The sequence below is a fragment of the Lissotriton helveticus genome, chromosome 10 (genome assembly GCF_964261635.1).
Source record: "Lissotriton helveticus chromosome 10, aLisHel1.1, whole genome shotgun sequence".
Classification (NCBI taxonomy): Eukaryota; Metazoa; Chordata; class Amphibia; order Caudata; family Salamandridae; genus Lissotriton; species Lissotriton helveticus.
Window position 1 is genome coordinate 815230324 of NC_136071.1, and position 144179 is coordinate 815374502.

A 144179-nucleotide genomic window follows, 5' to 3' on the forward strand; every position below is an offset into this window, starting at 1 on the left:
CAGTAAATGACACATAGACGGGCAGAAACATGTTGACCCCACTTTAAGTGGAAACAACCGAGTCATTAACTGGTAAGTTTCCCACCCATATTTTACTTATGTCAAACTGACCATTGAATAAAGAAAATTCTGTATGGTACAGTTTCTGACATTTTTAATTCACATTTCTTTTTGACACTTTTGACACAAAGAACCTGCTCGCAGTAATCTGGCGTTGTAGCAAACCAGGGAGGCATTCGGCTTCTCCTGGTGGGCCCGATGATGAAGCATGTCACCACCCAGGGTGGTGAGTGAGGGCTTCCTAAAAAAAAAACGCTGATTTCCACTGTGACTTCTTCAGGGAGATTTCTTCTCTGTGTCTAGTGCTTACACACTTCTCTCACAACACTCTTTTGTTGTTTTACAAGATTTAACAGGGGGACCAAGAGTGTCCTTTTCCCTCTCTCTCAATTTGTTATTACTGATTCTTAAAATACTGCATACAAGAATTGTAATCAGGATAATAGACATTATTTTGAATCTGTAGCTTAATGAGTTAAATCTAATTCCCGCATCAGAAGTGTTACTACATTGTATAATGATTTGATTTAGTGCCTCTTAAACTTTTTCCTTTTCTTTTCCTTAGGAGGGGGATGTGTTGCATTTCACTTATGATATATTGTATATGTTTTCTATGTGCTCAGTAATGTGGCATTGCTTTAATGGCATGCAACATGTTTTAATTTCACAAGCATTCCATGTTCTCTTGGAACTCTTGTAAATCACTGGTCCACCAGGTTATGTCAGTTGCATCTGGACACTGACCTGGGAGGTTTCTTTTTTGCCATGCTGAATTAAACCTTCTAATTTATTATCTATTTTGGACATCCTGCATTTTAATACTCCTACACCTTGTAGTTCTTTGTCTTATGTAGTATTTTGTATACAGTGATTCACACATGTATGATTGATCGTCTCTGTATGGGCCACTAGAATTATGCAGCCATTGAGGACAAAATTATGCAGCAGTGTTGACTAAATTATGCAGCAAGCAAAAAAAATGCTGCAGCATACTGTAGTATATTTTCTGATACTTTATTATTTTAACATTTTTACACATGGTAACAGTCTGTGCAAAGATATTGCCTTATTAGTATCAGTGTAACATACAAATGCAGCAGTGAGAAATGTGATCAGTCAACCTTTGCAAAGGGCTGTCCCCTTCGCACAAACAGAAGTCACATTTTTTAGTACATTTTGATCTGTTTGACCTACAAACAACTGATTAGTTAAAATCGTCAAATTATGCAGCAGATGATACATTATGCAGCAAATATTCTAGAGCCATAATTATATAGAAAAAATTTGCAAACTAGGATATTTTAAAAGTCATGTTTCAACTGCACTTGTGGAAAAAGGGAGGGGAAACACTGAGGACAGAAACTCCATGGCTTGGAGACAAATGGCTTGTGCTTCCACTTTTAACCGTGTTTGGGACATTCTGTGATTGGAAATGAATCCCACTTTGTGAATGTATTTTAATGTCAATAACTCATATTAAACCATAAATAAATGTGCTTCCATTGGTTGAATTAAATAATGTAATAAGCTGTAACTGGGTAGTGAAATGCCAAACAAATATTACAAATTTGAATGATTTGCTCTTTCTGACCACAGCTCTGAATCTTCCCACTTACCTAATCCTCAGGTTATTCCTGCACTCGGATTCTCCACCACAGTTCCCACACCTTTGCCCCCAACTTAGACCACTGGTTAGAAGATGTTGTCCATGTGGACACTGCTCTGTATGCTCACTGACAGATCGCACTAAAGTCTCAGATCTAGGCATCCTACTCCATGAGAACATCAAACCCACACAAATTGCAATTTCAACAATATGCATTATTTGATTGAATGTCCATGACAGTTTTGCTATATAGTTACGATTTGAAGAAAAATTCAAATCAGGACCAGTGAACATTGCAGCAATATTTGCTGCCAGAAATCTTCCACATAACTGACAGCCTACCATATACATTAGGGGCCAGATGTAGGTGTCAGAATACCGGTCGGAATCGGCCGAATATACCGATTTACGTCTGTTTCCGACCGGTATTTTGACATTGGTATGTAGGGGCACTGAAAACATACAGATTCGGTAATTTTACCAAATCGGTAATTTTATCAAATCAGTAAAATTACCGATCGGTAAAATTACCAAATCTGTATTTTCCTATGTAGGTAGCACTTCTAACAGTGCTACGGGGCCTTTAGAATTCGTTATTTACCATGCAATACAATTGCATGGTAAATTACGAATTCTTGTGTACATGCACATCTGTGCATGTACACCTGTGCCATGTGGCACACAGACATGCCCTAAGGGCATGTCTGTGTGCCACATGGCGCACAAGCCAGTTACAGGGGTGCAACAGGGTGTCAAAGTGACACCCTGTCCCCCTTGTAAAATCGGTAATTTTACCGATTCGGTAATTACCGAATCGGTATTTGCTATTGAATCCTATGGGCTTCAAGGCCCATAGGAATCAATGGCAAATACCGATTCGGTAATTACCGAATCGGTAAATACCGAATCATACCGATTCGGTATTTGTTACCGAATTTCTACCTACATAGGATTTACCGATTCATGAATACCGATTCGGTATAATTCGGTATTTATGAATCGGTAAATCACTTTTACCTACATCTAGGCCATAGAGCCTTCTGCCACAGATATCTACTGGACCATCACTGAAAGAATAATTTTCAGCGACATCATAAGGACTCTACTTGAGAGAGAATAACAATGGGTTTACAGACTGACGACCATCAAACATGGTCTCAAAAAGGATATCCCCTGGAATCAATATAACTCACTATAACACCTGAACAGTGTTAATTACACAAGCCCATTCCTGGTCACCATCAGTGACCTCCAATCAGTTCTCATTGAGTTTTTAGACACAGAGTCCTTCTGCAGTTCCTAGTAGTATTCAGTAAGAGCTGGGAGAACTATCATGATTCCACTTCTCTTTTTGGCACAACTATGACTTATATGGAACAAATTAGGGATGCCCTTTTGAGGTCTCGCCTAGCGTTGCAGCGCAAATGTGCTGCCATCACTTTGCGAGGCATGCAGTATACACTATAGTGGGTGCAGCTTTGTGGAAGCTCTGCCCATCTTTATGATTGGCCTGTGTGATAAATGCTACCTTCTGATTGGGTTGTAGGTTTGTTAGTCCTGTCTTTTGACGGCCATGTTGTCATTCATGTCCTTCCATGGCCACTGGCCCCTTCACTGCAGACTACTTTCTTCCAGTGGCACCTTCCCTCCCGCAGTCCGATGCCTTCTCTGGAACCCCCTTAAGTGCCTTGTCGCCTGCATGCATTCCGACGTGCATTCCCGCATTAATCATCACAGACTGCTCTGTCCTGGTGAACCCGACTATAGTTAATTATTCTAGCAAGAGTGTCCAATAATGTAGAAGGGACATAGGCATAGAAAAAGGACACAATTGTCAAGTACTGAGAAGCTTCTTACTATATTTAGCTTTGCACACCAACCATTTTCGAGATTGGTATCTCCATTTGAAAACAATGAAACCAACGTAGATTGGCATGTAATGCTACACTTCTGTAGCTTATATACACCATAATGCCACTATCATGTGTAAGGTATTAAATAACTTTACAGGGACCTTAACACTTCTACTTGTTTTTATATTTTGATGACATGTTTTCAAGCAACTTTATAAAATATAATAAACTATATTTTACTGTAACCTTTAAGACGATTTGATTATTTCTATCACCAATATGTTTAGAGCTGCCTGTAGCAAAAAGCCGCTTTGGCGACGTTGTTATTTCCTGTACGTTGTTATGGTTATTCTTCTTCCATGTCGGCACTAGTGCAGGTCCTGCTGGAGCAGATGATGTGACAGCGGCTCGGATTCCCAAGTTTGTGCTAACTCGGCCAGATAACAGCTTGCAGGAATCTAAGCACATCCTGTGGAAGCCCTGGAAAAACTGCTGCCCTTTGAGCCCAGTACAGTGTCAGCAGCATCAGTAACCTCAGCCAGGAAGCCCCCCAGACCTGCCGCGCCAGCAGCTGTGCTGGTGGTTGCAGCAATAGCGATCCATCAGCCTAACATAGGTGTCCGCAAGCCGAGCTTGCAGACCCTAGACAGGTGAAGTGTCCCTGCTCTACTTGGAGGGGTGCTTGAGTGACAGCGTAAAAAGAGTATCTTGTTGATCCAGTAGGTGAGTCCAAATGAACAAGCAACGGATCTGGAAAGAGACGAGCAACCTGAGAAAAGCAATGGGAGGATTGAGAAAATGGACCACCAGGGTGCCCTAGACTAAAAGTGGGGTTCAGAAAGCACTGCAAAAAGCTGCCCTTCTGTAAGTGTGGAGGGTGGGAGGTTCCCCGCAGCAGCTCAATGAAGCCGTATTACGTTGTACTGTAATGTGTTGAGAAGAGCAGCTCTTGATCCCCTAACAAGTTATATTGCGCATTCATATTTAATAGACACAGAAAGATTAAGTGATTTTGCCCAGAAGCACAATGTGGAGGCGACGGCGAGACTCAAACCTGGTTCCCCAGCTCTAAACTCGGCAGCTCTGGCCGTTGGGTCACATCCTCTCGTGGCCCACCACTGACAACACTCCCTCCAGGTTATACGCATCCTTTCGTACTTGTCTTGTCTTTCGCTGCACTCTTTCATGTTAACGATTGTTTCATTACACTCACTGCATATCTCTAGGAAGGCCAAAGATCAAAGCGCAGACAGAGGTTCCAGCCCAGATCAGCCCACTCCTCAGAACATGCACATCCCCTGCTGGGACCCGACCACCCATTGCATATAAACAAGGGTGTCCCCCTCCTGTAATTGCGCTGCATTGATGTGTTGTGTTTTGGGGGTACGGTGTAAGGAGGATGGAAGGACTGCTGCCCTGGCACTAGACTCACCTGCATGAATGTATTACAGATCCCTTGAAGCCCCAGCATAAACAAGGGGTGTCCGCCTTCTGCGAACAGGCACTATTAACAGAGATGGGGCAGAGAGGAAAGGAAATCTGTGTCAATGCTCTCTCCACCATCTCTTCTCAGTCCTGAATGCCTCCCCGCCCCTGGAGAGCATGCGCCCTCTCTCTGTGGGTTCCCCACACCTCAAAACGAAGGGCCTCTGCTTGTTTTTCGCCTCTCAGTTTTCAGGGAGTTTGATGCCTTTCGGCTCCCTCACCTCTTTATTTCAAGCAGTGGCTCATCACGGACTATGACAGTGCACTAGTGCATGCACCAGGTAGCACAAGAACTAGTGCCATGGGAAAAGCAGGTCTGCAAGTTACCCACGCGTCTGTGGCTAATACACCTTTTCTTAACACGTATGCTCTTTGTCCAGCATGGTGTTTATCTTGTGTACGGAGCAGATGAAATAAATAAATAAAATATGCAACACAAACACCTTTCTTTTCACAGTATTACTTCTGAGTGGAAGGCGCACTTAAACAGATCGAAAAACACGTATAAAACTGCAATCAACATACAATGCAGCTAGGTGTGGAATGCACTAGTCGCCGGTGCACTATCACACGTATCTCCTCATTTAGACACATGTGTTTTACAAGGTGATATGAGTTCAACATTATCTCACAGAGTGAAAATGACATTGTGCGCTGATGTCACAGTCCCTTTCTCACTACATGGCTGCCAAAATGGGAACAACTCATGTTAGTGCCATTAAGGGATTCATGCCTCACGCCCACGTTCATCGTGACCTTTCGTGACCTATCCCATGACACCCACGGAATTAAGTAGTGCATTCTTACAAGCGTCTGTGAACCAAGCCTTCCTTGAAAACACCTATCGAAAAGCACACACTCGTGAGCGAGAGGAAATAAATATGCATACGATTACCAGCAGAAAATCAGAACAGGTGTATTTAAAGGTCGCACGTGTGTTTGTATATCCTTGTGTTTCTGGTGTGTGTTTGTTCCTGCACGTGTGCATATTTTGTGTGTTTTGTGCACACCCCTGTATCTTTGTGTGTAGGTATGAATGTGTGTTTCTGTGTCTGTATGTGACCCAGAAGCTACAGATCATCTACACTCAGAGTGAAATAATTATTTGGCATTTGAAACGAGCAGCAAAGTATATGCCTTGCTTGTCTTTTCACTCTTTCATAAGAGGGTGCATTGGACATGAGAAACCAGGGCTTTGGAAGCAGACAGGGGCCTCTGGCGCCATCTGCCAAACTCCAGTCGCACTCCAAGGCACAAAATCACCAGCTTCACCCCTGCTTCCCTTGTGCTTTTGTGTAAAATAAATTAAAGAGTGTGCCCCCACCATGTCAGCTGGGAGAGTGTCCTACGCACTCAGTCTCTTTTGGGTGAAAAAATATTTCCTATCACCACACACTGCCCTCTAGTCTCAGACTTATTTTTGTAGGGAGGTCTCCTTTCCTAAAAGATGCATCCTGGTGCACTCCTTCTGTTCTGTTCAAGAAGTTGAATGTCTGTCAAAAGTTGCTCCACGCAGAGAAGCACCTTAAAGCTGGCAGCGTTGGCTAAGGAGAAAGTTAAAAACACATACCCTTCCTGTGTTATTTGCTACTGTTAACTGCGTCCCAGCAGAACCCCCTCCATAATTTAACTCCCAAATTCAGCAATAAGCAAATTAAAGTTGACCAGTCAACCTTTGTGAAAGCGCTCCAGTGTGCAGGCACCTAAGTCGCCATATTTTTTGTAACTTTTGCTCTGTTTGAGCTACATTTTCTTTAACCCCTTCCGTGCTCCCGTCGGCTGTTAGCCGTCGCGAGCACTACCTGGCTGGTGCTGCAAACGTCCAAAGGCCGACGCGGGCCCGCCCACTCCTTAGAACTCCCGCACTGCGCCGACATAACGCCCGCAAATCCACAATTATGCAAAAATTGCTGCAGAATCTCATAATTCCAGTGGCCCTGATCTAGAGCTGTAGACTATAATGTGGTGAACCATTTTTCAACTAAGATCAGAACATAAAAAGGGAAAAAGAGAGCACCTGCATCCATTTTTTCTTCTTATGCCGTCATTGCTGTAGCCTGATCCGTTGTTGCTACTCCCCTATAGTTTGTGCTTTCCCTGCGTCCTTGCTTGCCCATCATTCCTCTTCCTCACACCTCTGTGAGGGGAGAGGATATGATCCGTCGGCTAGACTGCCGACTTTGGTGCTGGAAACCAGGGTTCGAGCCTCGGGGTCATGTCCACATCTTGTGATTTTGGGCAAATCACGTAATCTCCCCGTGCCTGAATGTGTAAGTAACCAGTGCTTATGTAAAGCGCTCCAATACCTTCAGGTCAAGTTTGCGCTATATAAATATGCAAAAGAAAAAACTTCTTCCTTGACCATTCATTGTGCTTGCCTCATACCCTCTGTCTACAGTTGTGTCGTGACTTGCCCCTTTACCGTTGTTTCTTGCCCCTCTCCCTTCACCCCCACCCCACATAATTCTATTCCACACCACATACATAAACTCCACACCACACACATTCACTCCACTCCACTCCAAACCAAAACCCATGAGTAAAAGTCATTGTCATTTATGGCGCCAATAACTCAACTCTAGTAAATGCGAGACCAATTGGCATTGCCAATGCTTGTTTCCACACCTCTGGCTTCCGATAATTAGGGTTGGTCTGTTACGCAGGGAGATATAAGCTCTTTCCATCTCTTAGGGCGAGGATCATGTTGCAAAACTACCTTTCTCTTCCCCCTGTCTTGCGACAACATTGAGGGATTGCCATCAAGTTACAGTGTGTTTCAACCACGGCCCGTAAGGGATTCGCAATACCATTTTCTTATCCTTCTAGGGATGACACACCACGCAACTATCTAATTATAAGAAAAGGTTATTCGCATAAATATTAGATTACATCTTCTTAAACCAATGTGGCGCCCAGGGTGTACTTATCATAATCATTTTTACTAGGTATGACTAGAGTTATGGGTTGTGAATGTCTGAGCCTAATAGTTATTTGCCCTTAGCAATTGAAAGGGCATTACCACATACATGCCAATAACCCCGATTCAGGTGGCAGACTCCCGATTTTTAACGCCAAAAAAGGCTTCATTTTGAATGTCTCTCGCTTGAAACTTCCTCCGCTTCAGCAGAAATCAACAGAGGAAATACATTCTCATTATTTGTGTTTAATCTCCCACTTGCCGCTTTTAAAATGTTGGCATGTATGTTGCCATCCCTCAATACAGGCGGCGTATATATCATTTGAATTTTCGAGGCAACCGACAGAGAAATCCGGTATCAATGACGCTCCTTAGCGCGAGACTCGAGATTTGGTGAACTACATTTCCCATGAGCCTTTAGCGGCGCATACGGTGTCGACATCATAACGTCGCCGCGCATACGCATGAGCACAGGACTCAAACACATTTTTGGCATGGCATACATAAACCGGTCCTTCGCAGCATAGTGTTGAAGACCTCGGTAAAGAGAAAGCTTCAGATTCAGTAGGTGCACTGCTGGCATGCGACCCGCGATGAAGTAGTGGTTCTATCCGGGACGAAAAACATGCTGTTTTACTGATAATTGCCTACGCTACTCTAAACTACATTCCCCTTCTTGTATTGGCTATTTGTAATTAAAACGTGGCCTTGATGCCTTCCCCGTTTGATGTCTTAACTGCCAATCACTGTAGTGTGTGACTGTAGTGTGTTCCCAAACCCTTCCGTGTGGTATTATTCCCTAGATAGTTAAGTTCATTTTCAGCTAAAATGCACTAGAGCCTGGTGAAACACTGGTTCAACTATGTGTGCTTTTGAGGAAACCATAGGCAGACCTGGTCTTTTGGCCATATAGTAATTTTTTCTAAAAAATATCTGTGTGAATGCATGGAAACTTAGGTTGAATAGTGACCGTGCTTTGAGTGATATATCAAGAACACCATAACTGAGTGTTGTATGTTGATGTTATGTGCTCTTGTGACATCACTCTGGATACCATTATTATTATGATTTGTAATCCTCTGCAATTCCTTGTATGCGTAAAACTACACACATGAGGTATTGTAGTTTGATTGGAAAAATAATGTAGAGTTTCGAAGTTGAGCATCCGTCTACCTTGGGGATTTGTCTTATTAACCGCTTCAGCGCGGCGCGAATTTTCGCGCTGTGCTGAGCGTTCTAAGAAACGGGTGTGGTCGTGACGGAACGGTACCGTCATGAGCACAGCTCAACCGTCGCTCATGACGGAACCGTTCCGTCATGAGCATCGAAGGGGTTATAGAGAAGTCAATCCTACCTGGCATATGCATCTTCTTTCAATAGATTACCACAGCATTTGTAGCAACAAATTAGCAACTGCTCGGTTGTCGGAGGCTGGCTTAGTATAAGGTGCTCACTTATGTAAGTGTAGCACCCTGCACTAATCCATTATTATTATTATTATTATTATTATTATTATTATTATTATTATTATTATTATTAAAAAGGATTTGGTACCGCGCACATACACCAATTGGTTTCTTGGCGCTCTAGACCAGGTGGGAGAAGAACAAACGAGGGCAGGGCCGCTAGCCGTGCGCCAGACGAAACAGGTAAGTTTTCAGGGAATTACGGAAGCAGCGATAGTCGTTAGACAGACGAATGGCAAGAGGGAGGGAGTTCCAGGTGGCAGGGGCAAGGAAGGAGAAACAGGCTCCTCCATGTTTCTTGCGGTTGAACCTGGGGGTGATCAAGAGGTTATGAGCCGAGGATCTGAGGTGACGGGAAGGGATATAGGCGTGCAAACAAGAAGAAATAAAAGCAGGAGCACATAGGAACAAAGATTTGAAAATAGTGCAGGCCATTTTAAAAACACACCGCTGTGCAACGGGGAGCCAGTGTAGAGTTTTCAGCAGAGGGGTGACATGCTGATGTTTGGGCTGCCGAAATATTAATCTGGCTGCCTGGTTCTGAACCAGTTGGAGTCGGGAAAGATGGCAGGCAGGAACCCCCACGTATAGGCAGTTGGCATAATCTAGACGTGAGGTGATAAGGGCGAGGATTACAAGAATAAGGGCCTCTTGAGATAGAAACCTGCGAATCTTCCCGATTCGGCGGAGATGGAAAAAGCAAGCCGAAGTGACGGTGTTAATGTGAGGCCGCATTGAGAGGTCACTTGAAATAGTGACCCCCAGGCTCTTCACGGTATTCACAGGGCAAGGAGGGGAACCCAAAGCTGCAGGCCAGAAGTTGGGAGACCAGGGAGTAAGCGAACCCCCAGTCACCACAAGCTCCGTTTTACTGGGGTTGAGCTTGAGTTGACTGAGGTTCATCCACTCATAGATGAAGAGCATGGCATTTTGAAAGTTAGAACAGGAGGAAGGAGAAGAATTGAGAGGGAAAATAAGCTGCAGATCATCTGCGTAGTTAAAAGCAGTGAGTGAAAACCGACGAAGGGACACAAGAAGGGGCTGCATGTAAAGATTAAACAAAAGCGGGGACAGAGCAGAACCCTGGGGGACACCACAAGAAAGAGAAGATAGAGGGGCAGAGAAGGAAGAAAGCCGGACCGATTGAAAACGAGAGTAAAGAAAAGATACCACCCATGACAGGGCCAGGCCGGAGATGCCAGCATTTCTGACACGGTCGACCAAGATACCATGGTCGACCGTGTCGAAAGCGGCAGAGAGGTCTAAAAGTACAAGGGCCTGGGACAAATTCCTGTCAGCTCCCTGTTTCAACGTGTCCATAACTGCCACCACAACTGCCTCAGTGGAATGGGCAGGTCTGAACCCAGCCTGACAGTCGTCGAGGAAATGGGTTTCCTCGATAAAAGCACTGAGGCAGCGGGTGACATAGGTCTCTAGGACCTTTCCTAAGTAAGGAAGGAGGGAGATGGAGCGGTAGTTGGCCAACGTAGAGGGGTCGAGGCCAGGTTTTTTTAAAATGGGCACCACCACAGCACTTTTGAAAGCATTAGGGACAGAGCCTGACAGGAGAGATTGGTTTAGGAGGTCAAGGGGGGGACCGGGGCAGGCCACGAAGGCAGCTCTTAAGATGGACGTGGGACAGCAATCATTAGGGGAGCCGGAGCTCACAGTCTGGAGCAATGAGAGAAAAGTGTCCATGGAGATAGGAGGAAAAGTAGAAAATGAGTGGGGATTCGGGGAAGGGAGAACAGAATCATGAGACAGAGTAGTGAAGGGAATATTGTTTTTAATCGCAGAGATTTTGTCAGAAAAAAAAGAGTTGAGGGAATTACAAAGGGCTTGTGAGGGTAGGGGCTGAGGGGTAACCCGATCCGGAAGGGAGAGCTCAGCTACGATGGAAAAAATTTCTTTGGTCTTAGATGCCGAGGTCAAGACCTTCTGAGAAAAATAAGAGAGTTTGGCCGAAATGATCGATCGTTTGTAGGCCTTTAGTAGATCGATATACGTAATTTGGAGTAAAGGGTCGTAATTCCGCCGCCAGCGGCGCTCAGCCTGTCTAAGGCGAAGTTTGTCCGCCTTCAGAGTAGATGTAAACCAGCGCTGAGCGTCATGGGGGCGTTTGGACTTAACCGTTTTGATGGGGGCAACGGCATCACAGGCGGAAGACAACCATTGATCAATGGAGGTGGCTTGAGAGTCCAGGTCAGAGTAGTCAGGAAGGGATGATGAGGCAAGAATAGAATGGAAATGGGGGATGTCAGCCTGTTTCCAATTCCGAACCTGAAGGTTGTGGGGGACGGTAGGACGGGTAGGCAGGAGTAAGTGCAAGGAGAAAGAAATAAAAAAGTGATCAGACCAGGGGCAAGGGTAGACCAGGGGGAAGGGGATGTCAAGGTTGATAGACCAGATCTGATCTAGTGTGTGGCCTTTGTTATGTGTGGCCGTAGAGATGTGTCTGGAAAAATTCAAGCCAAGCAGAGAGTCAGTGAACTCACGGGAGAGGGAGGATTCCTGGGGGTCGGAGGGCCAATAATTAAAGTCGCCCGCCACCAATACCCTAGCGGAGTTGATGGCTATTTGCGAAATCAGACTACTAAATAGCGATGGGAAAAGAGGCGAGTTGCCAGGGGGACGGTAAGCTAATATACAAATAAATGAGGAATTGGGAGAGGACAGTTTCAGTGTAAGAATGTCCGTGTTAGCTATGGAGGGAGTGGAGAGAGTAGTGAACTGTAAATGAGAGCGAATGATAGCAGCGACTCCACCGCCAGGTCTGCCAGGGTTTCTGTCGGAATGGAGAATATAGTAGCCCGCAGGGATGGCGGCCAGGATGTCAGGGTAGGAGTCGGCATTTAACCAAGTTTCCGTGAGGAGTAAGATGTCAATAGAACCTCCATCTAGAAGTTGGAATATATCTAAGTGATGTTTGGGAAGCGAACGAGTATTGAGATAGAGTAATGTAAGAGGGTCACTACCGTTGGGACTGGGTTGAGTCAGCCGAGATGCAGCGGGGGGAAGTGAGGAAAGGGGAGGGGATGGTGAAGAGGGAATTATAAGTGAGGGAGAGGATAGAATATTATTTCCTCGAATGGTAACTATGACGTGGGGTGCAAGGAGGACATGGTGGGATAGAGCACGAAGGGCCTGAGAAGAGTACATCAGGCGTTGAGCAGCATGCCTGGCCCCCGGCCTCGGTCGGCCGCGGACGGGCGCAGACGGGCTTGACTTGTGCGCGACTTCGGCGCGAAGTCGGCGCTCCCGCTGCGCTCGTCCGCTGCGCTTCCTCCAGGTGGGCATTTATGCCGTCCAACGTGAGACACTAGACCGCTCACCTGCGCGGTCTGGAGGCAGGGCGGAAGTGTCGGAAAGCGGAAGTGGCGCTCTTGCAGGGACCCTCCGCAGCAAACGGCACACAGCCGGGGCGGACCGGGGTCAGGAGCGGGTGAGTAGTAAATACAAGCGCGATCAGGCTTAGCGCGAACAGCAAGATTAAAACACGAGCGCTGAAGCTAGTGATCAGCTTCAGAGCTCCAAAATGTTAAAACGCCAGAAGGGCTACAATTCAGCATCAGCTGAGAAAGAATAAAATAAATGAAATGAAAAGCGCCTGTTAGCCGCGCTGCAGCACACGAGTGGTCAACAAACCACCAGGTCAATCAGCGGGGCCGGCAGAGCGCATTATGAACCCTCGCTTCAGCAGACACTAGACCGCTCACCTGCGCGGTCTGGAGGCAGGGCGGAAGTGTCGGAAAGCGGAAGTGGCGCTCTTGCAGGGACCCTCCGCAGCAAACGGCACACAGCCGGGGCGGACCGGGGTCAGGAGCGGGTGAGTAGTAAATACAAGCGCGATCAGGCTTAGCGCGAACAGCAAGGTTAAAAACACGAGCGCTGAAGCTAGTGATCAGCTTCAGAGCTCCAAAATGTTAAAACGCCAGAAGGGCTACAATTCAGCATCAGCTGAGAAAGAATAAAATAAATGAAATGAAAAGCGCCTGTTAGCCGCGCTGCAGCACACGAGTGGTCAACAAACCACCAGGTCAATCAGCGGGGCCGGCAGAGCGCATTATGAACCCTCGCTTCAGCAGACACTAGACCGCTCACCTGCGCGGTCTGGAGGCAGGGCGGAAGTGTCGGAAAGCGGAAGTGGCGCTCTTGCAGGGACCCTCCGCAGCAAACGGCACACAGCCGGGGCGGACCGGGGTCAGGAGCGGGTGAGTAGTAAATACAAGCGCGATCAGGCTTAGCGCGAACAGCAAGATTAAAACACGAGCGCTGAAGCTAGTGATCAGCTTCAGAGCTCCAAAATGTTAAAACGCCAGAAGGGCTACAATTCAGCATCAGCTGAGAAAGAATAAAATAAATAAAATGAAAAGCGCCTGTTAGCCGCGCTGCAGCACACGAGTGGTCAACAAACCACCAGGTCAATCAGCGGGGCCGGCAGAGCGCGTTATGAACCCTCGCTTCAGCAGACACTAGACCGCTCACCTGCGCGGTCTGGAGGCAGGGCGGAAGTGTCGGAAAGCGGAAGTGGCGCTCTTGCAGGGACCCTCCGCAGCAAACGGCACACAGCCGGGGCGGACCGGGGTCAGGAGCGGGTGAGTAGTAAATACAAGCGCGATCAGGCTTAGCGCGAACAGCAAGATTAAAACACGAGCGCTGAAGCTAGTGATCAGCTTCAGAGCTCCAAAATGTTAAAACGCCAGAAGGGCTACAATTCAGCATCAGCTGAGAAAGAATAAAATAAATGAAATGAAAAGCGCCTGTTAGCCGCGCTGCAGCACACGAGTGGTCAACAAACCACCAGGTCCAGACAGCCCATTTTGTGATTTTAGTGGTCCTAAACAACCTGAGAAACTGGTAGCTGTGGAGAGAAACTTTCAGTCTTAGCCCGGAAGGACTGTAAAGCAGATTGTTGAACCAGCACTTAATCTTATGGTGAAAAAGAACCACACAGTGTAGTAATAAAAAATATATATTTAACACTAACACACTGCAGTATCACCTATCCAGAGATACAAACACAGTACACATAATACTTTGTTTCTAGAATTCGTAAATAGCACAGAATACACAGTGGTCTCTTGGGGGGAGACCAAACTACATACTAAAATAGTGGAATGCGGGGGGTGTGGCTAGCCAACACCTAAGATGGCCGCAATGGAATAGAGCTCCGATTGACACAACTCTAATATTCCCCCCACATCTGTTAAAATTATCGGTTTGAGCCCGACATAATTCACGACTGGGGGCTCCTTGAGTTCAGGAGTCACCTGGTCCATCAGCGCTGAAAATCTGTTTGCCCCATCCAGATATATCAGCTGGAACCGTGTGCCACGAGGAGGAGGGAGGTCCTTCTTAGACAATGGTCGCGGCCCTGCTTCGATAGCACAGCTGCCTGGAAGCAGGCCTATGGGCCCTGGAGTGTGTCCCCCATTGGGCGTCCCAGCTTATCGCTGGCCCGGGACATGTCTTGGCTCCTGGTGTGCCCCTGCCACTCGTCTACTGCAAGTCTCCGGTGGGTTCCCACTGGCGGCGGACGCAGCGACATGCCGGTTGGGCTCCAACGCATGGGGACACCGTTGAGGCACCTCGGGCCCCACTGGCCTAACTCCGGTGTTGGTGCGGTGAGTGGTGGCAGTCTTGGATTCTCCCCTACTTGATACTGCCTTCACATAGAGTGCACTGCGCCTGGGGTAATCGGCCTTTCCTCACTCTAACGGGCCAGCACTGCATCTCCACACTGCACCCATCTCCCACGGTGGACATCGGGCCCCAGTGAGGCCTTCTTGCTGCACTGCTTGGAGGGTGTGTGCGGAGAGATTGTTACCAGCACGACCCGTCACCATATGGCGGCTCTTGGACGCACCACTGGTCGAGGTACTGACGGAGGGACCAAGGCCTGTTCCAATATAGCTCCAAGACCGCTGCAGGACCATACTTTAAGGGAGCAGGTGCAGAACTGTGGGCCCCAGCGATGTGGTGAATGATTGGGAGACCGCGTCGCTGAAGTTGAACTTGGATCCCCGGGTCCTCTTCTGAAGTGGAGCAACACAGGTGTTTGGTGGTGGAGCATGGTTCATTTGTACCTCCTCCTGGTTGTTGGCCGCATCCGTCTGCGCCCCGTTATCTCTTGTACCTGGGGTCTTTCTTTGACACTTGGCCCAGACGCAATGCCCACGCGAAAGGTTCCAGACAGACCCACCTGTTGAAATTAGCAAAATGTGCCCACTCTAAGCCTGATGCGGCGGACGAGAGGCACGACGGACCTGAAGCGAAGCAACAACTCGACAAAGGGGCCGACACTAATGGACGTCATGGAGGCTATTCAGGGGTCTATTCGGCGCTGGAGCAAAAGAGTGATACGGTGACGAATGAAGTCACCCTTATATGCGCAGACCTCTGCAATATGGGAGAAAGGGTCCAGGCGACTGAAGATCCAGTCGTAGCGCTTCAATCCACCACAAAGACACTTGAAACGACGGTTCAGCGACAACAGGCCTAAACGTCAGACCTTGAAGGGAAATTGGAGAATTCTGAGGGATGTGCACACAGAAATAACGTGCAGATTTGGGGGGTTCCCAAGAGGGCCATGGGGCAAGCTACATATCTGTTTGTGGGGTACTTAATTCAGAACCACCTACAGCCCCTCTCGCAGTACTTCTCGGTGGAGCGTGCTCACAGAGTACCCGGTGGCGTGGCCCCCCGAAGCCAGACACGCCTTCGCGTCCCATACTGGCCAGGATCTTCAACTTCAGCTACAGGGATATTATCCTCCACACAGCGAGAACTGCCCCTCCGCTCAAATTCGGGAACTCTACCATTACATCCTTTCCTGACTTCACCTACAGGGTACAACAAAAATGCAGATTCTTTCTGGAAGTAAAGCGGGCTCTCCGTGATCAAAATCTGAAATATGCGACGCTCCTTCCGGCCAAGCTTCGGGTGCAAGCAGAGGGGAAATCATGTTTTTTTCCAAACTCCGGAGAAAGCCTGGGACTGGCTGAAAGGTTGATGATCCTTTGGTATGAAGAGACATACCTCTCCCAGTCGAATGCAGAGGCAAGATGGCCGTCTCGAAAGGGTCGACCCAGGTGAAGGTATTTGATCGTCTATGGGACCTATCTCACAGCGGTGGCTCGACTCACCTCTTATGATCAGCGAGATCCATTAACTTTGAGTATCATCCGGCCCCACAAGGGTAGGGGTGACTATACTGTGAGGAACAATGTTTCTTGTTTGCAACTTTCTTATGCATACAGTGTTTGGATTGAACAGCCTGGCAAGTTCATGTACGGGACGCACCGCCACTAGCAACTGTTGAGGTGGGACTGCCGCTTGAGGTTATTTGGGCTCATGTTAGGTAGGGTTTATTGCATATGTTGAATTTTTCTGAGGGTGACGTATTGGTGGGGGGAGACTGTAATGCAGCTCTTACTGGAGGTCTCGACTGACTGCCGCCTAAACGGGAGGAACCACCAGGGAAACTACTGGCAGACTTTCTGGGGGGCACTGGGCCTGCTAGATATATGGAGAATCTGCAACCCTACAACCTAACAATACACTTTCCACTCTGGGGTACACAGGAGTATGTCCCGCATAGATTACCTCTTCTGTAAAGTCTCTCAGCTCCCCATGTTCGGCGGTCTCCTTTCTTCCCAGGGGCATCTTGGACCATTCCCCGATTATGGCAGGTTATGGAGGTGTTCCACCCTCCACTTGTCATGAAATGGTTATTGGTCCCTGGTTCCTCAAAGTGCCGACAATAAGAGACAAACTGGCAGAGGCCACCAAAAATTACTTTGCTGAAAAGGATTGTTCAGTTGACTCAGACTTAACACTATGTGAGGCCTACAAAACGGCGACCCGGGTTTGTGGGGTCGCTGTGATAGCAGGTCATAAAAAGAACAAGCATTGGCTTAGCCAATAGGTCTCGCCTTTGGGACCTGCTGCATAACTAAATACTTATCAGGTCTCAAAGTCGAGACCTATTGGCTATGCCCATGCTTGTTTCTCATTGCAGCGAGAGCAAAGCCTGAGTGCCAGCTCAGAAATCTGATCTCTTGAATGAGCTGGGCGAGCAGGCGACATCGCTGGAATTGGAGGTCCCTGGAGGAGTAGCTGAGAAAAAGTGGATTTTGTCACTGGCTTTCGCTGGTTCTAGAGGGTAAACAAGACCTGCATGATAACATGGAGGGACAGGAGAGTGGGAGGGAGCACTAAACGGCACGGAAGGACTGGGAGGTCGGAGGTAGCACTAAACCGGACTGACGCGGGTAAAGGGTATAGCGAGCACTAAACAGCACAAGGACAGGGAGAGTGGAAGGAAGCACTAAACAGCACAGAGAAACCGCCAGGGAGCCCTAAACATCACAGAAGGCCTGGGAGGGTTGAAGGTAATACTAAACAGCACGGAGGCACGATGATGGTGGAAGGGAGAGCTAAACCGCATGTAGGAAATGCGGAGGGTGAGGAGCCCTAAACAGCATGTAGGGTTGGAGAGGGAGCAAACAACACAAAGGGACAGGGAGGGTAAGCAAGAGCATGCAACAATACTTATGGACAAGAATGGTGGGAGGGAGCACACAACACTTCTTTGACTGCTAATGAACTGTAAGCAAGCCTGCGAGTGGTGCACTCGCGCGCACAATGAACTGTAAACAAGCCCGCGAGTGCTGCAAAGAAAGTCAGGAATGCAACTGGCACAGTGCGGGGCCGCTGCTCGCTCCTGAGCTCCCTAGGCCAGGGGAGAGAGAAGGCAGGACATGCACCCGCCTGTAGCCAATTGCGTGCTGTCTTTCTTAGAAAGACGCATGCAAAGGCCAATAGCGGGTGATGAAAGAAAAAGCACACGCACAAGCGTGTGTTACGCATATAAAGCCCTTGCTAAAAGCCTTGCAGAGCAGCGCATGCAAGACCTAAAAACTGAAACAACTGGAGGAGGTGGAGAAAGAGGTTGCCCTTCTCAAGGGCAACTTGTGGCATCGGGCACACCAGATACCAAGCATAAGTTAGCTACAAAACAATAGGACTATAGGGACATTGCGGAGGACGGGGCCCAGGCCCGGGCCCAACATCGAGCGAATCAACATCGTGTTAACGATATAGGCAACAGGGCCAGTAAATTCATAGCTTGACTCGACAAGAGGGAAATGCCCAATAGGTGGGTGACTCAGATCACAGACCAAGGAGGCGCGACACTACATGATAGAGCTGGGATTGCGAGGGCATTCGCCGACCACTTCAAACGGGTTTATACCACTACGCAGTCATCTACCCAAGTGGAGACGGCGGAACTGCTATCTACTCTGCCTCTGCCTGTTTTGGATCCCCAGGATGTTAAGGATCTTTATACCGCTTTGACAACCGAAGAGGTGTCTAAGGTGATTGGCGCTTTGCAGTCCAGTAAGGCCATGGGCCCCAGTGGCCTTTCAGTTGAACTTTACAAATCCAACGCCTCTATGATTGCCCCATTCCTCGTGCGGATGTATGAAGGGAGTGCAGTTAGGGGGTCTTGCCTGAGACGCAGCGACTGGCGACTATTGTAGTCATTCATAAAAAGGGTAAACCCCCTGAGCAATGTAGCTCGTACAGACCTATTTCCCTCTTAGAACCAGAGGTCAAAATTTTAGCTAAAATCCTGGCGCTGCGCCTCTAACCTTATTTTCAAAAGTTGGTACATCCAGACCAGTCTGGTTTTATGCCTGCCAGAAACACCGCGCTAAATCTCAGTCGCCTCTACGGGGTTCTGGGGCGGGTCTCCACTATACAGGCATTTGATATGATTGAATGGCCCTTCTTGTTTGCTTCACTTGAAGGATACGGATTCGGAGTCGGTCTTTGTCCTTGGTGCGTCTTCGAAGCCCTTAGCTCGGATTGTAGTGAATGGAGGTCGGTCAGCAACCTTTGCATGGGGGAAGGGTATGAGACAGGGCTGCCCCTTTCCGCCACTGCTCTTTGCTTTGGCCCTTGAGCCGCTGGATTTCTAGATCAGGGGGATCCCCTCAGGGGTCTTAATTGGTCGGTGGATTGAATGGATAAAATCTCCCTGAACGCCGACAACATCTTGCTCTGTTTAGCCAAACCGTTTTTTTCTATCCACAGGGTACTACATATTTTTATGTCTTCCAAAAATGCTCTGGTTACTCTATTAATTAGGATAAATCCCTGATTTACGTTTTGAGCGGAGACTGCCTGTTACTACCCGCAGGATGCAAAGCCAAAATAGTCACAGATGGCTTTCAGTACCTAGGAATTTATTTCACACTCGATTCCTTAGTTTTCTATGATCGAAATCTTGTCCCCCCAGCGCCGCCTTCGAGCGGATGAACACCACTAGAAAAAGCTACCCCTTCCGCTGTTAGGCAAAGCTGCCCTCTACAAGATGATGGGGGTTCCACATTTTCTATATGCCCTACAGAACACGCCACATTTGGTTCCTTCTAATTACTTTCAATCCATTGACTCTGAGGTACATGCTTTGCTCTGGAACCATGGCACTCCCCGTATTGCCCTCACTAAGCTCACCAAGAGCTGGTATGATGGTGGCATTGCCCTGCCCGCCATTAGATCCTACTTTTGGGCCTCACAGTTAGTGGTCCTGAACCAGTGGGTGCATTGACCCATTGCAGATCCCGCCTAGGATGGACCGGCACAACATGCTTCCACAAAATTACTTAAGGGCACTTTATGGTGGCGTGAAGCACGCGCCCAGACTCACCCCAACTTCCACCACGGTCGCCATATGGCACAAGGCGACAGCTGCTCTGGTGTGGAAAGATAGAATTACGCAAGACACTCCATTGCTATTCTCTTGTCGATTGGGCATGCTGTCCAAGCAACCAGGGTTCGATAAATGAGACCTGATCGGCCTCTAGAAGGTCGGGGATTTGTGGAACTCGGGAGTGAGGGGAGGTGATTCCTTTCAGCGACCTTCAGAAAGACTACAAGTTGCAGGGGGAGAGCCTTTTACTACCTCCAGGCCCGCAACGCTTCACATAGAACGATCCCTAAAGGGACGGAGTTGCCGGTCTCCTCGCCACTACCTCCAGGAAAAAGCCATTTCATTGACCTACCGCAAAATCCTGAATAACAAGCCAAATACTCAGGAGAAAACTCGTGCAAAATCGGTGGACGACGTAGGTGACATAGACAAGGACAACTGGTAGGAAGCTCTGGCCTCTCCTTGCGAAGTGGCAATCCGTTCCCGTTTCAAACTCTTCCAACTTAAACTACTTCACCATGCCTACTATACTAGCTCAGTACTTGTCAAAATTGGGGTACTAGATTCCCCGGCATGTCCCCGAGGTTGAGCCGCACCGGGACCTACATACACCAATGGTGGGAATGTCCGATCCTTCAGAAGTATTGGGAAAAGGTTATCTCTGCCATGTCCCTGATAAGTAAAACACCTATAGATGTCTTTTAAATATCTGGAAAGCCACTGACTTGTCACGAACTAAGAAGCACTGTGTCTCTTTGGGCTGCATGGTGGCAAAGCGTAATATAGCCAGAACATGGAAGGGAGCGGTTCAATTAAGATACACTGACTGGAGTCCGATATGGATTGGTGTATGCAAGTGGAGAGGGTCATCTATGAGAGCAGGAGATGCCCGCATAAATGGACAAGAATCTGGGACCCATGGAATGAGATTAGGGGTCTGCTGTGTACCCCTTTCAGTGATTTCCCCCCCCACCTCTGTGTTTGATAATGAGGACATTTAATGTTGTGAATACAATGGAACTGTGACACACGTGATTGCACTGGAGACCCTGTGCTACGATTTGTCGTTATTGTACTAATGTATCGCGATTACCTGACAATGTTGATGACTTCACTGCGCTGCACTTGTTTGTTGGTTGTATTAATATTGATTTTCTTAATAAAAAAACGATTTTTTAAATAAAAACGTGGAATACAAATCACAACTTAAGTCAAGTATGGACCCAGGAGATGCAGAAGAGCCAGGGGCCCAAGGAACCACCCAAGGTGAGTATATAGGGATCCCATGGAGGCCGTGTACTGAGTGGGAACACAACAGCGTACTAAATGGAAGTCTATGGGTAAGTTGCGTTTGCAATTATAAAGAAGAAGGACCCTTCCCAGCGGACCCTGAAGAAACCCTGCTGAAGATGGAAGGTCGTAGAGTCACCCCACCCGTAGATATCACAGGAACCAGGATACTTACACCAGGGAAGCCGGGTGCCTAGGTGCAAAGTGATGTCGGAAACCACCGTAGACCACAATGGAGAACTTCTGGAACATGCTGCTTGCGAGGAAGGTGAAAGTGTGTATTCAAGATGAGAGGTACCTGTAAGCAGAGGGGACAGAGTCTATGCCATTCACGGATGACCAGGAGGCATGTAAGACAAACCGCCGCCAATGTCGGGATTGCAGGAGAGTTGACATTGCCCTTAAAGTTGTAGCTGTATGGACCAGGCGACACTAAGGAAAATCAGGAGCCGTTCACGAGATTTCCCACGTTGGACGTTGAGAGCCAAGGTGTCATTGTCCGGCAATGGCACTAATAAGCCTCGGCTGCGGCAAGAGACGCAATGAATGAAAAAAGTGCAGTGTCGGAACCAGCAAGTCCAAGTAACTCACCACAGGCAGGTGAGTAAGTCAGAGCAGGCAAAGCAATCAAGGGAGCCCACAGGAATCGAAGACCCTCAAGAGAGCCCACAGGCCAAAGGCACAGGAGTCGCAAGAGAGACCTTGATCAGCTCACAAAAGGATGAAGGCAAAAATTGCGACTGCATGAGGAGCCTGAACATATCTGAAGGAGAGAGTCAACAAGCCTTGGCAACGGCAATTAAGCGAACTGCACAAGAGAACCGCTCCATTGGTTCCGACGAGGAATACTGCCCTCCAACTTGCTAGGAATACAGTGCAGGCCTCGAGGGAGTTGCAGAACCACCACCTGTGTTGCTGGAACTTTCGGAGTCCGTAGGAGCTCAGGAACAGCAGACAAAGACGCCTTCGGGTATTTGTCGCGCTTTATAAATGGCAATAAATAAATATTTGTTGCGTTGCCTGCAGATGCAGGGAAGTGACTCCTTCTCTCAAAGGGAGATTCCTCCGGGGGTCTTGGCTGTCGACAGGCCTTGTGAAGAACCTGTATGGAGCACAGGCACAGATCTTGCAGCAGACTTGCAGGATGACGAGACCAGGAGGAGCAGGAGTCTTCCCAGTTGCAGTCTTGGTTCCCAAAGCAAAGTCCAGCGATGTACAGAGTGCCTAGTTGGTTGATGTGGTATTGGATCTGAATCTTGTCCCACAATGCATCTAGGGACCCATCCACAGGTAAGCCGGTAAGTACCCTAAGGAAAGGGTAGGAGCGATTCAGGGGTTCCTCCCAGAGGACAGGCTGGACAGTGGGGAGGATACTCCCATATCCTTTGTCCAGCTTCCTGCCAGAGCTGGAGCCAATGAATAAGACTCATTATTTCGCATACCATTACTTCGCAGATTTTTACGAAGCAGTTTTTACGTAGCAAAAACCATTACTACACAAGTTTTTTGTTCGCATACCTTTACATTGCAAATGTTAATGTATGCAAACTAAAAACCTGCCTAGTAATAAAAACAGACATTTTCCCCAACACTACACTAAATTCTAAATACTACCCTACACATAACAAACTCTAAAACACTACCCAAACCCCCAAACACTACTCTACCCTACACTACTCAAACACGACTACACTATCCTAAACCACTACCCTCTGGACGACCCTCTCCCTTCCCTCAGCCCGCTCCCTACACTCAAACACAACCCTGCAAGATACCCCAATACTACCCTAAACCCCAAAACACTACTTTACACTACACAACACCATAACACTACCCTAAACCCCAAAATACTACCCCTTGCACAACCCTCCACTAGCCCGCAGTACTGTCCCTACACCCAAACACTACCCTGCACGACACCCCAACACTACCCTAAAGCCTAAAACACTACCCTACACTACACTAACCCCACAACACTACCCTAAACTCTAAAACACAAACCCCAGCATGACCCTGCCACTATCCCCAGTCCACCCCTATACTGAAACTCTACCCTGCACGACCCCCCAACATTACCCTAAACCATAAAACACTACCCTACATTACAAAAACACCACATCACTATTCTAAATCTAAAACACTACCCCCAGCACGACCCTGCCCCTACCCCAGTCCGTTCCCTACACTGAAACACTACCCTAAACCACTAACCTACACCACACCAACACCACATCACTACCCTAAAACCTAAAACACTACCCCCAGTCCGTTCCCTACACTGAAACACTACCCTGCACGACCCCCGACACTACCCTAAACCCTAAAACACTACCCTACACTACACAAACACCACATCACTACCCTAAACCCGAAAACACTAGCCTCAGCACAACCCTGTCCCTACCCCAGTCCGTTCCCTACACTGAAACACTACCCTGCACAACCCCAGACACTACTCTAAACCCTAAAACACTACCCTACACTACAAAACACCACATCACTACCTTAACCCCTTCGCTGCTAGACTGTTTTCCCCCCCTGTGCTAAGCCTTCCTTGGGCTATTTGGGGTAGTTCGCACTTAGGCCCCTGTAACGTTTTGATCTCAAAGGTATCCACGCCAAATTTGCGTCCTTTTCTTCAAACATCATGGGGATTCTAAATGTCCCCAGGGTTTGAGGATTCCACATATAGGGGACCCAGAAATTAGCCAAAATACTGCTAAATGTTGTTTTTTGGGGGAAAAATTGGAAAAAAGTTCTACATGGGCATCTGTTTTTTTCCCTGCAAATGGTATCAAAAAAGGGGTTGTAGGGCTGAAATCACAATTTCCCCTGCTTATAGGGAATGACAGTCTTTTGTTAGAAAACCCAAATTTATTTGCACAGTTTTGTCATTTTTCTGGGACATATCCTATTTTTGCTATTTTTTGTGCTTTCAAACTCCTTCCAGTTAATGTTAGAAATGGGTATGAAAGCAATAATGGATCCTGGATAGCTATACATTTTCGAAAAGTAGACACAATTCTGAATTTAGCAAGGGGTCATTTGTGTAGATCCTTCAAGGTTTCATTATAGAAACTAACAGTTAAATATAGGAAAAATTAAAAATTAGATGAAAAAAACATCCATTTATGTCAACGTTTTCACCTCTAACTTCTTCAAAAACTGAGCACCTACTTACAATGTTTTTTTATTATGTACCGGGTATATAGCAATTATTCTGGGAAAATGTATACATGGAATAATTGGTATGAAAGACACCTATGTATTTCTGAAATGAGAACAAAATATAGAGTTTAGAAAGAGTATATATTTGCACATTTCCGAAATTGGATATACTCAGCATACTAGCATGAGAATTATCTGTCATTTTTTAAAATGTCTTCTTTTTTACACATTGTCTTTTATTTGGAAGGCAGAAATGCATCTAAAGTCAATAGGTAATAACAGTTGCTTTACAAATCTGAATTACCCTACGTCTCCTGATAAAAAATGGTACCTCACTCTTGTTGGTAGGCATAGTGCCCACGACAGGAAATGGATCAAAATGCAACGTGAACACACAACTACCTCTCACCAGGTTCTGTTACCCAAAATCCCTTGCAAACCGAAACAAGCATTGTCATAGCCTATAGGTCTCGCCTTTGGGACCATATAAGTTGTTAGCTATGCAGCATAGAAGCTGCGAGTTTACAAATATTACATAGAACTCTCTGTGTATTGTTAGGCGTGGTCAGGCAGGAGAGGGGTGTGGGGAACGAGAAGGGATGGCAGGGTGTGCAAGGGGGAGGGCATGGGAATGAGCAGGGGAAGATGGGGAGAGAGGAAGGGGAATGTATTGGTACTTAGGAGGGGAGAATGGGAGAGGGGAAGAGAAGGCAGAGGAGAGAGAAAGTGGGGAGAGAGGATCAGAAAATGAAGGTGCGTGGCAGGGAGCTGAGAGGACGGGGGCAGACGAGAGAAGGGAGTGTGTATGGGGTTGAGGTAGTGGTGAAATTGGTGTGATCCTGCAGGCACTTCTAGCTGCTGCGTCCCACAGGTCACAGGGGGGCTCCCTGGTGATGGACACAGAGGGCGGTAAGCCTCTCAAGTGATGCCTTATTTCCACGGATGACAGCCGCCATTAATATCCCGAGGGCATCAGCCCTGCCTCCCTGGCCCCTCCGACGGGTGTTTGTCATCTCGGAATGATAAACGAAAAATTAAGTTTAAGAAATGGCATCGTTAGAATGCAATTTCTTAAAGCACAAGAAAATGCATTCAAAGATGAGTGTAGCAGATTCATTACGAAAATCCATTTCCCACAGATCTAAGTGAAAAAAAACAACACAAGATGTTGCCTTGTACACTACTACACTAAGGGACCCACCCATACGCTAGTCTGGCCTCTCACACGGTGTACTTGTACCTGTGCCACACCACACATGCACACACGTGCAAGCCTGGCATGTCTCCCTCTGGCCATACAAAAAGCTGAACATATAACAGAGCAGCATGAGTGCACGCAGATGTCAGAGTGACACATCTCTCTCACATACACCAGAGTATACCTTGTCTGTCTCTAACACACCCTTGGTTAAGCTTCACCACTCCAACCCATTTTCTTAATTGAAATGTAGAGGATCAATATAAATGATGAAAATCACAATTACATGCTTCATTCATTTTAAATACATATTTGACATATGACTGGCGTTTGTGAGGACAGCTGGGAAGCAGATGGGTGTATATGGCATACAATAAGGAAACGAGAACAACGGGCAGAGGCAAGAGTCAGGGCACCGCGATGAACTGTAGTAAATGGGGCCAGCGGCTCTGCGCACACGTGGCGTCTGGGCTGCGCTGGGACTAGAGGGCAAGACAAGCAGTGGGAATGGCCCGGTCAGCTCTTTCCAAGCACTTGTGCTTGTGGCAGCAGGAGTGAGTAGACGCACGGACGCACGGTGGCGGGAGCGATCAGACGCACGGATGAGCACGCTAATTGGAATGGCCCATGCGCGCAGCTGCTCGCTCCGGCAAGTTGGATGCCGCCACAAGCACAATTGTGTGCTTGAAAATGAGCAGAGCGACTGCTAAAGGCCCTCCTATGCAGCGCATGCGCTCTACGTAGGCGAGACCTAAAAATCTCAGAGAGTCACCAAAATACTGTTCAGATGGCATACTTAGGAAATCACAGAAATGTAGTTTACATGTTTCAGCCACGCTCCTAATTACATAAACCACGCTCCATTTGGAGACCACCCCACCACTATTTTCACCCCACTTAAAGCCCTGAGTGGAACAATACTACTGAGAATGAATGCTTCTAGTGGTGCGCCTGGTAAGAGCTACATGTTAAAAGTAGGAGTAAACAAAATAAATCATGAATAGTAAGGGGAGATGATTTGTTTCCAAAACATACAGGACCAGGTATAAATCTAGTTCTGTCTAAAGAAAACAACAGCTATGTTCACCAACTTTAAGTTTTTGTTCATAATAAATAACACAATGGAAGAAAGAACGAATAAATAAGTCAAAAGGCAAATATATAAGGCCTTACGTCTGAGGGAAAAGACACAAAATCCTGTACCCCGTACTCCAATCCCCTTGTCATGCACATGAAAAATGCAGATTGACAAAGACTTTTACATACATGCAAACATTTGGAAGCAGGCAATAGGGACATTTAAAAAATGAGGATATATTTACCCTATTGACTTGTATTGAAACAGGGCAATTTAACGAGTTGTTTTGACTTTAAAATTCGGGCATTTCCCGTCTGAATTGGGTATTTTGGCACGTTTGCATATGTGGCTTGGGTCAGGTAAAATGCAAGTGTATAGAATATTAGCAGCTGGGTAAATGTTATCATGTTTGTGATGATATTGTTTAAATCTGGGTTAGTTACGCGCCCCACCCCTGAGGGGCACTTAAAGTATTTTAAGGCTATTTCACTTCTCAAACAAGCTAAGAACCCACGTTCTCAGAGTCCAGCTTTTCCTACAGGAAAGAGAAGACGGGCTGCGCGTCTGTGACCGTCCTGACTCGTTCAGAAGCGGTCGCTCCCCACGCTCCCTGTTCACCTGGTATTGTAGCGCTTTACGGCTCATTGCTGCAAATACCTAATTGTGCTCTGCTCTCATTGATTGTAATTTAAGTAGTGCCTGATTAATAGTGTAGCGCTATATTGCATAGCCCACAGTGCGTGTATTATCATTTGTGCCTGTTTGATCTGGTAGCGCTATATTGCAAAGTTCGCATTGCTTGTTAATATAATTTGTGCCTGATTGTGCCGGTGCCTCTGCCCACATCATAGCGATATTCCTGCTTGTGCCCCAATCTCGTCCTGTTTCGCTTTTGTTTTGCTGCCATTTTGTGTTGTACCTCCCAGCCCGTCTCTCCACCCCGCTCCCGCCTCCCAGCTGACCCTCCCTCCCACTGAAAGTTAAGGACTGACCCGTATGCTCCAGCGCTGTGACCGTCCTGACTCGTTCAGAAGAGGTCGCTCCCCACGCTCCCTGTTCACCTGGTATCGTAGCGCTTTACTGCTCATTGCTGCAAATACCTAATTGTGCTCTGCTCTCATTGATTGTAATTTTAGTAGTGCCTGATTAATAGCGTAGCGCTATATTGCATAGCCCACAGTGCGTGTATTATCATTTGTGCCTGTTTGATCTGGTAGCGCTATATTGCAAAGTTCGCATTGCTTGTTAATATAATTTGTGCCTGATTGTGCCGGTGCCTCTGCCCACATCATAGCGATATTCCTGCTTGTGCCCCAATCTCGTCCTGTTTCGCTTTTGTTTTGCTGCCATTTTGTGTTGTACCTCCCAGCCCGTCTCTCCACCCCGCTCCCGCCTCCCAGCTGACCCTCCCTCCCACTGAAAGTTAAGGACTGACCCGTATGCTCCAGCGCTGTGACCGTCCTGACTCGTTCAGAAGAGGTCGCTCCCCACGCTCCCTGTTCACCTGGTATCGTAGCGCTTTACTGCTCATTGCTGCAAATACCTAATTGTGCTCTGCTCTCATTGATTGTAATTTTAGTAGTGCCTGATTAATAGCGTAGCGCTATATTGCATAGCCCACAGTGCGTGTATTATCATTTGTGCCTGTTTGATCTGGTAGCGCTATACTGCAAAGTTCGCATTGCTTGTTAATATAATTTGTGCCTGATTGTGCCGGTGCCTCTGCCCACATCATAGCGATATTCCTGCTTGTGCCCCAATCTCGTCCTGTTTCGCTTTTGCTTTGCTGCCATTTTGTGTTGTGCCTCCCAGCCCGTCTCTCCACCCCGCCTCCCAGCTGACCCTCCCTCGCTCCGCCCCCTCACTATCCACTTATGTCAGAGCAGTTCACGCGCCCCATGCGCGCCGAAGGCGCGCCAAAGGTAAGCCCGTCTACGCCCTTCCGCGCCTGGACCGCGCCCAGCGCCAGACCCCCTGGTCCCCGCAAATCCCACTCCACCCGCATAACGTACGACACCGCTACCCTCTCAGCACTGAACTCCGGCCGTCTCCCAGACTGCTACCAAGCCACCCCAGGATACACCCATGGACCCTTCACCTGCCACTCCTGCAAGTTCGACTGCATCAGGACCCACACCAAATCCTCTAACTCCAAACAGAGCTCCGACACTAACCACCTGAAGTGTATCCTGCTCAATACCCGCTCGGTTCACAAACACGCAACTGAACTATGGAACCTACTAGACGCCACATCGCCGGACGTTGCCTTTCTTACAGAAACCTGGATGAACGCCTCATCAGCGCCCGACATCGCCATAGCCATTCCGGACGGCTGCAAGATCATCCGAAAGGACCGCATCAACCAAACAGGAGGAGGCATCGCCATCGTCCATAAGAACACCATCCACATCACGACCAGTTCCGACGATAACCTCGCAGCCGCCGAACACCTTCACTTCCAGATCCACACCGACCCGAAGACCACACTCAGAGGTACCCTCATTTACAGACCCCCAGGACCCTGCACACAATTCAGCGAAGACATCACTGACTTCATCAGCCCACACGCCCTCCCCTCCGAGGACTACATTCTACTGGGAGACCTCAACTTCCACCTGGAAAAGAACAATGACAGCAACACCTCCACCCTTCTGGACAACCTCGCCAATCTCAGACTCAAACAATACCCCCACCCACTACGCCGGGCACATGCTCGACCCAATCTTCTCCTCCAGCAAGCACATCTCCTTCAATCACACCACAGGACTCCATTGGACGGACCACAGCTGCGTTCACTTCAACTACAAAAAGACCACGACCCACAACCACCCACTACCAATTCCCCGCAGAAACTGGAACCAAATTCACATCGCTTTACCAAAACCCTCCGGCCAAATCATTGGACCCAAATCAAGCAGCCATCAACCTCACACAATGGATCACCCACAGCGCTAACGATTTAGCACCCTTGAAAAACCATCAAATCAAGCAAGGTAGCAAAAAAGCCCCCTGGTTCAATGACGACCTTAAGAAATCCAAGAAGATCTGTCGCACCCTCGAGAAAGCCTGGCGAAAAAACCCAACCACTGACAACTTGGCCACTTTCAAGAACGCCATCCGCAAACACCACCAGCTGATCCGATCCACCAAGATATCAGCATTCAAGGATCGACTCGACAACAACGCCCACAACAGCAAGGAACTATTCAACATCGTCAAAGAGTTTACCAACCCCACCGCCGGCACCAACGACATCACTCCCTCTCAAGACCTCTGCGACTCTCTAGCCTCGTTCTTCCACAACAAAATCGCTGACATACATAACAGCTTTGGCGACCAGTCCACCCCACCCACCTCCGAACCAAAACCCCCCTCCAACAACCTTTGCGCCTGGAACCCTATCACCACTGAAGACACCATCCGCTTGATGAACTCCATCCACTCCGGATCGCCAACCGACCCATGTCCCCACCACATTTTCAACAAAGCAGACTCCATTATCGCACCCCATCTCCGAGATGTCATCAACTGCTCCCTCAACTCCGCTACCTTCCCGGAAAGCTGGAAACATGCCGAACTCAGCGCCCTCCTGAAGAAACCTACAGCAGACCCGTCAACAGTCAGCTCGCCGCCTTCCTCGAATCCAACGGCTCCCTCGACCCATCACATTCCGGCTTCCGAGCCAAACACAGCACCGAGACCGCCCTCATCGCAGCAACAGACGACATTCGAACTCTACTGGACAACGGAGAAACAGCTGCCCTCATCCTACTGGACCTCTCCGCAGCCTTCGACACAGTCTGTCATAGCACCCTTATACAACGCCTCAGCAACGTCGGAATACAAGGAAAAGCATTGAACTGCATCATCTCGTTCCTCGCCGGAAGAACCCAGGGAGTCCGCCTCCCCCCTTTCAAATCGGAGGCCATTGAAGTCATCTGCGGCGTACCACAAGGATCATCGCTCAGCCCCACCCTCTTCAACGTCTACATGAGCCCCCTCGCATCCATCGCGCGCCAACACAACCTCAACATCATCTCCTACGCAGACGACACCCAGCTGATCCTCTCCCTCACCAAAGACCCAAACACCGCCAAAACCAACCAACACGAAGGAATGAAAGAAGTAGCCGAGTGGATGAAGAACAGCCGTTTAAAACTGAACTCGGACAAAACGGAAGTCCTCATCTTAGGATCTTCCCCCTCCGCTTGGGACGACTCTTGGTGGCCACCGGCCCTGGGCAACGCACCCAAACCAACGGACCACGCACGCAACCTGGGCTTCATCCTGGACTCCTCCCTCTCAATGACCAGACAAGTCAACGCCATCTCATCATCATGCTTCAACATCCTACGTATGCTCAAAAAAATCTTCCGTTGGATCCCCACCGAAACAAGAAAGACGGTCACCCATGCACTGGTCACAAGCCGACTGGACTACGGAAACACCCTTTACGCCGGAACCACAGCCAAATTACAGAAAAAACTCCAACGCATCCAGAACGCCTCAGCCAGACTCATCCTAGACATCCCCCGCCAAGCTCACATTTCCGGTCACCTGAGAGACCTCCACTGGCTCCCAGTCAACAAGAGAATAACGTTCCGTCTCCTCGCCCACGCACCCAAATACCTTAACACGCGCCTGACCTTTTACACCCCAACCCGCCAACTACGATCGTCCAATCAAGCCCTCGCTGCGATTCCACGCATCCAAAGATCCACCATGGGGGGAAGATCCTTCTCCTACTTAGCAGCCAAGACCTGGAACTCTCTCCCCACCCACCTCCGCCTTACACAGAACCACCTCTCCTTCAGAAGACAACTAAAAACTTGGATATTCGATAAGTAACGTACCCCCCCCCCCTCAAGCGCCTTGAGACCCTCTGGGTGAGTAGTGCGCTATACAAATTTTAAATTGACTTGACTTGAAACACATGGATGCCTCATGTCCCTGCGACTCCTCCATAAAGCACTGCTGTGCGAACTACAATTTCAGGAATCACAAAGGCACCACTGATCTGGCCCGAGTCAGAGCTAGTCCTTTCCCAGTGGGATTAATTGATAAGTGTATGGATGCAGTTAAGGCACTTACGGAAGGCGTCCTGCACCCTTGACATCCGCCATGTTAAGATCAGGCAGCAAGGTGGTGGGTCAACGCGGTTTCTTGGAAATATGGGCAGTGCTCTTGATGTCGTTGCCTCCTTTTCCTTACCGTTGCTTGAGATTTGGTGCCTGACTGAATCATCGGGGCCTCTGTGACGTAGTTAATCCTATGCGCAGCTGAAGGCTGGGAAGATAAACTTTTTTTCTGGCCACGCACATGCGCAGAAGGCAGAGCCAGCGCGTGCGTGCTCCCTAGCTCGAGCCCAGCCAGCCAGCCCAGTCCCATTGACTAGGGGGTGCCTGTGAGCTCGGTGCTTGCACAGCCGCCTGAGCCCTGCCGGCATGGGATTCTGTTTATCACCGGTGCCCGCGAGCCGAACTGCGGCGGGAGTGCCGGGTGAAGTCGTGGAGGGCACAGGGTGTGGCGCTCGGGATGCAGTCGGTGTACGAGGGTTGCTGATTCTTTACCCAGAGACGGACAACCGGGACGAGAAGGAAAACCAGTACTCTCAGAGGAGACTTGCGAGGAGAGTGCTCCATCTCCCAAATACATTACCCCCAGAAGAGCGAGTCAGGAGCCTCCCCCATCCCTCACTTAGCAGACAAATTGTGAGATAGGAGACCGTCCTTGAACATAGAAAAGATCTGTGCTCAACACGGTGAGGAGTCCACCTGAAAGACTCCACCCCCACCCCTCGTTCCTTTGCAGGCCCCTTTCCAGAGAGGAAATAAGAGTCCTGGATCCCCAGAGTAGAGGTCCTCCAGAGGAGAAAGTAGGATTGGCCAATTTAGGACCAACATCACTCCAATCGTAGACCTGACAAAAGAAACAAGTGCTGAAACACAAGCGTCGCCCAGCGGACGCGAAAGTGAAACATTACTCCAGCTTAACAAGTGGGAGTGGTGGGGGGAGTGCAATTCCCTTGCGGGAGCGAGCCTTGGGCACCATTTGTTTGGAAGTTAATTACAAACAGATATTGCGTAAGCTCGCTCCCGCAAGGGAATCGCCAAACGTGCACACTTTGCCAATGAAAGCAATGCAACGCGTACACGTTTTTGGGGACAAAAGCGGATCGATTCCAAGAGGTCCCCCCTTTACAGCGCAGGTGAGACCTAAAAATAGTTTTTAAAAAGCACATTTCTGTGGTGGGAAGTTCTGGAGTCTGCGTGCATCCACAAATTTCTACCCACCCCGCATTCCCCAAAGTCTTCCGAGAAAAATGGTACCTCATTTGTGTGGGTAGATCTAGCGCCCACGACAGGAAACGGCGCAAAACGCAGCGTGGACACACCACAATTTCACAGTGAAAATTGACCCTTTTTTGGCAAAGTGCCTAGCTGTAGTTTTTTAACCTTAGCTCTGCCGGCACCTAGAGGATCCTAGTAAACCTATACATATTTTTAAAACTAGGCACCCAGGGGAATCCAGGATGGGGTGACTTGACTGCCTCTCGCCAGGTTCTGTTTCCCAGAATCCCTTGCAAACCTAAAATGTTTTTTTAAAAACACATTTTACTCACATTTCTGTGGTGAAAGTTCTGCAATCTGCGCGGATCGACACATTTCCACCCACCCCGCGTTCCCCAAAGTCTTCTGAGAAAAATTGTCCCTCATGTGTGTGGGTAGGCCTAGTGCCCGCAACAGGAAACAGCGCAAAATGCATCGTGGACCCACCACAATTTCACAGTGAACAAGCATTTGCAATGCAATAGGTCTCGCAATTACAAGTTTGAGCTATTGACATTGCAAATAACAATGCCTTTTATATTTGTTTTCGTTTTAAAAACATAAATAAAAGGCATTGTCATTTACAATGCCAATAGCTTTAACTTGTGTAACTGCGAGATCCATTGCATTGCAAATGCTTGTTTTTTCTTTGAGTGGTACATTTCCTTGTTCCTCTTCCATCCACCTCCCCAGCTTATAAATGACCTGTGCACGCATGCGCAACATCGCACCTGATGGTGGTAAACAATATCGACACAAAACAATCTGCATTCACATCCAAAAGGCGAGACCTATTGGCCATGCCACTGCTAGTTCTTATGTGCCATGCACTATCACCCAGAATAACAAGATCTTCCTCACACCTCAAACATCAAGTCATAGAAAACTGGTAATTATGTTAAACTGAGAAACCCCACAAAACGAAATATAAAAGTTTAAGAAAAATACAAATATAGCGACTATTTAAAATAAACGTGAGGGATTTGTTACAGTAAAGACACGCCTGCTGTTACAACAACTCCTCGTCTTCTATTTCCAACCAAGCCCTTGTGACGTAGCACGTAAGGATCGAGTGTGCCCACCGTAAGGCGTGCCTTGCTCTGCGTGTGGTGCATGCATGGTATGGGTGTTTGGGTATGCAGCTGATAGCTGGGGCAGGTTCAGAGACCTGACTATAGCGGATCTAACGCTAGGGTGCACGCCGGAGCAGTGGAGCGGGCTTGGGAGCAGTACTGGGGCAAGTCAGATCGCCATATTGGATCGAAAGAGGTAGCACCTGGGAAGCCTTCACAGCAGCGAGAAAAAGCTGAAGCACTACCGCCGCCATATACGGGCACTTGGACCCGCAGCGCTCCCCGTCCCGGGATTTTAACAGCATCATCCAGATCTGCAGCGCCAATGTACAGAGGATCAGTGGCAACAGTGAGTATGATGGCACAAAAGTACTACCCTCTAAAGAACAAGACGGAGCCCCGCGTGTTGCTGCAGTGACCGGCTCAAGACACAAGAGTCCGGCAGTGCAGAGTCCCCACAAGAGGCGGTAAATGGGGCATGCTGTACGTGTAAAGCGCGTCGCGCTTGGAGCGCGCATGCTCATTGAAATTGCATGATGCTTTCGAGGACAGAAGGGGGACAGAAGATGTGCACATCGCGAGTCTGTACGGTGATGTTCATGGGCGCGTTCACAATTCCAGTCGCCTGCGCATGCACATCGCCTGTTTCACTTCCGAAGCAAGTCAGTAACAATAGATCTTGCTAGCGGCAGCGATTTCGCGCTGCGTTGCTAGGCGAGACCTAAAAATGACTCTTTTTTGGCAAAGTGCCTAGCTGTGGTTTTTGATCCCTAGCTCTGCCAGCACCTAAGGAAACCTAGCAAAACTATACATTTTTAAAAACTAGACACCCAGGGGAATCCAGGATGGGGTGACTTGACTGCCTCTCACCAGGTTCTCTTACCCAGAATCCCTTACAAACCTAGACAAGCATTGGCAATGCCAATTGGTCTTGGCATATTAATAAGTTTAGTGGTGTAGTTGCTATTTTAAATATATTAATATACTATGTTTAGTATCAGATGAATACGTTAGCAGGCTAGCAATGACTTCAGATGTAGCAAATTAGTAATGCAGCAGTTTTAGTAGTAAAGTAGTTACAGAATGAGCAGCGGAAGTGTCAGTGAAATGTAGGGTAGTGAGATTCTCTAGTTAAGTAAAATAGACTTTCAACACGTCTCACGCACGTTAAGCAGATAACGAACTTCACCAGCATTGAAAAGAGACCTAGAGAGCATCTACCAACACTAGGGCCTTCCTGAGACGAGAGCTCACCAGTGCATTATCGATACGTGAAGCTACGTATGGCACATATAGGGGCCCGGCCGGTCTCGCTACCCTAAATTACATTTACCTTTTACATTTCAATTTCTTTCTCCTTCAAAGAGTTTATTTTTGAGATTCTTGACACTGCGTTCCCTCCTATTAGTATCTTGGCAAAAGAGCCTACAGAGCCTGGTCCCCAGACAACAAAACGTGAAGGACAAAATCAAAATGCACATATGCCTTTTGAACGCACCTTTTTTGTGTGCATACTGAATAAGCTTCCACTTCCCTAAGGGGAACCAAGGAGGCTTGGAGAAGTGTGACCAGTCAAAAGGCTTTCTTTTCCCTGGGAATTACTTCACTCCTCTGAAGAGGTTAAAAGTCAACGAGCCACTGTCAAGGACTATAAACAATAACCTGAATCATTTATTAAAGTGATATGCAGATTTTCTCCTCGCTCTATTCTCATTCTTTGCATTTTTCAATAATAATTCAGTACATACATATATACTGTAGCAGAAGAATCCTCGTTGAGATGCAGGGTTTGACTCAATCTTTAAGTACCCTGTAACGTGTTCCACACTTCTGCTGAACGTTTTGGGCAACATTATAAATGGGCCAACATCTGGAAAATTTAATAAAGGGTGAGTGTATTTGCAGGATCTGCAACGATACGCAAATGTGACACAATTGAGGGCTACCTCGGAAGGGTACCCTAAAACTAAGCATAGTGCTGCACTAATTGAGAACCACATTGGCATATGAACCACTGATGTTCTCTTTCTTTCCTATTTAGTGATGGTGCTGAAACAAATAGTTGTCAAAGGCTTAATGCTGTGCAATGCACACAACTTCAGCGGTATAAATCCAAAATGTTTTAAGGTACTGTAGGAGGTTTTTGCACATAGACTGCTTTGCAGCCGCACATACACTTTGGTCTGCAAATGAGCTACTAATCAGTCTCTGAACAAAATGCATTATAGCAGATTCTTTGCAGAAACCCCAGGGTTATGATCAGTCATAATGCAGGAGCCCTATTGCAACTCCCAGTGAATTTCTCCAAATGCAGGTCTGTGAGGGAAAGTACATTCCATAATTTGTGTGGGCAGTAATGACACTGCCTCCTTCAGGCCATCAGAGGAACAATCGCTGACAAAGTCAGTGTGTGCATCATGGACGAAAGCTGCCGACCCTAAATAGGGCAAACTCATAATCACCACTTAGCCCTTCTGCTTAAATGCAAAGGTTTCAGTCACTTTCCTTGGTCCTCCTCTATCCCTAATGTATTTCCACTGCAGTCTCTGCTACCTACTCAATTTGCATCCACATAACTAGCTCCAATTTCTGTTTCACTATCATGTTGACATTAATTAGATAATAGAAGTATACCCAGCTGCGCTTTATTACAACAATAATATTTTCACAAATATGTCCTCCCTTTTCCAGTCCACAACCCGAGATGTATAACATATGTCATGAAAAATTAGTAAAGGCAATTGGTCTAACTTTAGGAATTCTCAATAAAAGCAATGTAACAAAAAAAGAATGCAATTCGATGAAAACACGTGTGTTTCACAGTCAGCAAAGTCAAAACATCAACTAAATATGAGCAAGCACGTAATAAGCTACATACATCAGAGCAATTAAACCTGCAGACATATAACACGTAATAAGTAGAATAAACAGCACCCAATAGAAATGCAGGCCACATATTAATGGGAAAATATCTGCCGCAAGGGTAGAAACAGAGAGAGAGAGAGAGAGAGAGACCAATACACTGTAAAAGTTAAGTAACCGCTGCCACAGAGGCTTGGAGTGTATGCCTTAGGTATGGTTGCTGTGAGGAAGAACGGTACATAGAAGCGCGCATCCAGTGGAGGTTTCTGTGCTTACCGGGTTACTCTTCTTAGATTACAGCCACATCCAGAGGCCTGTGCAGTGGGAGGTGTTGGGGGCTCTACGGTGACTGTACTTCTAAGTGCAGTGCTATCATGGACATATTCATTTCAAAGGTCCCACATGCCAAAGCGATATACTAGTTTTAAATTGTGATTTGGCTTCATCATATTTGATCTGTTTAATGATGTATGATACACATAGAAAACATTTTCAAGTTTCGGCACATGCAAGGGCTCTGAGGGCCGAGCCAGGACCTTGGCTCGGCTCGGACTCGGCTCACCCTGTTAATTTGTTGGATCGCCTACCTCTGCATGATAACCCTTGGGAGGGTTGAACGCCTCAGCAGAGGTCGAGCCTGTAGCTGCCAGTCACACAAAGCATCCCCTGCAGCAGCTGCACTACCCGCTCAGCTATCTTATCAGTTTACGCTGTTCCGACCCTGACACATAACCATGGCTCAGATTCATTGCCGATTCAGAAAAGGGGGTCCACCATAAGCGTGGAAGGGTATACTCAGATGTGAGTCCCTTGCTCATTGCACCATCAGGATTCAAGCAAGCCGGGCCGAAGACGCCTGAAATGGCAGAAACCGGTCCCCGGAAGCTTGTTTCCTTCCCAGTACAAGAATTGGCTTGGTAGTTTGGTTTGCCCTGTTCCCATCATGCACTGGGACAGGAACAGACTAATTTGCATATAGCCAAGTTCTGAGCTGGGATGGTGCAGTGAGCTAAAAAACGGTGATGGATCAAGCCCTGATCTTTGGACTGGGTAAGAGTGGTCTGCTTAATTCAGGCACTCTGTTCATCACCACCCCCTTTTCTGAATCATTTTGTCCACCATAAGCGTGGAAGGGTATACTCAGATGTGAGTCCCTTGCTCATTGCACCATCAGGATTCAAGCAAGCCGGGCCGAAGACGCCTGAAATGGCAGAAACCGGTCCCCGGAAGCTTGTTTCCTTCCCAGTACAAGAATTGGCTTGGTAGTTTGGTTTGCCCTGTTCCCATCATGCACTGGGACAGGAACAGACTAATTTGCATATAGCCAAGTTCTGAGCTGGGATGGTGCAGTGAGCTAAAAAACGGTGATGGATCAAGCCCTGATCTTTGGACTGGGTAAGAGTGGTCTGCTTAATTCAGGCACTCTGTTCATCACCACCCCCTTTTCTGAATCAGATTCATTGCCGGCCAGAATCAAGGGATCGAGATTACGCACAGGGCTTCACTTGACTTATTTATTTAGATGTATGGTTGTATAATGGATTTGGCCCCTGCCTTCCTGGTGCCCTTTTATCCACTCTGCCCACTATTACAAAGTCACCTGTCAGCTCAATAGTGCTCCGTAGGCGTGAGTAAATAACAGCATCGGGGCTGTCTCTTACCAGTGATCTCTCCCAGGAGCACAAGCAGCGCACACAGATGCTGCATGGTGGGGGGCGCTGTGCCAGCTGCGGTGCCCCAGCATGATCCTTTACCCCTGGTGTACAGCAGGCTACCGAGGCCAGGCAGTGCCCGGAGTCCCAAACACACGCCCAGGCGCACAGTATCCAAGGAAGGTATGTCTTGAGGGCTTGCCCCCGGGCACACTTTTATTTTTATTTAATGTGATTTTATATAGCGCTAACATAGTGCCTCGCCCTGCCCCGGCCAGGCTCACAGGAAGGAAATGGAGGAAACAAAAATCACCTGAAGATAGGAAAACATATAAAGTAGCACTATCCCATTATCATGATGAAAAAAAACGCTTGTTGCTCCTATTTACTCAAATTGAAAAGGTGAAAAACTCCGCGAAAGTTTTGTTTGACATTGTTAAAGACTTCTCCTCTACCTCAGTATGCAAACTAACACCACCAGAATCCCAGAAATTATGCGATTCCATAGGGCAATTCTTCCATCACAAAATTGCTAAAATTTATGCGAATTTTCCGGTCACGGATATTAACAAGACCCATACAAATATTAAGCTGGACAATCCCCTCTCGTCTACCATAGGAGCACTCAATCAGTTCAAGCACATTTCACTTGCCGACACAAGTAAACTACTACAAGCAGCTAAATCCGGGTCTCCACAGGACTTATGTCCACCCAGTACGATGGCCCTTGTGTCGGCAACATGTGCCCCTATGGTCCAACGCATTTTTAATGCTTCGCTTGCGACTGGTCTCATTCCGAGTGCTTGGAAAGAGGCCTCTGTGCGACCTATCCTAAAAAAGCAGAAAAAATAAACAGATCCCTATTTATACCGCACAAGCAATTATTTTTTATATACCACCATAACTCAAGAGATCCTTACAAGAACAAATCACATTGTAAAAACATATACAAATGAACAAAGTTTTATAAAATGTATACAATTTATTCCATACAATGTAAAATATCATTTGTCAATTACAGTGCCACAATGAAAAATGATTAAGAGAGTGTGGAAACACTTCAAATAATCAAGAAATACAATTTAAAAAGACAATAAAAAACAAGTGATCAAGAGATAGTTAAAAACAAGTTGTCGACGCAGCGTTTCGGTTTTTATGATGACACCATCAGGACAAGAAAACATAATATTAGATACAGTAATTACATCATCTTTTACAACATTTTTGTTTTGCTCTTTACATATTTTAAACACTATCTTTTTATCATGGTAAGCGCAAGTCTTAAATTACACACTATGCTAGGACACATTGGGAGGTGATTTCTGGATTCTTGAGTTATGTTAGGTCACAGGCAACAGTTAGCATGTAGGTCAACTGAAGTTTCTAACTACAAAAGTACAAGCTTAGATGTACTAATTAATTGTACATACCTTATAAGTTAAAAGCTCTCAAGACATTTAAGATATGTTCCTCTGTCATCAATTTGAGTTTTTTTTCTAAATCATCAAAGCACCTCCTTATAATATAGGTGTATGTTTTCGGATACAGATACCTTTGTGTAGAATAAAACGAGAAAGGTTTTCGTTTTATTCTACACAAAGGTATCTGTATCCGAAAACATATACCTATATTATAAGGAGGTGCTTTGATGATTTAGAAAAAAACCTCGAATTGATGACAGAGGAACATATCTTAAATGTCTTGAGAGCTTTTAACTTATAAGGTATGTACAATTAATTAGTACATCTAAGCTTGCCCTCAAAGTTCCTTTCTCCTTTCTTTGGCAGTCAGACAACCACTGCAGGCCAATCCCCAAGCAGCACTTCAGCTTAGGGATAGTCTCTCCTCAGGCTCTTCAGGTTCCTTTCCTTAGCAAAGGTTTCTTCTTGTTGTCCAAGAGTGATCTAATTTCTTGGGATCAAGGTCCCAATACTTATACCCCAAAATCCTTTGTCCTCTGAGGGCAAGGGGGCCTTTGCCTAGTATAAACCAGTTCTGGTCAGTCCTGGAGCACTTTGTTGACCATCTTTCCTTTCACGGTGCAGGGCAGAGACATCAGACGCACCACAAGAGGTGGAGCCAGCATTGTGGAGGGAAGGCACAGCCCTATTCAGGTCCCAGGTGCAACTCCTTCCTCCCATCTTGATGCAGATCTCTCTATTCACCACTGGGCTGACTCACCCTGTCTCCTGGAACCCCCCAGCCCTGTCACTCAAACTCCAGACAAGGAATACACAACCTAGCAGAGGCAGGCTTGGATAGTTAGACAAGAAAATAATACTTTCTAAAAGTGGTATTTTCAAACACAGAATGTTAAAATCAACGTCAGTAAAATATGTATTTTATCATTCTGAGTTCAGTAATACTAAACTTAAATTTCTACCATGTTCCCTGAGACAGTTAGGATTCTAAAATGTAATAATCTAACTACCCATTCAGGCCTATGGAGAACAGGTAGCCTTGCAATGGTGAAAAACAAAAATGGCTGTAATTCACTATTAGGACATGCCACACACACCAGGGCATGAACTTACAATGCACCCTGCCCTTGGGCCTACCCTAGGGGTGTCTGATATGACGAAAAGGGAAGGTTTAGGGACTGGCAAGTGGGTGCACTTGCCCAGTCAGCATGGCAGTACCAGACTGCACACAGGCTCTGCAATGGCAGACCTGAGACACATTTTACAAGGCGCTTATGTGGGTGGCATAACCAGTGCTGCAAGCCCACCAGCAGCATTTGGATTTACAAGCCCTGGGCACACTCAGTGCACTGTACTAGGGTCTGACAAGTAAACCAAACAAGCCAATCAAGGAATCACCAATACATACATCAATTTACAATAGGGAGAGCATATGCACTTTAGCACTGATCAGCAGTGGTAAAGTGCCAAGAGTCATAAAACCAGCAAAAACAGGTCAGACAAAATACAGGAGAATGGCAAAAAGTTCAGGGATGATCTTGCAAAAAGAGCCAAGTCCAACAGATACCTATTGTCCTCTCTTTACAGTGCCTGGAATCATACCTCCCACACCCTTTATGGTGTGAGGGTATGATTCCAACATGTTTAATACCAAACACGCCTGGGTCAGTTACAGCCATTTTAGAGATGGTCATCACGTAATGACGCATGGCCACTCTATGGGCCAGATGTAGGTAGGCTTTTACCGGTCGGTAACGGCCGATTTTGGCCGCTACCGACTGGTAAATGGATTTTGAGATGTAGGGGGCATATTCTAACAGAATCGGTAAATTTACCGATCGGTAAATTTACCGATTCTGTAAATTACCGAATCGGTATTTTTACCGATTCGGTAAATTTGAGATGTAGGTGGGACTCTTCTGAGTCCCACAAGCCTTACCGAATCGGTATTTTACCATCAAATCCAATTTGATGGTAACATACCGATTCCGGTGTGCATGCACATGTGTGCATGCACACCTCTGCCATGTGACAGGCAGACCTGCCCGTGGGGCATGTATGCCTGCCACATGGCACCCGAGCCTGTTTTGGGGGGGCCAGAGGGTGTCAAAGTGACACCCCCTGCACCCTTGTGAAATTCGGTATTTACCGATTCGGTAAATACCGAATCGGTAATGCCCATTCATTCCTATGGGCTTCAAAGCCCATAGGAATGAATGGGCATTACCGGTCGGTATTTACCGAATCGGTAAATACCGAATTTTACCGATTCGGAAAAAAAACATCTGGATTGCCCTACATCTCCCCCCTTCATATTTACTGACTCTTAAATACCGAATCGGTAAAATTCGGTATTTAAGGGTCGGTAAATATTATTTACCTACATCTAGCCCTATATGTCTTAATCAGCAAAACTTTGGTTACTGAGCACAACCACTGTTAAGTTTGTTCACCAACCTTGTTGTCAGTTGGTTTTAATAAGCACAATATCATGCAATGAATGTATACAATACAAAAAGTATTCATAAAAAGTACAAAAGGCAAAAGATGTGTACGGTCTTGATTGTGTTGACACAAACTGTATGTCGTAGATGCAGACAGCCAACACGTGTTTCGTCGTGTATACAGCTTTTTCAAGGCTGTTGAAACAATGTGCAATCCAACACAATGTTACTCAGCAAATGTTAATTACATGCTATAATGCCTTTATAATATATATCACAAAGAAAGAGAAGGAAAGAAAACACAGATATTATGCAAAAGCCAACTACTGTACATGTTCAGATCCAAAAAACGAAATTTGTGTCATAAAAGTGTGACTAGAAAGTATTGCTAAACCATTAATTGCAATGGAAAATCTTTGAAATCATCCGTGAGTAGGAAGTGATAAAGAATAAAGAACAAGCAATGAAAATAGAAGGAGAAGACGCAAATAGAATTGTATTGTAGTTTGGGAAAAGTGAACAAAAAACGTGGAAAAGAAGGAAACAGTATAGAATACGTGCTCTAGAGACTCAGACCGATGTGCAGCGTAGTGGTATTGAAAAAGCATATAACTTAAAGAATTTTGTAATAGGTGGTAAGTAAGTTCCTTAGATCCCTCAATTGTTGGGGATGCACAACAGCAAAAGTAATGATGCAGAATCTGAATTTCTGAGTCGCAAATAAGACTGTCGGTATAGAAATGTGGAATATTTTAATATAAAGAATGACAATAACCTAATAAAAAAATCAGCTAGTTTTTCACCCTCTGGCAACTCAACATGACTACAAAGTATTGGCCCACAAAATACATATTAACTACTGCCACCTTAGTAAAAAGCAGTAGATCTATAGTCTAATTTTCATACAATTCAGGTCAAACAAGTTTTTAAAGTTTGTCAGAATAAACAAAAGGGAACATATCCCACTTTTAATTCCAAAAATGAACAATACCCATATGTATACAGGGTAGGGTATATATTTAACCCCACCCATGGGAAAACATGTCACATACCTTCAAAAACACTTTCCAGAAGTATACCCATTATGTAGATGGGAAGTTGAACAATAATATTTTTAGGATACTGTGTGTCCAAAAAGTATCAGGTTTAGATGCTCTAAAACACAAGAAAATATGCCAGAATGTAAGAATAGCAATACTACGTAAAGGAAAATGATAAAACAGTAGCGTGGGGAAAAAAAAGAGTATAAGGCGCAAGATAAACAAACACTATGTACTCCATGGGGAAAACAACATGAAAGCACATATTTAAGCAAGTCAAGGCCTTGCCTGGGGAATAATAGACACAATTCAAGGGCCCATGTAGTGTTGTACAACCACAGAGCATACCTTGTGAGTGAAAACGATGAGGATCACAAACGCCCGAATTATGATAGATTGAGCACTCAAATTCAGGTTGGTATGCTTGGTAATGCAGTATCAACAGTAAAAGCTGTGACACAGTCTGTAAAAATATAGAACAATTCAAATTAGATCCTGTTTGGTATATATGTTCAACCTTAGTGAAACTTAAGTGACAACACTTGATGACAAGTGTATGGAGAACATTTCTCCATATAGATAACACTAGGTAGTGGTACAGTGTTGTACATTGAGAACACCTATATACGCATATTTTTAATATACTTTGGGAGACAATGCGGAGGTGCTGACCTGTGCTCTTTTACCACTGCCACTTGTTCTGTAATCATCTATACGTCTTAATGGGTGATGCACTTACAACCTGGGAGAATGAACTCATTGGATTGTAGAGGTGTCCTGCTCATGCAGGTGCACCCTCACACTTAGAAGCGAGCACCATGCCTTCAGGATTGAAGAGGGTTACTTATAGGTTTTAAGTGCAGTTAACTCACATATAAGCAAACATATCTGCTGTAAGCGATGCTAGCAGCAGCTTACACAGGCTGTATTATTAGGCTTGTAGTCACAATGTCAGTGGTCACTCATGGGTGGCATAATATATGTCTCAGCCCCTGGGAGACCCCTGGTGTACTTATGCCCTGGGTACCTTAGTACCATATACTAGGAACTTACAAGGGTACACTAGTAGCCTATCTGGAGTGTTGCTAAATACTCACCATGTCCAATTTAGGGGAGACGCACAGAGAGATTGGGGTCCTGATTAGCAGGATCCCAGACAGATTAGTCAGAAACAGGATAACACCGGGCAAAAAAGTGGGGTAACCATGTCAGATGAATCCTACCTTTCTACACCAGTGAACCCACAACGGAGGATTTTCCCAGGAGTTTGAGTTCCAGTGTGCCTTCAGAGTCCGGGTCTCGCATTGGGCTGCTTGCAAGACATACGTTGTCTGCTTTGATCTGTTGGAGGGCTGCGGCTGCTGTCCTGTGATCCCGGAGCAGTTTGGACTTATTTGAACGCATTTTTGGCATCTGGCAATGTGACATTGCTCGAGCTCCTCCCCGTATAGCAGATATTGGTGAAACTATCCTACGCACATCTCAGACAATAGAGATGCCTGTGATGTTGATTTGAGGAGTGACGTAGGAGACATTTCCAGAGCGACGAGGGAAGCATCTGACAGCATTCTGCTCTTACTTTGTTCTTCGCTTTTCCTGTACTCCCCAGCGTATTTAGGAGCTGGTTATAATTCTTAGTGGGCACACTGTTATAGCCTGCAAGAGTTTGCCGTGCATAATTTTACGGTGATGCACACACCTTATAGCACCTTTTCTCTGGCTTCACCGTGTGTATAGGAGCTGGATACTATTCACAGTGGGAGTGCCTGCAATTGTCAAGAATCTAGTGCACATCATTTTACGGTGATACACATACCTGAAAGCAACTGTTCCGTTAAAGTGAGCACAGCTGTCAGTGAGAAGTGTGTAAACTGTTCCATGTTGATACATACACCTACTATTGGATAATTATTCATATATTAACACATTGTACACAACCTAAACCCTACAAGATATAGCATTTATTCTTCATTATATAAGTCACATTCTAGCTGTTCCTCCACCATTTTGATCTAATCCTGGTGATCCTACAGTTCCGTGGGTGGAAAAGATTGATGGATGTTGGCGGCATGTTATGAGAGAATGGCTGATGGGAGGAAACAAGCCATTTTATTTTCATTCATTAGGCAAGGAAGGTTTAAAAATTAATTGTACTTTACCATTATTCCATCTCAGGAAGAAAGTGATAGTGTGTCGTCATATGTATGCAAAGACTGTGAAGCAGCTGGAGTTCTATTTTGGGAACAAAACGAATGCCATTCTAGAAAGCTCCAAGTTTTTTTCTCGTAAGCAAAGAAGTGATGAATTTATTGACACATTTGTGATGATAATGGGGAATTGTGCTTTCACTGGTGTCAGGAGTCACTGTCGGAAGTTCTCAACCTTCACAGGAGCAGAATGAAGCTCTAGCCCAATGCCCCTCTAGAATCCTCACGTTCCCAATAATTGATAAGGGAAGAGTAAGAAGCCTCCAGGGAGGAAGAAGATTGGGCTATCAGAAGAAGCTGCCTCATCTTTTTCATAATGGTGTGTACAACTTCCAATTTTAGCTTCTACAAGTCTCATAGAAGATCCTTAACACTGCAAAACAATCAAACACATTAGTCCTCTTTTTACAAAAGACTGGCTTATACTCCTAAACCTTGTCACTTAATATTACACATACCCTCTTAGTAACTGGCCTTTGTTCTCTTCTATTTTACTCTACTGTTTTTAAAGATGAGTTCTTTGTTTCTCTTTTAATTTACAATAATATCCTTCTCCAAGATTCTGGAGAACATAATACGCGCTAGAAAGCCTTTTTGAAATTGTATTTTCAGCATTCGCTTCCCTTGTACTGAACAACCTATTGTTTTTGTTTTTTTATTAATTGTAATTTTATTTCCTTTTTCTAGGGTACTTGCATGTTCTGGAACAAAGGGTGCGCAGAGATAACAGGTAAGCGGATTTTTTTCAATAACCTCTCTTAGGAAAGGATCTTTTGAAGCGTTGAAAATGTAATCTTCTTGTTTTTTTTCCTTTTTCTTTCTCTCCAGACATGAAAGAAAGATACAGACATCAAGCTTCTATTAACACTACCCGCCGGACATACGCAACGGTAAGCTATCCCTAACACACTACTCAAAATCTCTATTACGTTGAGTCCAGAAAGCGCCACTAATCTCCTCAAGAATCCTCAGTGAAATGTGCTGTTAAAAAGGATGCACTCGCACCTCATACTGCTCCACTGCTCTCGCTCATAAGAAGGAAAAGTCTGGAGCGTTAACCTGATTACCACAGGCGATCTCCATCTTGGAAGATCGCTTCCTCAAAAGTGCTGTCCAAGGTAAACACAGGGCCTTGGAACCTCCCAATTTACTTCTCCGAACAATCGCATTAACCACTTGATGGTTTTCTCTCTGGATGATGACACGATTCCGGACAGTACCCGTCCACAAGGGGGTTCCCCAAGTCTTGCCTTATGGGGATTTTGACTATGGAAGGACTTCATTAATATGTAACTCCCAGTATCTTTTCTCTGGCCCATAACCCTTCCAGTCAATCAAATGGAATAATTTCCCTTTTTTCCACAAGGAATTTAAGATTCTTTTCACTTCAAACTCCTCTTCCTTTTCAGTCTGTATTGTCTTGGGGGGGGAGAGACTTTTCCCTAAGGCTTGGTGAAGATCTTTTTTGAAGGGAAACGTGGAATACCTGGTAGATTTTAAGCTGTGGAGATAATTTTAAACTATAGGTCACTGGGCTTATCTTTCTTTCAACTGTGTATGGGCCTATAAATCAAGGTTGGAATTTTCAGGTCCGTCTTAGCCTTAGATGGCTAGTTCTCAGCCAAACCTTTCTCCCTACCAAGTGATTGTCTTCCTGTCTTCTTTTCTTGTTGGCATAGTTTTTATACATTGCTTTTGATTTTTCTAGTTTCTTCCTACCTGATTCATGAGTCTCACTTAAATGTTGGACCAAATCTTTTACTGCGGGGATTGTAATCTCACTAATACTGACTATTGAGTTAGGATGTCGACCATAGTTTAAACAAAATGGTGAATAGTCTGTGGAACTGTTCTGGCATTGTTGTGTGTGGATTCTGCTGCCCAAAGGAGATCTGGCCAATCCCCTTCCTGATCCAGCAGAAAGAGCCTCAAATATTGTTCCAGCTCCTGAATTTCCCTCTTTGACTGCCCATCTGTTTCAGGATGATAGCTAGTGGAAAATCTGTTTTTTATATTCAGACCCTTTGTGAAAGCCCTCCACAAATTAGACAGAATCTGTGATCCACGGACAGAAATGAGAACCTTAGGGATTTTGTGAATTTTAACCAAATGTAAGCTCAACTTTTTGGCAAGTTCCTTTGCACTGGAGATGTTTTTTAAAGGTACAACATGAAACATTTTTATGAAGGCTTCCACCATGACCAATATTGTGTTGAAACTCTGGCAAGATGGTAGATCCACTATCAGATCCATTGTAACCGTGTGCCAAGGATGGGGCTGAATAGGCAATGGTCGTAGTAAACCCTGAGGGGTATACCGAATTGGTTTTCCCCAAGCACAGATCTCGCAGTCAGCCACATATTGCCTAAAGTCCTTGATTATATTGAGCCACCAGAATTGTCTTTTAATCTGATCTTAAGTTTTACTGACTCCTTTATGCCCAGCCAGTGGATGATCATGAAAATCATACAAATATCTCTCTTGTAACTCCAAAGTGGGTAAGTACAAGGCCCCTTTGTGGAATGGTAGTCCTTTCCAAATTTCTCTAGAAGGATCCTCTTTGACCCAACTTTGCATTTCTTCTTGTGTCAAAACTTCTTGAATCTTCTTATCCAAGGTTTTGCTTGTTATTGTTCTCCCAATTTTGGATTCAGGAATAATTTTTGATAACTACCTTCTGTCCTTCAGTATTGATTCTGGACAAAGCATCAACTTTCCCTTTCTTTTTTCCTGGTCGATAGGTAATCACAAAATTGTAGTCTGTGAAATAAAGAGACCACCCCAGTTGTCGAGGGGTGAGGGTTCTTGCTGACTTATGGAACTGCAAGTTTTTATGATCAGTAAATACTGTTACTGTATATCTGGCACCCATCAAATAGTGTTCCCACTTCTTGAAGGCATCTTTGATGGCTAGTTATTCTTTTTCATTGATGCTGTAATGTGTCCTTGCTGGAAATAATTTCCGAGACCTGTAAGCAACTGGGTGTAATTGGCCTGTTTCCTTATGCCTTTGAGATAGAACTCCACCAATAGCCTGATCAGAAGCATTGGTCTCCACATAAAACGACTCTGTAGGATATGCATGGAGCATGATTGGGGTCGAGGTGAAACTCTCCTTCGGGGATTGAAAGGCTGCTACAGCTGCTCTGGACCAGAAAACTGAACTCCTTTCTTCAACAGGTGAGTCAGTATTATCGAGGGAGAGAAAAGAAAATAGCAAATCTCTCTATTGGGACCTAATAGTGTCCTCTTTACATGCCCAGAATACACAGTTAATCTGGAAACAACCAAGAAAACAAAAACAAGATAAGATGCACAAGGAGAGGAAAAAGATACCCATCAGCCCACTCATAAGTGGAATCTCGTCATCTGGGTATATGTTGGTAAATGGTGTCCTCTAGGGTCTGCCTTGGAAACAATCCATAGGACTGCCTAGTGATGGACCCAGAACATTTCACCAACAGATGACAGTATATGAGCGGGAGGGGTTGAGGTTGCAGTGCTCAAAGAAAAAGAAGAAGAAAGGGAAAATAATCCAAGTGATTCTAAAAATACCTACGATGATGTCGGCTCAGTTTTCACTCCGAGGCAACGACGGAGAGTGCGTGGCCTCCCTTTCTTCCTGAGCAGTGGCCAGGTGAGGTGAGGTTTTCTCTCCCCACAATAAGGGAGAAGATACACTCTTTTCAGTTTGGAAAGCAGATGTAGATCCCACTTTCACATCACTTAAGTAAGTGTTGCAGTAGCACCATAGGTCCTGACGAAAGCCCTTGAGGCTGAAACATGTTGACCGAATAACAACATTGGTGGGTAGCAATTCCTTACATGCTATCAGCATACTGTTTTTAACCATACCACTTTGATGGTCAGCCCTAATAAAGTATTTCATGACATCATCGTAGGTATTTTTAGAATCACTTGGATTATTTTCCCTTTCTTCTTCTTTTTCTTTGAGCACTGCAACCTCAACCCCTCCCGCTCATATACTGTCATCTGTTGGTGAAATGTTCTGGGTCCATCACTAGGCAGTCCTATGGATTGTTTCCAAGGCAGACCCTAGAGGACACCATTTACCAACATATACCCAGATGACGAGATTCCACTTATGAGTGGGCTGATGGGTATCTTTTTCCTCTCCTTGTGCATCTTCTCTTGTTTTTGTTTTCTTGGTTGTTTCCAGATTAACTGTGTATTCTGGGCATGTAAAGAGGACACTATTAGGTCCCAATAGAGAGATTTGCTATTTTCTTTTCTCTCCCTCTGTATTTCTGAGACCTTCTGTACCTTCCGTGTGTTTTAGTGTCTAGTTGGGGGACTAGGTACCAGTAGGTCTATAATAATTTTTTCCCCTCGGACCCCCCCTTAACCGTTTATCTCTCTGTCGAGTCAGTATTATCACCTTTTGAGAGAATTCCTTAATGAACCCCCTGTAGAAATTCGTGAATCCAATGAAACTCTAGATCTCCGTGAGTGTAGAGGGAGATGGCCATTCTAGAACTGCTCGTATCTTTTGCTTATCCATAGTTATTCCTTCCGGAGTTAAAATGAACCCAAGAAAATCCACAGTTCGAACGTTGAAAGCACACTGTTCCAGCTTCGCATATAGGCAATTTTTCAGCAGCCTTGACAACACACTTTTTACATGCTCAAAATGTTCCTTTTCTGAAGCTGAATAAATTAAGATGTCATTTATATAAACGATGGTGCATCTGTCGATGTATTGGCTCAGCACATCATTTTTTAAATATTGGAAAGCAACTGGGCCATTGCACATTATCTGGTATTCATAAAGACAGAACTTGGTTCTGAAAGCAGTCTTCCATTCGCCTCCTTCTCTTATTTGGATAAGATTGTATGCTCCTCTTAGGTCCAATTTTGTGTAAATTTGAGCTCTTTTGACTTGATCTTATAGTACAGAAATCAAGGGTAAAGGTTACCTATTCTTGACGGTTATCCGGTTCAGGGCCCTATAGTCAATACAGGTCCTTAAATCCCCTTCCTCCTTCCCAGGTACAAAACACAATGGATATGAGACTGAAGCCTGAGACGGGCTGATAAAACCATTAAAAAAATATCTTTGGATATATTGATCTTCTTTTTCCGTTAAAGCGTAGATTCTCCTACAAGGAAGGTTCGCTTTGGGTTCTAACTTAATTTTACATTGGTAAGGCCAATGAGGGGGTAACTTCTCAGCCTCCGCTTCCTTAAAGACAGCCGAAAAATCCTGATACATCTCTGGAATTTCTTCGTTACGAATCACACACACACAGAGGTTCCTACGTCACACAAGCTGGTTGCTAAGCCGGACCCTTTGGCTTGATCTTTTTGTTGATAACAGTACAGTACTCCTTGCAATATTTTTAATTCATCTTGATAGACTTTCTTTTCGCAATCAATCAGTGGGCTCTGTTATGTCAGCCATGGAAGTCCCAGAATTAGTTGATACTGTGGTGCATCGATTAAATTAAACTGTTGTACTTCTTGATGTCCATCTGACAAAATTAGTTATACCTCTTCCGGGTGACTCACAATTGGATCTGAGGAAAGGTTTGTTCTATCTACTGCCCTCACTGCTTCACTCTTTGTTTTTCGAAGATATTTATATGGGGCATACAGTTTGTAATCAAGACTGATCACAAACACCTTGTTAATGTTTTTCCACCAAAGGGTCAGGAATTGTGTCTCTGAAAATTGCCAGATGGGTGACAAATTTACAAGGATACAACTTCACCATGCATTTTATATCAGGATCAAACAAATGTTTTGCTGATGCTTTATCCAGATGCAAGACTATGCTGGAATATGAATTACATTCTGGAGATGACTTACAATTTGGATGGGTGGTAGTTGTTGAGTGTGTTGACGAACATTTGTCACTACAAAGGAATGGCTGGATGCTTTACGTGGCGATGAAGAGTTGACAAAGTTGTGTAAGTACATCAGTGGGGGCAGGCCTTCTAATGTATCAGATGTATGCAAATATGAACATGTGAAACACAATTTAGGTACAGATGAGTAGGGTGTGAGAATAGGCAGTAAGCTTATTCCTCCCGTTGTATTAAGGAATAAGGTTGTAGAGCGTGGCCACCAAGGACATCTAGACAGGAGTAGGACCAAAAGCAGCTTAAGAGAACTGTTTTAGTGGCCAGGCATGGATAAAGATGTTGAAAGTGTAGTCAAGGATTGTGAAATGTGCGCCAGTAGTGATAACATTTTGAAAACCTGTGCCCAACCACTTCAGCCAGTTAAATATCCTGAGATGGCTTGATCAAAAATGGCAATGGATGTTATGGGTCCCATCGATGTATTGGGTAATTGCAGTAGATTTGTCAGTGTCATGGTAGATTATTATTAAAAATTGTTTAAAGTAGAATTTGTGGGGGATGTAACGAGCAAATCAGTTGTACAATGTATGGAGAAAATGTTTATTCGTAAAGGATACCCTGACGAAGTTGTATCGGACAAAGGCTCTCAGTTTTGTTCCAAAGATGTGAACGCATATTTTAGCCAGAGGAAAATTCTGCATTGCAAGACTGCGGTTTACAAAGCAAAACCTAATGGTCTTGTGGCGAGAGTCAACAGGATTATAAAGGACTGCATACAGATGGCTGTTGCTAAGTGTTGTTAATCATGTCAATCAGATGATGTGGGTTTATAGAACAAGCGTACATTGCACCACGGGATTGCCGTCTTTTGAATTGAAGCCAAAGTTGGCAGTTTCGATGGGACCAGATCAAGGAAGTTTAAATGTTGAGATAGAATCTCTTCATAAAAAGGTGAGTGAAAAACAAACAAGGTATAAGAATTATTTTGATCGGCGGTGTAGGGGCATAGAGTTGGATGTGTCATGTGGTCAAAGGGTGAAGGTTAAATTGAAGGTTAAATTGCCGTGGTGTGTGTGACAGAAAGGCAAATCTATGTTCTCCTATACCAAGGTTGTAAAAGAGTCAGAAGGAATTATGTTGAGTTATGTGATGGGTTTAGATGGAATAAAAGCAGATTAGTCAAACTGGTTGATGTGCATGTCAAAGGGGTTGATGGTGGTGTAAAAGTCAGGAAACAAATATCGCAGGTTCGGGGGAAAAGAGGTATGTTGGATTCCCTGGAAAATACATAGATTTTTTGTTCAATTAATTATCAGTTTATAATGTTATATTCACCTAATGAATTTTATTATGCAATATTTACATAGTTATTGTGCCTGCTGGTGCAGTTTATTTTTGGTTACATGCGTATTATATTTTATTTTGGTTTTATTTATTTATTTCCTTGTTGTCAATATGTAAAGGAGGACATATGTTATGATTTCTAATCCTCTGCAATTAGTCACGTACCTAGAACTACAAGCGTGAGGCATTGTAGTTTGATTGGAAAAAAGAATGTGGATCTTTGTGGTTGAGTGGCGAGAGTCCGGCGGCTCTGGGGGAGTTGTCCTATTAAAGAGAAGTCAATCCTACCTGGTTTACGCATCTTCTTTCAATGGATTACCACAATTATGATGGATCCTATCTCAATATATAGTGGAAAAGGCCTTTTCCCAGAACTTAGAGAGTTGTAAATGGGCAAGTTGAGGCCTTTATTTATATAATTGGATCCCTCCTTTAGATTTACATTAGCTGGTTTAAAAAATAGAATCGTTATTTCTTTTGTCCTTAAACACCCTGCCTTGTTAGGGTTCTAAATTGCACACTAATCTTATTTTTCTCTTTTTTTAAGTTCAGGGTCTAAGCAGAAAGGGTCCAGCATCACCAAGAAGATGCAATTTCCATGGAAGGTCATAGTGTACTGGGCTCAGTGTTGCATTCCAAGAAAAACAGGTACTTCTCTCTCATGAGAAGTTTGCCCTCAAAGTTCTGGAAGCCAAACAAATGGCTTTCAGCTTGTGTGCAGGATTTATAGGATAGTGGTGGCTGCATCACGTGATGACTCAAAGTCTAGGCAGACTTTGAGCCAATCGCAATGTAGTTGAAAAGGCTTTTTCCCAGAACATAGGAAGTTGTAAGTGGGAATGTGGAGGCCTTTATTTATATAATTAGATCCCTCATTTAGCTTTACATTTTTCTTATTTGGCCCAACACAAGGGATAATATTTAGGGAATGGGCAGAGCAATACTGTCTGGCACAAACTTATTTCATCAATGGGGAGCGTGGACAGACATACACAGGAAGTGGGTTTTTGAAAGGATTTGTGAGCAAATATTCCTCTTGTTCAAATATATATATTCTCCCCCATTAATGGATCAATCTTCAGTTTGATTATTTTGAAAACAGCACAGTACAGATTTGTTGGAGTGAGGATAGTTCTTTTTATTTATGTTTTGCACTTCATCGTATCCATTTCGCTCATTTGTCTATTTTCTACTTTTCTACTCTCTCCTTCTAACAGCCTTGATAAAGCCCTGGCTTTACTTGCCGAACAGGGCGAAACACGTGTCGGCTGTTCTTCTCTGTTCCATTACAACATCCAATATGGAAAATGATAAAGGCTGTCCTTCTTTGTTTCATTAAAAATATTCTACGGAAAAATGACAAATGAGTGAAGTGCAAAACATAAATAAAAAGAACTATCCTCACTCCAGCGAATCTGTACTGTGCTGTTTTCAAAATAATCATACTGAAGATTGAGCCATTCATGGGGGAGAATACATATATTTGAAAAGGAGGAACATTTGCTCAAAAACCCTTTCCACATAATTTCTTTTGAGGCTGGACAGGTCCAGAGCCTCGAACATAACCCCTCCAAATCTCTAGGAATTCATATCCAGAGCCAGGATCTCTGGGCCACGTTTTCTTTCTACAAACATGAAGTGGGTGTAGAGAGGTTGCAGATAATGTAAGTGGACCACTCTATGACACTCCAAAACCACTTGCTGCGTGCCCCACTGGTGCAGGCCTATTTGTGCTATCCATTGCAAACATAACTAATTTTTTCACCAACGCCCATGGCTTCTATGTATATGCACTGTAGAAAATGTGGTTATTAGTTGTTTGATCTGCACAATAGGTCTTAAACTGTCCTTACTGGGAACAAAGCACCCCTTGTCATGGTTGACATTCTCAGAGTTGTAAGGCAGAGCAGTCCAATACCTACTATGGGGAGGTGGTGTGGGCCAGTAATCACTGCAATAAAAAAACTCAATAAATCATTGTCTATTCAGTACTTTTTCTTAAGAAAAATAAGTACATTTATCACACACATACACTACCTAATACTATGCAGTAATTCACAAATATATACATTTAAACACCCTTGATGACATAGCCTCCTCACCTTTGACCCGTGCCCCTAAAAGGTTCACCCAGACATGTAAAGTAAGTCTATTCCAAGTCAAGTGTTCAAGATAAACCCATGTAAAAAATACTTTGTGCGTAAATGCGATCATCAATAATTATAATCAGGTGTAAATGCCCTTATGACTGTTAATAAAACATATACACTCTTACCAATAATCTTTGTCAACATGATGTCAATAATGCATTTAAAATAATGCATTTTATTATGAGCAAAACATGTCTGCATGTTTTTTAAACTTTTAAACCATGAAAATGAAATAATAAAAACAGCCGCTAGAGGGTATCATATTCACATCAACATGCAACCACAAACTTAGGGCCTGATGTTGGTAATAGGGAAATACTGATTCCTAAATACCGTTTTTTCCGATTCGGTATTTAGAAATCGGTATTTCAGATGTAGGCAAGAATTCGGTAAACAATACCGAATTCGTAATATTCGTTATTACCGAATTGATAATTGAGATTCGGTAATAACGAATACCTACCCATTCATTCCTATGGGCTTGGAGGCCCATAGGAATGAATGTGAAGACATTAGGTATTACTGATTCGGTATTACCGAATCGGTAATACCGGGAGGTATTTCAAGGGTGCCAGGGTGTCCAAAGGACACCCTGTTGCACCCCTGATATGTGCCTGTGTGCACATGTGGCACACAAGCATTCCCTAAAGAATGGATGTGTGCCACATGGCACATTTCAAAAAACAAAAAAGTGCTTTTTGAAAGGAAATCGCTACTTACCACCAACTTGAAGTTGGTGGTAAATAGCGATTCCTTAAGGCTGGGGTGCCCTGTTTTAAGTGCTACCTACATTGCATTTAAGGAATCGGTATCACTGATTGCTTAAATGCAAGGCCAATAAGGAATCGGTATTAAGGAATCGGTATTTACCGATTCCTTATTACCAATTCCTTCCCTACATCCCACATGGCTAAATACCAGTCGGTAACGGTGAAATGTAATGAATTTCACCGTTACCGACCGGTATTTGCCCACCTACATCTGGCCCTTAGTCCCTAGAGAACGCTGTACAACATATGCCTTCTTCAAACATAAACAGGTCCCAATAACTGCAACTATAAGATCAGCCCCTAGGATATAGAACTCCCAGCTGTAGAGCAGAAGCTCCAGCCCAGGGAGTGCCTTGAAAATAGTGACAGTTCCCAAGGGGTCATGGATTTTTTGACCCTTAAACATAGGGTCAGGCCTTGAGAAACATTATAAAGGGGGGAGCAGCTGTGCTCCTGCAGCCCACCCCCATGTTTCCTTTGTGACTTTGGTGGTGCCCCTAGCATCCTGGGGCCACCAACAGGAGAGAACCATATGTAAATTGAACAGCCCTGAAGGGTATTATGGGGCTCTTCTCTGGAGGTAGTGAATATTTTAACATTGGTTCTCCAGCTGTGCTGGGGGGCCCATCACTCACTGCCCTGCTGGGCTCCGTGCAGCCCAAACCTCCGAGTAAAGCAGTGGTAACTGGCTGCTTCCATCTACTTGCCCATTCTCCTACTGGCATGATACAGTGGATGGCGAGCCCTCTCCAAGAAACAGGGAGCGGAGACACAGTGGCACTCAGCCGGGAATGGGGTCCCTGCCTCCTTTTCGTAAATATGGCCCAGGAGTAGGGTACTCAGGCCAGTCGAAAGTCCAGGGAGAGGACTCCATGCTCACCCACTCCCCAGAAAATTGTAGGTGTCGACCCCCTGGGAAATGGAGTCCTTGCGGGTGGCAGGAATGAGCTTGCGGAGGAGGCCACACGCATGCCCCCTGCCTGGGTACAAATAAATGATCTTTTGACCCCCAGTCCTGTCCCGCCCTGGGGGTGATTCGAGGGGCAACAGCAGAGCCCCAAAAGGTCAAAGGTTGTCATTCTTAAAAATGCCATAACTTGGGGCCCGTTGGGCCAATTATGACAATCCTGGGCTCACTTCATTCTGAGTGACTAGCTCTAGCCACCAGGAGTAGTTACAGCAGACCTCACCTCTAAAGCAATGGAGTCCTCGGGAAGCTGGTTCTCCTGGCTCCCTTTGCCTGCCTTCCTCCTGGTTTTGGTTTCTGGGAGCAAAAGTCCAGGACATTCCCCCAACTGGTCTTCACAGGTTTAAGGGGGGTAGCCTCACTTGCCCTTGGGGAGACCCACTGGTCCTGGGGTCAACTGGGCAGAATCCTTAGTTGTTTCTGAGCATCATGGGGATCCTCTTTCCAGTCCTCCATGGCAGCCTCAGGGTCCAGCAGAGAAATCACCAGGCAAGAGAGTGTCTGCCCCATGTGCAAAAGTTTCTAAAGGAGAGAGGAAGGTTGCAGAAGTCAGGCACCCCTGGCCAATCCTAGGCAGTCATGTCATCTCTCCACCATTGTCTCAACCCTACTGTAGAGCATGCTGGGATAGTTCAAGAGGGTGTCATCCAAGAGTCACTAGTCCCATCTCTTCTAGAGGCCTCAGTTCCACCCTGTGAGAAACTGGGTGTTTGTTCCAGTACCCCCCCACACTTTTTTGACTGGTTCTTGATGCAACTTTGACTGAGGTGTACTGGGTCCCTGCTAACCAGGTTCCCAGTACCAGTGTTCTTTGCCTAAAGATGTAGCACAATTGACACCACTTCAGCTACCCCTGTAAGTCACAGGTTAATGGTACCCCTGGTACCCAGGGCATAGGTACTGAAGAAGGTCCTCTGTGGCTGTAGCACTGGTTGTGCCAACCCAGGGCTCCTGCAACAAGGCTATGCACTCTGCCATTGTAGGCTATGTGTCATGGTCCAGGAAAATCCGAAGGATCAACATGTTTATATTTAGCGATTTATAAAGTGCATTGCGCCCAGGTGCTTCCCAGCGCTTGCGGTCAGATCCGATGCAGAAGCTAAAAGGAGGTTTAATGGTATTGATTGAAGAGCCAGATACTAAGCTTTTTTCAGAAAATTGATTCTGATTCCAGAAATCTGAACTCACGTGGCAGAGAATTCCATAGCTTGGATGCCAGATGTGTAAAGAATCTGCCACCCCATCTGGCTCTTTTGATTCTGGTTGTTTTTAGTAACTGTTCAGTGCCAGAACTGAGGCTTCAGTTGGGGACATATAAGCTTGCCTGATCTTTGATTTTGTTGGGGCCCTTGTTATGTATTGCTTTGTGTGTCAGGTAGAGTGCCTTGAATTTGACTCTAGCCTCAATCTGGAGCCAGTGTAGAGCTTTAAGATGCTTTCCTGTGGCTTCCTGTATAGGGGCCTTACACAGCAGTCTAACTGCGGCATTCTGAACAACCTGAAGTCTTTTGATAACATATTTTGGTGCCCCCAAATGAAGGGGATTTCCGTAGTCGAGGTGTGATGTAACCAAAGCATGAATTACTGTCTTTCTGAGCTGCGAAGGGATACGCTCAAGAATTTTACAGTGCAATCTAAGTAGCCCAAAACAAGTACCTGCAAGTTTTTTTTGCTTGAGTTTCCATCGCTAGGGCCCTGTCGAGCCAAAAGCTGATATGTTTGATAGTCATCTTAGGGACTAGTAGGCTGCCTAGACAGTTAGGCCAGCTGATCATAGGCATAGACCGCATTATTTCCAAGCACCATCAGCTCAGTTTTGTCCCCGTTCAGCTTCAAGCAGCTGCTTTTCATCCATTCCACAAATCTTTCCAGGCATGATGCTACACGATCTGCTTCACCCCTGGTTCTGGGATCAAGGGAGACCACCAGGTGTTTGTCATCTGCATACGATATCATAGAGATACCGAACTCATGGACTAGCAGTGCCAGCAGCCCCAAAAAGACATTAAACAATGTGGGGCTAAGCGAAGAGCCCTGAGGTACCACGCAAGTCAGTGGTATGGTGTTTGAGAAAAGATTAACTTCCATGACTTGTAAAATTCTACCTTCCAAAAAGGAAGACAGCCACTCCCGGGCTTTGTCTTGGATACCACTTTCCAACAACCTCTTCCGTAGAATAAAGTGGTCTATGGTATAAAATGCCGCACTAAGGTCAAGGAGCAATATAGCGACTGAGCTACCTTGGTCTAGGGTCATTTTAAATTCTTCTGACGCTGCCAGCCGTGCTGATTCCATGCCGTGCTGAGTTCGAAAGACCATCTAAGTGGGATGAAATAGGGTGACCAACCGTCCGTAAATTTCACGGACTGTCCGTTACTTGGGCCTCTTGTCCGTTGTCCGTCAGGAAATCTTTCACGGACGCCTTTTGTCCGTAATTCTGGCCGTTGGTGTAAGCTGTTCCTCTGCAAGCAGCCTGTGACTTCTCTTACTTTCACTGCGGGGCCAGATCGCACTGCTGTGAACTAAAGGGCCTGCAGCAGCCCCTCCCCACCTGGCACAGGCTGCTATCGGTCATTATCATTCTTTTATCTGCCTAATTATCAAACACAGAATGATAATGGGCCCCGCTGTACAGATACAGCATTTGCGGATGTCTCCTCCTGCCAGAGGACTTCATACTGTGCGGTGCGCCCCCCTAAGGGTCAGTGACTGCATTCCCAGGGGGGTGCATATGCCCTAGCAAAGAACTGTAAACTAAGACCGCCTGGAAGTGTGACCTTCTTTATTTGGCGCAATTCCAGGCGGTTTTCATTTACAGACTTGAAGTGTAAAATATACACATCGTCGTGCTATGGGGGCTGGGGTCATTGAGTGTGATGACAGGGTCGAACAAACTATTCTGAAAGGACTTTCTTTAATATCCAGTTATGAAGGGAAAAAAGTAACCCACACACTATGAAATAAAATATAAATTTAGGTTTAAACATCGTGTTATTTTGGCAAATCCCTTAATCCCCGGTGCCTACAAACTAATGTGACCTTGTGTAATGTAATGGGTGCTTATGGCATTCTGCTTTTGTTTAGAAAGTAGTGATAAATGAAGGCGTCCAAAGGTATTAATGTAAGACGTAGGTACACTGAAATAACCTGGAAGGGTCCAAAAATATACCAATGAAAAAAATTCAAATTGGTATAACATACATTGTGAACAGTGTGGCAAATTCACCAAATGCGTTTGCCTGGGTCAGTTCACTCAAACTGATTTAAGTGTTCCTAAGCGTCTGCATGATGCTGGTGTCTCATCTCTCGCACAATTGACAGGATTCCTCTCTGTTCATAACAAGTAGTGCAGCCTGCAATAGATTTACTCAAAACACAGCTTTGATAGAACTGGCTCTGGTCTAATACCACCAAGGTAGTTGAGCCTGGGCATGAGTGTTCTCAAGTAAATTTAAGAAACTTAAAATCTGAGGTCAGATTTTCATTATTCGCCATAGTCCTTTCCCTATGCTGCAAAAGCGCTCCATTTTCCAAAGTCTTTTGCCTTCATTTTATTAGGGACTTTTGCCGAAGTGTACACCACACCCAGAGCGGGGAAAGTGTCTTATTTTTTTTTAGAGTGGGTGGGCTGCCTGCTCTTCTGCCACTGCAAAATGCTGACTCAGCAAATATAGGAGTTAATAACAAAGGTTTTACGTATCCAAACATTTGCCCATTTTCACATGGTTTAAGCATATATGATTTTAAGTTATGGTTTGCGACGGTGAAAGGTATGCGTGTTTGTGTTGTTTTAGCAACATGTGATGTCATTGGATTTATGTGAGTTCCTACTCTGTGCTTATGATGTGGCATGTGTGCGTTGTGGTCTGTTTGTGTATGTGAGGGTGCATCTTTATGTGATTATGTATGATGTAGGGTGACCAACCGTCCGTAAATTTCACGGTCCGTGCGTAATTTGGACCTCACGTCCGTTATCCGTGAGGATCCCTTTGTACGCCTTTTGTCCGTAATTTTGGGCATTGCAGGGAACCTGCATGAAGCCTCAACTCGCTGATGGGGGCACCTCGGACTCCTCCTCGGGGCACAAGAGCAGCCGCATCCGCCCAGTGTCTTGCTGTATGCCGGCTGATTGTCACATACAGAATGCCATTGGAGCAGTCTGGCTGGTAAAGCATGTGGTGGCCTCCTACTGCCTCGGTCTAGGTCAGGGCATTCTATCAGACAGAAGAAATGTGCAAAAACGCCAATGTTGCTACATGAGAATCCAGCTCAATAAAAGGAGCTGGTGAAAAGTTAAAAAGAAGGGGCTAGAGTTTTTTCACAGGCTCCTCATTTTCGAACGGATGCATTTTCAATATTTTATTCATGGAAGCCATGATTGCAACTTTTTTATTTTATGCAACTGACAACCATTGACAAAACCAATAGTTCTGGCTTGTTGCAGGTGTTAGGTTACTTGTAGTTCTATATCTGGATACACTGACAGAAGAGGCAAAATACCAGTCAAGCAGCACACTATACTAAGCACAGATTTCTAGCTTACGTATTTTAAGCCACACCTTTAATTACAACTAGCACCCCCTTTGGAGAGACTCCCCAGTTTTTTCATCCCACTTAAAGCCCTGGAAACAACACCATGTCAGTTAGCACATGACCTGGCACTGTGCATCATGCATGCCTCAGATTGCCCATGTACAGGGGCATAGTGAGCCCTCCCCCACCCCACCCATTGCTTTAGGAACTACAGCAGGGGTGAAATTATTGATGGGCCTCTTCAGTCTGCAACTCTGCAGACAAATGCTCAGCTCATAATTAATATGAAAAGGTGGGTGAGTGAGTAAATGAAGGGATGGGTGGATGGCTGGATAGATTAGTGAAAGGGTGAATGGATGAATGAAAGGGTGAATGGATGGACAATGAGAGAAAGGATGGATGGATGAGTGAGTGTAAGGATGGATGAGAGAAACTGAAAAATAATGTATGTATGGGTGGAAGGGTAGATCGATGGGTAAAAGGGTGGCTGGATGAGTGAAAGGATGGATGGATGAGTGAAAGTATGGATGGATGAGTTAAATGATGGATGGATTGACGAATTGATGAGTGAAAGGGTGAATGGATGCACAGATGAGTAAACAGGTGGATGAAAGGATGGATGAGTGAAAGGAAGGCTAGATGGACAAAAGGATGGATAGATGAGTGAAGGAGTGAAATGGTGGTTTGGATGACTGATAGGGTCAATGGATGGATTCATGAGTGCATGAGTTGATGGATGGGTGGAAGTAGGGGTGGCTAATTGAAAGGGTCAATAGAGAGAGAGGAAGGATGGATTGATGACTGAAAGGGTGAATGGATGGAAGGATAAGTGACTGGGCGGATAGATGAGTAAGTGAAAGGATGGCTGAATGGGTGAAAGGATAAAAGGCTGGATGGATGAGTGTACAGATGGATAGAGTGAAAGGGTGGATGGATGGATAATGGATTGATGAGTGAAATGATAGATGGAAGGATACATGATGGATAGGTTTGCAAATGATTGAATATATTTGGATATAGATGGGCCTAATTATATTCTATTGCGCAACCTCCTCTTATGTGTCTGTTAAACTTTTGTCCCGAAGTTTGTCCTGAATTGTTACCTCCTGTCCTGAATTTTTGTCCTGAATTTTGACCCTTTGTCCTGAATTTTTACACTCACCGTCCTGAATTTGCACCCATGCCAGTTGGTCACCCTAGGATGAAAGCAACAATTAGTTTCTAGGAACTCTGTTTATACTCCGTTCCCATGTTTCTCTGCTAATTTACCAATTAGTGGAAAAAGTGATATAGGGAAGTAGTTCCCTTGTTGAGCTTGATCTAGATTGTCTTTTTTTAACGTGTTTGTAAGCTTTTGGGACTTTACCTGCGTCTAGCGAGAGATTAATGAGTTTGACCAATGACAGGAGCAAGGCTTCAATAACCTTACTTAGCACATGTGGAGGGTCTGGATCTCATGGTGAGCCTGATTTGATCTTTTCCATCAGAGATCTCACAGCAAGTATGTTAGTAGAAGGGAAGCAAGTGACGGCTGGCAAGGGGGAGCTCCGCCCCTGAGCCCTTTCCTGGCTTATGGATGTTCCATTTCCATTCTGAAAGGAGCTGTAAATATCCATGACTTTTTTGGAGAAATTGGAGGCTAGGTCATTACATTTCTCTTCCGAAAACTGAAGGGAGTGGTTGTCATGCGTTAGGGAGGTTAGAGATTTGACGACTTTAAAAAGTTCCTAAAATGAATTCTGTGCTTGGTTAATCTTTAGCTCAAATTTTTTCATGACATCTTTAATGTTATGGTAACGCCTAATGGCTACCTTATACGTAACTTTGAGTTGGGAGTCGTAGTTCTACCTCCATTAAACTCTGTTAAACCATAGTGACTTTTTAGATAAGGTTTTTGGTTTTGCAGTCATTTTAGGGCCCATCCCATCCAATTATCAAGTAACCCAACTTTCCCAGCAGGAGTATGCTTCTTCAACCTTTTCCTGTATCTTAGGAGCCGAGGAGACTAGGCATTCCCCTATGCTTCTGGGTTAAGCTTTGACCAATTCCTCATCTGGGTAGTCGGAGAGGATTGAAGATTTTTCCTTCCAACTCCCCTTGAGCCAAGTGTGAAAGGGATAAAGCATAGGTACTGGGGAGGATGCTGCAATTTTGGAGTCGTTAGAAATGAATGTATTAAGTATTGTATGTGTGTCGGATGATATTATAGTATGTATGATAGTATAGTATGATAGTATAGTATAGGATAGTATGATAGTATGTGTGTCGGATGATATCAACTGGGTTATTTGGAACCCCTCAAGATAATGCAGCGACCTGTTAACATTTGGGAAATTTTGGTCCTCAAGGTGAAAAAAGATCTCCTAAAATAGTAAAATGTGCTTTCTTCACCAGGATACTGACAATGGTGTCTATCAGATTATCTAAAAACTCCCCCAAGGGACCCGGGTGCCTGTAGATTAACAGCCCTGAGAAAGTGAGTTGGCGAGAAGGTGATGGAAAATTTACAGCTTTCACAATCAGGAATTGGAAGGGGGTTAATGACACATTTATATTAATTTTTTAACAGGGCGGCAAGTCCACCCCCCTCCTTTCCATTGTGATCCCCTTTCAGAATTTGAAACCCAAGGGGTAGGGCCATTAAAATATATGGGATGGAGCTGTCATTAATACAGCTTTCAGTGATAAATAAGGTGTCAAGATCTGCCTCCTCCAACAACAGACAAATGTCAGTTTTCTGTTTAGGGAGGGAACGGCTGTTAATTAGGTTCAGTTTCTAGGTCATGTTCTCAGCCTGAGAGCAGCGGATGTCAGAGGTAGGGGTATCTAATGTTTCACCTCAAATTTGCAGTGATTGCATAACTGAACTTCCACCGGGCCACTATCAAATTGCCACTCCACGTCGCAGCGTGGTTTAAGGGGCGGGGACCGAGTCTATGTAGCTGGTTCAAAGTGTAGGGGGTCTGTGATTACTGGGTTTGGACATGGTTCCTGGCTCCTGGACCCGTTCGGGGGCAGATGGGCGCAGATGGGCTTGTCTTTAGCATGCCTCCGGCGCGCCTGCTCCGAACTGCCATTTTAAGGCGACAGAGGTCTGGAGGCTAGAACGCTGACCTCTGACACCGAGTGCACTCTATGTTGGCGAGGGGTAACTGTACCTTTCCACCGCACTTTATGGCACCTGCCTGCCTTCCTCCCTGTTGTAGATGAGGCATTCGCGCTCACACACTGGTAAGAAACTCTAAAATAAAATCACTATTAAAACAAATAAAAGGCTGGCACAATACTAGAGATTAGGGCAAAGAGGCACACCACAGAACACCTCCTACATTTACAGTCGGACTCTGCTGCGCGACCATAGCCCATCTGCCATTTTAAGGTGTCAGAGGTCTGGAGACTAAAACGCTGACCTCTGACGCCCAGTGCACTCTATGGTGGAGAGTGTAACTCTACCTCTCCGCCGCCCTCTATGGCACCTGCCTGCGTTAGATGAGGCATTCGCGCTCACACACTGGTAAGAAATGATAAAATACAATCACTATTAAAACAATGTCGCTATTAAAAGAATCTAAATGCTGGCACAATACTAGAGATTAGAGAAAAGCGGTACACTACAGGACACCTCTTACTCTTACAGTATGACTCCGCACAGCCATGTGTGCCATTCCTCCCCTTCACTACCTAAGATATAGGTAAGTCTGCCCTACTGCAGGCCTTCAGGGTGCACTATATCCTATGTGTGGGCATTTCATCATGAGCAGATATGCCTCTACAATGTCCAGTCTATTCCGAGATGGTGTATGTGAACAGGACAGCGAGTGCTCTCATAGGACAGAAACAATACCTGCTCTGGGTGGGGGCGATTCACACCTCTTTCAAGGGAGGATGACCATACCTTGCAGAAAGCTTCAAAGGCAGTTCTCCTTTAAAATCCAACCCAGGAACCCCCAGAAAGTGAGGGAGGCCAAGCCCTCTTTCCTGCTCTACTTATGGTGGGAGGAAAGGTGGGAAAATTCATTAGATGAGGAAGAGGGTCCCCCCTTAGCCTGCACCACCACTAGGGCGAGGCATGCAAGGGGAACCCCTGTTCTGAAATTCCATCATCTTGAAATGGCGAGAAAACCTCAATTCAGGGCTAGGGCTATGGCTCTTCCCACAGGAAGTGGTCACTAGAGGGTGTGGACATCCTAAAGATAAATGCCCCATTGGCACTACCTGTTGACCCTTGTATTGCTCCTAAATTCAGCATTTAGGTGGCTTCCCAAGACCTGAACATCAGATCCAACGTACCAAAGAAAACTTGGATAAAGAAGACCCACTACACAAGAATTGAAGCCCTGCTGCAGAAGAAAAAGGCACCAAACCCTGCAGGCTGCTCTAAGGACTCAACAATGACTGCAGACAGGGGGCTCTAGAGAGCCCGGAGCAAGATGGCCACGCTTTAGGGCTGCTCTGCCGGTCGAGATACCAATCCGACTATTATCCTGACTAATTTGCGACATCCGGAGCTTTCCTGCACAAATTTATAATCCTCACCTTTCACGGCATCTTTCCATATTTTTTGGCTGAAGATTGGTAACCCGTGGACGCGCTGTTACCTTCCATGAGGTTTTGGCGCAAAATGGCGGCACCGCTGTGTAATCTCTAACGGACTGTCTGCTGTGCTGCTGATGCCCCGGAATCAGGTGTGTGGAGGATCTGTGATTGTAAGACTGGGTACCTCTTGCTGCACTGCGGTGTCGCAGCCTGGCCGCTCTGATTGCTGCCGGCTCCCGCGACGTTGGTGGACCCCTGGGAGCTGTGGGCCTGAGGCGTGGAGGAGGGCTGCCCACCCCGCGGCTTTGCACCCTACCGGGGGTGGTGTAGGATTGCGAGGACGGAGTGGTGGCGCTGGCGACTGGAGGACATCATCAGCTGTACAAGGTAACCGCTGCGCGGCCTCGGCATTGCTCCTCTGGCCGCAGCTGCTGCTCCTGCCCCCCGGCTCGCTGCTGGATACCGAATTGGTAGCTGTCCCCCTGCGCGGCGGGGGCCTGCTCTCTCGTTGTCATACTCGCTACACGTGGCCGCGAATCTCTAGGCTTGTTAACAGCGGAGCCGGCACCCATGCTGCATTCAGATCTGATCGAACCAGATAGTGCTACCTTGCTTAAACCCTGTCAATCAGACATGCACATCGGTTGTTTCTCCACGCTTGGCTCCTCAAAAGGACTGTGCTCCTTTCCTCCACACTTTCAGGTGCGCCCGCCGCAGGGCCTTTTCTGGGTGGTTGCTGGACTTGGCGCTGGGAAAGCTCTGCTAATTCCAGTGCTTCACTACCCGGTACATTGCTGTACAGTGAGCATCCCTGCTGGCATTCGGGGTGCAATCTTCTGTGGCGTGTGGGCCTCACTGATATTGTGATACTTGCAGGCCACCTATACCTCATTGTCAGGCATTCCAGGGTGTGCCAATCTCTGGCGCCCGCATTGTGCCATTGCTACCGGACCGCCCCTAGGCCATTGCGGTTCTGTGAGTGCCCAGCATTGTGCGCCTGGGAGATCTGCTCCTGGAACTAGTGCCCTGCTGCACTGGGAGTTATTGCATGTTGGGATGTCTGTTGTTTAACCTTCTTCACCCTCTATATCATTCTGCTACTACTAGATCCCGGTCAGGATAGTGGACACGTCTGTTGTCACGTACAGCTATTGCTTGATCGCGCCTGCCTTCACAGTGTGCACTCTCCGGTCTTTCTACCTCATTATGGGACGAACAGACAAACAAGGCAAATTGAACTTCGAATCTAAGAAAATCCTTAACGTCTGACACTGAAATGGATCCAGAACCTGGCTCTGGCGCAAAGCTGGAGCGGTTGATGATGACAATGCAACAGATCCTTCACACCATTGATGCAAAAATTGATCCCCTAAATCTGCGCATGGACACAATGGCTTCAAAGCTGGATAAACATGGTGCACAACTTGCCGAGGCTGAACAACGCATCTCCACCATGGATGACCGCGTTGAAGCAGTCAGCACTTCCTGTGCTAGTATGGAAAAGCTATTGGAGGTCATCAAAGCCAAAAACGAGGACATTGAGGCCCGCTCCCGAAGGAACAATCTACTAATAAATGGCATTTCGGAGACAACCAACACCGGGCCTATGGTAATCTATGTGGAGACGCTTCTTACCTCTCTTTTGGGGGCAGAACACTTTTTGAAAGTGCTCATTGTAGAAAGAGCTCACCGCTCCTTAGCTGCCCGGCCAGTTCCAAGAGCACTGCCCGACCTATCATAGCCAGACTGCTAAACTATCGAGATCGGGATACTGCGCTAGGTCTGCTAGGGAGAAGGGTAGCCTGACCTATCAGGGCATGAAGGTGGAGCTGTTTCCCGATTTTACAGTGGCGGTGCAGCAGGCGCGCAGGGAATTCCATGCTGTGAAGAATAAATTGCAAACCCTGCACATCCAATATACAATGCTCTACCCTGCCCACCTGCGAATCCAGCATGAGGGGAAGGCTCATATTTTCTCGGCGCCCAAGGAGGCACTTCAGTATATTCGCAAACTGGAGCGGCGCTCGCAGAGACGAGAACAAGTTGGAGACTCTGATGGCTGATTATGTGTGCCCGGTATTCTTTGTATCATCTAGGGTTTTATACCACAACTGTTTGAGGCTAGGCTTCCCCTGCATACCATACTGGGACGCCTAAATTACTCTGATGTATAACTTATGTATGTTACTGTATCCTGCTGCAGATGCCTTGCTCTATATTCCGCAATGCTCTTGTTGATCTTTATCTAGGACCTGTTAGGCTATTTGCCGGGGTATGAGGGTAGTTACTAATGTTTTTGAGTCTGGGGCTACTTTATTACCCATGAAAGTTTGATTGAATAGCTTATCATTTTGTGTCTCGATCCACCCTGTTTTCCACCGGGTGCCATTGGCTAGTAGCGCTTCACTATATGGGAAATCCCCACAAAGTTGTTTCTTCTGTGAGGACACGTTTCTGTGTCCAGGTTGCAATGTTTTCTATTTGTAGATACTCATTGTATGCTCCATCAGCTATGCAACATGTTATGGAGCTTTTTCTATTTTGTTGTATGAGGGATTGTCACAGCGGGTTTCCGCCGATGTAGTGGGTGGGAGGGGTTGTTGGGGAACAATGTGTTTTGGATTGTACATTCGCAGCATTATCTGGTTACGGTATGGCAGTTACAGGGACACTTTATGGGCACTATCACAAGTATATACACTGCAAGGGTAGATCATGACAAACTCCAAAGGGAAGACGATATCCTGGCTTAGTTGGAATGTGAGGGGGCTTAACCATCCAAAAAAAGTACGTCAGATTGTCTCCATATCCAGATTGCCCTACTGCAGGAGACACATCTCAATGCGCAGGCGGTGTCTACTTTTGCCGCCCGATGGGCTGGGGTAAAGCTAGCCGCATCCTACTCCTCTTATGCACGGGGTAATGATTCTGATTAAAAAAGGGACCCCTTTTGTACCAATCTCTGTAGAGGAAGACGATGGTGGGAGATATATAATAGTTCAGGGGACATTATATGGTACGTTAATGGTAATAGTAAATGTATATGGCCCTAACATTGATGATCCCGCTTTTTATGGCACACTATGGGGAAACATTTACAAGTTACCCCCTTCCACTGTTGTATGTGGGGGTGATTTTAATGTGACGCTGGACCCCACCATGGACAGAATGTCTATGACAGATCCGACTCCTAAGAAGGCAGCTGCAGCACTGCATGACGGTATGTTGACACTGGGGCTCATAGACATCTGGCGATTACGACATCCTTGTCAAAAAGAGGGCACGTGCCACTCCTATGCCCGTCACGCTTGGTCCCGCATAGACTTTTGGTTAGTTACTCAAAGCACCAATGATTGGATAGAGCAGATCGGACACCTCCCCAGAACTTTGTCTGATCACTCCCCTGTGCTTTTTTAGTATGGCCGTACCGGCTTACACTCCCCCCCTTTCCAATGGCAGTTGCAACCCTCCTCCCTGCTGGACCTAGTGTTCTATGAGGGTGTTCGGGTGACCATCACTGACCATTTTTCCCACAACACTGGATCAGTTGACTCTGTAGGGACACTATGGGAGGCTTTTAAGGCGACCATATGAGGGGCTTGCATCTGTCTCCAGCCTGGGGTTCTTAAGTCTCTCCGGGGTACCATGTCTACACTGGAGCGTGACCTGAAAGGGCTGTAATGCCGGTATGAAAGCACACCTGACCCCTCCATGCTCGCACTCAAGAAAGAAAAATTGCAGAGTATAACGAAGTAGCTGACCAGGAAATACGACACATGTCTCGTAAAAGTAGGGCCAGATACTATGGGGAGGGTGGTAGACCTGGTAGAGCACTTGCTGCCCTTTATCATGGAGCCTCAGGGCAAGGCATACACGGTTAGTGCAGTCACTGTCGACGATGTCACTCATTACGATACTCCCAGTATACTACAGACATTCGCCAATTATTATACATGTATGCTCACCGCCCAGCCGCCGGCGAAGCAGAGTTGCAACAATACTTGTATGATATAGCGCTGGTGAGGCTCTCTAGAGGGTAACATGAGTTCTTAATGCACCCTATCACCTTAGGTAAAATACGGGACGCCATTGAGGCTCTCCCCAATGGTGAATCGGCTGGTACCGATGGCCTGCTAGCTGAATTTTATAAAACCTATATTGACATCCTTGCCCCTTGTCTGCACCTAGTATTTGAAGAAGCGTATGAGACCCAATGCCTACCTCCAACGCTGCGTGAAACGCTGGTGGGCACCCTCCTCAAGCCTGACAAACCGCCGGACAGGTGCGACTCCTATCGACCATTATCCCTAAATAAATCGGATGTCAACATTCTAGCAAAGGTTCTGGCGACCAGATTGCAGCTGCTCCTTCCGGTTATGGTGCTACCGGATCAATCTGGTTTTGTTCCCGCCCGCTCCACCTCCCATAACATGCGGATGCTTTTTGCAGTTATGCACGTCATTTCTCGATGCCGCCAAGGCTTTTGATTCTGTCTCCTGGTCCTACATGTTCGCAATTCTACATCGAATGGGGATGCCCTTTGTTTTTACAAATTGGATAAAGTTGCTCTATACATGTCCTATTACTTGGGTGAGGATTAATGGTAGTCTATCCGATGTAGTCCATATTCATCGTGGCACGCGTCAGGGCTGCCCGCTCTCTCCATTGCTATTTACACTTCTTATTGAGCCACTGGCGTGCATCCTGCTGCAGCGCCATGCCCAGGCAGCTCTGCGGTTCTTTCAGCTTCCTTTGGCAGTTTCCATGTACGCAGATGACATGGTGCTGTACGTGCGGGAGCCTGACATACACCTGGCGCCTCTCCTCAGAGAATATTTCCACTTTGAGTGTTTCTTCGGCCTTGGAATTAATTGGTCCAAATCAATGATCCTACCCCTTACAGATTGCACATCTCCTCTAGACCTAGACTTTCCCTTGGTATTGTGTAGCTATACAGTAAAATATTTAGGTATTTGGCTCCATCGAGATCCACAGGAAGTGGTGCGGGCTAACTACGGCACGGCCAATACACGACTTGAGGAGCAAATAACCCGCTGGATTAAGCTGCCTCTATCTTTTGCTGACCGCATAGCGTTAATGAAAATGGTAATACTCTCACATTTCCTGTATCGCTTTTTAAACATTCCTGTTCCTCTGACGCGCCATTTTTTTACTCACTCCGCACCCTTCTGATAACGCTAGCATGGGGGGGTAGGAAGCCTTGCCTCAAGTGGGAAACACTTACACTCCCGTATGAGCAAGGTGGTTTTAAAGCGCTTGACTTTCATCTATACTACTTGTGCGCACAGGCCGACTTTGCACATTATTGGCAACAGGACCCTGCCTACATCCCCCATGTTGCAGTTGAGGCAGGCGCCTTTCATCCCATACCACTCACGGCCATGATAGTGAGTACTCACACATTTTTCGAAAAAGGGGAGTTTGAGACAAATCAAACCACGGTTAAAGCGTGGCAGGACCTGGGAAAGCAAGCGCAGAAACTGCCACTCTATGCACCCAGTATGCCTCTTTTACACCACACTAGTCTCTCGGTACTACTGAGGTGTGCCCTGAGGACCCTTAAGGACATAAATATGGCAAAAATGGAGGATGTGTATAATGGAATTCAATTAATTACCTGGGCGTCACTGGCTGCTGGTAGCGATATCACTGCTATGCATCTTTTCATTTACACTAGACAGCGGTCGGCCATGCGTGCGCTGTACCCACAATTTACTTCTGAGCCGCCTATACTGGATGCACTGCAACTCTTATAAATCCACTACCTCTATGGTGAAGCTGGTCACTAGATTGTATCAAGTATCACAGAGGGAGGTGGCCACCTTGGGAGTAGCTGCCTTACATAAATGGAATGCAGTTTTGCCACAACCCATGTCTGATGATGATTGGACGGAGTGCTGCCGCCTGACAGGGCACCTGACAGCTAATGGTAATTTAAGGATGGTCCACTTTAAATATCTACATCAGCTATACTATACACCTGCCCAATTGTACAGATATGGTCTGCGGGATTCAGACGCCTGTAGGCTTTGGCATGCTTGGCGCAGATTTCCATCACTTGGCATGGGTCTGCCCTAAGGTGTTCTCCTATTGGAAATCTGTTGTAAAGATTATATGCTCGATGGTTGAGCTTCCTCTGGCCTGTACCCCTCAACTGTGTCTCCTGGGCCTGATTGCTTGTGTTAAGCCCTCCTACAGACGGTTTGTGGCTATTGCGTTACTGATGGCCAAGCGGAGGGTCTCTATGTGCTGGGAAAGTAGACTGGCCCCACGACCAAACTATGGCTGCAAGATCTGAGCTACTGTCGTGACCAGTTTGTATGTTATGCTGAAGAACTGCCTAACCCATCGTGGCCACGTGACATTTGGTCATCCCTCACAACCTATTTACTGTCTGCAACCACTATCTGAGTTCCTATTATTCATGAGACGGATATGCTTTATATATGACTGTTTTGCAATGTACTCCCTTGTCATCATCTTTTTTTTTTCATATTGAATGAATCGCCCCTCTTATAATTGTATATGTAGCCCTGACATGTCCGCATTGGATACATCAACGTATTGTAATGCACTGATAGCGAACTGCTTGCCTTGTACTGTACCCCTTTATATTGTTTGCTGTTTTGTTTGAAAAATGAACAATAAAGGAAATAAAAATAAATAAATAAATAAAAAAACAATCACTGCAGACAGTGTCGTCCTGAACCTGCGAGGGCTCCTAGAACCCTGGAGCACCTACGGCCTTCGATAAATTACCGAAACATTCCCTTGGAGTGAAGGTATCGCTCCCCTGCACACCGAATTCACCGATCCCGTGAAGTCTAGTTTGTAGACTTACAGCTCCCCAATGACCTCACTGCAGAGCTGAAGCAAGAAGAGGAACAACAGCTCTGGAAGGTCAGATCAGCCTCTGCACCCACTTTGGAGGCACTAGGACCTACCGGAGGTGCAGCGTACTAATAACCGGGGTATCCGGGACGCTCCTGAAATTCTCCTGCTAGATCTTTGGGCCTAGTCCTAACAGCCAAAAATGATAAGGCGAACTTTGTGAAAGCATGGCCTGATTTTATATGCATTTTCCTCATTGTTTCCTATGGTGTATAGTTGCGCACAAACGTGGTTTATTTTCTGAACTTTGAAAAATCGTAACTCTGAAAGTATTTACCTTAGATCTGTGTTCTTGGTCTTAAATCAACTTTATTTAAATTGGTCTCTGATTTATTCTTCAGTGTGTGTCTCATTTATTGCCTCTGTGAGTTCAACAAATGTTTAGCACTTCCCTCTGATAAGCCTAACTGCTCGTCCACACTACCACAAAAAGAGCGTTAGAATTATCTGCTTTTACCTCTGCTTACCTATTGGGGAGTCACCGTACTCTCTGCACATTGTACTTCATCTTAGTACACTATATGGAGAGCCAGCTTTTTACACACCCTGGTCTGACATCCCTGCCAGGGCCATCCTCATTTTTTAAGCCACCTACTTTGTTGGTTCCAGAGGTGTGAGGTCCCTCCTTTGTTTCAGTGGGGTTGGGAAGGCCCGCTCCTGGTACAGTGTGACAGCTAGCTGTTTTATGCAGATCCTTCCGTTCACCCTTTTCTTCTTCAGGAGCTGGTTGAAGTACTGTTAATTGGTTCCTTTGTGAGGGAAGGTCTTTGTTCCTGCTGCTGGGGAGACATGTAATTAATCTGGCACTTCAGGGTGATAAAAGGCCTGGGCTCTGATCCTGAGATGACCAAAAAGAAAATTCTGAATGTCCCATAATTTGTACAAATATACTTTTGGAATGTGAGTACATGTGTTCACGTGTAATTCATCCAAGTGCCTGTTATTCTTGCTGAGTTGTAGCAGCCTTATCTTAAAAGGCAGACGCTGGCAGTAAGCACTTGTAGTCCATTTGGCATGTGATTACTGTGGGTGAGACACATGTAGTGAGTTTCAACCACAGTAAAAAGTCCAAAACGGGATTATCCAAAAAGTGCAAAATCCGGCCTACTAGCTGAGCGAAACCCATTTGCAGCATGCACCCAACCTGGCTCTAAAATCTTCATTATATCTTAACCAGCCTAAGCAACCAAAATCTATTTGAGCCTTTTGAATGATGTCAATGTACTTGACTAGGGCTCGCAATTTCTATGGGGACTTTAAGTAACTAATGCATGCCTAGATAAGGGAGGCTAAGTCCAAATCTCAATGTTGAGACTTAAGGCCTTCTGGCCATTTCCAATGCTTCCTTGTAAGACCCTTCCTTCATTTGTATTTCTATATGTAAAAGTTTGAAAACACCCAACAATGTGCTTTTTCATATCTTTAGTTGTTGTGGACAAGTGTGCCCCCAAACACATAGATACCCCCGACCCCTATGAACGTTAAATCCACCCGGAAATCTGCGCTTTCTTTTTTCCTTCTCACCCTTCACCATACCGAACCCATAACCTGATTTTTTAACAATCCCTGCCTCATAAGACCCCATAGACAAATTAAGCCCCATCTTGAGTCCCTCCTCTTTTCATCTTTGACCCCCTTTCAAATCTGTACAACTTTATCATACATATGTATCGCTTTGCCACTTCTACCTACCTTTGTCTACTTACCTTCTGCTCCAACCTTCTTTTATTTACAACAACCCCACCATTTTAACCTTCCCAGCTACAATCTTGCTCCATCACCCACCTATGCTGTGTGTCTCTTGTTATCACTGCTACCTCTCTCCTCCATACTCCAGCTTTTTTTGTGACATTGCTGCTGTGTTATCTTTGCCCTGCAAACATCAGGCTTCTCAGCCAACTTAGATGTAAGCTTTCTCCTGGCTTCCTGCGTCACCTTTCATTGCAGAATCCTACCCTAGTACAAATCCTCCTCCTCATCTTCATAGTTCAATCTCCACTTAACACCCTTCATTCAACACTTTCTCACTGAAACTCGTCCTTGGACGTTCGACACCCCCAACATCGTGGTTGTATTGGATCATAATTAGGCCTGGGCACCCCAAAAAAAACGGACCCACGTTGCAGATCACCAGATTTTGCAAAACACTGCTTGGTTAAAATCATGGAGCTAGTGTTGGCAAACATTTGAAGCAATAAAAGTATTTAAGGCTTAAAGGGACAGTAACTTTTGTAAAGACTGAAAAAAAATAATTTCACTGCAGTACACCCACAGGTTTCTTTTTCTTCAGGGTTATAAATCTGATTTTCACCCCAAGGTGCCTGAATTTGCATCATAACCTTAGATCTTAGGGGTGTGGCCAGGCCACCGACAAAGATGGCCACGTAGCACTGTAACTCCGCCAGCCAGCCCGTCATTTTTGCCAAAAAGACATCCTTCCGGCACCATCTTACCTGCTGAAATGACTCCACATGTGGTTGATGGTGCGGAGCAATGAACTGCAGACACAGTAGATGTGGAGATGAGGGAACAGGCTGCGTGAGGGAACAGGCTCTAGGGTCCCGTCAGACGGACTGCAACCGGCAAACGTACAGCAGCAAGGTGCAGCCCAGCAGCACATCTGGAGATGCCTGATCCTGCTGTGGATGAAGTGACCAGGGACCACGCCCCGGGGGCAAAAACACGTCTAGAAGGGAGTGACGCGGAGCCCCCTGGAAGTAAGGGCCTCACTACGGACCCAAAGAAGAAGGTGGGTGGTGGAAGGGCGTACTGGGCCGCAGGTAAGCTGACCTAGGTTCCCCGGAGACCCAGCGGTGACGGGGGCTACAGGCGGGCCAGGGGTATGACAGCCAGGCTGAACTGCAAACCCGAGGCCTTGCTGCGGCCCAACTACTAGCTGGCAGGCAGCACTCTACATCGCACTTGGAGTAGCACGTACATCAGCACATGTGCGGGCCGGAGAAAGGAACAGACCAGCCATAATGGCATTGTGGGCTTGCGACATTGGCCCTACAAGGGGGCCGCAGGGGTTGTTTTGCATCCCCCTGCCATAGAAAAAGGGAAGGCCAGACTACAACAGCACCATAAAGTGAACGCCATGGAGGCGGGCGGCACATGAGAAGTCGCCCACTCGCACAACAACCCAGTGCTAGGAACCACTTACCAGTGATTGCCTGGGCAGGCCCTCTATATCTAGTAACCTCCGCCATTAAAGAATAAAAAGACAGACCGGCACTGAGAACACCAAGGAGACTGGTAGGGCACAAACAGTTGCTCCTCTGCATAACAGCCCACAGCCAGGAATTAAAAGCAGCAATCGTACGGACAGGCACTTCACATCAGGTAACCCCCACTAAGTGGAAAAAGACAGACTAGTAATAACCCACAACGTACTGCCAGCACGGCAGCATTGCATAGACCCCCTCTGCAGACTGGGCTAGGGTCAGGGGGGACCCTAAACAGAAGCGCCTGCAACTTGAAAAACTTAAAAGCTCAGCGGAAGAACCTGGGGCGAACATGGCTGAAGGCGGCAGAGCAGCGGGCTCTAAACCCATGAAACCAATAAGGAAAGACACCCTCATGCTTGAACTGGGGGCAGGCTTCAAGGCCCTAGATGGGCAGTTTTGACAGGCTGGAACAACAACTTGATATGTTGGTAGCACAACTGGAACCCCATTGGACCGCATGGGAAGGCTACTGAAAACTTTTGCAATGAAAAATGAAGACCTAGAAGCGAAGGCAGGAGCAATGACATCCACATTTTAGGTATCCCAGGGCGTCTGAACCTCTCCGTAGAACACCTCCTCATTAATTTATTTGGTGAGGAACCCTTCACAACAACGCATGTGGTAGAGAGGACCCACCAAACACTAGGACCACAGCCAAACCCAGGTTGCCCCCAAATACCACCAGTGGCCCGGCTGCTTAACTACTGGGACAGAGACACGACATTAAGACTGGCCAGAAAAAAGGGGGCATTGACCTGGCAGGGATCCACTGTGTCCCTATATCCAGACTTCACCACCATTGTGCAGGACATGTGCCAGAAATACACATGCGTCAAGGCTACATTGCACAACCTGGGTCTACATATAGGATGATGTACTCCGCTCATCTTCCGATCATGGTGGGCGGCAAAGCATTAATATTAGACATCCTGACAGAGGTATAAAAACCCTGCCACAACTACTCAGGGGCTCAAGGAACACACAGGAAAGATGCACCACATGTATCACACCCTGATAGCAATTCTGGAACCAGCACTGACCTATTCTCCACAGAGTGAAGCTCTATCAACTGCACCGCAGCTCTGACCAAATGAACAATGCTACAGATGCATAAAAGAAACCCCACGTCTCCATTAGAACTTTAATTTTTCCTTTGTTTCGAATAATGCGACATATAACTTAGTTGACATTTGGAGGAACAGACATCCATCTGACACATCCTAATAATCTGGAGTATTGATTTATCTTGCCCAATGTCACGACAAGGCACAACGAAACACGCCACATCCCCAGGATGCTCTGACCACTCTCCGACTCTACTTAAACTTAACATACCCATAGCAGGCAGAGTTGAGTGACAATGTATTCAAGTCCGAGTTACGTGCAGCTGTAGTAGAGTATTGTGAGCTGACTAAAGGATCAGCATCATCCTATTCCACACTATGGGAAGCATTTAAAGTGTAGTGTAGTTCCTATATTCCCAATAGGCTCTGCACATTGGAATAATATCTTCAATAGTGTAGACGTAGGACAGAGGTTAACTAGGTCTTCTACTGACTATATTAGAATTAAGTTTTTTGCCAGCTAGCTCAGAGTTCACTAGAAACTTTCTCGAATAAGCGAGGAGGAGTTGAACCTCCCTGGATAGACAAGAAGGGATTTAGTTTCTGACAACCATAGAACATGACAACTTTGCTCTCCCTGATTAAGAGTGTATCTCTAGAGTCGTATGAAAACAAAAGACAGCTATTTCACTCAGTCAATAAGTGCGTACTTAGTTTCACCAGATTGCAGGGAAAAAGAGAGACGGGCGTATTCAATAAAAGGTGTTATTTATTGAGCAGTCTCTTTCTTCATACAAGAGAAATGAATTGCTACAATTGCAATACTTATAGTTAAGTAAAGTGCATACAGTAAAAGCAGGATTATGAAATAATACTGTAAAAGCATGGATATGGTTTCTTAGCCATATGATACTTTAAAATGGATAAAATAGATACATACATATATACATTGACTAATCGTACTCAACTGGTGCTTCTAACTACGCCTACCCCGGTGTACCTGACCTAAGCCTAATACGTGGGAGGGAGTAAGTAAGTAGCAGTTTAAGTTAAGTTTGTTTTGCCAAGAATCTGACTCAAGAATTCTCTGGAAGGGTTTAGTCAGTTCAGTACCTGGGTATTAGAAGGCAGGAGGGCTGGTATCTCTCTCTCAGGACTCGGTATCCCAGTCACCCGCAAGGGCAAGCTGGAAACGCCGGAGGCTGGATTTCTCGGCAAGAGAAAAGACAGCGTCTTTCTCAGCGCGTCAAAAGGGAGGGGCAGCGTCCGTGGGCTCTCGCATCAGCTGGGCTCTCGGGCAAGTAGTCGCTGCTCCAGATTCACCACCACCGTGTCTTTGCTTAAGGCAGCATTGGTATATTTATACCTGAGAGGTGCTGGGTTTGACGTAAGGATGGACATAAGACGTCAATAAAGATGTCACTAAGAACTGGTCGTTCTTACAGTGCTTTACAGGAGTTCTCAGACGAAATCAAGCCAATAGCAGGCGGGGATATCCCAGGTTGCTGGAGGCTTGGATTTGTTTTAGAACTCGGTGTGCTTTCTAGGGGGCTGGAGGAATAGTGCTTGCTTAATGTGACAGCATGCGCTATGACTGAATTATGAAAAGGGTTTCTATGCCGTTTGTAGGGATATTATTGATTTATAACCGGACAAGGGCAAAGAATAGGAATATTGATTCAGGTACCTAGATAAACACACTACACCCACTCCACGAATTCATGTCCATAATTACTAAACTAAGCAATAGTAAACATATCTAATAGTGCATGTGTATACCGATCCACCCCAAAATAATTATTTTGCATCTGAAATGGCATATGCGAAATACACGAAAAATGAGTATAGGTGCAGTATTTCAAGCAGAGTAATCATTCATAAAATAGGATGCATATATATCAGCGGAATGATTTTGCGAAATTACACATGAAAGGGCTCTTAATACAGAAAAAAAGTTCGAGACCACTTCATCACATATAAATACAGTTATTTGTAAATATGCTAGAGGCTGAGGTAATATTTTTGTCTCTAGAGTTCCTAAAAATAGAGCAGAAGATGTGTGCCAAAAAAAAAATATATAATATTTTGGAATCGTGGAAAAAAAATAATTTCGTTTTTCAGGGGAAGTAGAAAAAACTGTTCCAAATATTCCAGTAGCTTTTGTTTTTCAAAGCTGAAGGCCAAATTCAGAGTTCATGGAACGCTGTGTGCTTGTTTGCTTAAAGTTATTCTTTCTGTTCGGGGGAGAACATCATTTCAGATAGACTTTCAAAAAGCAGTTTACCGCTTCAGGTGAAAGTTCGACCAAGTTGGAAAATGTCGCTACCATGCAGTCGTGAGCATGATTGCTTTCAATGATGTTTTGATCAGCATTGCTTACAGAAGGTCGTACCTGGTTGATGCTGCTCTCATCTTGTACTTCACTACCCTTTAATCGCAGTGGTGAAGTTTCCACGAATGCCGTCATCAGGATGGGTAACCGCTGGGGACAACACGATGCATGAGCCGTTACTGGACCTAGCAAAGTATCTGTATCCAATGGTACTTCCGATAGTAGTGTGAGACAGATGTCTAACAAGCATTCTTCTCCGCACAGCATACATCTTAACACAGGTAAGAAACAATTCTGCCAGATGGGTCTGAATGAAAGAAACCAGGTCATATTCAGATCTCTTAGCCGGGCTAATCCAAGGATTTTAGTTATGCGGTCCCGATAGCGTATAGCTAGGATCGTTTCTTTCATTGTTGCAGGAGTCTTGTCTGTGACATGGCTTGCCATAACGAAGCAGGAGTATCAAAAATAAAATGCCTGCTACGAGTCCCAACAGGAGTGGAAGGCCGCCAAAGACCGAATGGACAAAGTTAGGAAAAATGCCCAGGACTGCTTTGAACGGTGTTAACAGTCCCGAAAAAATTGCCTTAAATACACTAGGGATACCATTCGTATCAGAAATGTTTAAGATTTGGTTTAGCATTTCTGCAAAATGTAGGGGGCAATTTGTTGATAATAATGCATGTATCTCTGTCGTTGTCCTTGCAACTTGGAGATCATACGTTTCTTTCGATGACGTCAAGGGCACAGGCGTCTGTAGAAGAACAGACTTCATTCTGCTCAAAGTATCATGTTCGAATAGAAGAGATTTTCAAACTGGGCCAAATTTTTCCCTCCCTGTCTGGAGTGTCGTTTGGATATAATACTTGCATACAACAAGTGACCATGGACGAAACGCTTACGAGATAAGCTTTTCCTGGCACCAAGCCACAACATCTCTGGTCCACAATTAGAATGTAGCTCCCGTTAGAAAGCCGTCTAAAGAATGGCTCTATTCAAGTTGCAGGTGTGCCAAGCTTGTGACATGAAAGGTTATTTGAAGTCCCCTCACAGGCCCCATGTAAATTTATACCCTGACACAGAAGTATACCACTTAGTGATTTTTCACAATTATTACCACTAAGAAATACATTCTGCCTTTTTCACTATAACGTGTGTGTGTAAGGTAATTTCCATGATGACTTAATGTATTCTTTACCCAACCTTTCATACTGGCCTGCCTGTATATACTTTTGGCAGTATCGAAATTGGAAAGTTGTTATCGGAATAGTTATTATTCCGTGTATTATCCATTCAATGACAGGTCGTTCTGACATTGTCAGTGGTAATCTCTCAAGTTTTTCAATGCTCAGAATTGTATACTCTGCTCCCTTTTGTGCCAAGCTGATTTGTGTATCAGTAATGTTAAAGATAGAGAATAATGACGTGTTGATTAAACGCCAGGGCACGTAGCCTGAACGCAGATTTTGTAACGTCCAGCCAAGCTGTACAATAGAACGCAATTGGGACTGACCGTGTTGTAACATTAGTAAGTCCTGCTCTATTATATCGATTGCAGATGATACAATACTGTCCAGTGAATATATTCTGGAAGACAGAGTCATTAACCCATTGTCCACAACAGAAAGTGATTTTTCCAAATTAATACAGTCAATTTCCCGTATTTTCTCTGCTGTTTCAATTTGAGTTTCTTTCCAAGCTTCGTTATAAGCTGCATATATAGAGGCCGCTATGAAACGTTTTTGACGCTGTTTGCGTGGTCCCATAATGAAATCACGCAAGTCAGCACCTTCTTTAAGTAAAGTCAAGTGTTGCTTAATTTCTGCCAATGTGGATGTCTGTAGCCATTCGAGGCAGAGTTTTCCTACACTGTATGTTGTTATTATCCCTGGATATTGTCTCTGGGAGTATCTAGGGTCTGGCCTGGTCAATTTGAACCCCTGTATTTTGTTCAGGAATCTATCTTGACAGTTATTTGTGTCTGTGGGCCAGATCAACCATTTTTTCCAATCAGGATGTGTTCTGTTTTGGTTTATAATATGGGATACGTCTATCTCAACATCTGTAGTGCTATTACTGTCAGGTGTTGGCTTTGGAATAGACGGTTTGTTTAAGTCTTTAATTTTGGCTAGGCCAAAACAGGATGTTTGTTGAATTGTGTCATTCAAGAATATAATTTGTTCTGGGATCATGCAGGCTCTGAATAATGATTCTATACCTTGGACCTGCCAATCTCTGGTACCCCAGATGGTTTTCGTTTCAATATTATTGTTCCAAAAATCAAAACCAAATGTATTCATTTTTTCAAAAAATGTTTCTGAATAGATTAATTTTGTGTTTGTCAGCATGGTTTTCATTCCTGTCTTATTTAATAGTTTGAAATAAAACGTTTCTGCATCACTTGTGTTAAACCCTGAGAAGTATGGGAATTTATCATAAAATGTTTTTGAACTGCCTTTTGGTGGATTTGCACAATGTTCCCATTGATTATAATTAAAAACATTTCTAGGTTGAGCAGATTTATGCAAAAAATGGTTAGCATAGTGGTTGTAACAGTACATCTGGTCATAATTAGATGAACCCTGTAAATAATCATGTTCTGTAAATTTTGCTGACATAACTAAGTCTGACATCATATCATTAATACTTTCAAAGTCCCAATCATCAGAGAATGAGCTCGGTTTTACAAAGTCACTTAATGAAATCTTAAATTGATGTGGATACTTCAAGAGCTCGACCGGGCCATAGATTTCGTAATCTGTTTTGTCCCATGCTACCCCACCGGGTATCGGATTGGCTGTGAAATTTACTGAAGAAAGTTCTCTTTTCTCGATGTGTGACGACTTGTGTGGCTTCAGGACCAAGTTGATATTCTGACTTGCTGTGTCCATTGTAATATATTTTCCCTCAATGAAATGTCCCAAGCATAGTACCATGATGAGCCAAAGCAGGAGAAAAAATAAATACACCTAGCACCACCCAAAATTCAATCCATGGAGAAATCAGATAGGTTTCTTGGAGTTGATGAAAGAGTTCTTTGGCTTTGTCTTTAAAAGTCTTTGTTGTTGTTGGCTGTTCCTCAGGTTCGCTCTGATCCTCAGAAAAGTCATCGAAATTGATGAAGTAGCCTGATGCAGTTCTGTCAATTGTTGGAATTGCTTCTGGATTTTTCTTTGTTTCAGTAGCATAGTCTGTGGCTACATCGTTGTAGACTGGTGTTTCTTGACGAATTGTTGCAATTTGGGGTTTAAGAGGCATAAGTTCCATAGCTTTGTTGCATAGTCCTTGTTGGTTCACTGTAGGTTTATCAAATGTGATTAGTCTCTCAGTTTGAACCTCTTGATCTGTAGCAAACTTTGGTGTTCTGCTATTTCTTGGGAGTCCACTTGGCCTACTACTTATTATTGGCCACATGATTGTGGTTTAACCAGGTCGAGGGATACAACTCGGTTCTCCTTTTTACCAGCAAGGGGCAGTAGTACAACTGATCTTGTTCCGTTGATAGCTAAGACAGGTACTGCTTTTCTGTAAGAAGGCCCAAATTCCTTCTTCACCGCGATTTTCTCTCTGACCAGATCCCCAATCTTTGGAATCCAGACAGGCCTTGCTGGGACAGGTGGTTTCTCTTCAGTGGCTGTTGGCTGCTGTTTCAACTTTATGTTGCTCAGCTCTTTTCTTTTTTCATTTAAGTCCTGTAAAATAGCCAAACGATCTTTGATATCAAAGCATTTTCCTTCTACCACTGAAGTTTGACTATCGAGGTCCTGGATATGCATTCTAGTCCCGAACAATAGTTCGTACGGACTGAAACCTTTTAGAGAATTTCTTGGCAGATTATTAAGACTACGTTGGACACTTGTTAAATGTTTGACCCACCCAACCCCCGAACCTAATATCTTTGCCGCTATAGATTGCTTTATGTCTCGGTTTTTTCTTTCCACCATCCCATTTCCCTCAGGAAGGAAGTAATAAGATTACCGCAATGCAATGCCCATGCTGGTCATGGCCTCCTTATAAGCTCGAGAGCTAAAAGCAGGACCCTGGTCAGAATGTAGCATGCCAATTGCGTCTATGCCGCTATAGACTTGCAAATCTTTTTATAACAGTTCAGACGTCAGCCGAGTGCCGGGGTCTCCATTTTAAGTGAAACTAGTCTCTATATGTTAATATGACGCATTAATCCTACTGGGTTTTGAATGTAGATAGCATTGTCCTATCTAAGCGAAGGGCCATGGCAATACACCGGCCGGTTCGCCACTGCGATCTCTGTTGCAGTCTGGGCAGTTTATTGCGATATTGTGATGTTGCAGGCTCATTCCTGGCCACCAGTATATTGATTGTAATTCTTCCAGAGATTCCTTAATCTTAAGGTGTCTAAGACCCTCACCCATGTGTGCGTCTGCTATTAACAAGACTCTCCTGTTCGTGTTTTGAATTACCCTATCCCCCACTCCAGGGCTTTGAGCAAAAGGAACGGAGTTTGCATTGATTATGTATGTATAATTGAGTGGATAGTTGACGGGTAGCGCTGCACAGTCGCCTTTTGATGACGTTTTTACCGCCAGCATTGTTTCCCCGTCTATGTATTTTCCTGAACGCTTTTTTGTAGCTACGGAAGCCGGTTTAGTTGCTTTCGCTGTGGCTGTCTCAGCCAATGAATTCCCTGAAACGTGAACGCCATCACGTTCATGACTCAGTGAATGTATCACGTGAGTCTTTGGTAGTTCTTTCTGTAAAAGAACTACTTGTTCCCAAAGCGATTTTTGCTTTATTGTGGCACCTGTGTCATCTTTGTAACCGTTTTGAACCCATTTCTGCAAGTCGTTATTGTATGATTTGACGCAGTAATGCGAATCGCACACTATTAATGTCGGGAATTCGCGATCGGCATTATCTAGCGCCATTTTTAACGCTATTACTTCAGTTTGTTTATCTGAATTGTTTTCTACAGAATGTGATTTTGTTACCAGAGGTCTCAATTTACCTCCACGCCACACGTTTTTAACGATCTCGCATGTGGCGTTATAGGCTTGCTTTCCCCAAACTGAGGGTTGTGCATATTCATCTGTATATATTACACAGGCGTACTGTTGTATGGGCAGAATGTCGATTGGCTGAGGATATTCTCTTTCATATTCTAGTTTCTTTAATTTTTTCATGTTCGGGTCAAAATAGTATTTCACTTTGTCTGTAGCAAGAGAATGTTCCCATTGTATCCATTTTGGATTTAATGCCATGGTAGTTAAATTAAATGGGCTTGTTAATGCCTCAAAGGCTGATTCTGCTGTTAAAACAGTAATCCGTCTGCCTTGGGCTTGGTCTCTTTCTTTTGCTACAGCTGTTTGAACCGCATGTACAATGTTTTCCTTAATACTGAATGTTTTTTCAGCTTCTGTGTACAAATGTGATTTGTATGTTATCGGTACCGTTTCTCCCTCATTAGAGGTTAGGTATGTGAATCCGCATCTTCCTGGGATGACTCGAATTACAAGGTTGCGTGTGTTATCGGGTGTTTGCAATTTTGTTTTAGCTAACATGTCTGTTTGCAATGACCTCAAAATTTCTGTGTGTTTTTGAGTCCAATTGATTATTTTAAAATCTGGTTTTATTAGTTCATAGAGAGGTTTAACCCTCTCTGCATAATTTAGAATGTAAGTTCTTCCGAAATTCAGGAAACCTAGAATTGATTGTAAGTTTTTCAGCGTTCTTGGTGCTTGGATTACAGCACATTTCTCTAAGAAATTGTCTGCCAGGCTTTTGCCTTCACTTGATAATTCATATCCTAAAAACAGGACAGTTAGATGGGCAATTCGTGACTTTTTAAAGTTGAATTTGTAACCCTCTGCTGCGAACCCAAGTATTATGGTGTTCACTCTTTTCAAGTGAGTATCCAAGTCATCATCTGTTAGATAGATGTCATCGACATAAGATAATGCCTGATCATCATACATTTGTAGTAACTCTGTTACTCTTGCTGAGAATAATCCTGGGCTGTTCTTGAACCCCTGTGGGAGTCAACAGAATTTTGTCTGCGAGCCCATTATTGAGAAAGCGGTCAAATATCTGCTTTCAGGTGCTATGTTTTGACAAAAGAATCCATTAGAGATGTCTAATGTTGTTTTGTATTTTTTGCGCACAATGTTATTCATTAGTGCTGCACTATGTGAATTTTGTACTGCAAACGTTTTGCAACATGAGTTTAGATGTCTGTAGTCCAAAACTAGACGATATGAATCGTCTGGCTTGGAGACAGGAAACAAAGGATTGTTCATTTGTGAGGTGCATGTTTCAATCACCCCCTGGTATTCAAGTTGATCTAAGATTTCCCTGACCTGTTTTTTAGCTTCTTGCTTAATTGGGTACTGCCTCTGTGCAGTTGGTTGATTTTTTAACTGGATGTTGTGAGGAGGAGAGTCCTCATCCCATCCAACATGGTTTTTATATAATGCAGGAGCTTGGGCTACTGCCCACTTTCTTGCAAGTGTATATTTTTTATGAATTGGAATATGATTTGAGAAGGCAGGCATAATCATTTCTTCGCCATGAGGGCACTCCCTGACAAACTCTGGTGGCCAGTCCTTTTCAGCTAAAAGGATGTCATAGCCTTTGGAGAGGTTATCCCAAAATAGACCCCTTATTTTCCTAGTCTTATCTCCCTCTATATGTAATGTTATTTCGTATATCTTATGAGGTTTGCTAACTCTGGTATCTGCAGTTTCCACCTGAATGTATTCATTCGTGTTCACTGTCTCCAGATGATCCATCAGGATCTTGCGAGCTATGCTCACTTCTGCTGCGCTGTCTAGCATTGTCTGAGCCCACTCTCCGTTTTTCAGCTGTGTCCTCAGTATCCTTGCATGGTTGATTACTTTAATACTGGCTACCTTCTTTTTTGGAAATTGTAATTTTTTACTTTGATGAGCAGGTTCCTTGTCTTTGGACTTGACGTGCTCTTCCCTGTGTTCTGACCGTCCTCTTCTTTCCGATTTCTGCGAGGAAGTCTGAAAAGATCGAGAGGAACGTGTATCAATATCTTGATATCCATCCGGTTTCTTCAAATTATCCCTATTTCTAAGGTTATTACTTTTCTCAGAGTGCTCCCTCTGGGGAGACTTGTGTCCTTGGTCCGGAGATCTTTCTCTCCGCCGAGGAGACCTTCTTCTGGACTGGAATCTTTTTTTCTTTGGGAGTGGATTGTTTATTTCCATCCCAGCTCTTTTTTGGAGTGTTTAGATTATTTGTAATAAATATCTTTTCCGGATTTTTAGTTAGTTGGGGTTTTACTGGGTTCCCACCCAAACAATCTCTTCCTAGCTCTTCATAGGATTTTTCTATGATTCTGGCAAGTTCAAATGGCTGTTCTGCGGATCGCCACAGATGCTGCTTCTCCTTTTATATTGGCTAATAATATAGCCGAGACCTGCTTGAAGTCTTTCAGTAATTTCATACCCAGAGTTAAAGCAGGTTCTGGACCGTATTCATTTTGAATCTGTCTTAGCACATCAGGTATTACCGCCATGGACGGAACACCATGTGTTTTTGTATAAATGGAACCAAAGACTGTGCCCCAAGTGTCACAGTCCTCCACATGTGGTGCGATCCCCATAGGAAGACATATAGTCAGAATTCTGTGTTTCTCAACAGGGGTAGTATCCGGAAATACTGCCTCTATTTGAGTTATTTTTTGTGCTAACCAGAATGGAATTTGTTCCCGTTTTATGGGTACTTTACCCAGACATGACTGTATGTTCTGTGGTGTAATTTTATTTGTGCTCCCCTGATGAGGGGTCAGCTGTGGAATGTTAATAGCTGGTTGGACTGTTGAAGTCCGCATTACATATTGGACTAATTGTCTATGTATTTTAATCAGTTGTTTTAGCTGTGCTAAAATTTCTGGTATCGACATTTTTTCGATGTCTGGATATGGTGTGTACAAAAGGGGGTGGTGATGGACGGAGCATCTGAATCAATCAAACACTCACACCCAGTCAAAAGATCTGGGTTTAATCCATCACCGTTCTTTAGCCCACTCTGCCACCCCAGTTCAGACATGGCTATATGCAAATCAGTCTGACCCTGTGCCTCATGGGAACAGTCCAGCCCGAACTGCCAAGCCATGTCTTCCCTGGACCGGAAACAAGCTTCCGAGGACCTGTTTCTGGCATTCCAGCCGTCTTCAGCCCGGCTTGCTTGAATCCAGTGTCAAAGTGAGCAAGGGACTCACGCCTGAGCATACCCTGCCACACTTATTGCGGCCAAAAGCGGTACAAAAGGGGGATGTGGTGTGTAGCTAGCTAGAACCGGCCACGTTGCTTCTGGTCTACCTAGTGGACCGAGCCTGGTGATGTGATTATTATGTTTTAGGGCACCTTTAAACCAGAGCAGGTGCTCTTGGTATTTTAATGGGATTTCCACCTCCTCGAAAGGAGTGTAGTCATCCGGAGGTTCTTCTATTTTGTAATAGTGGAACTCACGTGTGACAGCGTTTGCTGCTGGAAAATTTATCCATGAATAGAATACCTCTGTCTGCCGATATTCATGTGCCTCAATTACAAATATGACTGTACCACCTCTCGGTGTCAGTCCATTTTCTATAAGTTTGAGTGTTATAGTTTTTCTTATGTTGACCGGGATGAGTATTGCATCCGGGTCAGTCTGCAGGAGACTTGCGTCATCCGCTAGGAGTTGAGCTGCTATTCTAGCTGCCTCCCTTTCTTCTTCATTGTCTGACATTTTACTGACAGGAAGGTTTTTGTTGCAGATCACGTTTCAAGGAAACAAAGATTAGGTGCACAATATTTTGGAACACTGTATCCTTCAACGTTGAATAAACCAAAAACTATACATAGAAGTCTCCTCCTACTAAGTTTCGGCGGATTTTAACCTTTGACCCACTCCAGACGTCTTTGGAGTATTTCGGGAGAAAGGGTCTGTGTGAAAAAGCACGACTGAGTTACTCTAATGTCTTGCGTTAGATTTATCGCCTTACCAAACCGTTGGGCGCCATGTAGTGTAGTTCCTATATTCCCAATAGGCTCTGCGCATTGGAATAATATCTTCAGTAGTGTAGACGTAGGACAGAGGTTAACTTGGTCTTCTACTGACTATATTAGACTTAAGTTTTTTGCCATCTAGCTCAGAGTTCACTAGAAACTTTCTCGAATAAGCGAGGAGGAGTTGAACCTCCCTGGATAGACAAGAAGCGATTTAGTTTCTGACAACCATAGAACATGACAACTTTGCTCTCCCTGATTAAGAGTGTATCTCTAGAGTCATGTGAAAACAAAAGACAGCTATATCACTCAGTCAATAAGTGCGTACTTAGTTTCACCAGATTGCAGAGAAAAAGAGAGACGGGTGTTTTCAATAAAAGGTGTTATTTATTGAGCAGTCTCTTTCCTCATACAAGAGAAATGAATTGCTACAATTGCAATACTTATAGTTAAGTAAAGTGCATACAGTAAAAGCAGGATTATGAAATAATACTGTAAAAGCATGGATATGGTTTCTTAGCCATATGATACTTTAAAATGGCTAAAATAGATACATACATATATACATTGACTAATCGTACTCAACTTGCGCTTCTAACTACGCCTACCCCGGTGTACCTGACCTAAGCCTAATTCGTGGGAGGGAGTAAGTAAGTAGCAGTTTAAGTTAAGTTTGTTTTGCCAATAATCTGACTCAAGAATTCTCTGGAAGGGTTTAGTCAGTTCAGTACCTGGGTATTAGAAGGCAGGAGGGCTGGTATCTCTCTCTCAGGACTCGGTATCCCAGTCACCCGCAAGGGCAAGCTGGAAACGCCGGAGGCTGGATTTCTCGGCAAGAGAAAAGACAGCGTCTTTCTCAGTGCGTCAAAAGGGAGGGGCAGCGTCCGTGGGCTCTCGCATCAGCTGGGCTCTCGGGCAAGTAGTCGCTGCTCCAGATTCACCACCACAGTGTCTTTGCTTAAGGCAGCGTTGGTATATTTATACCTGAGAGGTGCTGGGTTTGACGTAAGGATGGACATTAGACGTCAATAAAGATGTCACTAAGAACTGGTCGTTCTTACAGTGCTTTACAGGAGTTCTCGGACAAAATCAAAACAATAGCAGGCGGGGATTTCCCAGGTTGCTGGAGGCTTGGATTTGTTTAAGACCTCGGTGTGCTTTCTAGGGGGCTGGAGGAATAGTGCTTGCTTAATGTGACAGCATGCGCTATGACTGAATTATGAGAAGGGTTTCTATGCCGTTTGTAGGGATATTATTGATTTATAACCGGACAAGGGCAAAGAATAGGAATATTGATTCAGGTACCAAGATAAACACACTACAAAAACAAATGCGAGAAGTATCTGTATTGCCAAACATGTATGGATACTAAAAGACTAGCGGCGTACACTATACCGACTCAAGGAGGAACTCGAAGCACAGGACCTAGAGTCCAGAACCCAAGAAGCGCAGGCGTCCCTATACCCCCATGCGGTATTACCAGCAGAATTCCGTGATGCAGGAGAGAGGGAAACATTCTTTTTAAGTAAGTATGCCACTGCCAGGAAATACGGCTTGGGGAGAACACTTACACGAATACTGCAAACACGTAGAATCCAGCTATGCATCTCTAGCCTCCGAACTGGAGAGGGCACCCTAATAACCACACGTTATTCAAAAAGAAATCATTGGAGGGGCGTGGCTGGACGAGCCTTCATGGCAGACGATTTCTAGTGCGCTTCGGCCCACAGTGACAAACATCTGCCATTATCTTCCTTAATCCCCCGCATCAGCGGACCAGAACACTTCCAAACATTAGCAAATAACTTACAGGAGAATATTTGTCGACGACGGTGCTGTAACCGTGAGAAATTTAGCCTATTGGCCCCAAGCACTCCACAGCGGGTGACGTGCAGGGACTCCTCCCTGATGTGATGGCCTGGTCCGGGAAGAGTTGCGCTCGGCACCCGACGACGAGCTCACCGCCAGAGGGGTGGCCAAGGCCCTGGTGAATCTGTGGACTGGGGACACCAAGAGGGTGCGCCGTGGGCAAAACAGACAGCCCTGTATCACCTACGAGAAACGGACACCGCAGCCTACGGATGAGGTGATCCCCCCAGTCCGCCTGACCACGGAAACTGGGTGCGGCGCTACTCCCTGTAAGGAGGTCAAATATAAACAGCCAGCCGATTATCAACCGAAGGACCCCCTGAAGTCAGAAACGTCATAGCTGCAGACAATAGAACCTACCAGCCATGTGAGCTCCAGAACTGGCCGCATTGTGGGGGGCGGCCAATAAGGCCTGTGCAGAGTGAGTACAACTCCGAGGGATGAGTTCCTCGCCGGGGAACCTGTGATGACCCTGGGGTTTGAGCGGACTAGAGAGGCTGTCCCTGACCCTGTGAGTGTGAGACGGGCGCCCCCATGCCCATCGGGGGAATACTGACATAGGGGCCTTGGGGTGAGGTGAAGGCCTGGAGTTTGCCTTGCCGTGTCACCTATAGTGTAGAGGTGCTTCCCAGCCACCGGCATCCAGGCATTGAGCACAACAAGTGCAGGGATCGGAGGCGGCCCTGCACTCCCAATGGTAAACTGGCAGCGGCCCACACACAGCCATCATTTGGCGGGTGTTACAGGTAGGCCCAAGGTACGTGAGATCGGCACGCAAGGCCTTGATTTCTGAGGTCCCTCTTGTCGGATCTCATTTACTTGAACTGACGGCCGGGCCTATAGCAGCGACTGACATGCTCACCCGCGGGGCGAAGGAGCCACCAGCTAACTGCTTTACTATTCATACAGCTGGGGCCATTGAGTAGTTCGGGCTGCCCCCGCTCCCAAACTGAGGTGCCCGTGCCCTGCACGAGAGCTTTCCACCGTGGGCCCCTCCTCCATCTTGCCTACCCACCTTGCCGGAATCAACGGCCTATTTTGCGCTGTGTCACGTGCAGGGCCCGGGCCAGAGCATCATGAATAACACCCTTGCTTGCGGTCCCGTTACTTGCAAAGATACACCCTGTTGAAGACATGGAGGGGACAAGTAGATAAAATACCTGAGAAGAGTGGGGGAGACGCTGGGAGTTGATGGTCCGGCTGGTGAGATCCTCTTATAGGGTCCGCTTGCGGCCAGTCCATGGGGGGCAGAAGCGGCCGTTGTAGTCCTGGGGCGGCTGGGTGCCCAGGGCAGGCAGAGACCGTGAGGTCTGGCTCTCAGGGCCCTCTCCCTCCAAATAAATCCCACCCAGTGACCGATACCCGGTGAAGCTGAGCGTTAGCTGCAGGGGCCTACCCCCATTGTCAATATGATGAAAGACAAGGTGTCAGCCTCCTCTACGAATCAGAGCACCCTTGATCAGTATGCGACTGCCATTACTGGAGCAACTGGTGAGTCGGACAGGGGAGGCCCAGTTCCAGGTAATGCTGCCTTACTAATGTCAAGATTCGGTACCTGAGCTGGGAGTCCACAGAAGCCAAATGTCTGAAGCCCTTCTAGCAGAGAATTTCCCAACTCCCCACACCTCTAAGCCAGACTCTCTCTGATCTCAGAAGCACGGGGGAAAGGGGAATGGGAGAGCAGAGAGACTGCCACACAGGTGTCTTCGTGAGCCTCAATTTTTGGATCTCTGCACCTGAAAATACCAAGCAGAAAATTACTAACGTTCACTACTTTCTTATACCCACTGTTCTTGACCTCCCACTATTCTCTGTACCTGACTATTGTGTGGAATTAGCTTCTCTCTTTTGTCTTTTCTTCATACTTGTTAGTTGTCAAAAATTAACTGTCTCTTCTTTTATTTCAGGAGAATCTACTGGATTCTGTCTGCAAAGTTCTTCCGTCGGTAAGTATAAGTATATAAATATATATTTATATCTACATATCGTTCTTTAACTGTAGTAATCTAAAGCTTTGCTGAAGTCTTGTCTATTTATCCTTGCTGCATAGACTGTATTCTGAGAGGATAACAATGATGTCTTGTCTCTTTTCAACAATTGCTTTGGACTCGGAAAAGGAAAGGAAAAGGAGCAACCATACGTTGTTCAGTCACAAGGTGTTGTACAGAAGCCCTGCAAAATTCTAGTGCTGCTCTGGAAAGCTGACTCCTTATGAGCCCCAAAATACGTCTCTATAATTGCCCTAGGAGACGTCTTAAAATAATATCAAAAGAATACCTTAAGTCTTCTGGGAGTATTAGGAAGTACAAAATTACCACACTAGACGTACGTGACTGCTTCGAAAAGAAATAAGAAGTCTCCTCCGGTGAATTCTCCAAAAGGGGCTGCTTCGAAAAGACAAATAACGAGAATGCAAATTCTCGTTTTCAGGAAATTCAAAGTTCAACTGTGCGCTAACTGGAGACACGTCTCCACAGCGTGGTACTACAGTTGAAGTGCATCGCAACACAGGTGCGAACGCACAAAGTCAAGCGGCTGAGAAAAAACAACTAGAACGCTAGCCCTACACTAGCGTAGTAATGGAAGGCGAACTCATTTAACATGGAGGAATCAGTAAAGGGGCGAGCGACGAACAAAGCGCTTAGCCACCAACTGACTCCACGTGAAAGAGGAATCTGGGAGAGAATAGCAACAGCGAACATTATGGGTAGGGCTGGAAACCTGAAAACAGGATCTATTTAGTGTAGACCTGACAACTAGCAGCGATCACACAATCCTGTTAAGTTTCATTTCTCCGTCCAGGCCTCCACAAGACAGTAGATCATATCACTGAAGCCGAGACCCGAGTTTCGGTCATGGAAGACACAGTAGCAACACTACAGCAGAAAGTTAATTGCCTCATTTTCATTACCCAAGAACTCGCCACACGATTGGACGATGCGGAGGGCTACGCAAGACGAAACAACCTACGCCTTGTGGGATTCCCTGAGGGTTGCGAGGAACCTCAACTGCAGAATTCCTAAAACAGTGATTGCGCTAACTCATACGCTCTCCTCATGTTTTGTCATGGAACATGCCCATAGAGCCGTGGCAAAGAAGCCCTCCACCCCTGGGGCGCCCACCCCCCCAGGTCTTTGCCAAACTGCTAAATTACATGGAAGAGGTGTTGCGCCGCTGCCAGGGCGACTGACTTCGGAATCTGGGGATCACAGTTCGATCCCCGGCACTGGCGACAGATTAGCCCAGCACCATATGACTCTGGGCAATAGCTTGCTTAATCTTCCCGATGGCCCCCAGCGCCTAGAGACCCTTACGGGTGATTGTGCGCTCTACAAATGTGGATTATTATTATTATTATTATGGACAGGGATGCTGTCCACACAGATGATCTCGTATATGAATCACAGAACATTATGATCTTCCTAGATTACACACGCCTTGTCCAACAGCAGCGTTGATTCTTTGTGGCCGCCATGCTCAAACTGAGAGAGCTCAATGTTGTGTACGTGATGTTGTACCCTGCACGTGTGCAGGTAATATATAAATCCAAAACCCTGTTCTTTGATACCGCAGAAGAGATATTCAAATGGACCAATAAGACTACCCACCTCAAGCCAAATACTCCATCACCACTGAAATCAGACTCTTCCCAAAGTAGCAAGCCAAATCGTCCGAACAAACAGTCATCGAATCGGAGACATCGATCGAGGTACAACTAGTGTTCTCAGGCACAAGGAGAAGACTCATAATCAAAATGCCTGGGCTTTTCTCTTTCCTCCTCCTTCTTCTGCTCTTTTCTTCTCTTCTGCTTTTATTCCTGAGCTTGAAATTATGAATGTGGCCTCGTAGTCCCAGGACCTGGTTCACATGTGGGGGACTAAACGCCACGGTTGGTCCTCATAAACCCCACCCGCATGCTCTAAGGAAAGATGGATGAGGGGGGTTGGGATTTCTGGGCTCCTTTGGGTGCGGCCTCCTGGACCCCCCGTTGAGGTCCCGGGATAGCCTACACCACGACAGATGCTTTAAGTTCTTCTAGGTATTGGGGTGGGGGAGGGGGAGAGGGATATTCAATTTAGTCAGGCAATGTTTTATACTGTTATGGCACAGACACAAGAGCTCATCTGATATCCTGCACCTTGCCCACATATGGAACCATCCCGAATAAATAGCCAATGACAGACACACAGATTGCTCATCCCGGTGGGATCCACATTATGACTTGGAATGCGCAGGGGGTGTTGGATAAAATCAAATGGAGAGCGGTTCTAAAACAAGCCAAGAGACTAGACATAGATGTGTTGCTGGAAACTCACATGATGGGGAATAGAGCCCCTTGCCTTTTCTCAGTAACACACAGGTCCCTATCCCAACTAGATTACATGTTACTCCCACTCTCTTACATTCACACAGTCATGGTGGCTACCATTCTCCCATGGGGACTCTCCGATCATTCCCCAATGACACTCAAAATGCACATAGGACCCCAAGGTATACAGAAACCCTTCATGCCATCATAGATTATTTTGCGATTAATGCAGATTCTACCCCCTCTGGTGTGACTGTATGAGAGACCTTTAAGCCCACCATACACGGGGTCGGCATTAGCTTCTGTGCCAGGGCGAGACACAGATGCCTCGCACAAATTGTAGATTTGGAGTCTCGTCAGCGGGTTCTTGAGGACGAGATACGGGCAAGAGGTGGAGACTAGGCACGTTGCCGTCTCCTCTTCTCCCAATAACAAATAAGTCAATTACTTACAAATGAAACCCAACAGGTGTGGCAGGCGATCCAGCACATGATATATCAATTGGGTGATAAATCGAGCAAGACATTAAACCCCCTATGTCAGGTAGCCCAGTCGCAGACCTCAATACCGGTACTTCGGGGAGCAGTCGGCACCCTATGCACAAACCCACAGGCTGTCGCCCAAGCGTTTGCAGCCTACTACACCAACTTGAACATGAAAAGGGAACTCTTATACCCTGATCTAATTAGAGAATTCCTGAGGGACATACCGCCGAAACCGGTTCTGAATAGTGTACGCGGTCAATTAGACACCCCACTCACAATAGAAGAACTCACCACCGCTCTCCCTAGCATGCGTCCTGGCCGGGCCCTGGGCCCAAACAGGTTTCCAAGTGAATTCCTTAGAGGACATATCTCCCAGGTAGTCCCTCTCTTGCTTAGGGCTATTCAGGAAACCCTCGAACAGGGGATTCTCCCGTCTGACTGGCGCCACCCCGAAATAGTGGTCTTCCTCAAACCAGGGTACCCCCAGAAGATCCTTCCTCATATCGCCCCATCTCATTAAATATAGAAATCAAGCTCCTGGGCAAGATCCTTGTAAATCGCCTCCTTCCATGCATATCGGAACTTGTCCACCCAGATCAGTCTGGCTTTATGCCACAGCGGTCCACGTGCCATAACATCAGGTGACTTCACAATGCCCTGGCCATGGTGCCCAAGCTATGGCGACCTGCAACGATCCTACTCGCAGACATCGATAAAGCATTTGACTTGTTTGATTGAGAGTACTAATTCCTCCTATTACAAGCCCTCAACTTTGGCTCAAAATTATTGTCCTACATTTGCCTCCGATACACAGACGTCTCTGCCTCGTGTGTGTGGACGGAGCAGTGTCGACTTCTTTTCCCATTAGCAGGGGCACGAGACAGGGTGCCCCTATCCCCGCTCCTCTTCGCACTTGCGATAGAACCATTGGCAACAAGGGTGTGGGGGGCTCCCCTGGTCCGCGGGGCTCCCCTGGTCCGTGGATTCAACTGGTCCAAGGAAGTGTACGACAGGATTGCTTTGTATGCAGACAGCGTTCTGTTCTTTTTCACGGATCCAAGGTTTATGGGCCCATGGATATTGCAAATCCTTAGAGTGTTTGGGGAAACATCTGGACTTTGCACAAACCCGACCAATTCCAGTTTGTGGAGATCAGGGAAGAGGCATGTGGGTGCCACAACTGACGCATGCATCCGGCAGCTTTAATTACCTGGGTATCTTTATATCACTCGATCAGACATTGTCTTGGACACACAACATAAATCCCTTATTACCCAGGATCTGAGATGAGGTACAGGCTTGGCACCTCCTTCCCTTATCCCTATACAGTAGGTCCGCTATCTTCAAGAAGGTCACACTACAGCAGATTCTATATCGTCTTCAAAATTATCCCTATAGTATCCCTCAGTCTTGGTGTACGCAAGTCAATGCTATCCTCACCAGCTTTTTATGGTGTGGCAGGCTGTATGGGTCGCATTAAGGATATGCACACAATCCACGGTCTGCGTCGGGATAGCAGCGGCAGACAGATTTGCTTACTATTTAGTTGCTTGGCTTGCTATATAGTTGCAGTAATTTGAGCCACCTACCCCCAGCTACGAAGGTGGTACTTCAATTGTGGCAGCGTGTAGTCCAGCAGATGGCCTGGGAAGGATGATTAACGCAGACGACCCCATTATGGTCGGGAACATACACCCGAAAGGTTGTGACATTGTCTGAGTTTCGTACATTTGACCCTATCAGTGCATCCACACTCGGAGATGTAATTAAAGGGACCGTACTTAAATCCTCTCAGCAATTACAGTAGGAGTTCCCTCTCCAGCGCAACCAATTCTGTAAATACTTACAATTGAGACATGCCTTGAACCCCCCACATCCCAACACTTACAGACCTCCCTGAGTTTCACCCATTAGAAGGACGATTATTAATTGGAGACCTAGGTGCATAGAAGATCAGAAAAATATATCAAACCACAGTCATGCACAACAACACCACACTAAGGACACTTCAAAAGACCTGGAAGGATGACATAACTGATCTCTCAGATGACGATTGGACCGGAGCATTGGCAGACCCCCGTGGTGCAGTCATGGCGTCTCGCTACTGTCTGATTCAGTTTGAATATATTAATTGAGCATATTATACCATGTATCGTCTCTGGGCCATGGGAACAATACCATCACCGGTGTGCCTAGGATGTAACCGAGAAACAAGCACCTTTATCCATACGGTTTGGAGTTGCAGTGCTCTCCAACCCTTCTGGCACAAGATAATGATATGTCTTGGACAGGTGACATCATAGCATCCCCCATTTGGTCCCAAACTGATTCTACTTCATTGCAAAGATGAGATCGGTGGCAATAGATAAAAACAACATCTTTTATTTCTCTGGCTTACACTTGCTAAACGGGAAATAGCCCAGCATTGGAAGGGGGCCACTCCACCTCCTTAGGGAAAGTGGAAAAAAGCTATGGATTGGTGTATTGGAACGAGCTAGCGGTGTTCCAGGCACATGGTTGCCTGCAAAAGCATGGGAAAATATGGAAACGGTGTGCAGAATATAGGCGTATAGATTTACCAGTGGTAGAGTCTCCAGAATCCCTCATAACACAGGAAATGCAATCTAATGGATGTAGCCTCCTTAAAACAGAGATGGTTAATTAGTTGGATATTATGCGTCAATGATTGGGTGGAGCGGTGTGAGGTTGGGGTGTCTAGTATGTGCACAGATTAATACTGGTTTACAGTTTGCTTTTCTTTTCTGTTTCATTCTTAACTGGTGCACAGTGAAATTTGAATGGAATAATATTGATGTATGGACCCTCGGGCCAATGCAGCACCATGTATAAAACCTGAATAAAAATGTGTTAAAAAAAGAAATCATTGCCTATTACACTGATCCTTACACAACCTGAGAATGGAAGGACACGTTACCTAGAGAAGATTGTGACGGTGTGGCTCAGCTCTGCACACCAGCAATTTCTGGAGGAACCCTTCACAAAAGAGGAAATTACCCAAGCAATTGATTCACTGGGGGGTGCGACCATTCCACGGTTAGATGGTTACACTGGGGTCTTTTATCAGACATACAAACAGCTGCTTGCACCACAGCTCTTCAAAGAATATAGGGAAGCCTTGAATAATGGTATACTGCCCCCTACACTACGAGAGGCGGTAATCATACTGCTTCCAAAACATGGCAAAGACCCACAGCTGTATGGATCGTATAGGCCACTCTCCCTATTGAATTTCAATTATAAGATAGTGGCCAAAATGATTGCTACCCTGCTTTCCCTCCTGCTTGACCAAATAATAGCTCCGGCGCAGATGGGTTTTGTCCCATACCGGTCAACGTCCCTGAACCTACGTACGCTATTTTCAGTACTGCACAGAATTACAGCCGTAATATCCGCCGTAGCAACGCTGTTGGATGCTGAAAAAGCAATTGACTCCTTTGAGTGGCCATTTCTGCAGGCCACACTGCGCACGATGGGTATGCCAAAGGGGTACATTGTGCTCATATGCCTTCTCTATTTTCAGCCCACCTAAGATTTTGGCTGAACCGGACTCTGACACCCACCTTTCCTTTAACGCGTGGCACACGACAGGGGTGCCCACTTTCCCCCTGTTATTCATTATCACCATCAACCCATTAGCATGACACCTGCAAGAGCGCCACCTACATAGGGGACTGCAATTTAAACCAGGCACATTCCTGAACACACTCTATGCGGATGACATCATCCTATACCTCCGACAACCCAGAGAAAACCTCAGCCCCGTGCTGGAAGAGGTAGAGTGCATCCGCTATGGCAGGATGTCAGAGCTACAAATTAATTGAAGTAAATCAGAAGCGTTCCCCTTAACAACGGCAACCAGCATAGTACAATGTGATTTCCCACTGGAATGGTGTGAGGGGTCAGTGAAATACCTCAGGATACATGTACATAGGGACCCGGAGGAGATAGTGAGACTGAACTGGGGACCCGCAATGGCAGAGCTAAACATGCAAGTAGAGCGGTGGCTCAACCTTCCTTTGTCGCTAGTCGGGTGAGTGGCTATCATTAAAATTGTAGTACTGCCTAAATTTTTTTACATGTTTCAAAACATTCCCATTCCGCTTACCAACGCATTTTTTAGCACGTTGCATACCACTCTCACTCGCCTGGTATAGGAGGGCAGACAGCCCAGAGTAGGCTGGGACACAATGACCCTGCCATACGACATGGGGGGTTCGGGGTCCTCAATCTCCAGGTATACTACCTGGCGGTGTAATGCAGTTTTGCACATCTCTGTTACCATCCAGATGCACGGATACCGTACACAAAACCAGAGGCTGACCTTGCTGACCTGACGCCCCTGGCAGTGCTGTTACCAAACGGCCTTCCCAGAGATCCCAAAGACATTCAAACGGTATCAACGACCAGCTGGGTCTGGAAAAGAATGGCCCAAATGGCTGGTTATCAACCGCTGTACTTATCCAATATCCCACTGATTGGCAACCCGTGGCTGCCCATTACGCAGGGAGCTCTGGTGCGCTGCACCCTCAATAAATACTTTCTTACCACTATGGGAGATCTTTTCCAGGGGGCATGTGTACTCAATGACAGAAGATGCCAGGTTTAGAGGGGCCCCATGCATGGATCAGTTTGTTCTGGGTAGAGTGCATGGTGCCCTGAGTTCCCAGATACAGTTTCCCACTGGAGCCAGATAGTTTTCCTCCAACAAAGCAAATCATCTCTGACTCAGGAGGGGAACACTTAATATCCAAGCTTTATAAGATCAGTTTAAACCTACTCCCCAGCAAGCACGCCAGGGTTAGGGTGGCATGGGAGCGGGACATTGGATGCCAAATTACTGACTCCCAGTGGAACAACTGTTGTGAACAGATCAAAAAAGTATCCCTTAGTCACAAACATAAGCTACTTCATTTCAAATTTCTCAGGCATGTGTAGGCTACACCAGACACACTGCACAAGATAGACCCAACATTGGCAACAACATGCCCCAAATACAACACGCCGGACGCAGACTTTGCACTAATGACATGGAATTTTACCAAGATCACGCATGTTGGAAGCTGGCTCTGTATATACTATACCAAAGTGAGGTATAGTGTGCACAGAGTCCAGTTGAACCCAAAGGTAGGCAGAGGTAAAGTTAGATAGCACCTCTCTCTCTTTTTGTGGTAGTGTGGTTGAGCAGTAAGGCAGTATCAGAGGACAGTGTTAAGCATTTGTTGTACACACTCAGTCAGCAAATTAATTCACACACTCAACGAGTGAACTTCAGACCAATTGTTCATGTATAAAAATATTCTTTTCGTTATTGTATTTTCTAGAACCAAGCAAACCTGGCACAGGTAAGCAATAAAAAAGTTATAGTAGTAATGCAGTTTTTAAACAGTTTGAATTGTAATTGCATATGCACTTTGTTTTGACTTACAGTATGGTTGCTGAGAAATGCAATACTTTGTAAATATAGTACATAGGCATGAATGGACTTTTCAGTAAAATACCAGGGAAGTTACTTTTTGGATTACTTTTCATACTCAGGGTAGTATACTTAGATACTACTCGGGGACATTTACTGTAAACAGGTAAGCAAAATCATTTTTGTGAAACAGTACAATTTTAAAGAATTTCTTTAGGTTTTAAAACTCCACACTTAGAAACTCTTCAAAGAAAAACAGTCAATGTTACTCAATGTAAGAAAATAGTGTTATCGGTTTGAAGGTAAGTATTTGGTAGTAGGAGTTGAGGTTCTGTGGGTAGACTCAGGGGTCCCCAGGGTCAAGGATACACTCTTGTTAGACCCTCAGCGGCACAAGGGCGGCCGGGTGCAGAGTGCTGAGGCCCTTATGTTATTCAACGGGGGATAGGAGGCCTGCAGTTGGTGGCTGCTGACGAGCAAGCCACTTGGTTGTGGGAACAAAGGTCCTGGACTTTAGTTCAGGGAAATGGGGAAACAAAGTAGCCCCAAAGGTGCACCCTCAGCGGCACTAGGACGACTGAGTGCCGGGTGCTGCTTCGACTTCGGGCGCCCTGTTGTTTGCAATGCAGGCTTGCGGATGAAGGTCTTCTGCGTGCAACCACCACTTCGAGAGGTAAGTTAGGAAGTTGGGGGTTGGTTAGGCACTGTCCGTTTGGCCACCCAAGGCCGTGGGGCATCGGTGCAATGGTGCGTTTTGAGGTTGGATCCTCTTACCAGCTCCTGGTCGCAGTTGGGGGACCTTCAGGATTTAGGCTGCAGGTGTTGGCTGGACGCTTGAGGCAGGTCAGGGGTTACCTGATCTCTGGTCAGGATCACCGGGGGACCTCCTCATGGTGTTGGCCCACTTGAGCTCGGGCCGTGGACGGCGGGTGGAGAGTGGTGCGGATTCACGGTTTCTGGCTGGGACGAGAGGTTGCAGATGAACAAATCCGGTGCCCACAGGAGACAAAGTCTTTGTGGTTGAAGGCAGGAAGGTCCTCTGGGGTTTTCAAGGTTGCTGGCTACAGGACACACCAGGATTTTGCAGGAGCAGGTTCGAGGTGGAGACAGGCCTATAGGGCTGGGGCCAAGTCAGTGGGCGTCTTCCTCTTGTTAGCTTCGGCAATGCTGTTCGGTCCTTCTTCTTTTCTTGTTGCAGGTTCTTGTCTGAGGAAGCAAGGTTCAGGGGTGTCCCTAAATACTAGATTTAGGGGTGTTATTGGTAGGCAAAAGGTAGGGACCAATGTCTCTCTTCCCGGGGGTGGATATACCCCCCCCATCTGCAATATGGCGGGGACTAAGAGTTGTGCTTCACCTCACCTCCCCCACTTGATTGGTGGAGTTGGCAGAGGTGGGCCCATCAACTTCTCAGTTTTCAGTGTGGCCGTTATGGTACTGTGGAGTTCGTAATGACATACTCCCTGCACCATATACTCTTAATGCCAGCACTGCACTTACAATGTCTAAGAATGAGCTTAGACACTATAGGGGCACTGGGCTCATGAACCTGTACCCTCACCACTGGTATAGCGCACCAAGCTAGAGGGGTGACTGATCTATGCCAGGGCAGTGGGTTGTAGGCATGGGACACAGAGATGTGTGCCATGTCGACTCTTCACTTTGTTCTGCTCCAAAACAAGCAGCCTGCAAAGGCAGTGTGTGGGTGTGAAAGTACAGGACCTCTAAGGGTGGAAATATAAGTGCTGCAGCCCTTAAAGGCCTTCTCTAGTCCCAGTGCCCTGGGTACCTGTGGCACCATTTACCAGGGGCTGACCTGTGGCCTGAGATGCCAATTGGATTTAGGCTTCAATGTAGTTTTAGGGAAAGAACACAGGCCCAGGGTGCCTGATTAGCAGGTGCCTAAGGGACAGTCAGTCAAAGCACATCAGCAATTCAGCAAAAAGTGGGGGCAACCATGCAGAAAGAGGGCACTTTCTTACAACGCACAACTGGGGGGAAATATTCACAGCTCTATCGCAAATGGTCCACAGCATCATTACACCAACACCAGAAATGGCACTAATGGGCGATGTAAATGAAATTTCCAAAACTATATGTCGATTTGCAGTGATTGCCCTCCTTCTAGCAAAGCAGGAGTGTTAGATTCGGGGTTCTCTAGTTGGCAGAGGTAGGTACCTTCCAGTGCCTCGCACACATACTCCACACCACTCTCTTGAGATTGGCAAGACAGTACCTGACTGTCTCTGTCACTCAACCCACACTCTTCTGGGTGGTCTTCACACTCACATACCAGGACTTCAACTTTGGGGGAACCCCTCTCCCTGTGCCTCTCATCTAGAGTCAGTAGAGTGTCAATCCCACCACTAGGACCATGAACCCCTGCATCAGTTTCCTAGTCCTCCTCAGGGACACTGCGCACTACTGGAGCCACCTCATGTCCTTGAACCTCGTGGTGTATGTTAACCCCCTCCTTCAAGTCAGGCGCCACATCTCTGGATGTATATACTGTTTCCTCAGCCCTAGATAACACAATTTTGCTACCACCCATATGCGCTGGATTCCCTTTCCAACTCTGCAAAGCTCAGTTCCTTAGCTACCCAAATTTCATCTTCTTGGGCGAACGCCCTTTAGGCCTCATCAAGCTTCTCGAGCTCCAAATCAAGCTCCCTCATTCTCAACTCATGCTCAAACTGCATCCTCCTTTCCTCTAGGGCCAATTTCCTAGTTTGCAATTCAACTTCTAACTGCCCACTTAACTTGAGCTTGGTCAGCTACATTTCATGCACCCTACACTCCTTCCTGTCCTCCAACTCCTCTGGAGACAGGCCTTTGGCAGAAACACTGCTACCTACTGGGGATGTTGCTCTCCAATGGCCTATCCAGCTGCTCATTCTCAACCCCATACTCATTCTCAGGGGTATTGCTTGCTTCGACCCAGGACCTTAGCGCCCTTTGGATCTCATCCTTCTTGATGAGACCAGTCATAGCAACTTTAAATTTTCTATTGAAGTGCTATATCAGTCTCACATTGTAGCATTCTAGCTTCTCCTCTTACCAATCAAAATCAACAGATGCTATGGATGCTGCTTTCTCCATGTTGGTTAAACTTGGCAGATCTTGGCTAAAATAGAAAATCCCATTAAAAACAATCCACCAAAAGTATGTGGTTGTGTTTTTGTCTGCACTCATTAGTAGTGATCACCAATCACTGTACATGAGTCACAAATGCAAGTCCAGAATCCTTACGGCTGACCACCAATGTTAGAGTTGGGGGTCTCTAGTTGGCAGAGGTAGGTACCTTTGTCCAAAAAGGGACCCTTGTGTCCAGTCAGGGTAAGTGGTTACACTCTTAAAATAACTCCTTCTCACCCCCTTAGTAGCTTGACACGCACAGACAGGCTTATCCCAGAGGCTGTGTGTAAAACATTTGTGAACACATACAGTAACCCAGTGGAAACACTACAGATGGACCCCACACCAGATGTATATTAAAAAAAAGTATTCTTTATATAGATTTAACACAAGACCGCAAACAACTAAAATCCACAATACTTACTTAAAAATGGTAGAATTAGCCTAGATTCTCTTCAGATGTAAAATGCGTCACTTTGAGTTCAATGTACCTTAGGATGCGTAACGCTATACAATGAAAGTGTTGCAGGGAAGGTGATGCGTCGGGTCCTTACACGCAAGAACGGTGATGCGTCGGGTCCCGACTGAAGCATAGGGGATGCGCCGGTTCTTCTCTGCGAGGGGAGGTGATGCGTCAGTTTCTTACTGCGTGTCCGTGGCGATGCGATGAAGATCCGGTGCAATGAACAGAAATGTCGTCTTCTCTTTGATGCGACACAATGCGTGCATGCTCGACGGCCGCGCGGCGACTCAACAATTCTTCTGAGCCGCGACAGGCCCTGCGACACGCGTCCCGGTGATACTGCGGCGTCTGATGCGACGTCAATCCTCTTCTCCGGCGATGTGAGGCGCTTTGGCACCGATGCGACACAATGTGTTCACGCCAGACGGGCGTGCGGCGACTCATCGGTTCTTCTGAGCCGCGGCAGGTCCTGCGACATGCTTCCCGGTGATGTGGCGGCATCTGATTCGACGTCAATCCTCTTCTCCGGTGATGCACGGCGCTTCGGCACCGATGCAATAGCTTCGACATGCTTTCCCAGCGATACGACGGCAGCGGCTGCGACACGCTTCTCTGATGATGCGCCGACGTCTAGTCCAACGTCGATCCTCTTCGCCGGCGACGCAAGGCGCTTCGTCGTTGTGAAGCAACAGCGGCAGTTCGGCGACACGCTTCTTCTCCTTAAGTCGTGCTACCAGCTCCATGCGACACGCAGTCCCTCAGAAAGCCCAGCACAACTACAGGCACTTCCAAAGAACTCTTGGGGAGCTGGTGGTTGAAGTCTGTTGTCCCTGAGACTTCAGCGAGAGGCATGCTCTATCTCAAGCCCTTGGAGATACTTCACAAGTTGAATGAAAGTAGCACAGAGTCTTTTCTCCTCTCTTTGGCAGTCAGGCAACCACTGCAGGCCAATCCCTCACGCTTAGGTATAGTCTCTCCCGAGTCTCTCTGGTTCCTCTCCTCAGCAAAGGTTTCTTCTTGTCTCCCAAAAGTGATCTAAAGTTCTGGGGTCTGGGTCCCCCTTTTTATCCACAGTTTCTCTTTGTTCTCTGAAGGTAGAGAGGCCTTTGCCTAGTCCAAACCAGTTCAGGTCGGTCCTGGAGCACTCTGTTTACATGACTCAATCTTTCCGTTCACGGTGCAGGGCAGGGATATGAGTCGCACCACAAGAGGTGGAGCCAGCATTGTAGAGGGAAGGCACAGCCCTATTCAGGTCCCAGGTGCAACCCCTCTCACCCATCTACATGCAGATCTCTCTGTTCTTACTCACCCTGTCTCCTGGAATCCCCCAGCCCCTGTCGCTCAAACTCCAGACAAGGAATACACAACCTAGCAGTGGCAGGATGGGATGGTTGGACAAGAAAATACCTACTTTCTAAAAGTCTTATTTTCAAACACAGAATGTTAAAACCAACTTCACTAAAAGATGCATTTTATCATTCTGAGTTCAGGCATTCTAAACTCAAATTTCTACCTAGTTCCCTGAGTCAGTTAGGATTATAAGATGTTATAATCAAACTGCCCATTCTGGCCTATGGGTAACGGTAGCCTTGCAATAGTGAAAAAATAAAATGACTGTAATTCACTATTAAGATATGCCTCACACATCAGGGCTCGTCCTGCCTTTTACCTACAATGCACCCTGCCCTTGGGCCTACCATAGTGGTGACTAATATGCAGAAAAGGGAAAGTTTAGGGACTGACAAGTGGGTGCACTTGCCCAGTCAGCATGGCAGTACCAGACTGCACACAGGCTCTGCAATGGCAGACCTGAGACACACTTTTACAGGCTGCTTCTGTGGGTGGCACAAACAGTGCTGCAAGCCCACCAACAGCATTTGGTTTACAAGCCTTGGGCACACTCAGTGCACTGTACTAGGGTCTGACAAGTAAACCAAACCAGCCAATCATGGAGTCACTAATCCATACATCAATTTACAATAGGGAGAGCATATGCACTTTAGCACTGATCAGCAGTGGTAAAGTGCCCAGAGTCATAAAACAGCCAACAACAGGTCTGAAAAAAATACAGGAGAAAGGCAAAAAGTTCAGGGATGACCCTGCAAAAAGGGCCAAGTCCAACACAACCCCCTTCCAGCCAAAAAGAAGGGCAGACCAATCACTACATTGATGGGATTCCCTGCTTTGGGCGATACAACATGGACCCTGCAAAACGGGCCAAGTTCAACAGGGAGGTAGCAGTACACTGGGGAAGTAGACATACATCTACACAAAAGGCATGGCTCCGTTTATTTCACTGTAACACCAATAGTGAGCTATATGCAGACCTACAACCGATAGCATCAAGGCCAAGAGACATCTGGCAACCGCTGCAACAGTATTTCCTTAAGAGGGCTGACACCCAATACCCCAGTCTCAAGAACAGGGTGACACATCGACAATGAATAACATTAGGAACCCAAATCTACTGGGTTCAGAGACTTAGCTTGTGTAATGGCTGCTGATCAAAATCTGTCAGTACTGGCCAAAAAGAAAGAACATTTTCTTTCTAGTGTCCCCTTACTCACCGGGGTTTCCCCACGGTGACATGCTTCATCATTGGGGCCATCCCAGTTCTCTACGAAAAGGGGCATGCTGCGACTCACGGACTACGCAGGAGCACTTAGTTGTGAAGGACTATGTGCATCTAGATGCGGTCCGGAGGGGTCACGAATAGGTATTGCAGTGCAGTCTCACCAATGAGGAACAATGATTCCATTAAGTGAGCCTGCACCCCACCGATGACCATGAAGTGCTATTAAGCATAACAACATAGACAACAAAACAGTACAACACGTATGTATAGTACGCATGTTTAAAATTGAACAGCGACACATGTTGTGTATTCGTATAGTATTCACACCCCTATTATTCTAGGGGCTTATAGGAGTGGCATATACAGGGCTGGACCCTGTATGGTCCTGAAGAAAAACCTGGGGAGCTTGAAACATGTCGACCGCACACTGATTTAACCCTTATTAAAGGTTAAAATACAGTGTCATACCCCATTTTAACATACCAACCTAGGAGCAAATAAAATGATTGAGGCCCACTAGCACAGTATTTTTAAACCACACACACCCACTCCACCATTCTCACTTGCACCACACATAGTCCTTCACAACTAAGAGCTCCTGCGTAGTCCGTGAGTCTCTTTTCGTAGAGAACTGGGATGGCCCCAATGATGAAGCATGTCACAGCGGGGAAACCCCGGTGAGTGAGGGGACACTAGAAAGAAATGTTTTCTTTCTTTTTGGCCAGTACTGACAGATTTTGATCAGCAGCCATTACACAAGCTAGGTCTCTGAGCCCAGTAGATTTGGGTTCCTAATGTTATGTCACGTCCCTGGAGGCCGACCTAGTTTTTCAATTCCTCCTTCTCCCCCCTATACTTGGTACACATCGACAATACACACAACTGACTGAGTAAGCGAGGAGGGGGAGGGAATCCCCCCCCCCGAAAACACAGCAGAAGCAAAAACGGTAACCTGTGTGAAATGTGCAATACTGAGGTACAAACTTACAGGGCTGCATATGGAAAATGTGTTAGCAGTGTTAGCTGCATGGGCACAAGGTAGGAAAATGTACCGCACATATGCGTAACCAGTGAGTTTATTGTCAGAACAATGTTATATGTTGTTATGAAAATTGCTTTTTTTTAAAAAAACCTTAGATCCTACTGCCCAAGCTTAATACTAGATACCTGAATATTCTGTCTGTCATCAGGCTCCAACATTTCTGTTAATCTTTAAGGATCCTTACTTCCCTGTGACCAGCAGGTCTACCGAGGATCATACTAACTTTTAGGTCTTGAGATTTGCCAGCAACCCCACGGACTAGTTGCCCCTGTTTGTACTAAATCAGCACCACACCAATAGACCTTTTGGGGTAGTGGACGAAATATAAATGCTGTTACTCACTAAAATCCCATGGCCCCAGCTCATTATCAGTTAGTTCCCACAGAACCCAGTTACCACCAGAACCAATAAGTTAATTTCTACTAGTGGATCCAATTTGTCTCTTAATCACATTTAGATCTGTGAAGCTCCTGGCTTCAGAGGTCCCCAGGAGATTTCTGCTTTCTCTGGTGCTCTTGGAATAATTCTCACCCTAAGGTCCCATGATAACCCTTTTCATCCTTAGGCCTTGTAGCTCTTGCTCTGGCTCTCGTTGATCTGGACCATTAAGGGCCATGTAGTTCAATGAGACTTCTATTTACCTTGAGCTCCTCACTGGCACTCTTGTCTCTCCAATGCCCTGAAGCATCCACTCACCCACCAAACTTTAAAGCACCTGCTCATCTCCCAAGACCCAACAGCTCCCACTCATGCACAAGGACAAGCACAAGGCCCTGTTCAATTTAAGTCCTTATGGCTGTGCCCAAATCCAATTCTTTGAGACTCCTGCTGACTTTCAGTTCCCTGCTTTTCCTGCCCATTCTACAGTCCCCAGGGCTCATACTCATACAAGGCCACAGCTGTTTTTTTAAGACTGAATAGCACTGGGAAAGGTGTGTGTACATATATTAAATACACTTTATGACTGAGGGACACTGCAGAGGCTGTTTGTGAATAGTTTGCTTGCAGGTTAAGAGTGAGGTGCCCTGGTATTGCACAATATACAGTTTAGGACTGAGCTACACTGACCGAGTTGCAAGCACATAGGGTGCAAACAGGTTATGGTTGAGGTTTGCTGGTGGAGCTGTGGGTAAGTGTAGGTCACATTTGAGGTCCAGCAATAGAGCTTTGTGTGCACATGGTGTAGGAACGTAGGATCTGCTTCTATGGTTACCCCTACTTTTTGCTTGATGTAATGCTGTTTCTGACTAGTCTGACTGGGATCCTGCTAATCAGGACCCCAGCCTCTCTGCTTTCTCCCCTAAATTATTATGGTAAGTACTTAGGTACATTCCAGATCAGATACTAAGGTACCCTTATAGTCCCTATTATATGGTACTAAGGTACCCAGGGCAGAGGCTGAAGCATGTATTATGCCACCTATGGGAGACCATTCTAACTATTACTACAGACATTCCATTGCAGCCCGTTTAAGCTGGTACTAGCACAAACTACGAAAGATATAGGTTTCCCTATATCTAGGGTCACTGCACTTAAAACCTATAGGTCACCCCTACAGCAGGCCTTTTCAATCCTGAAGGCAGGGTGCTTGGTTCTAAGTGTGAGGGTGTCGCTGAATGAGCAGGACACCCCTACAGCCTTCGTAGTCCATTCTCCCAGGTTGTGAGACAGCCATATAATATATAGAGGGTCACCGCGTCCTCCTTGTCACTTGTGTCGCCACCTATGTCACTTGCACATATTCAAGCACCAAGTGCAATTTTGGGTTGTTTTTGATTTATTCTATACAGTGCTGCTTAAACTGTATTTTTCCCTCCATGTTGTTTGTTTAAATATATGATGAATAACAATCATAGTATCTAATTTGTATCAAGTATCCTTAATTTCTTTTGCGGTAATGCTTCCAGCATACATGCATAATTGTCTCTAAAAACAATACCTGTTGGGATACTGTCTGTTTAATTTATCCTTCTACCCCAATCCCGACGTGGTTTATGGGTCACACTCCTGTCATTACTTACAATGTTGCCAACCAGAGGCATGATTCAGCCCTCCTGCTCCCGAGCCAAGCTTGAGCAGGGGAAGGCAGAATAATAGGCATCCTCTCACAGGGAGGTGTGACCACCTCCTGGACAGGGTTTAGTTTATTGGGACGGTGTGGGAGCGCTTGCCAGTTCCACATAGACTGCATACAGGGCACATTTGTTGCCCCCATGCTTAGTCCAATTCAAACCAGTACGGTGAGTCTTGGAGAACCTGGACAAAAGACATGGTAGGATCCTCCCCCGTGTCCAACCCTCCTTAGGGAGGGACCCCTGGATTGTTCCAACCCTTTCTTTAGGGTATTTAAGGGCTTTCCTGTAGGTGGTTCCCTAGATTCGTCGTCGGACACGATCAAATTCAGACACCACTTCAACTTCGACCATCTGGGCACTCTGGACTTTGCTCAGGGCATCAAGGCTGCAACCGGGAAGACTCCTTCTGCTCCTGATCTCTTTGCCCTGCTCTTCTGCTGCAGAGTTCGTGCCTGTGCTCCATACAGGAAACCTTCCAAGGCCTGTGGGCATCCAAGACAACTGCAGGAATCTCCCATAAAGTGAAAGTCACCTCCCTGCACATGCAGGCACTCCAACTAAGCAGTCTGCTGATCCTGGGCTCCCACAGACTCCAAAAGGCTCAGCAACACAGGTGGTGGTTCTTCACATACTCGAGGCCTGCCTTGTCCTTTCACCAAGTTTAAGGCCCATATCCTTGGTTGGTGCCACAGGAACCGAACCTCAGTGCGCCGCGTTGACTTGCCGCAAAGGCTTGTAGGCTTCCTTCCATCAAGATCTTCAGGCTCCAAGTAGCCCCAAGCATCTCCAGTGACCAAGATCTTTGTCCTCACTGCATCCCTTGCATCGTGGGTCTGCATCTTTGGTGAGTTGCTTGAGGTCCTTTGTGACTCCAGTGCCTCCGGCCTGTGGGTCCTGTAGAGGGCCACCATTTAACTCTTTTGGGCTCCCCCGATAGCGCAGGCCTGCCCTCCCTCCCCTGCTGTGGTGAGTCTCCTGGACCTTGCTGGGACCAACATTGCACCTTTTTCTATTCCTTCATTGGTTGCAGTTGCCAAGGCTTGTTGGTGCTCCCCCAGACACCGACACCATAACTCTCAGCATCCGATGTGGGACAGCTTGTGTATAGCTCCAGGTCTTCCACAGCATTGCCTCGTCCACACAACTGCAATTTCAAGGTCACCATCAGCTCTCCTGCAACACCCGAGATTGGTGGACATTCGTCTTCCGTGCCTCCTGGTTACCCCAGAGTGGCATAGACGTTGTCCCCTCTGCTTGCAGATTCTTCACATCTTAAATCCATCTTTGGATTCCACCTGACACTTTCACCTTCTCAAGCAGCGGCATCTACCTGAAGTACTCCATTGGGTTCGACAGCGGTTTCCAACACCACTTCACACCTATGCACCTGGCTCCCTGGTGCAGGTATCCTGGTTTCTAAGGTATCCACAGGTGAGGTGGCTCTCCAACCATCTGTCTTCCATGGAGTTTATTTAGGGTCCAGTGGAAAGGGTCCTTCTTCTTTAAAATTGCAACCGTGACTTACCCGTTGACCTGCATTGATCCCGCAGTCGGGTTCTCACTCTACACACGGCCTCCTTGGGGCTCCTGGTTACTTACCTTGGGTGGTTCCTTGGGTCCCGACACTTCTTTGACTTCCGGGTACAGTCTTCACTCTCCAGTTGAATGCTGCTAACTCTTGGGGCCTCTCCCACTCCTCCAGTCCTGTGTCAGTGTTCTTCAGCCAGTAGAAAGTGCTGGCGTGCGGTTCCGGTACACCTCCTCTCCTTCTCAATTCTTGCTGTGGGTCACTTTAAGTCTGTGGGGCTGAAATTGAGGTACTCTTTTGTACCCATTGTGGCCCAGCATTCTCACTTTAAGGACCTAGTAGTGCTGGTGCCTCAATCTTGATGTTTTCAGGTTCACAAAGGTTGCACTTCTCTTGTTTCCAGCACTTAGAGGGAAGACATCCTAATGAAGAGTAATCATCTAGCACACCTTAGGGAGAGCACCTCCTGCTCTCAGATTTCCACTAGCTTTGGGGCCCATGAAAAGAGGAGATTGGCCAGATCAATAGACTAAGTGAGAGTGTAGTTTGTGTATACCCTTATTTACTAAGTTCAAACTAACAAATGTACTCATTTAAAAACTATATAGCGTGCTACGTCTGACCTGTGTATGCCCTACGTGTGAAGTTCAGTAAAAAGGGGCCTGGTCGCTAAAAGGCAACCTGGACTCAAACGTGCACAGCCTAAGGGGATAAATACTAACACAAATCTGTTTTTGCCTTATTTTTGGCACTTATAGATTTGATACAAAAGGAGAGTGCACTTTTGTTTAAATAACTAAATAGTTTCATGATTTACATTGGTTGCCCACGCAGTGCAGAAAATATTGTTATGCATTTTTTTTTTCGATTTTCACCCCTGACGAAGGGACAGGAAGGTCCCTAAATCCATTGGGCTTTGCTTTCGTTGGATTTTTCTTTAGTTTTATTTTGATTAGAAAAAAGCATAGTGCAATTAATGATGCTAATTGAAATTGTGACATATTGAGTTTTTGTATTGCCAGATCTCTAACATGATTGCATATTGAAAATAGAAATGCATTGCATAAACAGTCAATATTGTTGATGTATTGTAATAATCACAGGCAAAAACAGATCCATGTCAGTATTTATCCCCTTAGGCTGTGCACGTTTGAGTCCAGGTTGCCTTTTAGGGACCAGGCCCCTTTCTACAGAGCAATAGACTGCCACATGTGCTCCATCGCGCAGCCATCTTGGACCCCATCATATTGATTTAAAATAATTTGATTGAATTGGGTCTATGAAAATTTGGTCTAACAGGGAGATGCACAAGTATATCTTGCTGACATTTGACTCTGCGTCTCTCACCCTTAACTAACTTTTAAGAGGTATATTTTTTTCAGTAAATCTTTGCACTTCATTTGACACGTTGATTAATTGTATAGCTTTTCATGCCATTTGTTTCATTTACAAAAAAGGAATTAAATACCTGCAGAGAAAATGTTCCAATGTTAACAAAAAAGTAATACAAATATATATCCGAATATTGTTGAAGAAATGTGTGTGTGTGTATCAGGGCTCGAAAAATCAAACAAATTGTACTAGTCCTGCAGGACTAGTACTTTAAAAAATGTCCTTGACCTAAATGCAACCTACTTGACCTCCGTCTGTGAAAGCGGAGCAAATGTGACAAGATAGCAAGATTTGAAGGCATCTTTATTGCTCATTATCTTTGTGAGCAATACAAATGCCTTTAAATCTTGTTATCTTGTCACATTTGCCCCGTTTTCACAGACAGAGTCAAAAGTTGGTTTGTTTTCCTACTAGGCAGAAAGGGCGAGTAGGACCTAAAAACAGCTCAACCTTGTTAAATTTAGCTCGACTATGCTAGCCGTCGAGTGGAATTTTCGAGCCCTGTGTATGAGGGACTTAAATTGAAAATGGACATTCCAATAGGAATAAAAATATTGGTTGGAGCATTGGAATTATCAAAAAATACTAGGAACTCACTTTTATTTGCTTTTTTATTAAATATGGGCGAAATTTGTGAATTCGCGGTCCGCGAATTCGTGCGAAATTGCAAAAAAAGTCAGCGAGTTCGCGAATTTTCCCGCGAATGCGCGGATTTTTGTGCCATTTGCCCAAATATGTGACCACGTGTGCCTGTAACTTTGCCAGCGCGCCAAAAGGCGCCGAGGTCCCTTGAGTGAGCTGGCCATTATAGTGGGGACGGGCGAGAAGACGTTTCATACTGCTAGTGTGTGGTGGACGGGGCCAAACAGGCGGGGCTTCTATGCGAGTTCACATGCATCTTGTTTATAAAGGGTCAGAGACCAAGCACAGCAGCAGATGAGGAGAAAGAAGCCTCCTGGTCACAGAAGCTACATGGGGATGGCGCTCGGGAAACTCATGGATGCAAAAATAAGTTTGGCACAGGACCCCAGAATCCTTCAGATGTCCAAGATAGCTCTGCTGCGTGTGTTGGTACAAAGGCATTCTGATCCTGCTCAGTGGGTTCAGGCGCATGCAGCTGCTGCTGCTGGACAATGTTCCATCTCATACTAAACTGCCCCGTACATGCATATGCTGGCGCTGGGCCGTAGGGTGCAGTGGCATGCGGGTGCTCCACGCCTGGTACATGAGCATACCGGTGCCAGGGGGGACACGTGTTTATTGGTGCTGTGTAGCAAGTTATGACTTTACATTTTGATTGCACCAGACGGTGGTACCACCTACACGGACCAGGAGCACCAGGCACCAGACTTCATGGTGCAAGAGCATAATGGTGCTGTGTGGTATGGGTATATATGTACTGGGGCAGGGGGGCACTTAGCACAATGTGTGCTCACACCCAGAGGGCTCCCAGGCAATTGAGCACAAATGATTGTCACACTGAGAGGGCTCCGGGGCAGTTCAGCAGCACGGGGGCTCACACCCACTGGGCCCCGGGGCAGTTCAGAAGCGCGTGGGCTCACAACCCCTGGGCAGCTCAGCAGCGCAGGGGCTCACACCCACAAGGCTCCCGGGCAGTTTAGCAGCGCCACCCTCTGGTTCATCACTGCCACCCTCTGGTTCATCACTGCCACCCTCTGGTTCACCACTGCCACCCTCTGGTTCATCACTGCCACCCTCTGGTTCACCCCTGCCACCCTCTGGTTCACCACTGTCACCTGGTTCATCACTGTCACCCTCTGGGTCATCACTGCCACCCTCTGGTTCATCACTGTCACCCTCTGGTTCATCACTGCCACCCTCTGGTTCATCACTGCCACCCTCTGGTTCATCACAGCACCCTCTGGTTTACCACTGCCACCCTCTGGTTCATCACAGCACCCTCTGGTTCACCACTGCCACCCTCTGGTTCATCACTGTCACCCTCTGGTTCATCACTGCCACCCTCTGGTTCATCACTGCCACCCTCTGGTTCATCACAGCACCCTCTGGTTTACCACTGCCACCCTCTGGTTCATCACTGTCACCCTCTGGTTCATCACTGCCACCCTCTGGTTCATCACTGCCACCCTCTGGTTCACCACTGCCACCCTCTGGTTCATCACTGTCACCCTCTGGTTCATCACTGCCACCCTCTGGTTCACCACTGCCACCCTCTGGTTCACCACTGTCACCCTCTGGTTCATCACTGCCACCCTCTGGTTCATCACAGCACCCTCTGGTTCACCACTGCCACCCTCTGGTTCATCACTGCCACCCTCTGGTTCATTTACAAGAGCAACTTCTCAATCGAGTCATTTGCACAAGTCTGTCCCACAGACATAAATGACTCTATGAACCGGATCTCATCTTCCTATATCCAAAACTATGATGTAGATGGAAATGTGAAAGAAAATAGCTCAATTTTAAGCATACTGTTAAATGAGGGCTGACGAGCTACTAAACCCCGAAATCTAGCTGCAGGTTGCAGACTACCTAGATAAGAAACAGTTATTCTTATGTTGAAATATATCTTCTGTAAATTTTTCTGCTGACAATTAAATTCAAATATACAAAATAGTTGACTATTTTTATTCAGTTTGCCAAAATCAGTGTGCTAGAATCAACTTGAATTAACTCAAGAAAAAAGAGTCACATATAAGTAAGGTTGCAGTTGATTGATTTGATTTACGGTTGTTCAAATGACGACTTTACTATGATCTGAAAGTATATTAAAAAAAACATTTTATTACTGAAATGTACCAAGGTGTCAGAATCTAAAAAGGATACTCTTGTTGTAACTGCACAGGAACAGAGATGCTGGCTCCCGAATCCGCGTGGGGCAATAACCTAGAGCTCGGACAACGAGGCTCCAGCCTATTACCCCTGGGGGGAAGGGGGAAATTGGATACAATAATAAACAACAAGAAGAGACACTCTTGGTTGTTTCCACTCGTCAGTCCGACCTGCAGACCGCCTTCTTTCTGGATTCTGTAGGAAAATAAATTTGGGTTTAGCCTAGACTCAAGACCTCTCTCCCTAGCTCACCATTACCCACTAAACTCTCTACCTACCCTTATTTCCAAGAGTCTTGCCTTCTCTTCTGTTTCTGTTCTTGGCACGAAATATTGCTGTACTCTTCCTAACGTCTTTCCTGTAATTCACAATAGTTTTATTTGTTATACCTTTTATTACACTACACTAAATCTGTATCTCTGCACTATTTACTCTCACTCACTTTTGTTTTGTCGTTGAGCCCAGTTATCCTACGTGCCTTATTCTATTTTTGACTGCAATCTCCCTGTGAAGTAATGACACATGGTATTATAAGATTTTATCCTCTGGTACTCGTTTCTACCTTTGCCTATATTTTTAATTACTAACTCGGAATTACTGATTGCTATTGTATTTCTCCTATCTTGTGTTAATCCTCTTTTAGTATCTTCTATTCCTGTCTTCTGTTTTCCTCTCAGAACTTAACTAGACCATCGAACTCTTGAGTCTCATCGAAAATCGTAACTTTTAGCTCACAATATTTGTAATTACTCTGAGCACATTATGCGATATTGTTTTAGTCAGAATTGCCATTCGGAACCACTCTCATTTAGAACTATTTCTTTCCGTTTTCAGATTCTCTACTTGCGGTTCTGTTGACGAGGTTCACTGGGTGCCGGTTCCTGCCGACGTCTTTTACCGTTGTTCTTTGACGGAGACTCGACTGTGATATCAGGTCACTAATTCTAGAAATTCAACTTCATGGCACAGTCGCGATACTTTGACACTCTGGGAAGGGGAATTAGGAAACTCTAACTACGCTCTTTCTTCGCTGGGTCAAACTATAATTTTCCTCAAACTCTGAAACGCTTCCTCTCAGGGCAATGTCCTCGGTGAAGTGCGCAGTTTTCTCTCATCACGCGCCTCACCTGGATTCTGCTCACAGCCAGTTAAACACTAGACTGCTGACCGCGGTTCGAGCCGGCGGCCACCTTGAAGTTCCGTTTTCTAATGTTCTCGGTCCAGGAACCCGTAGTTTGTTGGGGTTTAGCGTACCAACCCTTTGAGTGTGTTACTGCTGCTACTTGTGCCTCGAGGGACCTGACACAAGGCATGTTTCTCTACATTAATAACATGGTACATTTAATTTCAGACTGAAGATCCCAGAGTGCAGAACTGCACAAGAGAAGGAAAACATCCATCCTGCTTTAGCAGACTCCCACCCTTCTGCTGTATATATTAAAAATAAAGAAAATGTATGTTTAATAAACCAGTCTGAGCTTACTATCTTTGTGCATTTTAAGCAATAATAATATAAACCAATAATTGCTGTCAGTTATATCCAATCTTGGGTCATGTGACAATGTTCACTTCAGTACGCAAGAATTTCCAGAATATGCTGAACATTTACCTGTGAACTAGAATTGAGCTTCTAGCCCAGTGGTGTTAACTCTGTATTTTAATGATTGTGGCCCATGGGTGCAATATGCAGCTGTGGATATTCCCCGGTTACAGGATGTTTCTGCTCCAATGGTGCTCTTTGCTTACAAAGGTTGCCTGCATTCACATCTGACTGTATTACAGATTTCTGTAAAGTAAACATGTGGCTGATCAGTCTCTCATGGTCAAAGATATCAAAACTTGGTAAAGATGTACCTAGTGAACAATAATCAATTGTGAATGGTCTGTGGTGGAATACGGCCAATATTGTGACTAACACAAGTTAGATTTGCAACAAATGTGAAAGGAGTCCGCATGAGTTGCGATTAATAATTGCTGTCAGTTGTATTTATTCAGGGGAAAAGTGATAATGTTCACTTCAACAAGGAAGAATATGAAGCATATGCAGAACATTTACCTCTGAACTAGGGTTGAGCATTCAGCCCAGTGGCTGATTTGCGATCCCAGTCCGGCTCTGCTCACCAAGAGGGAGAAGTAGGTGGGGGGAGTTGGACACCCGTTTTATATGTTTATAATTTGGTTAGTTTTCCCCCTTTCATTATTCCTGTTTTGATTTTTCAAATGCAGATGTACTTGCTCTCCATTAGCTACGGTGTGTTCGAGTAGCACTGTCGTGTAGCCATGTGTGGTATCTTAGAAGTTGCTTCTGTTCTATTTCTATAATGTAAAGTTTCTCTTTTGATTCAAGACCTTGTACGCGGCCGGCGCGTTATGGGTTGTAGGCGACATGCTGTGTACCTCAACGGTCTGATTGCTTCATGAATCATGAGCTCTGCTTTTTATGTCCTTTTTGTGAATTCGCTGGCCAATGAGGTTGTAGGCAATAACGCACTGTATTCTCTAATCATGTGTTCTGCCAATAAAAAAACGATTTAATTCTAAAAAACAGTGTCATCTATATTGCCAAAATAGCTCTACCTTTCACAAATGCTAGACCGATTACATTGCAAATGCGTGTTTTACCATTCAACCTCTGCAGAGGAGGGGGAAGAGGATTATCTGTAATCACCACACCTACCCTCAGTGGTGCGGGGCAGAAACCTGTCTCAATGAAAACAGGTACATAACGGTGAACAAATGACATTCATGGTGAGATTAGAGGGCTCATTGGACAGGCATACAGATGCCATTGAGGCTGTGTGCATGCTGCACCGTTAACACGTTCTCTGCCCTTGTTGAGTTGGGATTTGTTTGACCTCATTTGTGATGTGCCACTCATCTTGTGTTCCAGTGCTGAGTCTCTCACACAGCTCTCCTTATGCACCTCATGTGTGAGGTGCCACTCATCTTCCTTTCCAGTGCTGAGATTCTCGCACAGCTCCCCTCATGCACCTCATGTGTGATGTGCCACTCATCTTGTGTTCCAGCGCTGAGCCTCTCGCACAGCTCCCCTCATGTGTGATATGCCACTCAACTTGTGTTCCAGCACTGAGGCTCACACAGCTCCCCTCATGTACCTCATGTGTGATGTGCCACTCATGTTGTGTTCCAGCGCTGAGGCTCACACAGCTCCCCTCATGCACCTCATGTGTGATGTGCCACCCATCTTGTGTTACAGCGCTGAGGCTCACAGAGCTACCATCATGCACCTCATGTGTGATTTGCCACTCATCTTGTGTTCCAGCGCTGAGGTTCTCACACAGCTCCCCTCATGTACCTCATGTGTGATGTCCCACTCATCTTGTTTTCCAGCGCTGAGGCTCACACAGCTACCCCCATGCACCACATGTGTGATGGGCCACTCATATTCAGTTCCTGCGCGGAGACTCTCCCTTCATGTACCTCGTGTGTGCCTCTTATCTTCCGATCCAGACCTGTGGCTCTCGCACAGCTCCCCTCATGCACCTCATGTGTGAGGTGCCACTCATCTTCCATTTCAGTGCTGAGGCTCTCACACAGCTCTCCTTATGCACCTCATGTGTGAGGTGCCACTCATCTTCCGTTCCAGTGCCGAGACTCTAGCACAGCTCCCCTCATGCACCTCATGTGTGATGTGCCACTCATCTTCCGTTCCAGCGCTGAGGCTCTCACACAGCTCCCCTCATGCACCTCATGTGTGATGTGCCACTCCTCTTGTGTTCCAGCTCTGAGGCTCTCGCACAGCTCCTCTCATGTACCTAATTTGTGATGTGCCACTCGTCTTGTGTTCCAGCGCTGAGGCTCACACAGATCCCCTCATGCACCTCATGTGTGATGTGCCACTCATCTTGTGTTCCAGCACTGAGGCTCAAACAGCTCCCCTCATGCACCTCATGTATGATATGCCACTCATCTTGTGGTCCAGCGCTGAGGCTCACACAGCTTCACTCATGCACCTCATGTGTGATGTGCCACTCATCTTGTGTTCCAGCGCTGAGGCTCACACAGCTACCATCATGCACCTCATGTATGATGTGCCACTCATCTTGTGTTCCAGCACTGAGGCTCTCACATAGCTCCCCTCATGTACCTCATGTGTGATGTGCCACTCATCTTGTGTTCCAGCGCTGAGGCTCACACAGCTACCCTCATGCACCTCATGTGTGATGTGCCACTCATCTTGTGTTCCAGTGCTGAGGCTTTCGTACAGCTCCCCTCATGCACCTCATGTGTGATGTGCCACTCATCTTCAGTTCCTTCGCAGAGACTCACACAGCTCCCCTCATGCACCTTGTGTGTGATGTGCTACTCATCTTCCGTTCCAATGCTGAGGCTCACACAGCTCCCCTCATGTACCTCATGTGTGATACGCCACTCATCTTCTGTTCCAGCGCTGAGACTCTCCACAGCTCCCCTCATGCACCTCATGTGTGATGTGCCACTCATCTTCCGTTCCAGCGCTCAGGCTCTCACACTGCTCCCCTCATGCACCTTATGTGTGATGTGCCACTCATCTTCCGTTCCAGCACTGAGGCTCACACAGCTCCTTCAAGGCAGCTCATGTGCGATGTGTTTCTAATTTTCTGTTCCAGCGCTGAGACTCTCACACAGCTTAGCCAATGCATGATGTGCTGCACATGTTCTGTTTTGGTTCTGAGACTCTCACCTAGCTGAATGTTGTTCCCTCCTGAGGCGGAAGCCTGGAGGTGGTGTGGTGAATGCTAAGCCTTCTCGGCTTTTACGTTTTATGTGCCTGACTGGAAAGCCATTACTTTTAAATTCTTTGTGTTTTTAAGATTTCCTTTAAAAACGATTTAGGAATGCCACTTACTGACCTGCCCTGCTATTGACTAGCCAGCTCCCTAAACCGCTAAATCTTCGATCCTCACTACTGGTGCCCAGCCGATTTAGGTCTGAGGCACACGAACTTTCTGATTAGTGGCAGCCATCTTAGGTGGGTGGGAGGATTCCCCCTGCAGCGCTCTAGTCTCCGAGCCCATAAAAGAGCTCCAGAAACAGACGCGAGCCTAGCTGAATGTTGTTCCCTCCTGAGGCGTAAGCCGGGAGGTGGTGTGGTGAATGCTAAGCCTTCTCGGCTTTTACGTTTTATGTGCCTGACTGGAAAGTCAATACTTTTAAATTCTTTGTGTTTTTAAGATTTACTTTACAAACGATTTAGGAATGCCACTTACTGACCTGCCCTGCTATTGACCAGCCAGCTCCCTAAACCGCTAATTCTTTGACCCTCACTACTGGTGCCCAGCCGATTTAGGGCTGAGGCACACGAACTTTCTGATTAGCGGTGGCCATCCTAGGTGGGTGGGAGGATTCCCCCTGCAGCGCTCTAGTCGCCGAGCCCATAAAAGAAACGGCAATGCCTCCGCGCAGCGGACGCGCCGGATCACTGCCGGAGTCACGCCAGAGTCCAGCCCGTCTGCGCCCGTCCGCGCTGAGGGCGGGCTGCAGGACGGGCAGGACGGTCTATATCACTCACCCACTATTCAGGAGTCGGGTATACTCACCACCCTGCTCTCACAACGACCTCCTCCCTTGCTGTGTCACCATACCATCCCGCCAGAGGGTATACCTCTCCACAATGTGGTTGTAATTCCCCCCCATCTGTACATCCTAGACCACCTAGGAAACGCCAGACTAAGGCTAAATCCACCGAACCTCCGGCAAATCTAGCTGGCTTTCTCATCAACGCCAGATCGCTGATTAAAAACAAGATAGCATTCAATGAATTTGTAACACAGAGGAAGCCTTCTTGGGTTTTTATAACAGAGACCTGTGGCTCGGTTTCATCTGGCCCTGATCTGGTCGAGGCTATTCCTGATGGCTATGCCCTGATTAGAATGGACCGCACTAGGTGCAGGGGCGGAGGACTGGGAATTATGTGTAGGGATGGCTTTACTTGTCGTATCAACCCCCTTTCATCCTCCATGGAGAACTATGAGGCACTGCACTTTACTATACAGGTAGATCCCTCTGCTTCCTTTGTTGGTATTCTTTGCTATAGGCCCCATGGCCCTAGCACTAATTTTTGTCATAATTTATTCACATTATTAGAACCGTTCATTAGTAGGTCTAATCTCACTCTCCTCGGTGACTTCAACTTTCATTTGGAATCATTCAAGGATAATAACACCAAAGCTCTTCTCGAGTGACTTGCCTCCTGTGGGCTAAAACAACTTGTCGGAGGCCGCACTCATACTGCCGGCCATACCTTAGATGGTATCTTTTCAAATGACACCAGACTGACGATCGGATCTCCGATCCCTCTGTCCTGGTCTGACCATAGGGCAATTCCTTTCTTTCTCAATATGACTTCCTTTGGTCCTTGATCAAGCCAATAGGAAAGGATGGGAGAACAGAAGAAATTACAACCAGATCTCTAACACTACACTCTCCCCCTTCTTGACTGACTTTCACCCTCTCTCTCTGCCCGATGTAAATGAAGCTGCCCTAGGCCTGTCGGCTGCTCTCTCTAACGCTGTGGACTTGCTAGCACCCCCCATAAAACATTACTCGGCTCGTAAACGTCCCTCGTCACCCTGGTTCTCGGAACATCTTAGATCATTACGGCAGAAATGTAGACAGGAGGAGAGAGCCTGGTATGCCTGTCCTGACCTTCAAGGGAAAAATCTACATAAGTCAGCCCTGAGAGAATATAAAAAGGCCATAGCTGAAGAAAAAAAGAACTACTTCAGCAAGATTACCACCTCACTTAAATCATCCAGAGAGCTTTTTAAAGTCATTGATACCCTATCAGCACCTAAAGCTATCGAATCAGTGAACGAGTCCCAAGAGCTTTGCAACAATATCGCAAGCTTCTTCCTTACCAATATCTCTGACATTTATGTCTCTCTAACATCCCTTAACATTGAACTGGTTGCCAATAGGGCACTCCTGTCCCTTCCCTCTCCTTTTCCACACAATGAAAACCCTGAATTGGGCCCCTCGTCTAATTTCTCTAAATTTCCACATCTGACACAGGACGATCTAAATCGCCACCTTGATTCCATCAAATCATGTTCGCCTCTTGATCCATGTCCCTTAAAGATCATGAAGTACTGCAGAGAGACGGTTCTTCCTTCTCTCCTGTAGGTTATGAACATGGCCATAGATGAAGGGTCCTTTCCAACTCCCTGGAAATCAGCGGTTGTTAAGCCCCTTCTAAAGAATCCTTCCCTAAACCCTGAAACTTTAAAAAACTTCCGGCCAATATCTCTGCTTCCTGCCCCGGCAAAGATACTTGAGGCCCATCTTAATTTTCATCTTACTACCTATCTAGAGACGATGGGGCTTCTTGACACCTCCCAGCATGGGTTTCGTGCGGCCCATAGCACCGAGTCTGCCCTCACTGTCGTAGTTAACAACATCCGCTCCGAAGTGGACAGAGGGCAGACCGCATTACTGGTGCTACTTTATCATACAGCAGCATTTGATACCCTATCCCCTTCTATCCTGGTAGACCGGCTGAAGGGGATAGGGGTAGGGGGAACTGCTTTGAGTCTTCTATCTTATTTCCTCTCTCAGAGACAACAAAGGGTCCAGCTTGGTAGTTTTCTGTCCCCCTCCCAGGCCGTGCAATGTGGGGTTCCTCAGGGCTCCTCCCTGAGCCCCCTGTTATTCAACATCTACGTAACCCCACTTGCTGAGGTAAAAAGATCTTTTGGGTATCAAATGCTGTCCTATGCAGACGATACCCAAATTATCATTTCCACCACCTCACGGGCCATAGAGGCTGCCTCCAAATTTCGATCTTGTATAGAGGCAGTGTCGCAATGGATGGTGCGTAACTACTTAAAGCTCAATGGGGAGAAGACGGAAGTCCTAGTCTTTGGAGGAAACCACGACATCTGGTCCGAAGACTGGTGGCCCCCTTCTCTGGGAGACTGCCCTAAACCTTCCAACTCTGTCAGAAACCTTGGTGTCCTCATAGACTCGGCCCTCTCTTTCGACCTTTAGGTCAACAGAACAGTATCCACCTGCTGCAATACCATCCGCATGCTGAAAAAGATCGCCCCCTACTTGTCATTTGACGCCCGTAAGCAGGCAACAGTCGCCCTGGTATCCTCGAGGCTCGACTACTGTAATGCGTTGTATGGGGGCATAAATAAGAAATCCCTCCATCGTCTTCAGATGGTTCAAAACTCTGCTGCTAGGATGGTCCTAAAGCTACCCAGGCTTACATCTGCAACACAAGCCAGGAAGGATCTCCACTGGCTTCCCATACATGCCAGGATTTCCTTCAAGCTCATCTGTTTGACCCACAGGGCTGTGTTTGGCTCTGCCCCCGAAGGTATAAAGACTCTTGTTAGTCCTTATTCTCCCAAAAGAACCCTACGTTCATCGTCACGAAATATGCTCGTCATCCCCAGAGTTAAATAGGCTAGATGGGGTGGAAGAGCCTTTTCTACTCTGGCTCCTAAACTGTGGAACAATCTCCCCCCCGAACTCTCCAACCAACCCTCTTTGGCCACTTTCCGGAAGCTTCTGAAGACTTGGCTCTTCTCTCAGGCTTATCATTAAATTCTTTTTGTATTTGTATAAATGTTTATGTGTGGACTGCGACTACTGCGCAATACAAATTAACTTTCATTCACGCAGCTCTTCCAGTGCAACTTGTGTGATGTGTAGCACATCTTTTGTTTTAGCTCTGAGACTCACTCTGCTTTTCCAATGCACCTTGTGTGATGTGCAGCACATCTTCTGTTTTAGCTCTGAGACTCGCGCTGCTCTTCCAATGCACCTTGTGTGATGTGCAGCACATCTTCTGTTTTAGCTCTGAGACTCAGGCTGCTCTTCCAATGCACCTTGTGTGATGTGCAGCACATCTTCTGTTTTGTCTCTGAGACTCTCACACAGCTTTTCCAATGCACCTAGTGTGATGTGCAGCAGACCTTCTGTATTGGCTCTGAAACGGACGCTGCTCTTCCAATGCACCTTGTGTGATGTGCAGCACATCTTCTGTTTTAGCTCTGAGACTCTCGCACAACTCTGTCAATGCACCTTGTGTGATGTGCAGCAGATCTTCTGTTTTAGCTCTGAGACTCACTCTGCTCTGTCAATGCACCTTGTGTGATGTGCAGCAGATCTTCTTTTCTAGCGTTTGAGACTGTTACACGGTTCGACCGATGCACCTCATGTTTGATGTGCGGCACATGTATTGTTGTAGCGCTGAGATCCTCACACAACTGCAAAGAACAGAGGGTGGTGGGGAGGGATCAATTTCGGACTTTGCTACACATACAGGGACTATAGATTCCCCTACAGTGAGAACACAATTCTCAGTCTTAATTTTTTACTTTTTTCCACAATGAACACATGCCATTAAGTCATCAAGATCACCTATTAATTTATGGCAATCTGTACTTCAAAATAGTATTCTCTTTTTTATGTCTATACAATATTAGTAATTATACAAAATACACCTATATATACACACTTCATTGTTTCGCAATGAACAAAACATCATAACAGCAAACCATATTCTAAAATGAACTGATGCATTTTGTTTTCTTATTTTCACCCAGAAGGTCATACATAATCAAAGAAGTGTTCAAGTGTTGACATCAGATGGTACACTCAAGAGGAAGGCGTGTATTCACACAATCAGTTAAAAAATTCTGAACCTAAGTTTAAAGATTGTGTACAGCCAAAGAATTAAATTAGGTATACTATATCACAAAGACTCCTCTTGTCAATATGGTATGTCGACGCGGACGTGTTTCGGCCTCCAGGAATCTTGGCCTCCTCAGGACAAGGGTGAATAAGAACTGCTCTCCCAATCTTAACTGTGCTTCAAAAAAGCACCTCAGGAACTCGATTTTCTGACACTAACAGAATGTCACAGTTACGGCCTGTCAGCTTCGGACCCTCTCACAGCGGACCACCGGCTCCTCTTCTATTTCTGTGGAGTCCGGCAACTCTTCTCCTTCCGTGAATGAAACGCCGTCTGCAGTCTTCCACTGGTGCACTCAATCAGGGCTCTGCTGAGGCGCCTCATGTGACTGCAGCTAATCCTTTGTTACAGCGCTGAGACTCTCACACAGTATTGCCGATGGGTGATGTGCCGCTCATCTTCTGTCTCAGCTCTGAGAACATAACTCTGTCAATTCACCTCATTTGTGATGTGCTGCTCATCTTCTGTCCCAGCTCTGAGACTCTCACACAGCTCCACCGATGCACCTCTTGTGAATGCAGCTATTCTTTTGTTACAGCACTGAGACACGCACATCTGTGCTGATGCACCTCTTGTGATGTGCAGCACATCTTCTGTTACAGGGCTGAGACTCTCACTTTGCTCTGCAGATGGCCCTCATGTGTGATTTCCATTCCAGCAGTGAGACTCGCACAACTCCGCCAATGTACCTTATGTGTAATTTGCAGCATATCAGTTTTTCCAGAGCGGAGACCCCCAGAAAGCTCTGTGGATTCACCTCATGAGTGATGTGCCACTCATCTTCCTTTCAAGACATTAGACTTTCACACAGCTCCAATGATGCATCTTATGGGTGATGTGCTGTTCATGTTCTGTTCCGCTGAGACTCTCACAGCTATTCAAATATACTTCATGAATGATGTGCTGCACATCTGTTCCACTGCTGGAACTCTCACACAGGTCTGTCGGTGCACCTCACTTTTGATGTGCTGCTCATCTGTCCCAGAGCTAGGCTCTCACACAGCTTGGCTCATGCACCTCGTTAGATGTGCCGCTCATCTGTTCCAGCGTGGACACTCTTACACAGCTCCTCTGATGCATTTCATGTGTGATGTGCAGCTCATCTTCTGTTTCAGAGCTGAGCCTCTCACAGAACTCTGCCAATGCACCTTTTTAGGTCTCGCCTATTAATCCCGCAAGGGATAATAGGCGAGAGTATAGAGGCCAAACCAAGGTCTGAAACCATCGCGGATTTCGGACAGTTTGTGTAGTGCACTCGGGCGGAACGCGTGTCCACATCAAAGTCATCAGCCTCCCTCCCACAAGCTTCCCCCAGCGTGCGCTTGGCCTCAGGCATTTCTCCTCCCCCCTAATTATTCACCCCTGCTGTTGCTGCCCACGGCCGTACTTTGACGGCCGCCAGGCCGTGTCTCTTTCAACATCCTCCCCCCTCCCAGTGTACTTTTATTTTTTTCCTACTTGTTTCTTCAGAATTGTATTGAATCATTTACATAGCGCTTACTATGAGATTAAAGATCTGCTGCAGCCACCATCTGTACATCAAATTAAGTTTCAAGCTGCATTCACACGTTTTAGCTCCCGAGTGTGGTTATATAGCGCCTCAACAAATGAGGTCGCCATTTAAAACACACTCTTCCTTGTCACTCGCCAAGGCTTCTAGCTTGACCTGCATTGTTCCCTACAGTGCCTCCCGGTAAGTGAAACCTGGATGTTGTGGTCACGGCACAATATAGCATGGGTTTGCTGCAGGATCCGGGGGTGACTGAAAACACACACATGCGTGGGCCCTAGTGGGTTAAAATAGTGTCATCCCACTGTTCCACTTCCGAGCACGAGCTTTCGAGTAAATTCTTCATGCCAAGCTTCATCGAAACCCGACAGGCACTTGGAGACTTTAATTAATGTATGTTTTTTATTTTAAAGTTTTATATAGCGCTGGCTAGACCCAAAGGCATTGGAGCGCTTTACGATTTACATGTATAACAGTACTCATATTGGAGCTGTAGAGCGATGCACGACGGGGACTGGCACCCTGCACAATTCAATTAGATTGTATTTTGATGCACTATTTAAAAATAACATTAAACATTAATTACACTGGTCTAAGAAATATCAGTTAACGTCTCACCGTTGTTTATCTCTAGCTTTCGCCTCCTTGCTACTGAATAAATAAATATATATATATTTTTTTGTTTTTTTGCAAACGTTCTAGCATTTTTGTGCAGCTCTGGATTGCCTCCCCTAATCCATTTTCAGGTCAGGCCATAGGAGTCGTCCTTTCCTGGCCACGTCGCTGTTATTCCAGGTGACAAGAATGAAAACAGTGACCTTTACACAATGTTTTGTGAGTGTGTGGCCTGGCCTAGGAATATCGCACCGAGCCAGGACCGCCCTTTACAAACACTGACTCCATCCGTGGAGCCTGCGCGTGGCGCAGCCGCATCCATTGATGTCGGCGCGTGCAGGCAGTGACTGATGGCTGTGGGTCCCACACATCCGCGTCCCTGTGCCTTGCAGGGCGCTTTTAATTGGTCGCTTGCATATCATAAATGCAAATCTTCTCCTCGCGCAGCTTTAAATAGTTGTCATTGATAGATACATATTCTCCCCTCAAGAATACCTCAACTAAATGTAAACACAGCCTCAGCCTAGTTTGCTCGCACCGTCAGCGCTGTTCTATAAATAGACTCCTATGAATTTTAAGTCAGCAGGGACTGGAGCATGAGAAATATTCTGGTCTCTTCCAACGGCCAGTAGTCTGTATTTCTAAATCGCTATGCTATGCTGGGATCTGTGCGATTAGGGTATAGAACCCACATTTTTGGCGCTCTTCTGAATACCGATTTGTGGAAACAATCTCGCGATATATGCTCTGGAGCCGTGGCTATTGCTTCCAGCCTTGCGGTCAATTTCTCTAATTGTCTATTGACATTGGAACATTTTACCATGAAGGTATACTTTCTCCAGTTTCGTTATGGATCTGTTATCATTTGCTGTGTTTGTTGTATGAGCCTTTTACAGTGATGAGAACCGCATGTTGTTTGCATGTGACCGAAATTAAAGAGAGTAGTTGCACCATCGTAAAACAAGCACTGGCAAAGCCAGTAGCTAAGGCCTCAGCAAGTTGGTGTGGTGGTCCACAACCCACACACACAACCACAACCCACACACACACAACCCGACACCACACAACCCCCCCACATACAACCACAAACCCACACACACCCACAACCCCACACACACCCACAACCCCACACACACCCACAACCCCACACATACCCACAACCCCACACACACCTACAACCCCACACACACAACCCCCCACACACACAACCCCATACACACAACCCCCCACACACAACCCCCACACACAACTCCACACACACACAAACGCATAACCACACACGTGCAAAACCCCACACCCCACACACGCAAAACCCCACACACGCAAAACCCCCCACACAACCCCCCACACACAACCACACACATAAAACCACACACATACAACCACACACACACAGCCACACACACACTGCCACACACACAACCCCACACACAACCACACACACAGAACCCCACACACATACAACACCACACACACAACCCCATACGCACACACCACACACACACACAACCACACACACACACCACACATGCACACAACCACACATGCACACAACCACACACACACAACCACACACACATACCCACACACACACACACATACACACACACACACACACACACACACACACACACAACAGCACACACACACAACCACACCCACACAAAGGCACACAACCACACACACACAACCCCCCACAAACAACCCCCACCCACAACACAAAAAGAAAGTTATATAGTGAACGAATAGAAACCTCAAAGAACTCCAAAAAACACCTTTACGAAGTAGTGAAGCACCTGGCAGGGAAAGTCCCGATGTTGCCCCCCCCTCACAAGCTTTTTGTGATGCTTTGGCCAACTACTTTTTTGCAAAAGTGAATGATATTTACTCCGAGTTTTCATCTAAGGATGTTCCTGTTATTAAGTCTATTAACACCTCACCCCCGAACACAGTTTAGAGCAATTTAAAGAAATTAATGAGTCTCAAACAATTGATATCATTAAACGGATAAAGTCCGGATCAGCTTCGGACCCTTGTCCCCCAAAGTGTTCCTCCCCGTAATCGACTCAATAACATCTGTAATCACGCACATATGTAATGCCATGTTTCAATCAGGTATTTATCCTGATATGTTAAAAAACACCCTTCTCAAACCTCTCTTAAAAAAACCACAGCTGGACAAGGAACAACTGAAGAACTATAAACCTATAGCTAGTCTGCCCTTTCTGGCTAAAGTGGCAGGAAGAGCAATGAATTCTCAGCTCTCGGAATTCATTAATGAACATCACCTGCTGGATGATACGCAGTTCGGTTTCCGTAAGCTTCACGGTACAGAAACTGCCCTCATTAAAGCCACTGAAGATATCAGACTTATTAGAGATCAGGGAGGGACAGCGGTGCTCATATTGTTGGATTTGTCTGCGGCCTTTGACACGGTCGATCATTCCATCTTGATCGACCGTGTCACAAGTATGGGCATTCAACGCAGAGCTAAAGATCTGCTTGCCTCCTTCCTGTCCGGAAGAACACAGGCAGTCACCTTAGGACCCTTTCAGTCGGCTGAACTGTCGCTTCCATGCGGGGTTCCTCAGGGCTCATCCCTCAGTCCGACACTTTTTAATATTTACGTGTCGGAACTAGCTAGAGTTATAAAATCATATGGGATGAGCCTTACCTCTTAGGCTGACGATACACAGTTGGTGCTGGCCATAAATAATGATGGTAAAGAAGCCGCTGAACGCTTCCAAGAAGGCATGCTGGCCATCAAGGATTGGATGGCTAGTTACTGCCTTAAACTTAATTCCGAGAAGACGGAGGTTGTCATCTTTGGAAAGCTCTCCCCGGGTTGGTCCTCCGCCTGGTGGCCATCATCTCTGGGATCTCTACCTATCCCAGTCCCAATAGTCAGGAATTTGGGAATCATCTTTGATGACAACCTAAACTTTGTTTCCCATGCTAATCAGGTTGCATCAACTGCTTTTTATAAGCTAAGGCTAATTAAAAAAATAATCCCTTATTTACCAGAAAGTGTAGGAAAAACACTGGTCAGTACTCTGGTACTTTCCTCACTGGATTATTGCAATGGCCTATATGCTAACGCACAAAGTAGGGTCATTAATAAAATGCAGACGGTACAAAATGCCGCCGCAAGAATGCTCGCTAGGATCCCCAAATTTAAATTAGTCTCGCAAACCATCCGTAATTATCATTGGTTGACGATAAAGAATTGTATAATATTCAAAGCATTATGCCTGTCATATAAGGCGGTACATAAACAGGGTCCTCAATTTCTCATGGAACAGCTTACCGCCTACTGTCCTTCAAGACAACTGAGATCTGCGGCAGCCTATCAACTAGTGGTACCACGCACTAAGTCTGTCTCCTGGGGAGACAGACGATTTGGGGTCACAGCAGCCAAACTTTGGAATGCCCTTCCACTTCAGATTCGATCAAGCCATACCCTCTTTCAATTCCGAAAACTGTTAAAAACATGGTTGTTTAACCAGTAATCTGCTCGAATATTGTTCTGAATCCAGAGCGCCGAGACGCCTACGGGCATTTGTATGTGCTCTATAAATGTCAAAAATAAATAAATATAAATAAATAAACCCCACACACACACAATCCCACACACACACACAACCCCACACACACAACCGCACACACACACAACCGCACACACACAACCAAACACACACACAAACACACACACACAACCACACACACACACACAACCACACAACAGAATAGCGAAACATAGCATAGCAAAACAAAACATAGCATAGCATAACAAAACATAGTATAGCATAACAAAACAAAACAAAACATAGCATAACAAAACACAACGAAACATAGCATAACAAAACACAACAAAACATAGCATAGCATAACAAAACATAGCATAGCATCAGAAAGCATAGCATAGCATAACAAAACATAGCATAGCATCACACAACCTAGCATAGCATAACAAAGCAAAGCATAACAAAACATAGCATAGCATAACAAAACACAACAAAACATAGCATAGCATAACAAACAAAACATAGCATAACAAAACAAAATCTAGCATAACAAAGCATAGCTTAACAAAACACAACAAAACATAGCATAGATTAACAAAACATAGCATAGATTAACAAAGCATAGCATAGCAAAACACAACAAAACAGCATAGCTTAAAAAACACAACAAAACATAGCACAACAAAACATAGCACAACAAAGCATAGCATAACAAAACAAAGCATAGCATAGCATAACAAAACATAGCATAGCATAAAGCACAACAAAACATTGCAAAACAAAACCTAGCATAACAAAGCAAAGCATGGCATATCATAACAAAACACAACAAAACATAGCACAGGATAGCATAACAAAACATAGCATAGCATCAAAAAACATAGGATGGCAAAACACAATGAACCATAGCAAAACAAAACAGCATAGCATAACAAAGCACAGCATAACAAAACAAACCATAGCATAACATAAAACATAGCATAGCATAACAAAACACAACGTAGCATAGCATAACAAAACATAGCATAGCATAACAAAACACAACATAGCATAGCATAACAAAACATAGCATAGCATAACAAAACACAACAAAACATAGCATAACAAAACATAACATGGCATAACAAAACATAGCATGGCATAACAAAACAAAGCATGGTGTATCATAACAAAACACAACAAAATATAGCATAACAACTATTGCACTCTCTATCGCCATCTGTCTGTCTGTCTGTCTGTCGCCCTCCCTCACTCTATCGCCCTCCCTCACTCTATCTATCGCATCACCACCGCATCACTCAGGGGCACCACAACATCACTATACGCTACCACAGCATCACTGAGCACCACAGCATCACTGAACACCACTGCAAACACAACAATGATGGACAGAATGTGGATCAATGTCACACATTCACCCCAGTCCAAAGATCTGGGCCCAAATCCATCGTTTTTCCACTCCACACCACCCTGGGTTAGACAATGGCGATATGCAAATCAGCGCTGACCCTGTGCCCCATGGGAACAGTCCAGTCCGAACTACAAAAGCCATGTCCTTCCCAGAACAGAAACAAGCATCCGAGGACCGGCCCGGTATCGAGGTAACACCTCTCTTCAGCCCGGCTAGCTTGATTCCAGTGGTGTGGAGTGCCTGGGACTCACGTCTGAGCATCCCCAGTACACTTAGAGCGGTAACTGCAAACACAACAATGATGGACAGAATGTGGATCAATGTCACACATTCACCCCAGTCCAAAGATCTGGGCCCAAATCCATCGTTTTTCCACTCCACACCACCCTGGGTTAGACAGTGGCGATATGCAAATCAGCGCTGACCCTGTGCCCCATGGGAACAGTCCAGTCTGAACTACAAAAGCCATGTCCTTCCCAGAACGGAAACAAGCATCCGAGGACCGGCCCGGTTTCGAGGTAACACCTCTCTTCAGCCCGGCTAGCTTGATTCCAGTGGTGTGGAGTGCCTGGGACTCACGTCTGAGCATCCCCAGTACACTTAGAGCGGTAACTGCAAACACAACAATGATGGACAGAATGTGGATCAATGTCACACATTCACCCCAGTCCAAAGATCTGGGCCCAAATCCATCGTTTTTCCACTCCACACCACCCTGGGTTAGACAATGGCGATATGCAAATCAGCGCTGACCCTGTGTCCCATGGGAACAGTCCAGTCCGAACTACAAAAGCCATGTCCTTCCCAGAACGGAAACAAGCATCCGAGGACCGGCCCGGTTTCGAGGTAACACCTCTCTTCAGCCCGGCTAGCTTGATTCCAGTGGTGTGGAGTGCCTGGGACTCACGTCTGAGCATCCCCAGTACACTTAGAGCGGTAACTGCAAACACAACAATGATGAACAGAATGTGGATCAATGTCACACATTCACCCCAGTCCAAAGATCTGGGCCCAAATCCATCGTTTTTCCACTCCACACCACCCTGGGTTAGACAATGGCGATATGCAAATTAGCGCTGACCCTGTGCCCCATGGGAACAGTCCAGTCCAAACTACAAAAGCCATGTCCTTCCCAGAACGGAAACAAGCATCCGAGGACCGGCCCGGTTTCGAGGTAACACCTCTCTTCAGCCCGGCTAGCTTGATTCCAGTGGTGTGGAGTGCCTGGGACTCACGTCTGAGCATCCCCAGTACACTTAGAGCGGTAACTGCAAACACAACAATGATGGACAGAATGTGGATCAATGTCACACATTCACCCCAGTCCAAAGATCTGGGCCCAAATCCATCGTTTTTCCACTCCACACCACCCTGGGTTAGACAATGGCGATATGCAAATCAGCGCTGACCCTGTGCCCCATGGGAACAGTCCAGTCCGAACTACAAAAGCCATGTCCTTCCCAGAACGGAAACAAGCATCCAAGGACCAGCCCGGTTTCGAGGTAACACCTCTCTTCAGCCCGGCTAGCTTGATTCCAGTGGTGTGGAGTGCCTGGGACTCACGTCTGAGCATCCCCAGTACACTTAGAGCGGTAACTGCAAACACAACAATGATGGACAGAATGTGGATCAATGTTACACATTCACCCCAGTCCAAAGATCTGGGCCCAAATCCATCGTTTTTCCACTCCACACCACCCTGGGTTAGACAATGGCGATATGCAAATCAGCGCTGACCCTGTGCCCCATGGGAACAGTCCAGTCCGAACTACAAAAGCCATGTCCTTCCCAGAACGGAAACAAGCATCCGAGGACCGGCCCGGTTTCGAGGTAACACCTCTCTTCAGCCCGGCTAGCTTGATTCCAGTGGTGTGGAGTGCCTGGGACTCACGTCTGAGCATCCCCAGTACACTTAGAGCGGTAACTGCAAACACAACAATGATGGACAGAATGTGGATCAATGTCACACATTCACCCCAGTCAAAAGATCTGGGTCCAAATCCATCGTTTTTCCACTCCACACCACCCTGGGTTAGACAATGGCGATATGCAAATCAGCGCTGACCCTGTGCCCCATGGGAACAGTCCAGTCCGAACTACAAAAGCCATGTACTGGGGTGAATGTGTGACATTGATCCACATTCTGTCCATCACTGTTGTGTTTGCAATTACCGCTCTAAGTGTACTGGGGATGCTCAGACGTGAGTCCCAGGCACTCCACACCACTGGAATCAAGCTAGCCGGGCTGATGAGAGGTGTTACCTCGAAACCGGGCCGGTCCTCGGATGCTTGTTTCCGTTCTGGGAAGGACATGGCTTTTGTAGTTCGGAGTGGACTGTTCCCATGGGGCACAGGGTCAGCGCTGATTTGCATATCGCCATTGTCTAACCCAGGGTGGTGTGGAGTGGAAAAACGATGGATTTGGGCCCAGATCTTTGGACTGGGGTGAATGTGTGACATTGATCCACATTCTGTCCATCACTGTTGTGTTTGCAATTACCGCTCTAAGTGTACTGGGGATGCTCAGACGTGAGTCCCAGGCACTCCACACCACTGGAATCAAGCTAGCCGGGCTGATGAGAGGTGTTACCTCGAAATCGGGCCGGTCCTTGGATGCTTGTTTCCGTTCTGGGAAGGACATGGCTTTTGTAGTTCGGACTGGACTGTTCCCATGGGGCAGAGGGTCAGCGCTGATTTGCATATCGCCATTCTCTAACCCAGGGTGGTGTGGAGTGGAAAAACGATGGATTTGGGCCCAGATCTTTGGACTGGGGTGAATGTGTGACATTGATCCACATTCTGTCCATCACTGTTGTGTTTGCAATTACCGCTCTAAGTGTACTGGGGATGCTCAGACGTGAGTCCCAGGCACTCCACACCACTGGAATCAAGCTAGCCGGGCTGATGAGAGGTGTTACCTCGAAACCGGGCCGGTCCTCGGATGCTTGTTTCCGTTCTGGGAAGGACATGGCTTTTGTAGTTCGGACTGGACTGTTCCCATTGGGCACAGGGTCAGCGCTGATTTGCATATCGCCATTGTCTAACCCAGGGTGGTGTGGAGTGGAAAAATGATGGATTTGGGCCCAGATCTTTGGACTGGGGTGAATGTGTGACATTGATCCACATTCTGTCCATCACTGTTGTGTTTGCAATTACCGCTCTAAGTGTACTGGGGATGCTCAGACGTGAGTCCCAGGCACTCCACACCACTGGAATCAAGCTAGCCGGGCTGATGAGAGGTGTTACCTGGAAACCGGGCCGGTCCTCGGATGCTTGTTTCCGTTCTGGGAAGGACATGGCTTTTGTAGTTCGGACTGGACTGTTCCCATAGGGCACAGGGTCAGCGCTGATTTGCATATCGCCATTGTCTAACCCAGGGTGGTGTGGAGTGGAAAAACGATGGATTTGGGCCCAGATCTTTGGACTGGGGTGAATGTGTGACATTGATCCACATTCTGTCCATCACTGTTGTGTTTGCAATTACCGCTCTAAGTGTACTGGGGATGCTCAGACGTGAGTCCCAGGCATTCCACACCACTGGAATCAAGCTAGCCGGGCTGATGAGAGGTGTTACCTCGAAACCGGGCCGGTCCTCGGATGCTTGTTTCCGTTCTGGGAAGGACATGGCTTTTGTAGTTCGGACTGGACTGTTCCCATGGGGCACAGGGTCAGCGCTGATTTGCATATCGCCATTGTCTAACCCAGGGTGGTGTGGAGTGGAAAAACGATGGATTTGGGCCCAGATCTTTGGACTAGGGTGAATGTGTGACATTGATCCACATTCTGTCCATCACTGTTGTGTTTGCAATTACCGCTCTAAGTGTACTGGGGATGCTCAGACGTGAGTCCCAGGCACTCCACACCACTGGAATCAAGCTAGCCGGGCTGATGAGAGGTGTTACCTCGAAACCGGGCCGGTCCTCGGATGCTTGTTTCCGTTCTGGGAAGGACATGGCTTTTGTAGTTCGGACTGGACTGTTCCCATGGGGCACAGGGTCAGCGCTGATTTGCATATCGCCATTGTCTAACCCAGGGTGGTGTGGAGTGGAAAAACGATGGATTTGGGCCCAGATCTTTGGACTGGGGTGAATGTGTGACATTGATCCACATTCTGTCCATCACTGTTGTGTTTGCAATTACCGCTCTAAGTGTACTGGGGATGCTCAGACGTGAGTCCCAGGCACTCCACACCACTGGAATCAAGCTAGCCGGGCTGATGAGAGGTGTTACCTCGAAACCGGGCCGGTCCTCGGATGCTTGTTTCCGTTCTGGGAAGGACATGGCTTTTGTAGTTCGGACTGGACTGTTCCCATGGGGCACAGGGTCAGCGCTGATTTGCATATCGCCATTGTCTAACCCAGGGTGGTGTGGAGTGGAAAAACGATGGATTTGGGCCCAGATCTTTGGACTGGGGTGAATGTGTGACATTGATCCACATTCTGTCCATCACTGTTGTGTTTGCAATTACCGCTCTAAGTGTACTGGGGATGCTCAGACGTGAGTCCCAGGCACTCCACACCACTGGAATCAAGCTAGCCGGGCTGATGAGAGGTGTTACCTCGAAACCGGGCCGGTCCTCGGATGCTTGTTTCCGTTCTGGGAAGGACATGGCTTTTGTAGTTCGGACTGGACTGTTCCCATGGGGCACAGGGTCAGCGCTGATTTGCATATCGCCATTCTCTAACCCAGGGTGGTGTGGAGTGGAAAAACGATGGATTTGGGCCCAGATCTTTGGACTGGGGTGAATGTGTGACATTGATCCACATTCTGTCCATCACTGTTGTGTTTGCAATTACCGCTCTAAGTGTACTGGGGATGCTCAGGCGTGAGTCCCAGGCACTCCACACCACTGGAATCAAGCTAGCCGGGCTGATGAGAGGTGTTACCTCGAAACCGGGCCGGTCCTCGGATGCTTGTTTCCGTTCTGGGAAGGACATGGCTTTTGTAGTTCGGACTGGACTGTTCCCATGGGGCACAGGGTCAGCGCTGATTTGCATATCGCCATTGTCTAACCCAGGGTGGTGTGGAGTGGAAAAATGATGGATTTGGGCCCAGATCTTTGGACTGGGGTGAATGTGTGACATTGATCCACATTCTGTCCATCACTGTTGTGTTTGCAATTACCGCTCTAAGTGTACTGGGGATGCTCAGACGTGAGTCCCAGGCACTCCACACCACTGGAATCAAGCTAGCCGGGCTGATGAGAGGTGTTACCTCGAAACCGGGCCGGTCCTCGGATGCTTGTTTCCGTTCTGGGAAGGACATGGCTTTTGTAGTTCGGACTGGACTGTTCCCATAGGGCACAGGGTCAGCGCTGATTTGCATATCGCCATTGTCTAACCCAGGGTGGTGTGGAGTGGAAAAACGATGGATTTGGGCCCAGATCTTTGGACTGGGGTGAATGTGTGACATTGATCCACATTCTGTCCATCACTGTTGTGTTTGCAATTACCGCTCTAAGTGTACTGGGGATGCTCAGACGTGAGTCCCAGGCATTCCACACCACTGGAATCAAGCTAGCCGGGCTGATGAGAGGTGTTACCTCGAAACCGGGCCGGTCCTCGGATGCTTGTTTCCGTTCTGGGAAGGACATGGCTTTTGTAGTTTGGACTGGACTGTTCCCATGGGGCACAGGGTCAGCGCTGATTTGCATATCGCCATTGTCTAACCCAGGGTGGTGTGGAGTGGAAAAACGATGGATTTGGGCCCAGATCTTTGGACTAGGGTGAATGTGTGACATTGATCCACATTCTGTCCATCACTGTTGTGTTTGCAATTACCGCTCTAAGTGTACTGGGGATGCTCAGACGTGAGTCCCAGGCACTCCACACCACTGGAATCAAGCTAGCCGGGCTGATGAGAGGTGTTACCTCGAAACCGGTCCGGTCCTCGGATGCTTGTTTCCGTTCTGGGAAGGACATGGCTTTTGTAGTTCGGACTGGACTGTTCCCATGGGGCACAGGGTCAGCGCTGATTTGCATATCGCCATTGTCTAACCCAGGGTGGTGTGGAGTGGAAAAACGATGGATTTGGGCCCAGATCTTTGGACTGGGGTGAATGTGTGACATTGATCCACATTCTGTCCATCACTGTTGTGTTTGCAATTACCGCTCTAAGTGTACTGGGGATGCTCAGACGTGAGTCCCAGGCACTCCACACCACTGGAATCAAGCTAGCCGGGCTGATGAGAGGTGTTACCTCGAAACCGGGCCGGTCCTCGGATGCTTGTTTCCGTTCTGGGAAGGACATGGCTTTTGTAGTTCGGACTGGACTGTTCCCATGGGGCACAGGGTCAGCGCTGATTTGCATATCGCCATTGTCTAACCCAGGGTGGTGTGGAGTGGAAAAACGATGGATTTGGGCCCAGATCTTTGGACTGGGGTGAATGTGTGACATTGATCCACATTCTGTCCATCACTGTTGTGTTTGCAATTACCGCTCTAAGTGTACTGGGGATGCTCAGACGTGAGTCCCAGGCACTCCACACCACTGGAATCAAGCTAGCCGGGCTGATGAGAGGTGTTACCTCGAAACCGGGCCGGTCCTCGGATGCTTGTTTCCGTTCTGGGAAGGACATGGCTTTTGTAGTTCGGACTGGACTGTTCCCATGGGGCACAGGGTCAGCGCTGATTTGCATATCGCCATTGTCTAACCCAGGGTGGTGTGGAGTGGAAAAACGATGGATTTGGGCCCAGATCTTTGGACTGGGGTGAATGTGTGACATTGATCCACATTCTGTCCATCACTGTTGTGTTTGCAATTATCACTGAACACCACAGCATCACTGAACACCACAGCCTCACTGAACACCACAGCATCACTTGTCGCCACCACTACATCACTGAACACCACAGCATCAATCTATGCAACCATTCAACAACAACTGGTTCAAATATGTTCTCTCAATGTTTCAAGCTTTATTACAAATAACACAAAAAATGTAATATTTCACTTCTGTTCTTGGATTTTCGTCAGAATAAAATACACTGAACATAATCTTCACAATAGTTATTTACAAAAAGTTTAAGCTATTGCCATTATAAATTACAATAACTTTTATTTAAGTATTCATTCTTAAAAAAAATGTAAAAGTCATTGTTATTTGTAATACCAATACATCTAAGTTACGTAAATACAACACATATTGCATTGCAAATTCTATAGGTGTCACATTTGCGAAAGTTATAACTATTGGCATTGTAAATGACAAAGCTATTTATTTCGCTGCTTTCAAAACCAACACAAAAATAAAAGATTTGTCATTTACAATACCAATAGCTCAAACTTTCCTAACGCGAGACCTATTGCATTGCAAATGCTTGTTTGATGTGCTGCTTATCCTTCTGTTCCAGTTCTCGATGCACTGTATGTGTGGTGTGCATAACATCTTCTGTTCCAGCACCCAGACCCTCACACAACTCCTCCAATGCATCTCATGTGTGATGTGCAGCTCATCTTCTACTCCATTGCTTAGACTCTCTCATACCTCTACTGATGCAACTTGTGTGATTTGTAACACATTTTCAGCGCCAGTACAGGGACTCACACAAAGATCTGTCGGTGCACAACATGAGTTTTTTGTAGAACATCTTTTGTTCCAGAAGGACACTCACACAGGTCTACCGATGCACCTCATGAGTGATATGCCCCTTCTGCTCCAGTGGTGAAATGGTCACACAGTTTTGCAAAGTGTGATATGCTGCTCATCTTCTATTTTAGCGCTGCCACTTTCACAACTCTGCCAGTGCAACTCATTTTTAATGTGCTGCTCCTCTTTTGTTCCAGCAATGAGACTCTCGCACAACTCTTCTGATGCGCCTCACGTTTGATGTGTTGCACATCTTTTGTTCCAGCGCTGAGATTCACACAACTCCGCTGATGCTCCTCATGTTTAGTGTGTAGCTCAACTTCTGTTGCATTGCTGAGACTCTCACACAGCTCCTGCACCTTATGTGTGATGTGCCGCTCATCTTTGGTTGTATGGGTGGGACCAGTGGCCCGAGTTTTGGGGTCGGCGGTCTTCAACCACCCCACTCCCTGCTCCTGCCGGCCATCTCGGGATGGCAATCACCCGCACCCCGCCACTGCTCTTCATCCGGCACTGCGGGGCGGGAAACAAAGGACCACCCACAGGCGGCCAAAGGGCTATCTACGCCACTGGGTGAGACTAGCAGTGCTGTGCTCATGGGTGATATGCGCACATCTATTTCACCACTGTGACTCTCAAAAAGCTCTGCAGATGAACCTGGTGTGATAGGCTTATCATCCTGTTTCAGCGTTGAGACTCACACACGTCTTCCAATGCACCTTGTGTGATATGTGGCTCATCTTCTGTTCCAGCAGGGAGACATACAGGTCTGTGACATTGTATCTCATGTTTGATGTGAACATCTGCAGCTTAGCCACTGCACATCACGTAAAGAACAGCTCACCTTCAGTTACAGCGCTGAGAATCTCATAACGGTCTGCTGATGCACCTTGAGTGGTTTGCAGAACATCTTCTGTTACAGCACTTTGATGCACTTCATGAGTGATATGCCTCTCATCTTCTGTTTGAGCGATGAGCCTCACACATCTCCACCGGTGTACCTCCTGTAATGTACATTTAGTCTTCCAGTGTTGAAACTCACACAGCCATGTTGATGCACCACATGTGTGATGTGCCACTCATCTTCTGGTCCAGAGTTTAGACTCTCACACAGCTCTGCAAATACCCCTCGTGTGATGTGTAGCTCATCCTCTGTTTCAGTGCTGAGACTCACACACAGCTTGGCATATGCTCCCAGGTAATGAGGAATACCTATGTTTGTTATCACTACCTATGAAGTCTCATTATGTTTCATATCAATAGACTTTCCATTGGTAAAGGGGGGCTTGGCATGATTCACCTAGAAATGCTACTTATGGAATACTGATATTTCTGTGCTTCAAGAGTCTCTGGGACTATGGTGACTGGCTCCAGTGGACACCAGGGGACAGTGGGGAGCACATCGGTGCATTTCCCAACCAACAGCCGTTAACTCTGGGCACTCCACGAGAACGTCAAACCTCTGCCCTCTGAGGGACGAATGGTATAGATTGAAGGTAGAGCTTCTGACACTTACCCTCTAGGACCTGGAGCATAACCCACTAAAAATTAAGATCGGCATTCCACGATCCCATGACAGTGGCCTACAATTTGGAGGAATAATCTGTGGTTCAAAGGTAAAACCCCTCCTTAACTTAAAAAACACACAAAAGTATAACTACAGGTACTATCCTTCAGCGAGGTGTGAGATATGCTTGCAGGAACATGGCACCAGAGAACCCAGACTGTCTGGTGCACATTGTCCTAAAGGACTCTGTTGTGCACATGGGGAATAACTGCCCAAACAGAGGCTGGCATGGGCCAAGGACCTGCTGAAGTGTGGCACCCTGCAGAGTGCTCTCCAGGGGCCTGACCACGAGCCTCCTGTTCTCTCTGAGATCTCAGGGACATCAAAGATCTTCCACGAGAGACCTACACCATCTAGCTGTGACATCTGGAGAGTGGTGCCCTCTCAAGTGCCCACCTTGGCTACTGAATCTCAACTGGTAGCATGGTGCGATCATGGAACTAAGACTTGTGTCTAAAGATTTGATTGTCTAGGGCGAGCCCGAGAAATCGTGTACTCAGAGTAGTGCCTCATTCTACCTCATGTGGTTCTACTGAATGTGCACCTGTATGTGTGAGACCAAACTGGTCTGGTGCAGCTCTATCATCATGCACTGGATGTAGTGCCCCCTTTCCTGTGAGGTACAGAATTGCATCTCTTTGCTGTGTCTTACTGGAATTGCCTGGTGCAATCCATCTCAACGTGCACCAGTCATTGTGCCTCCTTTCAAAGGAGGCGCTGAATTTGCAACTCATCTTGTTTCAAATCTGAAGTGCTTGGTGTGGCTCATCCCAACGTGCAGCAAGTGCTGTGCCCGGATTGCTTAAGCTCGACCTGGATCATCATGCACCCATCGGAGCCCCTCATCCTATCGAGAGGCTCCCCTGTGTAACTCCCCATTCCCTGGTTTTTCCCTTGTTGATCCCCATCACCGCGGACCAACTTCCTCTCCACAACTGGCCCCTCCTGAAGACATCTTGGCACCAGGTAGCAGCGAGAGAGATAGACTGTGTTGAAGAAATGCTTCTTAGACCGTTCGGAAGCAGTTAAAGAGACTGTGTGACTCCTTTGTGGGTTGAATCCTGTGGGTGAACTTCCCGAGTGGCTGCTAATCTAACCCTTGTTTACATATACCTCCTAATTAAAACTGTATTCCCACCTGCTTCCTAAGGACTCAGACAGTTTGACTTTGGCTGCGTGTGGCCTAGTGTCCGGTGGGGCTGGGTTGGTTATCTTCCATCCGGGGGTATGGGACAGTGTGGGTGAACTAAAGGGTAGAGGGAGGCATGGGCCACAGAGCCTGCAGAGGGTGAATCATTGATCTGCTGGGTACCAGTGGCACCGCATTAGGGTTCTGAGTTCGTATGTGTGTGTAAGAGTGTGCTGTACGGACTGGCTGATACCTGTTGCACCGTGTAGTGGTGCGGAATGAGTGAATGTCTGTGACTGATCGTGTGTGGACCACCTGTGATTCACAACACTGGCCGGCGGTGCCGCATTATATGTTGATTGTTGCCAAATGCACAGTATTCTTTGACTTTGGGTTTTTCCATGTTGCTCCAACTTGCGGTGCTCCTAAAAAGTGTTCTATGTTCCTGTATGTGTATAATTTTGATATCCTGCACCACATAAGGTTGTTCTCTCTCAATTGGGGGAGAGAGTTAGATTAGGAATTGTCCAGTGTTCATAGTAGTAATATCATAACAATATGAGTGGGCCTACTGCTAGTAATATTTCCTAATGTGTTTTATGCCCAAAAATATATGATGGTCATGTTATAATGATTGAATATGTGTTAAGTACAAACTGTTTTTCTCGTGTGTGATGCTAAGTGTATTTATCGCAAGTGGCTGCTGTGCCTTTGCTTTACACATTGCCCCTGTAGTGAGCCTGTCTGCTCAGAGCCAAGCTACCCAAGGGTGAGCATGGGTTATACAGTGAATGTAATCACCTGCCCTGGTATGGAGCAGTAGTTTTGCCTGGCCGGGGGCATTCCTTCAGCCATCCAGACACTGCTGGTTCCAACAGACTCACACAGCACTGCCAAAGCACCTGATATGCTGCTCATCTTCTGTTCCAGCTGATGCACCTCATGTAAGAAGTGCCGCTTATCTTCAGTATCAGCAATGAGACTCTCACGCAGCTCTGCTGAAGGACCTCATGCGTGATGTGCCGCTTATCTTCTGGTCCTGTCCTGTTCTGAGGCCCTCACACAGCCCCGGTCATGCACAGCATGTGTGATGTGCTGCACATCTTCTGTTCCAGCACTGAGACTCTCACACAGCTCTGCGGATGAGTCACCCATCTTCTGTTCCAATGGAGAGATTCTCACACAACTTCACAGATGCACCTTTTGTGTGATATGCCTTTTATCTACTGTTTCAGAGATGAGACTCACAAATCTCTTTTGATGCACCTCATGTGTGATGTGCAGCACATCTTCTGTAAAAGCAGTGAGACTTCCACAGCTCCACCAATGCACAATATGTCTGATGTACAGAATATCTTCAACTCCAACATCGAGACCTTCGCACAGCTCTACCCATGCATATCACATGTGATGTGCTGCTCATCTTTTGTTACATTTCTGAGACTCTCACACAGCATTTCTAATGTTCCTCATGCAAGATGTGCAGCAC

General features: G+C 46.2%; 1 long non-coding RNA gene across 1 annotated transcript; it reads left to right on the plus strand.

Moving 5' to 3' along the window:
• Positions 1-8392: 8392 nt before the first annotated feature.
• On the plus strand, positions 8393-118080 carry LOC144785496 (uncharacterized). The gene is made up of 6 exons (XR_013601927.1): positions 8393-8485; positions 46557-46599; positions 46698-46759; positions 92299-92337; positions 100528-100548; positions 116475-118080. It is a non-coding gene; the product is annotated as an uncharacterized LOC144785496 (long non-coding RNA).
• The last annotated feature ends 26099 nt before the right edge of the window (positions 118081-144179 follow it).